Source organism: Prunus avium, chromosome 6 (genome assembly GCF_965620075.1).
Source record: "Prunus avium chromosome 6, drPruAviu1.hap1.1, whole genome shotgun sequence".
NCBI lineage: Eukaryota > Viridiplantae > Streptophyta > Magnoliopsida > Rosales > Rosaceae > Prunus > Prunus avium.
Window position 1 is genome coordinate 31,715,124 of NC_142289.1, and position 139,135 is coordinate 31,854,258.

At 36.2% G+C, this 139,135-nt stretch overlaps 18 protein-coding genes, 1 long non-coding RNA gene and 2 pseudogenes across 30 annotated transcripts; 10 read left to right on the plus strand and 11 right to left on the minus strand.

Moving 5' to 3' along the window:
• Positions 1–958: 958 nt before the first annotated feature.
• Positions 959–8,720, minus strand: LOC110771025 (SAND family protein). Its single transcript, XM_021975263.2, has 14 exons — positions 7,959–8,720; positions 6,503–6,582; positions 6,291–6,362; positions 6,112–6,151; positions 5,261–5,362; positions 4,953–5,074; positions 4,295–4,427; positions 4,063–4,154; positions 3,773–3,854; positions 3,569–3,633; positions 3,132–3,434; positions 2,927–3,018; positions 2,375–2,439; positions 959–1,137 (listed from the first exon to the last, which is right to left on the minus strand). Exons 1-14 carry the CDS (start codon positions 8,445–8,447, stop codon positions 1,042–1,044), a joined length of 1,833 nt encoding a protein of 610 aa, XP_021830955.2. The 5' UTR covers positions 8,448–8,720; the 3' UTR covers positions 959–1,041.
• A 3,531-nt stretch (positions 8,721–12,251) lies between these two features.
• LOC110770519 (protein S40-4-like) lies at positions 12,252–13,074 on the minus strand. Its single transcript, XM_021974672.2, has one exon. It carries the CDS (start codon positions 12,963–12,965, stop codon positions 12,462–12,464), a length of 504 nt encoding a protein of 167 aa, XP_021830364.1. The 5' UTR covers positions 12,966–13,074; the 3' UTR covers positions 12,252–12,461.
• Positions 13,075–20,665: 7,591 nt separating this feature from the next.
• Positions 20,666–22,593, minus strand: LOC110770557 (putative F-box protein At5g55150; annotated as a pseudogene). Its single transcript, XR_015836432.1, has 2 exons — positions 22,367–22,593; positions 20,666–22,204 (listed from the first exon to the last, which is right to left on the minus strand). The product of XR_015836432.1 is annotated as a putative F-box protein At5g55150 (transcript).
• A 1,251-nt stretch (positions 22,594–23,844) lies between these two features.
• On the plus strand, positions 23,845–24,588 carry LOC110770566 (Ribosomal protein L11 family protein). The gene has a single exon (XM_021974722.2). The coding sequence runs from the start codon at positions 23,918–23,920 to the stop codon at positions 24,416–24,418; it is 501 nt and encodes a 166-aa protein (XP_021830414.1). The 5' UTR covers positions 23,845–23,917; the 3' UTR covers positions 24,419–24,588.
• A 4,666-nt stretch (positions 24,589–29,254) lies between these two features.
• On the plus strand, positions 29,255–31,242 carry PIP2;4 (plasma membrane intrinsic protein 2;4). Its single transcript, XM_021974735.2, has 4 exons — positions 29,255–29,654; positions 29,987–30,282; positions 30,458–30,598; positions 30,734–31,242. Exons 1-4 carry the CDS (start codon positions 29,360–29,362, stop codon positions 30,845–30,847), a joined length of 846 nt encoding a protein of 281 aa, XP_021830427.1. The 5' UTR covers positions 29,255–29,359; the 3' UTR covers positions 30,848–31,242.
• Positions 31,243–36,426: 5,184 nt separating this feature from the next.
• On the plus strand, positions 36,427–36,983 carry LOC110771222 (uncharacterized). The gene has a single exon (XM_021975490.2). It carries the CDS (start codon positions 36,471–36,473, stop codon positions 36,897–36,899), a length of 429 nt encoding a protein of 142 aa, XP_021831182.2. The 5' UTR covers positions 36,427–36,470; the 3' UTR covers positions 36,900–36,983.
• A 615-nt stretch (positions 36,984–37,598) lies between these two features.
• LOC110770637 (zinc finger, C3HC4 type family protein) lies at positions 37,599–39,510 on the minus strand. Its single transcript, XM_021974826.2, has 3 exons — positions 39,353–39,510; positions 39,153–39,272; positions 37,599–37,882 (listed from the first exon to the last, which is right to left on the minus strand). Exons 1-3 carry the CDS (start codon positions 39,371–39,373, stop codon positions 37,766–37,768), a joined length of 258 nt encoding a protein of 85 aa, XP_021830518.1. The 5' UTR covers positions 39,374–39,510; the 3' UTR covers positions 37,599–37,765.
• A 2,265-nt stretch (positions 39,511–41,775) lies between these two features.
• LOC110770599 (putative serine/threonine-protein kinase PBL28) lies at positions 41,776–47,884 on the plus strand. 6 transcript variants are annotated; one of them, XM_021974813.2, is made up of 10 exons: positions 41,776–42,032; positions 43,246–43,399; positions 43,902–44,016; positions 44,583–44,941; positions 45,501–45,736; positions 45,860–45,986; positions 46,064–46,135; positions 46,224–46,401; positions 47,071–47,203; positions 47,489–47,678. In XM_021974813.2, exons 2-10 carry the CDS (start codon positions 43,315–43,317, stop codon positions 47,531–47,533), a joined length of 1,350 nt encoding a protein of 449 aa, XP_021830505.1. In that variant the 5' UTR covers positions 41,776–42,032; positions 43,246–43,314; the 3' UTR covers positions 47,534–47,678. The 6 variants fall into 6 exon arrangements, with proteins under 6 accessions (XP_021830505.1, XP_021830474.1, XP_021830496.1 ...); XM_021974782.2 differs by having other exon boundaries at positions 41,779–42,032; positions 47,517–47,884; XM_021974804.2 differs by having other exon boundaries at positions 41,781–42,032; positions 44,586–44,941; positions 47,517–47,884.
• Positions 47,885–49,727: 1,843 nt separating this feature from the next.
• PDIL1-4 (PDI-like 1-4) lies at positions 49,728–53,978 on the plus strand. Of its 2 annotated transcripts, XM_021974900.2 has the most exons (12): positions 49,731–50,418; positions 50,544–50,673; positions 51,174–51,339; positions 51,433–51,551; positions 51,673–51,753; positions 52,358–52,444; positions 52,561–52,635; positions 52,753–52,821; positions 52,908–52,988; positions 53,075–53,209; positions 53,370–53,426; positions 53,538–53,978. In XM_021974900.2, the coding sequence occupies exons 1-12, from the start codon at positions 49,877–49,879 to the stop codon at positions 53,712–53,714; spliced, it is 1,719 nt and encodes a 572-aa protein (XP_021830592.2). In that variant the 5' UTR covers positions 49,731–49,876; the 3' UTR covers positions 53,715–53,978. The 2 variants fall into 2 exon arrangements, with proteins under 2 accessions (XP_088111469.1, XP_021830592.2); XM_088255343.1 differs by lacking the exon at positions 52,908–52,988 and having other exon boundaries at positions 49,728–50,418; positions 53,045–53,209.
• Positions 53,979–58,269: 4,291 nt separating this feature from the next.
• On the plus strand, positions 58,270–59,477 carry LOC110770511 (uncharacterized). The gene has a single exon (XM_021974663.2). The coding sequence runs from the start codon at positions 58,659–58,661 to the stop codon at positions 59,163–59,165; it is 507 nt and encodes a 168-aa protein (XP_021830355.1). The 5' UTR covers positions 58,270–58,658; the 3' UTR covers positions 59,166–59,477.
• A 1,703-nt stretch (positions 59,478–61,180) lies between these two features.
• On the minus strand, positions 61,181–67,805 carry HDS (4-hydroxy-3-methylbut-2-enyl diphosphate synthase). 2 transcript variants are annotated; one of them, XM_021975105.2, is made up of 20 exons: positions 67,651–67,805; positions 66,847–67,076; positions 66,175–66,332; positions 65,550–65,656; positions 65,359–65,459; positions 65,170–65,246; positions 64,898–65,017; positions 64,561–64,791; positions 64,133–64,249; positions 63,955–64,029; positions 63,786–63,863; positions 63,597–63,656; positions 63,445–63,507; positions 63,146–63,290; positions 62,767–62,905; positions 62,459–62,536; positions 62,222–62,381; positions 62,028–62,126; positions 61,812–61,916; positions 61,181–61,587 (listed from the first exon to the last, which is right to left on the minus strand). In XM_021975105.2, exons 2-20 carry the CDS (start codon positions 67,052–67,054, stop codon positions 61,486–61,488), a joined length of 2,223 nt encoding a protein of 740 aa, XP_021830797.2. In that variant the 5' UTR covers positions 67,055–67,076; positions 67,651–67,805; the 3' UTR covers positions 61,181–61,485. The 2 variants fall into 2 exon arrangements, with proteins under 2 accessions (XP_021830797.2, XP_088111257.1); XM_088255131.1 differs by lacking the exon at positions 67,651–67,805 and adding an exon at positions 67,463–67,616.
• A 2,115-nt stretch (positions 67,806–69,920) lies between these two features.
• On the plus strand, positions 69,921–71,816 carry LOC148294046 (uncharacterized). The gene is made up of 2 exons (XR_015836439.1): positions 69,921–70,436; positions 71,634–71,816. It is a non-coding gene; the product is annotated as an uncharacterized LOC148294046 (long non-coding RNA).
• An 884-nt stretch (positions 71,817–72,700) lies between these two features.
• Positions 72,701–75,000, minus strand: LOC110771069 (DHBP synthase RibB-like alpha/beta domain-containing protein). Its single transcript, XM_021975309.2, has 5 exons — positions 74,796–75,000; positions 74,466–74,696; positions 74,101–74,276; positions 73,645–73,936; positions 72,701–73,042 (listed from the first exon to the last, which is right to left on the minus strand). Exons 1-5 carry the CDS (start codon positions 74,906–74,908, stop codon positions 72,976–72,978), a joined length of 879 nt encoding a protein of 292 aa, XP_021831001.1. The 5' UTR covers positions 74,909–75,000; the 3' UTR covers positions 72,701–72,975.
• Positions 75,001–78,444: 3,444 nt separating this feature from the next.
• Positions 78,445–84,075, minus strand: LOC110771063 (RING/U-box superfamily protein). Its single transcript, XM_021975299.2, has 8 exons — positions 83,262–84,075; positions 81,008–81,502; positions 80,510–80,672; positions 80,020–80,317; positions 79,575–79,647; positions 79,406–79,496; positions 79,012–79,091; positions 78,445–78,898 (listed from the first exon to the last, which is right to left on the minus strand). Exons 1-8 carry the CDS (start codon positions 83,361–83,363, stop codon positions 78,755–78,757), a joined length of 1,446 nt encoding a protein of 481 aa, XP_021830991.1. The 5' UTR covers positions 83,364–84,075; the 3' UTR covers positions 78,445–78,754.
• Positions 84,076–90,276: 6,201 nt separating this feature from the next.
• On the minus strand, positions 90,277–96,209 carry LOC110771168 (zinc finger (CCCH-type) family protein). Its single transcript, XM_021975428.2, has 14 exons — positions 95,558–96,209; positions 95,385–95,477; positions 94,507–94,803; positions 94,309–94,381; positions 94,004–94,136; positions 93,770–93,923; positions 93,526–93,609; positions 93,231–93,353; positions 92,865–93,038; positions 92,641–92,775; positions 91,724–91,819; positions 91,178–91,504; positions 90,898–90,941; positions 90,277–90,813 (listed from the first exon to the last, which is right to left on the minus strand). Exons 1-14 carry the CDS (start codon positions 96,116–96,118, stop codon positions 90,570–90,572), a joined length of 2,538 nt encoding a protein of 845 aa, XP_021831120.2. The 5' UTR covers positions 96,119–96,209; the 3' UTR covers positions 90,277–90,569.
• Positions 96,210–97,024: 815 nt separating this feature from the next.
• Positions 97,025–99,928, minus strand: LOC110771187 (putative E3 ubiquitin-protein ligase LUL2). 2 transcript variants are annotated; one of them, XM_021975450.2, is made up of 4 exons: positions 99,701–99,928; positions 98,975–99,496; positions 97,795–98,293; positions 97,025–97,481 (listed from the first exon to the last, which is right to left on the minus strand). In XM_021975450.2, the coding sequence occupies exons 2-4, from the start codon at positions 99,454–99,456 to the stop codon at positions 97,359–97,361; spliced, it is 1,104 nt and encodes a 367-aa protein (XP_021831142.1). In that variant the 5' UTR covers positions 99,457–99,496; positions 99,701–99,928; the 3' UTR covers positions 97,025–97,358. The 2 variants fall into 2 exon arrangements, with proteins under 2 accessions (XP_021831142.1, XP_021831134.1); XM_021975442.2 differs by having other exon boundaries at positions 98,975–99,559; positions 99,701–99,927.
• Positions 99,929–102,725: 2,797 nt separating this feature from the next.
• LOC110770703 (Galactose oxidase/kelch repeat superfamily protein) lies at positions 102,726–105,077 on the minus strand. The gene is made up of 2 exons (XM_021974911.2): positions 104,884–105,077; positions 102,726–104,632 (listed from the first exon to the last, which is right to left on the minus strand). The coding sequence occupies exon 2, from the start codon at positions 104,194–104,196 to the stop codon at positions 103,054–103,056; it is 1,143 nt and encodes a 380-aa protein (XP_021830603.1). The 5' UTR covers positions 104,197–104,632; positions 104,884–105,077; the 3' UTR covers positions 102,726–103,053.
• A 4,770-nt stretch (positions 105,078–109,847) lies between these two features.
• On the minus strand, positions 109,848–117,100 carry GRIK2 (geminivirus rep interacting kinase 2). Of its 2 annotated transcripts, none has more exons than XM_021975242.2 (13): positions 116,799–117,100; positions 116,160–116,365; positions 115,407–115,784; positions 114,819–114,893; positions 114,655–114,699; positions 114,303–114,377; positions 113,848–113,935; positions 112,729–112,853; positions 111,916–112,011; positions 111,689–111,755; positions 110,785–110,900; positions 110,597–110,675; positions 109,848–110,452 (listed from the first exon to the last, which is right to left on the minus strand). In XM_021975242.2, exons 3-13 carry the CDS (start codon positions 115,725–115,727, stop codon positions 110,292–110,294), a joined length of 1,248 nt encoding a protein of 415 aa, XP_021830934.1. In that variant the 5' UTR covers positions 115,728–115,784; positions 116,160–116,365; positions 116,799–117,100; the 3' UTR covers positions 109,848–110,291. The 2 variants fall into 2 exon arrangements, with proteins under 2 accessions (XP_021830934.1, XP_021830944.1); XM_021975252.2 differs by lacking the exon at positions 116,799–117,100 and adding an exon at positions 116,600–116,757.
• A 5,579-nt stretch (positions 117,101–122,679) lies between these two features.
• PDX2 (pyridoxine biosynthesis 2) lies at positions 122,680–126,284 on the plus strand. 2 transcript variants are annotated; one of them, XM_021975630.2, is made up of 7 exons: positions 122,680–122,884; positions 123,012–123,139; positions 123,628–123,715; positions 123,848–123,921; positions 124,758–124,949; positions 125,720–125,817; positions 125,896–126,284. In XM_021975630.2, the coding sequence occupies exons 1-7, from the start codon at positions 122,830–122,832 to the stop codon at positions 126,017–126,019; spliced, it is 759 nt and encodes a 252-aa protein (XP_021831322.1). In that variant the 5' UTR covers positions 122,680–122,829; the 3' UTR covers positions 126,020–126,284. The 2 variants fall into 2 exon arrangements, with proteins under 2 accessions (XP_021831322.1, XP_021831330.1); XM_021975638.2 differs by having other exon boundaries at positions 122,682–122,884; positions 124,758–124,913.
• A 1,591-nt stretch (positions 126,285–127,875) lies between these two features.
• LOC110771384 (uncharacterized) lies at positions 127,876–129,444 on the plus strand. The gene is made up of 2 exons (XM_088253977.1): positions 127,876–128,506; positions 128,693–129,444. The coding sequence occupies exons 1-2, from the start codon at positions 127,876–127,878 to the stop codon at positions 129,442–129,444; spliced, it is 1,383 nt and encodes a 460-aa protein (XP_088110103.1).
• A 2,792-nt stretch (positions 129,445–132,236) lies between these two features.
• LOC110770714 (uncharacterized) lies at positions 132,237–135,741 on the plus strand (annotated as a pseudogene).
• The last annotated feature ends 3,394 nt before the right edge of the window (positions 135,742–139,135 follow it).

Consider the following 139,135-nt stretch of genomic DNA (forward strand, 5'->3'; position numbering starts at 1 on the left):
AAACCTCAAGGCCTCAACTACTTCATTTCATTACATCATATCCTCGCTCTCTCTCTCTCTCTGTGTCTCTCAAGGCTTTAAGTACAAAAAGAAAAGGCTACTACTTCATGGCTATATATATGACTAGTGTTCCAAGTGGACCGCTTTCATGAATCCCATTACACAGAGACAGAGTGACCATTCCTGCATTAATAGAATACAACTTTTCTTTTTATTTATTTACTTCACTGTTTCCCTGTGGGACGGACGTAAGACAGCAGCAAATCTAATCTAAATACAGGGAGGTCCAGGTCCTTTAAATTAAATTAAATCACTCTCAGTCTCAGCAGCATCACCAAGAAGAAAAAAAGAAGGAAAGAAAAGACTAGACCTTTTAAAAGTAACCATGTGTGAAGTCAATGCTCAAACAACACCAATTGCTTCATGTAAAGGGAAACACCAAATCATATCGATATGATTAATATTCACCGCTGGACCCTTGTATTAATGATTTTCAATGATTTTACAGCAAACATTCAAGCTCCCTGGCTTCTCTAGCCTCAAGAGCAACAACAACAATAAGGACCATAGAGATTGCATTTTTAGATTATTGGTCATATACAACTCATAATAACCGATGTAAATAAAGTGAATTCTATCTGTTACATAACGTGGCTCTCTAATGTCATCGTATATTTTAATTTAGAATCCTTCAGAACCCCACATCACAAGTGTTTTGTGATTTTGGAACTTAATGGTTTACAGCCAAAAAAAAGGGTTTTGCGCATTATCCTCCAAAAGTTTATTTAGCTGGGAAATGGCAATCAAGGATTATGAGCCTTCTGAATGGGGGAGGGTAAAAAGCAAGTGAGTTTTACTTCAACTTTATTTTGAACATTTGCTTACCAGGATGATTAAAAAATGCCTTGTACAAAGTAGTAATTTATGATCAACATCTCTTGCCATTTCAAATGCATATAAAAAAAAATTAATTATGATTTGAATTTTATTAAATAAACAAAGCTATATGGTACATTCTGTGTTACAGAATATAATGGGATATCACCATGAAAAGGGGCTTGCTCCTAGCAAAAAAATCTCGTTTTCCACATCTTTCACCCACTGACAAACCCGATTGCAAGTCTTTATTGCCAATGCCTGTAAACAACCAATACCAATATAAGTTGATAAAATGCATCTACAGATAAATTCAAATCAGCTATGACATGCTTCTCCAGAAAATAATTATTATAGCTAGCCACACACAAAAATTATATAAGCTCAAAATTCTTTTATCAAGGAAAGAAGTCCTGAACCCATTTCTGACACTGGTTCGACGAGAAGCTGATTTTCCATAAAGGCATGACTTTCTGTTTTTCACAGGCTAAAAAGTGAATGTTACCCGCTGAATCCACCTACCCTGGGTAATACATGTTACCGGGCAAACTTTTCCATAAGGAAATGTCGACCTGCGATGACACATGAATCATGCATGGTTGTGAGTTTCATGTACATTGTTGGGTTTGTTTACAATCAGTCTTCTAACATAGCCCTCTCAATCATTTTGTTCACATTCCTTCTCACTTTCGCTTTGGGGCTCGCATTATTGCAGTTGCTTCTTACTTTGCTAGCACAGTATTCTGTTTCACTTATCTGATTTCTTCTTTGTCTATGAGCATCTTTGGTCCACTAACTTGCTTTGAGGTTGCATTAGCCTTATCATAATATATGCAGGGCATCTCTTTGAGGAAATTATTTTTGAAAACCTCTGAATTAGTTCTAGTATTCTCCTTTTATATTCTACTTTCTAACCAAGAAACAGATTTCAAACCTCTTTGGATTAGCCATCATCTTTGCCCATCCATTTGTAGATTCTCTCCTAAACTACATCATAGCTCCTCCCCTAAAGATGACTGGCTTCAAATCCTTTCTACAATGGCTAACCTTGTCTTGCCCCAGTAGTTCCATAAGTGATAAACCTCATTTAGTAAAAACCCATCTCTTTTCAACTCTTCCCTAATTCTATGTTCGGTTTGGAGAAATGGTGAGAAGGGAAATTAATAAATTTGGATGGAAGTGCATGGATATTCATGGATTCCCCTTCCCTGGGTCCACATTTTGCAATTCACCCAACATGGGAGAGTTGGAGGAGAAAAAATGAAGCAACAAAACATATTAGAAGGGCTAATTATACTACTTTACGTACGCTGGGACCCACAACTTTACTTTTTCATATCCTTTCCTGCCCTTTTTGTCTAATAAAAACAAACAAGGCACAATGGAAGTAAAAAGGCATCAAACATTTCCCTTTATTCTCTTTAGCAGACGTAAAAGTAGACAAGTATTGCATAGTTGAGCAACGTAAAGAAACAAGAAATCGTAAGTAAAATCATACCTTGTCTGCAAGTGGATCAAAAGCTGCATAAAGCTCAAAATCCTGGGTGACCCAACATAGTAGAACTGAAAAAAAAAATTATCATATAAATTCATCAGGAAAGCATCATGAAGCATTCAAACATAAATACGTGCAAACATGATCATATAAATTCATCAGAAAGCATCATCAAGCTTGTAAACACAAATAGATGCAATTGAAGCAAATGTCAACCATGATACACTATCTAAAATGTAAAGGGAAAGAGTACGAAAGAGACATAGTAAAGATCAAGTTTGACAAACCAGTTATGGCCATAAATTTCAAGGGCTTAAAAACAAAATTGCTAGGTTTGAAAATCCATAACTACGAAATACCTTGATTACTAACCTACTGGACGTCTGTCTTTGCAAAACTGACATCCATATTCAGCTTTGAATTTGACATGATGCAATCATTCTTAAACACCATAGTTTTGAGATGTAGCAATGAATGCGCATCAGGGCAAAACCAAAATTTCAAGTATATCAACATGTTCCACATATGTATGAAGCAGTATGAACTTAAAAGTACCATAGTTTTCATCTCTTCGAAACTGGGTTTTGTGGGGCCCAATTCCTCGGTCATGCATGGAAGCATAAAGCTTCTGGTAAGCTCTGTATAATCTGCAAGAAGAAGAACTAATTACCTACCAAAAATGGTAGAGTGACATATGACTCCAATGTGAAGACATTCAAATTTCATGTCTTAAATGTACTATAAGATTCGGCTGTGGTACCTTTTCTGCTGACGAGGACTACTTATTGGTGGTGAGAACTCAGAAGACACATACTGATCCAAAAATATACTGCGATATATGAAATGCCAAAGTCCAGCAGGACCGCCTACGCCAATATAAGGTTCCCTGAACCTGTCAGGAGAATCTGTTGAAAGTGTGTGTTGACCCAAATGCGGAGAAAAAGATGCAGAACGTGGTAAAGGATCAAGAGGAAGCTCCTCAACACGCATCCCACCATCTAGCATGGACCTCTGAATCTCACTGAGAACACTTGACTTCAAAAGGACCATTTCAATACGAATCCTATAAGATCACAGAAAAAATTATATGGGGAGGAAAATATTGGTTAATAATTTGCTATGAAAGAGACAAGATTTGCCACATGAAGCACTCCTACAATGGATAATATCATTGGTCAAATTCAAACTATAGCATACCTGCAATCTTTGAGATGATAAAAGGCATCTGAACTAGTAGTAAGCAACATCAAGTATGTGTCAGCCTGCCACAAGAAAGTATATCGTGTCATGTCATCATAACTATGTATAAAAGATATATTAAGCAGATAAGGCTAGCATGAGGCAAAGTAAGTATGCAGTTAAATTTACACAAGAAAATTCATGAACCTAAGTGTCACTCACATCAAGATAATTGACATAAGCATACAAAAATGCCATGGGATTATATCTAGGCAGGCAAATTGGAGAGAAAGATTCAGATGTCCTGCACAGAGACAAAAAGAGAATTTTAAAACAACTATTGCATCTGAAAGGCTCATGCCAACAGAAAAGAACAATATATATGGCTTTCGGTGTATCATCTTGTGCTTTATAACTTCGAAGCATGGATTGGAAACTAAACAGGTTTCAATTTCCAATCCCCTGTGGCTGCTAAAAGGATGACATATGACTTATCCAATTAATCTACTTACCTAAATGATTCTGATGCCATGACAAAGTTAGAAAGTAGCAGCATGTCATCAGGATGAAGAGAGGCCTTTTGAGCACCAACGAGACAGATGACCTGCAATCAATCAATTTCAAAGTTGTTAGAGTGCTAAAACTTGTAAAAGATTTTTAAATTGTGCCATGAAAAATATTTATAAAAAATGTTCTTAAAAAGATTTTCCCAAGTATAAACATCATGAAGGAGGATGGCAAAACCTTGTGTTTGCACATCAGTATTGCAAACAGAACACCTGAATCGGCAACATCTTGCAATATGGCACCTGCAGCTTGCCTTGTCGCATAAGCAAGGGGAAGGCAAGTGTATGCATGAAGAAATGTGGCTGGATTCCTGAAAACACAGAAATAAGAAATAGTGTTATAAGCATCATCTGCTTTAGATTTTTTTTTTTTTTTTTGGGTAGGGGTGGGGGGAGGTGTGTGTGTGTGTGTGTGTGTGTGTGCGCATCACATTTTCAAGATGCGATTGACTTTGCTTATGTAACTTTCTTATTAAGTAGAATAGTAATTTTACCAAATATCTTCTTAACAGTAAATATCTCTTTATTCAAATTTTACACTCTTCATAAATATATTTTGCAAACTGAACAATCAGTTTAAAACAGATCAGGTTAGAAACGATAGTAATATTCAACAGGCAAAAGTAACCCCTTCACGGTACATTGGATGATCTATTACTGTCACTACTGGTATAGTTCATCACCGATAGAACAATATCTGTAATGCACACATACTAATTGTTCACTTGTGAATTAAACCATGAGGAACTATCATAACGGTATATTGGATGGTTTTTCACCAACAAAAAAAAAACATTTCCCAAGTCAGGCAAGCCAAAGGGAGAAGAGAAACAAACCAACTGAAAGAATGGATGAGGGAAGAGAAGACAATATCTGTTCCTCCTAGCAAAGGTGTCATATCAAACTTCGGATTCTTCTCAAAACATCTATTTACTGACTTTGTAAGAATAAGTAGCATCTGCATCCACACATCATAACTAATTAAATAAAATGCAGTCACTAACATAAGATATTTTATTCCATAAAAAAGGAATGTACACGAAGAATGTTTAAGTTATTCAATAAATCACTAACAAAATATGACCCAACAGTGACACATAATAATTCACAAAGAATTTTGAGGAAGGGGAAAGTGCAATGCTACCTGACCATAAATAAGTTCCAACTGCATCCTCAAAGACTCATAAGGCTCCTCTGTACAGCTGATGCATACCAAGTAAATTGGTCCCTTGACAAGAAAAACCACCTGAACATCCAATCATTTGATGCCAATTTAATTTAACTGTTAGTTATAAATGTACACAGTCAAAATGATGTCATTCTAGTCTTCCAGAAAAAATAATAATAACAACTAGAAATTTTGAGGCAAATGAACATTATTTTTTAATGCTTAAGATACATAAGATGATCTGACTCAAGAAAAGATTCACTCATATCCATTCATATAACAAATTTACAAGTACAATCCAAAGGTCCCGGATGAACCCTCAAAAGACTTGGGAGAGCCGGAATCAGCCCCTGTCGGCTAAGGCTTGTTGCGGAATCATGAAACGCCACTGCTCCATGCAAGTAAGATTCTCACTCCCTCTAGGTAGATCTCACTTGATGGATTGTGTAATGAAAAGGAGGAAATGAAAGAGAGTAAGGGCTGATTCTCTAGCAGCTCCCTCTGGGCATCCAAGAAGCCCTTCTTTCCCAAGCGATTCTCTTGTGTGGCTTTAACTATGTTTACAGCATAATGAATATATCACTATGATTTCAAACTCTGCCCAAGAAAGTATTAGCATGGACTACTCAGCTACACAAGTAGTTCAAAATTAAAGTTGACTTTTTGTTCAAGGATGGTAAATAGAACTTTATAGCGATACTATAAAAGAATTTACAACCAGGAATATGAAAAGCAGTTCTTTTTATCATCCCAGGAATCAAGGGTTGTTTAAAGAAGAAATAATTTGATGAACAAAAATTTCAAGCGCAGAAAGGAACAAAGCAGACCTGATGCTTCCCGGCCCTAACCAGTTTGACATGATCCCCACTGTAAAACAATTAATGAATCACTGTAAGTTCTCTACAATGTCATTAAAATTTGTACACTAATAGTAGACACAAAAAAAAAAAAAAAAAAAAAAAGAGATTGTAGAAGTTATCCAACTCAGCAAAATTGAAGTGTCTACCCATTCTCCACGAAGGAAATTATGGCTTGTAATGTTGCTGAAAATCCTGCTAGCTTGTGTTCATCTCCATGTCTGCAATCAAACAAGAGATTCAAGAGAAGACATATATCACCAATACAGAATACAGATAGATAGTTGCACTCTATTTTGCATAGAGAGAAATGTAGATTTTGCACTTCTCTACACAGATAGTCGAGGCAACTGAGACCAACCTGGAATATATTGGTTTTCCAGAGTTACTTAGTATGAAAAAGTGCTTCTTCCTCTTTCTCCATGATAGGGAAGCATCATCCTGCACTTCAATTATAAATCAAGCAGAACATTGCAGTTATCCTTGAAAAGCTCTTTGTCATTCAACATAGCAGAGAAATTAAAGTGATGTGCAAGGGACCAATTTATGGGGGAAAAAAAGATACAGACAACTGTGTATAAATTTCAATCAAGCTCTCTAATAATTGGTGACCAACAACGCGCAATGCACTAAGCATTTTGAACTTTCTTTCTTCCCTTCATAATTTTTTTGTATGCTTTCATTTTGCAACTGTGTCTAACAATGCTCACATATTTATTTCTCCTATCTTAGAAGTAGAACTGTAGAATGCCTGATTATGCATCATATTGCTAAGCAGATAAAACTGGACTAGCAGAATGCCAAGGAAACACCAATTAATTTTTTACAAAAATCTGAAAGTGGTTTGACAGATCTAATGTACACACAAGAGACATGAACCCCACTTTGCATATAAGATCATCCTGCATTCAATAGTTATCATCACGTATTATTACTTATCCCACTAACCATGCTAGGGAACCTAAATCAGAGTTTGAATGCCTATTAAAGTGCACAAGTACATGCAAAACTTTGAAAATTGGGCATTAGACAGTCTATTTACACCTATCTCTGTCAACAAGAGCGCCAAAGAAACCATACAATACATTGTTTGTTATAACTTGTAATATAGCACCCCTATGAGTAAATGTATCCCCCTTGAAATTTTTGTATTATCTTAGATTCTAAATTAGTGTCTGATTCTTAATTCTTCTTTAATTGCAGCATTTTGTATTGTTAAAAACAAAATTAACATCCGAAACTTTAGATTGACTGATAACATGAAGATAAATAAAAGCTCATTCAAATGTATTTATGGAAAACCAAATAATAAGGGTACTGATCTGAATTTCAAAAGTATTATTTGTGATCGCACCTTCATTTCTACCCTAAGAATAGTGTATTTAATTAGTACTGTGAAATTATTGTACCAGACATTGTGGAAATTCGAGTATAAATACTCGAACATATAAATGAATCAAGTACTTGTACTATTTCAATACCATTTCCAAAGGAATTCTGAAATAGAACTTACCTAACACTCTTCATAATCTCTCTCTCAGTCACTACTGTTTCTTTTGCAATTCAAAAACCTCATGGGCGGTTAAAGCCACATCCAACCAAAGAACAAATGAGGAAGAATTTAACATCAAAACTCTCACTTCACATCAATGTCCAATGATGTTTTAGTCTCTGCGACATTGCTGAAGTCCTCACAACAATTAAGCTCTAAAACGATCACCTCATTCTAAAAACCAATAAAATGGCCAAGCAATTCATCGAAAGCAAGTAAATTTTCTAACAAATTACACAGCCGAGGAGCTTTTAGAACACAATACCTCATCAACATGTCGTTTTCCTGGAACCCACGAGGCCTGCGAATCCGAAAACCCATCAACAACCTCTTCGTTCCTCACTTCCGAAATCTCATCAATTCCAGAGCCACCACTACTGGCACTACTACTCCCTCTTTCTCCAGCATAGCCACTGCTGCTAGGGCTCGAAGGCCCATCAACCTCCGGCTCCGAATTGGTCCTCGCCCACACAATACCACCGACACTACCACGTGGCAAACCCTCCCTCGAGTCCTCCACTTCAGCTAAACCAGGCGCAGCCGAATTGGCCTCGACTTCTTCCTCGTCGCTCTCGATCTCCTGGTGATTGTGATTGTTCTCGGCCGCCGATCCATGAACGACGCCGTTTGCATGGCTATCGGTCTCGGACAATGCGAGGGCGTCCAATTGATCCTCGGGGGGTTTGGGGATAGGGTTAGGGTTTGGCTCGGAGGCTTCGTCGCCGGAGGTTGAAGCTCTCGATTCGGAGGACATGGAGAAACCAAGGTCAGACAATTGCGTGAATTTTGGTACAAATGACAAATTAGGGCGTTAATCGAGTGTGCTTAGAGAGAGAGAGAGAGAGAGAGAGAGAGAGAGAGAGAGGGAAGGAGAGATAGATGTTCGTCTACCAGTCGTTGGCTCTATTCTGTTGTGTACTCTGCTGCAATTAACGCAGCAGTGTGAGCCTCTGACCAGTAGGTGGGTGGCTCCGAAATCCGAATTGAGCCTGGCGCGTACTGATACGGGTCGGGTTATATAAAGTTCGGATCTTGTTCGTTTCCTCTCCGGTTGGTTCAAGGAGCTATTTTTAACCCAACCCAAAGCTTCTAGGCTTCATTTTAAAACTGCATATGTTCTATTCATTCTTTTTCTTTTTCTCTTTTCTTTTTTATCAAAGAGTTTCTATTCATTGTTATATGCATTAATGGTTTCCCCTCAACAAAATTACGTTGCTTGGGGGAGACGAATTGCTACAAATCGTATAATGACTCACTTGTTCTCGATGTTTTATTGTCCAACTTACTCTATGTATGATATAAATGTTAACCATATATGACACATGATTTTCTAGTTAACATGCAACAACCATGAGGTAAACAAAATCTACTCCGTAAACTCACACATATTGTTTCGTAATATAGTCAAGCGATGTTTCGAGACTTTAAAGTACTAAATATCTAAGGCTCGTTTGGTAACCTTTTCGTTTTAATTTTTATTTTGTTAGAGATAGAGAGTAAATATATGAAAGTAACGAATAATGGAGAATGATGATGATGGTAGAAAAATGGAAAAGGAAAGCAAGTGGAATGCTAAACATGATGAAAACTAGAGGTTAAATAAATTTTAAATTGTTTCCATTCTCAAGTTTTTATTTCATTCATTCTTCTTCATTTCTCGAAAAATAAAAATAAAAATATCCTTAATTTAGTCATACCGTCCTCCCTCCATTATAATTCATCCCTCTGTCCAACATGTATGTCCTTATATTTCTAACCAAAAACAAAAAAACAAAAACAAAAACCAAAAAGGTTACCTAAAGGACTGTTAATTTTCACATTTCAGATAAAATGTTTGCGTGCTCTTCTGTTTATGGTGTTATGAATTTTCAATCACATGGGCTTTTCTGTTTTAAGGGCTTTGTGCTGTGGGCTTCTTTACTGTTTGTAACTATGCCTTACGTGACTGAATTGTACGATTCTCTTTCAGCCTATGATTGCCCTTTGGGCTACCTAGTGAAGCCAATTTTCACTTGGCAAATAAATAAACAAACAAACGCTTTTTCTTTCATTTTTTATACAAGCGATATTGAGGGAAGGGGGGTGGTTTCTACAACTACCAAGGTGTTATGGGTTCAAACTTGAGATCAAACAAATACTTTTTTTACTGGACTAGATCCCGTTGGCGCAAACAAACCCCTCTCTGCATATGTGAGTTAGACTGTTAATCATGGCAATGAAGATTGGGGGTCTAAAGTTACGTTATTAAACCATTTCAGTAAGAAATTTAAAATGAAGAATGATATGTTAGTCAAGTTATTGATTATGAAAACTATACAAAACAAATTTAAATTTACTTTAAATAAAAAAAAACCTTTTCTATTAAGAGATGGGATAATATACTAAACTCACACACACTATATAGATGTTAAGACTCAAACCCAAGACCTCTTATGGGAGAGCAATTTAGGTTTACATTTAATTTGTATGTATTGCACAATTGTATAAGAATTTGCTTTAATCAACTCACATAAAGAGTGAAAGAGACTTTAGTTAGTTCGTACGGAGTCACTATTTTGGGCAACACTTGACCCCTTATGGGCCGACTCGGTGTGAGTGGGGATTAGTCTGGGTTGTGGTTAAGGCTTAAAGGTGCCACCCATAATTGGGGCCCATCTAGGACAACGTCATGGTTCATACCAAAAAAAAAAACCAAGAGACTTTAGTTTTATTTTATTTTAAATTTAAAGAAGGAAAAAAAAATAGTGAAAGGGACTCGAATCCTCGATGACGAGAAGGAGGGGGGAACTTAAATAAAACGGTGAAGGGGCTGGTATAATGATTAAAGTATCTGTGGCCCCACACTAACCATATCAACGGGTAATATTTTTCTTCCAATATTTTGTTTCGGAAAGGGAACGGTTGAGCATCTTATTCATTTTTGTCAAGACAAAGTCAAATGTCTCCGTCTAACAATTCTAAAATGACAAAATGGTCCTTCCATTTAGTCACCGAATATTGAACGCTTATGTCCTTCTTCGTCTATTAGTCGTTTTCACACAAAAGCATAATTGTAATATGATAGAACTACCCCAACTGAACGCACGGTTACGATTTTATTGACTTTTTTTTGTTTTTAATATATAACCAAAAAAATTTATTCGCCATGAAGTTGGGAAGTTTTTACAGGCCAAAAGAAATTGGAATTAGCTTTGAAATAAACTTTTTTTTTACAAGCGATAATCTCACACACTACCAAAATCTCATAGGGATTTGAATGTGAGACTACAAGTCAAGATCCTTTTCCACTGAGCTAAACTTCGTTGGCAAAAATAAAACTTAAAAAAGAAGAAGGTATGTAAAATTTATGGTTAAGTTATATAGGTCTTTAGTTTATTTTCTACCTTTCAATTTAAATCTTAAATAACAAATCTAAAGTTAGTGTGCATCTATCTCCTTATTAACAATTAAATTTTTGTTTCCCAATTAAATTTACAAGATTTGATGTTTAGATAGTTATCCTCCCTGTCCAATTTAAAAAAAAACGTAATCAAGTATTAATTAAATAATTAACTGAACATTATAATGGGTATCCCTTGCAACTATCCACTAAATAGCCTTATAAAAAAAAAGCAACTATTGCCTTATCTAAAAAGCAATATTAGAAAAATCACCACAAGAGCAGAAAAAACCACCTAATGGTGGTAGTCTGCACAATAGTCGACTGATTAAAAAAATAAACATCCCACCCATAAGCATATTGCGAAACTAAAGTTGCCTTTAAATTAATGTGTGCTTGCTCTACAATCTACCTAAACTCAATCATAAATTTCCATCCCACCAAATTCCCCTTCAAATCAAGAAGTCCCGTAAAAATTGCAAATACAAGATTTTCTTTCCAAAGTCGTCACATGGACATATAAACAATTGTCAAATGTGAATGGTGTAAACGGTCAAATAACGCGTGCTTGCTCTACAATTTACCTAACACCAATTATAAATTTCCATCCCACCAAATTCCCCTTCAAATCAAGAAGCCTCATACAAATTTCTAATACAATATTTTTTTTTACCAAAATCGTCACATGAACATATAAACAAGTCTCAATTGAGAATTATGTGCACGTACAAATAAGCGTCGAATGACCATTGATGTACGCGCAAAACCCAACTTCACAATTGTGTTAAAATATCAATTATCATTGAGCAACTCATATTATAATTCATTGAAAAAGGATTGATAAATCTATTTTCCACCAAAAAGAAATTGATGGAATTTTAAATTCTCAAAGACGACTAATGTGAAAGGCAAAGGAAAAAGTGGTAGATTTGACACTTTGTATTTATGTGCATAATTTTTTCAATAGAGGGGGTCGTTATCACCTCTTGCTTTTCTTTTTCGTACCAACCCCACCCACATCAATCAAACACTTAAAAAACACCCACCAATCATTTACTTTCCATTTCTAATCGCCAACTTGCTCTATTTCTCCTCACCAAGAATTTACAAACTTTCTCTGCCCCAAAAAAAAAAATTACAAACTTCAAACCCAAAATTAACCACCTCACAAAAACTTAATTAAGATTGAAATTAAGTTAAATTAACAATTCTCCAATTTGGGATTACATTACATTCGTAAAGACGATCATCGTGGTCACATAAATTAGAAACAAGGAAGTAAAAGAAACTAAATTCATAAAAATTAGAAAAAGGAGAAAAAAAAATCTAACCAATAATTCCCGTACACCCCTTTCTCTGTATTTCTTGTTTTCGAAAAATAAAATCCGTCTAATCTTCGAACCCGGTTTTCTCCCAAATTGCATTTCGGACCCGGCTGAGATCCCTCCCTTTCAAGGTCCTCCCCACGCCTTCGTGCACCGAGAACGACGCGATTCTCGTTCTCGCCATCTGCCTCGCCAAGAACTCGTGAGGCGGGACCCGCACGCCGCCGTCCACGTCATCGTCGCCGTCGTCGTCGTCACTCTTCCGGTTTTCTTGGTACTCGTCCCTCAAGATCTTGGACCAGTCCGGAATGCCGACCGGCAGCGACGCCGCCGTGCCGCCGGTACGGTCCGACCGGTCGGCGGCCTCGGATCGCCGGTTCTTGGACGCGGAGACGACGCGGGAGCTCGGGACCGGTTTGCGGAACTCGGGCGAGTTGGACCGGGCGAAGTTGTAGATGTCTGACTCGTCGAGTTCGAATGCGGAGTCGGGCGCTAGGGTTTGGTGGTGGTGGTCGCTGGAGAGGTACCGGTAGTTCGGCCTAGCGTAGTAACTCTTACTCGTCGCCATTTCAGAGGTCTAAAAGGCTGCTGCGTTTTGGGCTCTCTCTCGATCTTCTTTCTTTTCGCTTTGCTTCTGTTCTGCGTTTTGGGTTTTGGCTCTACCAAAATGAGAGCGTTCGATACGCTTTTATAAAGGTTGGCTTGCCGCTTGCAGTTTGGATAAGGCTGCTTCTCTCGAGTTCAATTATGGTAAAATTACGTAACTGGCCCTGCTATTTTAAAGGGAAAAGACACATCGGATTTTCGATTTATCCATTCGAATGGGTTGAGTTCAATATCTCGGGAGGTGGGGCCGGATAGGGTGCGTCGCACAGTTCTGATGGCGGAGGTGTTCATTGGACCCACAGAAATACAAGAAACAGTTCGCATATACTGTCTGTTTTAGTGTTTTGATCCATTTTGTTTAGCCAAAAAAACGTAATTGATCTTTTGTAACTGTAACCTAGAAAAGATAAAGAAAGAAACTGAGGATTTTTTGGTTTCTTTTTTTTTTTTGGAAACTCATGCCTCACATGTGAATGACCAAAATTATTTGCTTTTGAAGTACGTAACATAATTAGGTAGCATTTGGTGGGTCGAACTAGGTTAAACTACTTTAATTAAATTTAATAAATCTTATGGTTGTTTTTTTAAAATTTATGTTAGAATTAAAAAAGATAATAAGTAGTTGTGTTTTATAAAAATAGGATCCATTATCTTATTTTTCTTTTAATTTTAATTTTTTTAATATGAAAAAGTGTGAATTTACCATATTATCTTAATTTAATTAATAATTTTAATTCTTAATATTTGCATTAACCAATGATATTTTCTGGTATTTTGAATGTTTTATCATTCTCTGCCTTTTACTTTATATATATAGATTAAATTGGACAATGATGTCTAAGCTGAGCCACCAAACCAAACCTTAAGTTTTAGGTATGACATCTTTCAACAAATTATATGCACACAAAAATGTATGAGAATGTTCTCGATAAATAGTGTACAATATGATTATTTTATATTGCAAGACTGTTTTGTAAGAGAAAACTATTGTGTAATGTATAAATTAGGTATTTTATAGAAAGTGCAGTTTGTGAGAAAAAAGGTAGATTTCATTTCAATAGAAAGTGGAAAAATTAGGCATGTTTTGTGTGGCCTTGTTAAACATTTTCTAAAAAAAACCACACGAAAAAAATTCAAGAGTAAGAAAAAGTACGACAAGCCAAAGAAACATATCTAAAACAAATTAGAGAGCATCAATAAACAGAAAGTGCATTTTTTTAAACAAATAAAAAGAAAGAATAATAACTGTGTCCCCCAAAAAAAAAGAAGAAGATATTCAATCACTAAATTCATTTTCGTGAAATAAATAAATAAAATTTGGTTTGATTTAAAAGGAAAGAGGTGAAAGAATATTAAAATATTTCCCTTTTTATGTGAACCAAACTGACATTAGAAAGAAAAAAAATCGTAAAAAGTTTCAGAACTTGCCAAAGATGTCGGCGCCGTTGGTTTTCAAGCCGTTGATGACCGCCACGCAGGGGCAGGGAATTGAAAGCGTAACGTAAAGACTGGTGGGGGGAAGCGGACAAAAAGCTCAGAGAATAATAAGGGGCAAAACGGGAAATACGAATTCCGTCCCAAACGAGAACAAAACAATACCGCAATATGTGATCTACTCGCACTGGAGGTCAAAAGTTTTGTCGCGACGCATCACCTGACCTGGTTCTGGAAAAGAGGACAAAAGTGGTCCTGTTTAGACGTTCGAGGACCTCGCCACGTGTCCGCTTACATGTGTTTTCGCCACGTGGCGCAGATTGGTTTCACGCAACTCCGAGAGTATGCTGGCACGTGAAGTAGGCCCCCACTGCTCGGATCTAGCGCGTCTATTGCCAGCTGGCGCCTGGCCTGCTCCTCCTAAACGCGACAATCCAAAATATCTTCGTTTGATCGCGTTTTTTTAAACTCGCGAGTTAATACCGCGCGGACTCGTGAAGGTTTATGAAATTAGTTGAATGTTGAACGCCAAATCAACTTCACGCTTTACTTATGAAAGCGATAGGATTTGCTGTAAATTGAAATAGAAATAGAAAGAGAAAGAAGGAAAACCAAAATTCTCAAGTCGGTCCAGTCAAGCAGTCTTTTTTTTTTATAATTTCTTTTTGACGAGCGATAAGGATAGGTACAAGATTACTTTTATAACGAATCAAGATACTCACAACTATGTATCGAACTCATCACAAATATATGTCGTTTAATTATTTATGTGAGTTGAACATGAAACCTCTTTCAACTAATTGGAAGATACCTTTATAACGAATCAAGATATTCACGACTATGTATTGAACTCATTCTTCAACCAACTGGAAACGTACAATCATTCATTTTGTATCTAGCTTATTTAGGTACAAAATTCATTTTGATAAAAGTTGGGTTTAAATGTAGTCAATTTTTGGCAAAGGAGGCATAAATTTGATTCCAGCAAATGAGTTCACAAACACACAATAACCAATGGCAGCATTATGGTTCTTCTAGCTGGCTTCCATGAAGAATATTATTTTTGGTGGCTAATCTAAATCATCAAATTAACAATGAACTTTAATGGGCTTCACAGAATAGGTATGACCACTCCAAATTATTGATTGATATTCTCCTTGACATGTCCCTTTGTGGGCTATCCTCTGCTGTCATAATATTTGTCATATTATCTATCATATAATTGTAAGAAGCTAATTTTGTAGCAGATGTAGACTGTAGTAGTAACTTTCACGCAAATATTCCATCCACGTTATATTATGACTACATTTATTGAATTGTAAATATAAATCTGTCGATCACTCGTGTTATAACACATAAATTAGTAAATGGTGTTTTAGTGCCGTACAATATTTTTTATTATTGACATTTCTAATGTTCGACGTGGTAAGTAAGATAGCTTCTCTTTTGATGTTATATTATGACTACATTTATTGAATTGTAAATATTATGTTTCGAGACTGTGAATCTGAATGATTTTTTTTATAATTTTGTGATAAAAAGTTACAGTATCATAATATTAAGCATTTTGAAGTTCGTTCTTACAGGTGAAACGCATGGTTTGCATGGAGCAACATAAACAAATATAAAATACAATCTAATTTTAATAGTGATTAATTGTTAATTGAGTTCCTTAATTTAATTGGATGAACTTTGAACAAAGAGGAGTAATTTTGCGACTTTCCCTCCACCAATAATATGTCGTGGTTAATCGTTTTGATGATGACGTCTTGGTTTAATTATGGGATGCTTTGGGTATTATATTCAACCCTAATATAATAATTACACTCCAATAATGGTGACCTTAAAGAGTTCTTTATTTGGGTAACAATCTGATGATGCATCAACTCATATTGTACAAGACTCATGATCAGCTATCCCTATCCTATCAACAGTAACTGGGTTTTAAAAAAAAGTGGAAATTATTTCATGCATTAATTAAACATCACTTAGCGATATAAGCCAATAACAAATTGATTCAAGCATCTTAAGCCACTTGCCCTAAAGAAAAAGTAAATGCAATTTCATAAAAGAAGTACTTTTGTTGAAGTACATGTGCTCTGCTTTTGCTTTTGTTTAGAATAAAACTCATTGCACAAATTAACAAGGAACTAACCTATAACAAGTACCTTCTTGTTTTTCTTTTAGTTTTTTATTTTATGGTTCCATGGAGTGATTTTGAATAAGACAAAAACCACTTATATGGAGAATCATTTTTCCAAATAATCACTTTAAGTGGTTTTATGGGATTTTATAGAGAAGCATATGAGAGGTGTTTCTGCCAAAAATCACTTAAAGTGATAGAGAAGCACATGAGAGGTGGTTCTCTGCATAAGTAATTCTAGTATATTCAGAATCACTCCCAAATGAGCCCTAAATCTAACAAGTAGCTCACTTACACATCCGTGACTTGATTGAAAAGTTGTATAACTAACAACACTTGCAGACTTGCTTGTTTTTTGGCTTTTGAAGTGATTTTGAATAAGACAAAAATCACTTATATGGAGAATCATTTCTCCAAATAATCACTTTAAGTGGTTTTATGTGATTTTATAAATAAGCATATGAGAGGTATTTCTGCCAAAAATCACTTAAAGTGATAGAGAAGCACATGAGAGGTGGTTCTCTGCATAAGTAATTCTAGCATATTCAGAATCACTCCCAAATGAGCCCTAAATCTAACAAGTAGCTCACTTACACATCTGTGACTTGATTGAAAAGTTGTATAACTAACAACACTTGCAGACTTGCTTGTTTTTTGGCTTTTGAAGTGATTTTGAATAAGACAAAAATCACTTATATGGAGAATCATTTCTCCAAATAATCACTTTAAGTGGTTTTATGTGATTTTATAAATAAGCATATGAGAGGTGTTTCTGCCAAAAATTACTTAAAGTGATAGAGAAGCACATGAGAGGTGGTTCTCTGCATAAGTGATTCTAGCATATTCAGAATCACTCCCAAATGAGCCCTAAATCTAACAAGTAGCTCACTTACACATCCGTGACTTGATTGAAAAGTTGTATAACTAACAACACTTGCAGACTTGCTTGTTTTTTGGCTTTTGCGTACGCCAGAAAGACATACGAGCATGACATATGAATAAAATTCTAACACGCATAATAATAATTTAAATAAGCAGTTTGTTAACATAAAATGACAGATTATTAGAGAAAATAACACTTTTTTTTCTTCTTCGCCTAATCAAACTATAGTTTATATAAATAAATAAAAAAAGAAAAGAAGAAGATAGAGATGCATATGAGGGGATCAATAGGAGAATTTAATTAATCAAACATCACTTAGACTTATCCTTAATTATTGAACCTATAAATTTTATTTTTACAAAAGAATTGTTAAAGCCACCTATCTCCTATCCATATATACAAATCACGAGGGACAACAATAATGTGGCCTTTTGGGTAGTGGGTATTGGATTACCTTATCGAGGACTAAAATGGCATCAAAATTGGATCTTGGAAAAAAAAATAAAATTCCAAACCAGATTATCCCATCAACATCTAAAAGGCATTATTAGTTCAACTTTGAGATTCAAAGTTGCACTTGCACCCCCAATATCTGATATATTCACCCAGCAACTACAATTATTGGTTTAAAATATTTCAGAACTAGTGAGATATTGAAGAAAACAAACCGATCCCACCAAGTCTATGTCTACAAAAGGCATGGAAGGGGAGGGGTGGGCATAGGGCTTATAGCTAGCTAGGGTTTCTTTTTCATGGCATAAAGTTTGATGTGTGAATTGTGGGCCATTGGATTGATACATTGGAGCAATTACTAGCCTAGCCTATATGAATGGTCTTGGATCATGACATCATTTTTTTTTTTTCGGCTTTGAGGTTGATTGGAGAGGGTGATTTCTTTGTCCAAAGTGGGGTTGTAACTTGCAACTTTGAAGCTCCTCTACCCCCATTATTTTCCTTTGAGAGTTACGTTTTTGGCTATTGAAATGACCCCAACATGATTCACTCCTACGCCATAAAAGAAGTGACTCATTTCAAGACCTTTTTTCTTTGAAAATGTAGACAAGTAAATCATTTTGAAGTTGAATGGACCAAAATATCCTAATTCAAATGGGGAATATAGTCGCGATGACAATCGGTCGTGATAATATACTCTATGTTCACATCTAGAATTTTTTTTAAATGGGCTTCATACTGATTCATGATTATCAATCACTTACGTGTTTGTGAACGATTGTAATTTAACTTTCTGTGGGAATGGAATAACATTTGTAATGTAGTCCCAGAGCTGAGCAACAACGTTACGTTTTTGATTTCTGGTGCAGCTCATTGCAGGCCGTTGGTTATTACTTGAGTGAGATGATAGGCTGGTTCATTCAGAGTGAGAAAGTGACTGTGTGCTCTTGCGCATGCATTTGTGAAAGAAGATGTACATCACTCTTGATTGACACAAATACAAAATAATCCTGCAGCGTGTGGTTGACATCAAATCAACCAAGAAAGTTTGAACTTTACACATGCATGGTATAGATTTTTCTCTAAATTACACAAATGAAAAAATAAAGATTTTTTTGGGGGGTGCATTTTCAATTGTTACTGTGGCAAAGTTCCTACATCAGCTTGAAATTATTTAGGGTATTTCTCACTTTACTACGGTAAAGGTTACCGACTTTTAGAGTTCGATAAACAATGAGCTTCAAAAAGAACACATGTTATGAAATACCATAATATTACTATCTATAAAGCTTCCATAATTAGTTGTTGAGCTCATATAATAAGATCCAAAATTGTTCTAATTTAATTTCAAGATAGAGGGGGAAGTGCACAACTGCAACATGAAGAAATTCTTATGCCTGGCAGAGAACATTAAAATGTGGACAAACCCAAGCTGCAAGTGGCATGTCTTCGTGCCAAGAATTCGGAGAGTACAGCCGTGTGATAGTTACATTCTCTAAATTGTGGACAGCCATATCAAATGGCCTGCCATCAGGATGCTGATGTTTTAGCAAATCCTCTTTGTAGTATATAGAATTAGGCTGACACCAGGAAAGTTTGAAGCCAAAGACACTTCAACTATTCGAAGACATTTACAAAATCCCAAGTTAGAGTGCAAATATTGCCACAAAATAAATTAACTGTCAAGGCTATTATCTAGTGCTGTCCTGTCCATGGACAAAATATATAGCTTTTACTTTAGCGATATATTTCTTTCTAATGTTGAAAGATATCACAAGTTCGAATTCCTCTCAAGATGGTCAAAGAAAACTATAAACCCGATCGATAAGTTACAAAATGGGGTTATTACTGATTCACCACTGTCAATTACCTATGTGTTCGTGAATGCCTGTGATTTAACTTTCCACGGGAATCGAATAACATTTGGAATTTAGTCCCAGAGCTAAGTAGCAACGTTACGTTTCTGAGTTCTGCTGCAGCTCATTGCAGGCCGTTGGCTGAGTGATATGATATGCTGGTTCTTTCAGGGTGAGAAAATGACTGTGTGCTCTTGCGCATGCGTTTGCGAAAGAAGATATTTGACACAAACAAAGTAATCCTGCAGTGTGTGGTATGACATCAAATCAACCAAGAAAGTTTGACTTACATATATCAGGCAAAGTTCCTGCATCATATGCATGGTTTAAATATTTCTGTAAGTTACAAAAGTAAAAAAAAAAAATTATTTATGCATTTTTACTTGTTACTGTGGCAAAGTTCCCACATCAGCTTGAAATTATTTATACATGCTTGGCAGATGCTTAGGATAATTAAAAGATAAGAGGTAGATATATGTTTTGGGACTTAGGATTCATGTTCATCTTTGATATATAAACATACGAGAAACGTGTGAAGTGGGTAAAGCTCAACATTAATTCTTGAACCAAAACTACGAGGTGGCTACAACTCCATGGGGAGGGACTTCCAAAACTATGGGGCAGCTACAACTCCGTGGGGAGGGACTTTCTTTCAAGCAAGTCTCGTTAGCATTTCTATATATCAACATTGAATTTCAAAAAGAACACACGCTATGTAATATTAAAATATTACTACCTATAAAGCTTGCATAATTTGTTCATGACCTCATAAAATAAGAAGAAGATTGTTCTAGTTTGACTCCAAGATAAGGGGGGGTGGAGTGCACAGATGTAACATCAACAAATTCTAACGCTGCAAAATGAACACGCAGGCGAAAAAACACAAAAGAAAAGAAGAAGAAATCAGCCCGTCCCTGCATTTCTGTGGCACATAAACAGAGAAAGATGAGATGAACCCATCTGCATATAATATCAAATAATTTGGAAATACTGCTGTAGAGTGCACATATCTGGCGACAGAATGACTTAACGATCAAAGCTAATATCCAGAAACCAACTATAAGTAATGATGAAGGCTCTTAAAATCCACAATGCGAGATAAATTACAGAGTAACGGCTACCCTCCTCTAATTTCAGTTTGTTGATCATGGAATGGCCAAAAAGTAACAATATGAAGGGCAAACAGAAGAGTAGCTTATGCCTAGCAGAGTCCATTAAACTGTGGACAAATCCAAGCTGCAAGTGGCATGCCTTTGTGCCAACAATTCGGAGAGTAAAACCGTGCGATGGTTTCATTCTCTACATTGTAGACAGCCATATCAAATGGTCTGCCATCGGGATGCTGACGTTTTAGCAAATCCTTTGTTTAGTATACGGAATTAGGCTGACACCCAGGAAAGTTTGAAGCTAAGACAGACACTGAACGCCAACAAACAAAGCCTCATCTCCAATGCTTTCTACCTCAACCTGCTGCACAATGGATCCGTCCTTGTCATCAAACACCACCTTGTAAACCTTGAAGCTATCAGTCAACAAATCTCCATCGCGACCTTCTTTTGGTTTCAAAATTCTTCGAACATGCAACATGTCTCCCTTGGTTAATTCCACAAGATATGCCTTAATAGCAGAATTTTCAAACACAGAATTACGTGTAAGCAGCTTCGCTTTTGGTGGCAGCCGTGAGCAGTTATTACTGCCCTTAATATCGTATAACATAATCCTTCCCCGACGTCCCACTGTGTAGACTTGGGTTTTATAAAATATAGCATCAGAAATGCACCTTAATTTCTTATTAAGACATGTCCAATATTCTTGTCCTTCTTTAAAGAAAGCCAACCTCAAATCCACATGGTAGAATAAAATAACTTTGGTTTCAAATGGGGATCAGCAGACAAGATAACCTATGGGACGTAACCCTCATATTGATATGATTCCAAGTAGCTTTCTGGATCAGGGTTTAGGTGCTCATAATCCAAGCTAGGGAGGTTAATGGGTGCCACAGCTTTTCTGTAAGGGTCCATGAGAGTTATGGTGACATCATCGTCAGCTAGATCTACGATGGCCACCCAACCATGGCTAGAGCCACAATACCTCTCTCACCATCACGAACTGGTAACTGAATATTATTGTAGATTTTATCTTCAGAAATGCTGTACACAAGGCTTTGCTTTGTTGTGCTGGTCTCTCCTTGGGATTTGGTAGGGATCATCAGCATGGGGAGTAACTTACGCCAGCGTTATGTTGCATCATTGTACTGTATTGAAAAACCAAGCCAGTCCTTGCAAACGGCAGCAAAACGAACGTGGTCAATGGGTTCCAACAACTTAACCAGAATACAAAAGACAACAAGTAGCGGAAGACTTGTCCATTTTGATGGGTAGCCACCAGTGGATGTACCAGCGATGTCCGTATGACAAGGCTTCTTATTATCCCTAAAACAGTACATGACAATAGAAGTAAGAACGAAACAACAACAACAACAAGAGAAGAAGAAGGAAATAAACGCCCTGGTGTATGAGCGTGCATAAATGTGAAACAGAATAAAATCAGAGCAAAAGCCAATAAACATAAAATTAAAGGAAAGAGTAACATACCCAATATCTCTGTTCATGTTTACTTCTTCTTGAGCTAAGATGAGTTCTGACTGAAGCAGAGAGATGAGAAATGATAGAGAGAGTGTGAATGAAAGAAGGGTTTGAGTGTTTGGAAGGAGTAGAAAGACTGTCTGTACGGTAACACACAATTTGGGGGAAATTTCTTTCTTGTTTTACGTTTGAAACAAATTTGGGGTTAGGGGTTTTCATCTTTATTTAAGTCTTTAGTTTTTGGGTTACGGCCTTAATAAGTTGTTGGGCCACTTTGGATTGGATTCATATTGTTTTATTTTATTTTATTTTCTACATTTTTATTTGTTTTTGATAATGTGATATGCTAAATTAGTCTAATCAACTAACTCAACCCACATTTATAGAAATCAACTAATTTACGATTATAGCCTTTTAATACGTAACCAATGAAAACTTGACCTCGAACGTTTGAACATGTAGTCAGTAGACTATGGATCACATGTTTGAACATGTAGTCAGTAGACTATGGATCACATAAGGAAGACATGTGTTTTGACTTGTGAGTTATATAAGAGCAACACAAAATAGTTGGAAAGAACATTGTGTTCCATTCCATTATTAATCACTAATTTCTCATGACTCATATGAGAATGGGGTGGTAATGTTTGAGTAGAAAATTGAAAAGATAGTTGACGCAACAAAAGCATATTGAAATCTCTATTTTTTTTGTGCACCAAAAAGAACCGTTGCCCTTACTATCATGGGCGGACCCAGAATTTTTTTAGCAAAAGTGCAACATTGACTAAGTATGAAAAATGGTTTTTCGGAATAATCATTTTCTCAAGATAATTTTTGGCGGCTTTTATTCATTACAAATCAAATAAGAAAACTTGATTTTACGGGATTTTAGTATGAAGTATATATTGACTTAATGAGCCATCATTTTTTGCCTAAATCGTACTTTGCACTAAAACCGATTTTTCATATTTTTGATTTGGTGGGAATTTGATTTTCTAGTATTTTTATTTGAATCCAAATGGGGGGTACTTCCTTATTTACATTGTAAACTTAAGTAAATAGAGCAAAGGGGCAATTTGAAGCACCTAAAATGATTTTTCCGGCGAAGGAAAATGCAGCTGCACCTCTTTGCGCCTTAATAGGTCCGCCACTGCTTACTATTAAGCTCACTTCAACTATTCGAAGGCATATACAAAATCCTGAATTAGAGTTGCAAAATCTACAAAGCTCATATTTGGTAGTCGAGGAAAGCCCAATGAACCACAACATTATCGAATCGGTAAGGATCATTAGCTGAAGCCCGAAGCAATGAGGCCCATACCCAATTGGTACGTCATAAATACAGATTTACCCTCAACCCAAGCGTCAGCAAATGCCCAAATGTGATGAAAGACCCAAATCTCTTTCTTTCAAAGCTCTCCGATAGACAAGGGGCAATTTAGACATTTCCCAACTTCAATGCCCTGCAAAACCCTAGCATATATTTCACACCATTTACTACTCTCAATCGCCTTGTAGGAAACCCTAGCATTTTGTTTCTCTCCTTCATCATCAGCAACAATGCCGCCGAAGTTCGATCCCTCACAGGTAGTCGATGTCTACGTCCGAGTCACCGGCGGTGAAGTCGGCGCGGCGAGTTCGCTTGCTCCGAAGATCGGTCCTCTCGGTCTCTCCCCAAAGAAGATCGGAGAAGACATAGCCAAGGAGACCGCCAAGGACTGGAAGGGCTTACGTGTCACCGTCAAGCTCACCGTCCAGAACAGGCAGGCCAAGGTCTCTGTGGTGCCGTCGGCGGCGGCGCTGGTCATCAAGGCTTTGAAGGAGCCCGAGCGCGACCGCAAGAAGACTAAGAACATTAAGCACAGTGGAAACATCTCTCTAGACGACGTCATCGAGATCGCCAAGATCATGAAGCACAGGTCCATGGCCAAGGAGCTCGCCGGCACGGTGAAGGAGATTCTCGGCACCTGCGTATCAGTCGGGTGCACGGTCGACGGCAAGGACCCTAAGGATTTGCAACAGGAGATTGCCGATGGTGATGTTGAGATCCCTCTCGACTGAGCTGTTGATGTGAGGCTCTTTCTTTTTCTTTTGCTGAATTAAATTTTTGTTGAAGGGTATGTCGTTTTGGATAATTTGTGGATTAATTTGGAGTACGTTATTAAGATCGTTAATCACTCTTTTTATGGCAATTTAGATGAGTTGGAGGGTTTTTGTAACCCAGTTTTTTACATGCTGTGGATGCTTATGGTGGTGTTATTAGTATTAAAGAATATAAGTGATTTTAAAAATTTTCTTAGTTGTGTTCATTTGATTGTTGCTATTGTTTGCTTTGTGTGTCGATTTTAGTATGAATGGTCATCTGTTGAATGCAAAATGTGCTAGCTTTGGTAAAGGGTTATGTGAATGTATTAGTTATATTTGGGTATCATTTGGAATTAGAACATGATTTGTGGATTGGCTGATGCAAAAGTAGAAGCTGATAGATATAGGTTATGCTAAATAGTTTTAATTGTTCATACTAGAGGGACTAGAGAATATATGACGCATGTGCAATGAAATTGAAGTTGGGAGTTGAGAGTTGAGCTAAGAAAATGGGAATTTTCTGTACCAGCTTATGTTTTTTAATATGTTATTCAAGTTGCTCCAAAGTGGCCGGACTATATTAGTTATATTAGGTACGTTACGCAAGCAACATAGAGTTTTAATACAGTTATCTTTACATTGTATAGTCTTCTATCACATGTTTTGTTTAAACCATAAATTTTTTTGTGCCCCGGCTGTTTGTTTTCAATTATCCCATTTTCTGCACCCATAGGTTTATCTAGAACTGGTGCACATCAGGGAATCATTTGTTCAGTGTGTATCTTGTGATTCCCCCTTCTGAATCTTGCATGGAAGTTGTCTTCTAAAATCATTGTGTTTCATTGAACATGGCAAGGTACTTTCCTAAAGTTAGTATTGGATGTTTCTTTTCTTATTGTGTTTGCTGTTCTATAAGTATTAAGCTAGCCTCTTGGAATGTATTTTGTAACTATAATCCGTCTAGTAGTTGCATTCCCCTCTCAATTTTTGTTTATGATGAGTTAAATGGAGTTTGTCTGCATTTAGCTTATCATTGCAACTTGATAGATAATGATAAATTAAGTGTAGCCAAATGGCCATTTGGACTTGAATTTTGACCATCCTTGATAAGTTCAAATTTATTTTCGACTGTCCCACTCTGGACATGTGAATCCGTAAATGGATGGCTTAGTGTTTTTGTTGTAGCATGTTTGACTCTTTGTTGTGGATTGGATAATTGGGTTGAGCTGAAAGACCAAATTTTTTGACTCCTTTGTTTGATGTTGCTCCTTTTCGGCTCTGGCAATGTTTCTAGCATTGAGGTGACTCTTTTTTGTGTGTGGATGAATGTTAAATATAAAACCTTATGGTAGTATTTTCATATACCGTTCTGTTTGGTCAATCTAGTGCAGAATGTGCATGATTTCTTTCTTACAGTTTCTGTTTGGTCTGAGATCTTCTAACAATTGAAGTTGAAATCCCCTGTATTTTGTTTTGATGGTATTTTTATTTTTCTTTAGCTTGTTAAAGATTGTTCATAGCTCTTTGTAAGACTGCGGCCCGGATTCTAGGCGACAATGGCTCCCTGTTTCTGAATAAGTTTCTTTATTAGGATTTACCAATTTTTATGCAGTTTTAGGTGTCTATGAACTCCTTAAAAGGAGATGTGTGGTGGTCTAAGTACAATGTTGTTTATGCAGTTGTAGCAAATTGCAGGTTTTGCTAGAAAGTAGGGATGTAAAACAGCACCGTTGCAAAAGTGACCGTGGAACACTTACATGTGGTAAAACTAAAACATAGACTCGTGTAGCCTTGCAGAAATCAATAGTAACAAAATGGTAAATGCACGTTGAACACTTAAATATGACCTATTTCTTTTGGTCATTTCCTCCACAATAGGAGACAAAATGGGTTCTAGACACTTTATTAGAATTCAGTTTCTAATTTGGCTAAGTTAGCTTTGACCTATGTTGGGCCTTTTGCTTTTTTAAGCATGGCCATTTACCAAACACAAACCTATATAAACCGTCAAACCCCATTACCCCTAACAATTCAACCCATTTCTCAAATACTTAGAGAGAATTTGTCCTTTCCTATCCCTCCTCCTCAGCTCTCTTTCTCAATCTAAAAGCCAAGGGAGAAAGAGAGACATCCAATTACCTAAAATCTTCTCCACATCACAAAACCTACAAAAAATCGACATCGTGCTACGCTTAAGCTTTGATTTTGAGTCAGAAGCTCGCAATGGCAAAGGATATGAGCAAGCCTTGGGTTGAGGTTGCACCATCCCTTCTTGATTTCCCATGGAAGGGTTCTAGCTCTCCGAAATTGGAGACAATTTTGGAAGAGCTAGCAGAAGAGTATAGTGATGACGATGATTAGTGTGCTTGGTTGAATGGGAGATGGCAATTATCAGAGAGAGAGAGGGCTCACAATTTGTGTTGTGTGCGGCTCTTTGATAATTGATATATTATCTTGTTATGTACATTTGTGAATATATGTAAATCAGTGTACATAAATGCAATTTGGCTTTCCTTTTATGTTGGAAGTGATTTTTATTCTTTATATTGTAGCTCAAGTGGTTAAGAACATTTAGCTTTGCACCCGAGATCATAGATTCGATTCCCCTTCCTTCAATATCGCTTGTATAAAAGAAAAAAGAAAAAAAAGGAAAGCCAATAGAAAGGATTTGATAGTATTTTTGCGGGCTGATATTATTATTTTTGGGACTAATCTTGAGGTCTCTCAATTCTACTGTGGTCAGCCTAATTTTGGAACTAATTTTGATGGGTCGCCATCAACCATTAGTAATAACTTACATTATATGGGTGATTATGGGTTTAAAAAAATTGAAAGAGGCACCGACCAATGAGAAGTCACTCTCAGCCACACAAAATCCAGAAACAAAAACAAAATTTTATTTTGATTTCATCATACAACCTTCAAGTTTTGGACACGTGGTGCATTCTTAGCCATAACCATAAAATTCAAAGAAAACCACACAAAGTTCTAAGTAAATATTGAAAAGTTGAAACAAAATGTGGACTGCGGGGATTGGAATTGGGGAATGTTAAATTGAAAAAGAAGAAGAAAGAAATGGAGGAGATATAAGAGTGGGGCGGCGATGGTTGTCAATTCATGGCATCAACATTTCACCAGAAATATTTATAACTGTGTATTTTGTACACTTTTCTGATCCTTAAACTGTTTTATTATTATCTTTTTGTTTCTTTCCAAGAGAATTTGTTTGTTTTATTATAATCTTTTTGTTTCTTCCTAATAAAATTTGTTTGTTTATGATGTAAGCCAGACACAGCCAAAAACTAGGTACTTGGAAATCTGCTTAATACCATTATTACCAAAAATAAAAAAACAAAACATATCTCCATCATAATTTAAAGAATTACTTGAATTACTTTCCTCATCTATATGGATTCCACCTTAAAATCTGTAATTGAATACCCTCAAAATTGAAAATATGATCAATTAGGAGGCCCGATTCAAGACTTTCCCCATTCATGATAAGTAAACATGCCTTGAGTTCTGAAACAAGTTTTGTGAAACAGGTTGGAAATGTGCAAATATAGGTTAGACTAGTTGATCAATACAGCGTGTACTTGCCCTTACACGATTGCAGCCCAGTTCAATTCCATAGTTTAAAATATTGATGTGTTAGAAAAGAAAAAACAGCTTGGCAATGGCCATATCATTCATAGTTTCCTATATGCATTATCATATTAGACTTTCATAAAATAGAAAAAGTAAAACATTGAAACCATTACAGTTCTTTTTTTTTTTTTTTTGGTTGGCCTTTTGGTTATTATAATTATTAATAGTAAAGAAAAACCAGGAGTCTCATAATTGAGATGACGAATGGTCCACAACCACCATAAGTATCAAACCTCACCATTTGATTTTAGGTAGGATCCAGATAAGTTCTTCTGGCAAACCATCATCAGCCAATACATGTTGGAATATAATATTCTTGATTAAATTATATAATTAAGACTTTATGGATAATGGTCTTATTCCTTAGATTATTGAATTCCCAATGATAGGCTTCTTGTTTATAGTATTTTGTAGGTGAGAATTATCAATTTCTCCAACTCTATCAGGTTCTCTTCTTACAATTTAGGGTTGCATTCTCTTCATTTTAATTCTTATCTTCTTATCTTTTGTGTTTGAAAAAAATTGAATGCACGAAAACGAAAGTAGTAGAAACTTAGAAAGTAGAATAGAAAGAAGTGAAGCATATATCTTTTATATGTAAAAGCAGTGACAATATACCAAAGCAACCAAAAAGCAAGATGTGAGTGATGCATTGGACCGTTGCCTGCTTCTTTTTGGGTCTAGATGACGGTTTAACACTTATTATTGTACCAACTACATTTCCAACTTTATATATTGGACTTGACAACGGACTTTTCAGTTGGTGATGAAATTTGATTTAATGGTATATTATTGTGACGGTATCTCAAGTTAATCACACGCACTATTATGTAATAAAGTTAAAATGTATGATAGTTCGTGATTAACTTGAGATACCGTTACACGACATCCCATTGTAATTAAGTTTTTCTCCTTTCTTAGAGTTTAAGTGATCTTTAACTCAAAAGTATGGAGGTGTGATCATCTAAAATGATGAACAAAGTTGAGAAATTAAAAGTAAAGCCCTTTACTTTGAGTAGCCGTTGGAGGACAAGGAGGGGCCCATGCAAGCGAAATCAAGCTAATATGGATTATGGGCGGCATAAAATAACATAATCATGTTAATCATCATACTTAAACAATAACATAAAAAAATATACACTTTCAATGTGCCCCCATAAATACCCCTACACACTCACAAACCCAACAGCAAGCCCCAATCCAAAAGCACATACTTCACAAGCCACAACAAGCAGATAGCTAATTTAATTTTTAGTCACAGAAGAAGCCATGGCTAAAGATGTAGAGGGAGCTGAGCATGGTGAGTTTGCAGCCAAAGACTACCATGACCCTCCTCCAACCCCCTTGTTTGATGCTGAGGAGCTGACCAAATGGTCTTTTTACAGAGCTCTTATTGCTGAGTTCATTGCCACCCTTCTCTTCCTTTACATCACCGTTTTGACCGTCATTGGCTACAAGTCCCAGAGCAATGGAGACCAATGCGGCGGCGTTGGCATTCTCGGCATCGCCTGGGCCTTTGGTGGCATGATCTTTGTCCTTGTTTACTGCACCGCTGGTATCTCTGGTACGTTTTTCTTTTTTCTGACAACGTTTGGCAGAAATAAACAGAGTGCTTTTGAAAAATCATTTCAAAAGTACTTGAAATCACTTTCTTGATTAGTAAGCACTTGAAAGTAATTCATGGAGAAGCATATAAGTGCTTGAAATTAAACCCAAGTTTGAGAAGAATTTGAATTTGAACGTGTTTTTAATAAAAGCCCTACTAAATAAAAAGTAGTTTGTTCAAAAGCACTCCCAAACACACTTGAAGCTAGCTAGTTTCCGTTTGGGTGTTGAGAAAAATGAAAGAAAACAGAATTTGAGTCTTGTTTATTTTTTTTCATACGACAATTGCAGGTGGACACATAAACCCAGCTGTGACCTTTGGACTATTCTTGGCTCGCAAGGTTTCACTGCCGAGGGCAGTTTTGTACATCGTAGCCCAGTCTTTGGGTGCAATCTGCGGTGTTGGGTTGGTGAAGGCCTTCCAAAAGACATACTACGAGGAGTATGGCGGTGGAGCCAACGAGTTGTCTGCTGGGTACAACAAGGGCACTGGCTTGGGAGCTGAAATCATTGGTACCTTTGTTCTTGTCTACACTGTCTTCTCTGCCACTGACCCCAAGAGAAATGCCAGAGACTCCCATGTCCCTGTAAGCTCATCACCTAATTAACCATGCTTATCTATTTTTAATTAGCTCCAAATAACTCAATTTGACTTGTTTTGTTGTTCAACTTACTGTTGTTTATGAGATTTGAACTTGCGGATTTCGTACCACCACGAAATTTTGTTAACACTATATGTTTTTTTCTTCTTCTTTAATTAAGGTCTTGGCACCACTTCCCATTGGATTTGCTGTTTTCATTGTTCACCTGGCCACCATCCCAATCACTGGAACTGGTATCAACCCTGCTAGAAGTTTTGGAGCTGCTGTGATCTACAACAAGGACAAAGCTTGGGATGACCAAGTATGTGCTTTCTCTCTCTCCATTCTCACATTAAATTGAATTTGTGTTATTAACTTTCTTTTGGGATTTAAATGATTAAACATGCATGCAATGGTTATAGTTATGTTAATTAATTGAATTTGTTTTATATTTCAGTGGATCTTCTGGGTTGGACCATTTATTGGAGCTGCCATTGCTGCCTTGTACCACCAATACATTCTGAGAGCAGGAGCCATTAAGGCTCTAGGGTCTTTCAGGAGCAATGCTTAGTTAAATATTTTCACCCCTGGTTTTCAAGTGGAGATGGTCTCTTTTTCTAAAAAGAATAATGAACAACATGGAGGAATGCAAGTCTGTCCTGAGGGGGGTCCTTTCAGCAATCTCCTCTTGTCTCTCTCAAGGGCTCAAAAGGAAGGAATTGGTGGAGGACCATGGAATTGTAGATAAGCATGGCTTTGGGAAAGGGTGTTATTTTGTACCCCTCTCTTCTTTGTTACTTTTCTTACTTTGCTTTTCCAATTATGTTTGTGCTATTTTCATTTCTTCTGTGTATCCTTATCTTTTATTCCCTTTTTTTCTTTTGTTACTTTTCTAAGTGGTGTATGCATGTTGATGATGATGGCAGAGAAAGCTAATGAAATATGGGTTGTGTTCATTGGTCTCAATCACCTTCTAATTGATGCTTCACACATCATCATGGGTTTTTGCTTGCAAATTAATTTAATTAGTCAATAATTAATCTTCTGTCCATTAATTATCAAGATTAGGTAGAGTTAATTAATTAGGGTTGAAAATGGGGTCTTGATTGAGACATTTGAAAGATGCACTTTAACTTTAGTTAAAGGATGGGGCTTGTAAATAAAAGTTTGGCTAAATTATACTCTTTTGTCCCCATGCTATGATTAATTCCACCTTTCCACCGTAATTCAAATGCGGAGTCATATCCCATAGTCAAGTGTAAATTTTGTCCATCGTTCATCATTTGTAACCAATGTAAAATTTGAAGCCCAATGAAATTAAAACACTACAAAGAATAATAAAGAATTAATGATAGAAGTCTAGCGCAAGAGATTTGTAGTTCCAAGCAGTTAAGAACAGTTATCTTTACACTCGAGTCTTGCCCTCTCTATCAATATCACTTGTACGCTAAAACTATTCGGAAAGTACAAGAGAAGTGAAGATTGTGGGTATGCCCTAATATAATATCAAAACTAGGGATGTGTTGTATGCGTTCTTATCGTTTCAATTATTAAAAAGGTGGTGATAAACATGCACAAAAACAATAAAAAAAAATGTGGGTTTTTTTTATGTGGTGGTGGTTCTTGGAAGCTGGAAATGAGATGGATGATACATTTGATTTCATTATCTTTGTTTGGCAGTAGTTTGGCTAAAGGGACAACACATCAAATAAATAAATAAATGCCAGGTCAATAGAGCTGGGTTTGCCTTTGCTTTATAAAAGGTGGAAATTTCATGAAATATTAATCATGTTAGGTTTTCTAGTGATTAATCTACCTTATCTTCTCCCCTATTCTATGGCTTTCTGGTCGTTTTCTAGGAATAAGAAGTAGGTGTGCTTTTAGCTGCTTGATGATGCACATATTGGCTTTATTTTATGGGGTTTTGTTGTTGGACTTGTGCATGTGATGTGAGAGATGCTTGGCTTCCTCTTGTCACTCTATATTCATAAGATTAAATTAGAGAAAATAATTCTTTATAAGTTAATTATGTTTTATATTTTGTAAGACTAATTAAGAGCAGTTACACCTGTATGCAGTGGCGGATCCAGGAATTTTTCAGGGGAGGTGCAAAATGTCACTCATAATTAAAACAAATAAAAGTTTTACGTCTACAACTAATTGATTATAGTCTATATGGATATCAATTAATATGAACAAAATCCTTGTCATTGACACAGTGAGTTTACCAAAATTCATATCAAATATGAACAAATCCATGTCAATTACATAATTAATCTAACAAAAGTTAATACCAATTAATCTAACAAAAATTTACCAATTAATCTAACCAAAAGCACATGTAAATTGGAGGTCATGAAATAAAGGTACACGTGATTAGAAGTTTGGGGTAATTTTCGGTGAATTTTTTGGCACACATATGAGTATTTAATGAATTTTTAAGCTAGGCCAATTAGAAATAGACATGTGTTGGCTTGCTATTGGGCCATTTAAAAAAGAATCAAAATCAGAAGCGCTGACGCAGAGTCTTCTTCTTCCTTAAACTGTGCCTCTGCAACTTAACTTCAAATATTCAAGAAAAACTTCGAAAATTCATAACTTTGGTTGTGTAGCTTCGATTGATGAACCGTTTTCTCCTACGTGCTCGTGAGATCGAGCCCAACAATATAAGGTAAATATTCAGGGTCTCACACAGCAGCAAACAATACAACGTCTTTGAGGCATTTAGTCGAACAATTGGTGGGCACTAGCGAAGGGGCAAATTCCAGCATCCCTAAGGAAGTTTCCGGCGAGGGGAGGTGCAGCTGCACCTCCTTGCGCCTCTGTGGATCCGCCAGTGCCTGTATGAGGTCCTAAATTCGATTTCACCTCCCCTCTTCTTATATCACTTGTATTAAAATATATTATGTTTTATATTTTTGAATTCAACGTTTAAGGTTCATAAAATATGAACTCGTAATTTCTCAGAACAAAGCAAAAACTAAATATCATTATTGAATTACTAAATACTTCATGCTCTTATACTTATTGAATTACTAAATACTAACTTAGTATTTTAGTACTACGATTCTAGTTGTGAGATAACAATCAATTACTAAGACGGAGGTTGGAATTGAAGTGTCCTTCCTCCCCTTTTGATGGGTGTAATATTTTTCGGTTTTTTTATTTGAATGACAGAGAATATGATAAGAGTATTTTACTAAAATACTATTTGGTAAGTTAATTTATGAATATAATCTTATCAAATAATGCACACTATTCGTCATGAAAAGGAATATAATCAAAATCATAAATATTTATTTAGGTTTTTTAGGTCAAATATATTTAGAGTGTTGTTATTTGGACGACATTTACTGACCACGTTATTGATCACATCTTTAATATAAGTGGGTTTCACATACGCTGGTGGTGAGCCCACTTCTATTAGAGAGGTGTTCGATAAATGTAGTCCAAATAGCATTATTGATATATTTATTCATGTTGTTTGCACTCGGCTATGAAAGTTGAGAAAATGCATCCCTTCTTGGTCTTATACATAAAAGAAAGTAGAGGCTCGCATTTCTCTTAGTTATATTTTCCTCAGCTTCTACTTTTTCTTTTTGGTATTTGGTGAAAGAATTTGGAAGCTTCAGCTTCTATCTGTATTACAAAATATTCCTTTCTGCAACTTTTGTACACTACGATTCTTCTGGCGCGATGAGATGAGATTATAAATTTATACTTGCACTGGGTCAAATTCCAGCTATATATATAGCTTGTAATTAAATGTATAGATGGTTTTATACATTGACACAAGTGTTCCACTAAATTGATTCCTATATAATTTCACCTAAACAAAACAATTTGTGGTTATATACATAACAAAATTCTATGTGCATGACATTTGTCTTTTGTAAAACGAAAGATTTTGTATTAATATTGTACAACACAATGTATCAATAACATATCGGTACGTTTTGTTATTGACATGTCATATCGATTTCTAAGGATGACTTGTCCAAAATAAAAGCTATTATATATAGCAGAATTTTGATGGGTTTTCATTCTTTTTGGAGGCCTTCTTTTGGTCATACTTCACATATTCAGCTCAATGAAGCAAATCTCACAAGTTAGATTGCTACCTATAACTTCCTCAGCGAGGATGCAGGGCACAGATTAATGGGAGCTGGAGATATTAACACCATACATGGAACCAGCAAGAGCCTAAAACTGAAGTGCAACAACAAATTTCTTAAAAACCAACACATGAATCGAAAACTATATCTGAAAAACTCTACGCTTTTCTATTGGACTTGTACTATTAATGAAGATAAGAAAGCTCAAGAATGTGCCAACGGGGTCTAATCCAGTAAAAAAAGAGCTTTGACTTGCAGACCAATGATCTCATGTTCGCTTGTTGAAGTGATTTTGATATGTTAGAGATTTGTGACGGATACAAGATTGATTTATATTGGATGGTGATGGTGAATAGGTTGAAAGTTGGGATCGCAACGGACTTCTATTCACACATTAAATTTAATCAAGTTACTCTCCACATTTAAAATTTATACCTGACATATTTTCAAAACAAATTTTTAAAGTTTTTTATTTAAAGGATTTAAGATTGTTTTTCTGATAAGATTTTTGGCAAAGAAGAAAATTTGTCATTAAGAAGTTTCTTAAAACTTGAGTGTCTTGATCAAATCAAAATCACACTCATGTTAAGGACCCATCCATCCATATTTGACAATGGGCTTCTTTTGAGGACTACTCAATTGTCTTGGCCAACCTTCTACACCACAAAGAAATAAAAGGATCAAAAAGACAAAATGTTTGCCATGGCCAACCTTTCTTGTTGCATGTACCGTCTACTAAACTTTGGGAAGATGTAAATTAATGACACATTGAAACATCTTCAAGTAGCCAAAAGAAAGGTATATTTAATCATATATGAGCAACTCTTGTGATTTGGAAGGTGCATTGCTAAAACACGTGAAGCCCTGAAAACCCTGAAAATCCCATCAACACAAAGCAAGAATCTTGTGCATGCCTTAAGTGAGCCTCTCAGTTTCAATGTGTGTGTGTGTGAGAGAGAGAGAGAGAGAGAGAAGCTTTAAAGGCTGTTCATTATTCGAATATTTATTTTTGCGTCAAAAAATCATGATTCTAATTTATTTTAAGTTTGGCATGCGTTTTACCTATACATGCAATGATGTCCAATTGGCCGGTGACACAGGTATAATTACAACACATGATGAACAATGTATGTGAATGCTGCTCCTCCAAGCTAAGCAAAACCCATGCTTGCTACCTCGTTAGCCTCCTATTACTTTGCTCTTTTTACACTCTACACTTCACTATTTTGCTTTTCTGGTTTGTTGCCATTGATTGTACTTGTGAGGTGTATTGTAACCCAACTTTAAATGATAGTCTAAGATGATAATTAAGGAAGACTTTAAACTAAAACAGAAATTAATTAAAGAGATTGGGGGGGGGGAGGAAATAAAGTGGTTAAGACCATGAGTTTGATTTGATGTTTATGTACATGTGTTTCTGATCAAAACCTATCAAATAAGGATATGGAGGGCTCATGTCTGCTTATTTAAGGTACTCAAGTAGAGAAATCATGATTAATAGAAGGTGAGGCAGTGAACGTTAATTTCCTCAAAGAAAAATAGTAGCGAACATTAAGACGCTAGTAGGATATAGCTCAATTGGTTTAGCTCTTCCACCTCCACCCATGTGGGCAGAGGTTCGAAACCCCCAGACACTCAATGCATATTTGTGTAAACCCCCTCCCTCAATCGCTTGTACTAAAAAAAAATTAAGCTTGTGAAACAAATTTAATAGACAATCAGAGCACTTCACTGCAATAGGTCACAAGTTTCCAACCAAATGGGGCAGTGACTAGGAGGAGAAATTGGAATTGCCCTTCAAAACCCTCTCAAGGACTGGCATGCAACTTCTCAATAAAGATAATGATTAACAGAAAACTGAAACAAAACTAACCTTTATAAGGGTATTTGTGGGGGTTTAGACAGTTTTATTAGGGATGGCATAGAGAACATCACCATCATTCTGTTCCCTCCTGTCCTATTTTTCATCAGCAAAATTATAGTCCAAGCAACAACCACTGGTTTAGGACCTTATAAAAGCCAGACTGAAGCACAAGGTTGAGAAGAAAACAACATAAGCAAGGAAGTGAGAAAAAAAAAATGACTTCCATGGTTTCTCTCTTTGTCATCTTCTTCTCTTCTCTGACCCTTCTCTCCATTGCCAGTGCTGCAGAAGAAAGAGCCCCCCATGGCTTAGCCAGAGAAAACCCAATGGCTTTTCCACCATCAGCCTATAAATTTTTTCATCCAACCAACCAAAACCCTATTGCCAAAGACCCCTGTAAGGCATCCAATTGCTCACCATTAATGCCTATAGCAGCCCAAGTGCAAGCAACTGAAGCACATGAGAGCAAAGTTTCTGCATCCCAGAATGGAAGGACCAGATTGGGAGTTGGTGGGATTGCTGGCATTGTGTTTGGTTTAGCATTTGCAGCCTTTGTGGCCATGGGTGTTTACCGTGTACTTGTCTCACGTAGAGAAGATATGAGGAAAGCCAACACTGTCAAACCTGATGTTCTCACTGCATGAGGTTTCACAGCTTGACCAAAGCCTCGAACCCAATTTCATCTCTCTATGGATCTTTCTTTCATTGTACTAAAACCAGATTATTTAGTTTGTAGCTATAATTTATTAGTGATTAGTTGCATGGTAATTACGAGTACGACATGTTTACTTATCAAGAAAGTGTTTTAGAAGAAAATGAATTATTTCAATTTCTTACTTCCTCACGTTTTTACTAACGCATAAGTTTACTAACACACAAGTATCTGAATCCCACCTTAAAATCTGTAATCCAATACCCTCAAAACAAGAAATTGAATAAACTCTAGGGAGAGTAATTGATCAAATTCCAAATTCTTAATTCCCCTATTATTAAGTTCCACGATTCCTTTCCTTATTTCGATCAAACCAAGTAGGTAAACATGATATTCAAATCATTATCAATGTAATCATCACTAAGGGCAGTAAATTACTGGTAAAGTAAAATAATTGGGGAGACAGGAAAATCGCTGAGGAGGTTATGGGAGTAACTTCCAATGGTCGCAATTGAAAAAATGAACTACAGGGACTGTGTTTGACAATCTGAGCCAAAACCATTCTGGTACCAATATTCGATTCTGACTTTTTGGTACATCATGATTCATGAGTTGTCCCACGTTATATGCATTATGAAGAAGCCGACAAGCATGTTCACTATTGTAAAGCTAAAAAACAAACAAACAAAAATCCGTCAAAGTCATCATGCCTTTGAAATCATGGACAAAGTGCATTCCCTTCTGATTGCTCAAAATTTGATAAAAAAAATACAAATGTGGGCAAGTTTGGTTTAGCATGTATAAATGTCACGAAAGTAGAATTCCATACGGTGCAGTGCAGCTATTCAAATGTATCTACTACCATCCAGATGAACTAAGAGACTCAATCACAGGTCGAAATGTCTGGTCCACAGCTTTGTTCCAAAGATGCGCAAACTCTGCACGAGATTTGCTTCCAAATATCGGCTCTCTAATCTGCAGGATTTTGAAAGCTCAAACCATTAGAATCTACATACTGCAAGCTGGGAAGTCACTATTTTCATAGAACATTCATTCTATGCTATGCGTGCGTATCGGTAGGTTCAGTAAAGTTCACTGTTCCATGCAACATGATAAGTTTAATAGAGAATATCCAAGAAACAGGCCAAATAGGGAAAGTGCACAGAAATCCAGAACAAGAAGGCATAAATCCCGAGTTCACAACCTCACTTGAAAAGTTCCTGCTCTGGAAATATTGCCTAACCAAAAGAGATTCTAAACTCAATGGCTTCCTATATTCTTCAACTTTCATGAACTAAGAGCTTTGTCCTAACTACTGGCAGGGAGTGTGTATAGAGGTGGGAAAACTTCTGCTAAATAACCACTACCTAAGCATCTGAGAAAATTTAAGTCAATACTAAACTACTTTTAACTTCATTTTTCCTTCCCCATTCCCGAATTCGAAATAATTATTACTACAATTATCAATGGACAACGATAGTGACCAGGAATAATATAAAGAATGTAATAATATGTTTCCGTTAGTAATAAATATTCTACCTGGTACATGATTAATAGGCCATGTATATACTAGATAACACACATCCTCTGTTCTTTGCTCCTATGTTACCACACAATACTCACAAGTCCCTCCATGCTAATGCTTTCTGTGCATACTCTACAGAATTGCAATTCGGCAGGGCATGCCACATTTCTAATTATCACATCCTTTATTGAAAAGATGTTTCTTTCTTTTTATTATTGTTCAACTATCAAATGTCTTAAGAGGAGTGGTGAACATCCCTACCAAGCAGCTTCATTGTTCAATTATCAAACTTAATTGTTTGTATTGTTGAGCTATAAGTTCCTGGAGAAAGCAAAGACAGAAAAGTCCATGATTGTTCCACTGCATTTTCATACCCTTCATGGCCGACAATCGTTGTGATCATCACCAATTCAGTTCCACATTGTTACATGCTTATAGCTTAGCACCACGGTCATTAACATTAAGCCATGATCTTATATTAAAATTGAAATTTTATAAAAAAATAAAAAATAAAAAATAAAACTTTTCCCAACAAATGAGCCAGGTATACTGATTAAGCAATCCTGGTCCTCCCATATCCTCATTATCTGGTTATTATTATGATCAATTGGGTAAGCCTATAAATCAACAAGATCAAGACTTTACAGACTGAAGCTAGGGTTTCTGTCTCCACAAAATGGCGTAGTTCTACATAGATATGAATAAGAATTTGGGAATTACCTGAGATTGGGTGACGGATTGAGATTTGGTGCCAGAAATGGAGTTGTAGATGCATCTGCGTTGCTCAAACACAACGATTCCGGTGAATATGCTTCCGAGTGCAGCGCCCAGAAGACGCTCCTGCATTATCAAAACTTGTTCACAGAAAAGCAAGAATCAAATTGGAACTGAAGCATTTATGTCGAAAATCTTGATTTTACCTGAGCAAGAATGCTAATCATGGCGTTGAATATCTAATCCTGATTGTTGGATTTCTTCAAATTTTCTGCAAATGGAGGACAACTATGGCTGCTTTTTGCCTTTGCCTCGCAGCGACGCAGACGCAGCTAGAAAAAGGACCCAACTTGTGCTGGGTTTTATCGGATCAACTCTTGGCTCCACTCTATGGGTAGGGCCCAGTATAGCACATAACCCATTAAGGAGGGGGTAACAGAGAATATGAAGAAGGCCCAAGATTGCATACCTAATGTAAACTATAATTATTACCCGTTCTTAAATTATAGGACATCACATGTGAGTTACTTCAGTTGGCCAGGGCATTGAGCTGATCCCTTTGTACTAAGTTTGCGTCCCACTCCGTATAAATTATAGAAACGAAATTGAAAATTGTTCTTTGTATAAATTATAGAGACGAAATTGAAAATCGTAAAAAACTACAAAGATTAAAGTGTTTTTCGGACATTCATTAAATTTGAGAACTTACAATTCTCGTATTGTTGGACACTCGGTAGTGTTCAAGTGTTCATGACGATTGACTGACAATGCAAAAAATGAGACATCCGCTCCTAAACTGGCTTATTCACTTAGTACTGATGCACATTTCTTTTACTAATGAAGATGGAGAATTTTAACTCTGGGATCTCTTTCAATATTAAATAATTTGTAATTTCTCCTCTCAAGTTTCACAACCCGAGTAGTAGTACCCCATAAAAGAACATCAACTAGTTGAAGTCTTTGGCTGGACTTCATTGGCCAAGATTTGAGGCCAACGAAGTCTCTACAATCTGTTATAAAATCTTCAGAGGCATACAACCTTCTTTTGAATGCTCTATTAAATATAACTACCAATCAATGTGGGAAGTTGAGGCTGTAACATGTTGGTACATCACCTTAGCTCTCGAACAAAGCTTTGGATACTACTTTGATGCAATTGACAAAAACAATGCAGCTTCTAACACACTTTGGCATTACTTTTGAAATGGATAAAAACGTTTTCAGATAAATAAAAAAAGGGTGCTGATTTTCCCACTCCTTTTTGTCCATTTACACTCTTTTTTATTTTTAAAAAAATACTTTTTACTCTAATATACAAGGGAGTGTAAGTAGACAAAAGAGGAGTGGGAGCATACAATTTCCAACAAATGGAGTGTAAGTGAACAAAACAGGAGTGGGAAAATTAACTCCCAAAAAAATTTCTCTTTTCATGGTGTTTTACATCAAAAGTGAAAAAACACTTTTGACTTCGAAAAGAAATTTTCAATACTTTATGAAGAAGTACCTGGCAAGATGCTTCTTTTGAAAAAAAGCACTTGGTTTTTTAATTCACAAAATTAAAATGTACTCCTAACAATCTTATGAACAGAAGTTTCCAGGGGCCCTAAGCAATATTTGATTAGGTAATGGTATGATTCAATTTTAAAAATTTGTAAACAAGGATATAGTACTAAGACCTAAACTGCCTCATCCACTCACTCTCAATATCCCCTAAAGCTGAGTAATTGGGTAGGCAAAGGGATTTTAAGGAAAGGATAGTAGGGAAGGCGTTTGCATGTGAGCCCCTGTCAATGGACGGCAAAGCCAGTGTCATGTGACTGTCGCTGCTAAGACTCGTTGGACTTATGGACCTCTCTCTCTCTCTCTCTCTCTCTCTCTCTGCCTTCATTCATTTTAAGACAGTGACTTGGGAGCCAAAAAGTCCAACTCTCTCAAGCCCCAAGCCTCCCTCTTCATTTATTCATTGGTATAAACTGTTCTCATAGTAAATACAACCTCACAGTTGGAAGTACACACATCATTAATCCCAACAAGCAATGACAATGAACATACATCAACCCATGATGTTGAATTTAATAATAGTTGGGTTAGAAGAAAGACAGGGCATTCAGAAAAATGACAAGAAGCTAGAGAGCTCTTTGTGTGTTTTTTGTGGAAGGTTAAAATCCTTGTTAATCATGTTCTATAAGCATACTAATCCTTTGCAAAGAAAAGGACAGTCCCACATTCTTCTCTCAACCTCTAGTTAACAGGTTATATAATTCGACAACAGTTATCATTTAAACATCCTTGCCATTTTTCTCAAAACCAATTGGAAAGTTTTAGATTTTGACAATGGTTTCAGTTATTTGGCACTGAGATGATAATTTTTGGGCCAAAATATAATTCTGTTCTTTAACAAATGTAGTTTACTAATTATTGCAATTCAAGGATAGCGGCTTAATTATATCCACTTTCTAGATCAATTCAGAATAAGAATTTGATACTATGTGTTAGTTTTAAAAACTTAAACTCCAAGGAAATGAGCCGACAATATGTATCAAATGACTTCCCCTAACTTTAGAAAACTAAATAATTTGTTTAGGCAAATGAAAAAAATAATAATTGTTCTTTGGTCAAATGAATACTAACAATTCAATAATGCTCATGTAGTTATTTCAGACGGTAATCACCACTTCAATAATCTTAACAAATGCGAAGAGTCCAAAAAACAAAGAGTCTTCGAAGAACAACTGTTTTGTGTCATAGGAACATCCGGACCTACTTGCAAGTTGCAAGATCTTACGTTGTGTGCCATTAATTATGTGTTTGTCTTTGGCTGCTTTTCTGGGTTGTTTCAATGCAAACCTGCAAAAAGGTCAGCTCAAGAACTGAGAAAACAAACCGGTAAGCTCAAGCCTGAAAAAAAAGCTGCTTTTTTCATTGTTCATGATTCTCTTCAGCTCCATTCTTGCAGGGCATGGTCAGCTTTATTGACCTCTCTCTCTCTCTCTCTCTCTCTCTCTCTCTCTCTCTCTCTCTCTCTCTCTCTCTCTCTCTCTATATATATATATATATATATATAATATTGATTGTGGCGATGGTGACTTTTCCTTGACAAGTAGAAAAAACATTTTGCAAAAGACTCTTTACATGTCCTGACATTGAAGTTCAGGACCATTTAGTTGCACTTAGTTTTGTGTTGTATCAATTTCTAGGATTTATCAGAATTTTCTTTGACTAGCTAATTGTAACTTTTTGTGTAATTCTCTCTGGTTGTACTAGTGTTCCACTGTTCTTGTGAAATAATTGAAAAACACAAATATCTTCTAAGATTTGGATTTTTCATTCTAGATTTTCTGAACAATGGAAGTACAAAACTTGTGAGAAAAGTGGCTTTTTTTAAGGGAAAAAAAAACACCTGTAGGAAAAGTAGAGGACTTGGGGTAAACAATGCAAGAAGTCGTTCTGGGTTTTGGAACTTCAACAGTTTGAACTTATTCATGCGGATGTTCTGGCATTCATTTTTCTAGAATTTCAGGCTTTTTGAGATTCCCAGGGAATCTCTTGGGATATGGATTTTGATTTTTGTTGCCAACCAAGTGTGAATGAATTTTTGGGATTTTAGCCGTTGAACAAGACCAGCAATAGTCCCATCAGTTTCAATAAAGACAGCCTGTTATGTCGCTTGTTAAGGGTTTTCTTTCTTTTGTTTTTATTTCTTCTCTTTTTCCCTTTTCTGATTCAAGTCTCAAGAATCTCAAGTGTCTGGTTAGCTTTTGTTGTACAGTTGTAGTTAGCCAGCACACTGATCCTACGTTTGAATCACCAAAAAGTTCAAAAAAACAACTTGGCATTCATGTGCTTTATAAGCTTTCATTAAAAAAAAACATAAATTTCGATGCCTCTTCCGATTGTTCCTTCTTCCTTTTGCTTGTTTGTAAGTTCAATCATGTTTCTTCTCCCCTTAAGCAAATTGTGCTTTGCTTTCACCTCTCTCTTATCTTGTGTTTATATTTGATACTTGTAAGTTATAAGTATCAGTTGCCAGCCACTCAAACAAGAACTTGTGGCTGATATTTTATTTTTGTTCTCTCATTTGTAGTTTAAACTCTTCCAGGTTATTTGAAAAGCAGGTCTAATGCGATACGGGTTTTGGAGGGTTTCAATGGGTTGATGCTTATTGACAATGCGCTTGTTCTGGTGGCAACAGCTGCCTCTGCTTTTACTGATCCAACTTTTGGAACCCGGCAGAACAGGCTACAAAATATATGGTACGCTTTCTCTAACTTTCCTTTTCCGAATGCATTCTTATTCTGCACATAATTAGGATGAATGAGTTCCTCAGGAAGAATTAAAAGCAACCAAATTGTTCCTATTGTTATTTGGCTCAAATGAAGGTCATATATATATATGAATTGCTGTTTTGAGCATGTGCATGGTGATTAGAATTGGAATTGCCTTGTACAGAGAGGTCTAAAATTAGATGAGCATGTACAAGTATGGTGGAACACTTTCCAGATTTCCCTTTTGAACTGATATACTGCAATTTTCCTTTTTAAGAAGCTGTGCAACAAGACTCATATGATTTATTTATTTTTGGTCAAAAAGTACATAGTTTTGTTCATGTTCTTAATGGTTTGGCTAGGCATACAGTAGACGCAAAATGTGCAGATGTTTAGTCTGTTGTTTTGAGTACCATACTTTGCTTTCCATTGTAATTGCCATGAAAGAATACTGACTTCTTATTCTTTTTCCCCTTTCTGAAACCTATAGCTGAAGCTCTACAAACTTTCAAGAGCAGAGTTGGAGGTCCTCAACTATTCAATGGTCAAATCCGAAGATATCCATGTCTAAGACAATGGAAAATTGTCAACTGCCATAAGGACCGGTATGTTGTTTCTTTGTAAGATCTCTGTGTGTGTGTGTGTGTGTGCGGTCTGTAGTGTGCAGAAGTGTATAAGGATGCATCGGAAAATCAAACTAAAAAAAAAAACGTTGTCTTCATAGTATGGATATATCAAAAGTTAGCAACTTGATCTTTTTGCATTTCCCTATTTATAATTGTCAATCAAAAGTTAGCAACCTTGATTTTCTAGTCTACTAGCTAAAACTGTCAATCGCCTGGTTTGTAATTAGTTGCTAGTTTTACGAACCGACTCCTTGGGAGCAGTAGATTGTATTGGATCACTGATGCAATTATGTTCTCTTAGTTTTACTTCAAGATTCCAGATTAGTGTATCATGTTTAACTAGTTTAAAAGAACAGGGTAGGTGCCTCCATTTAAAAATAATGTTTAACTAGTTACTGATGGAGTCTTATGAAGATTGCCACTATCCTAAAACAATTTTCTTATCATTACCTATCCTACTCAACTCCGAATTTTTGACTCAGTTTCATCTTTTGATCACTCATTTCTGTAGAACATGAAAAATCATCTTAGATGTTATTCTGTAGCAGGTTTTCTGGTATCCATTCAGTTCCTCGGCGGGCTAACACAGTCAATTTGTCCCCATTTTCTCCAAGACTTGTTGTTGCACACTCTTCAATTCAATTACAAAAAGAGCTCCATAAACCAAGAAACAGGAGGATAGCAGCCATAGTTGATGGGGATAATGGTGCTCCAACACTCACACCTGTGCAAGAAGCACGTGGTAACAATCTAAGAAAACAGAAAGTTGCAGCACTTATTGGTGGAGTTGCTGCAGCTCTGCTTGTGGTTATCATAGTGGTGATTGTTTACATCTGTTTGATGCGTGTGAAAAGATTCATTAGACGAACATCTGAAACAGAGTCATCCGTACCATCACCTCCTGGTGAGTTAGCTTATAACCATTTTAGACTGGAAATTTTCAGACCCTGAAAGGGTGTAAAATGAGGCAAGATCTAACTATAGCGTTTATCATTTGCCAAAAATTTATATGGATTAGTTCTTGCGATGCCCTGCATATGCCTTCAGCCTTCCAGGCAGTTGATGAAAGGGGCATGACATAAACATGTGGAATATCTGTTGCCCTGTGTGTTCTCTTTAAGTCAAATGAATCTGTATGAAGGCTTCAAAATAGAAATTTGGAACAGCATTGAGCTAACTAATAAGTTTCTGGACGCAACAGCGCTTTCATACAATTTTGGCATCCCCCTTTTGAGTTGGAGTTTCCCAAACAGGCCCTCAAGATAAATCAATTTGTTTGAGCACAAGAGAAAATTAGCAATTTAGCAGAAGTAAACAGTAGGATGTGATAAAGCTTATAGAGAAGTTCATTTATGCATTATTTTTATTTATACGTTGTATTAATTGGTATTTTAAATGTTAAGGTTATGATTTGGCTCGATGGGTAAGTTCAGTGAATTAGTTTTTTCTTTCATTTCTTTCAGTTGAATGGGAAAGAAGGAATATGTCTCCCTACGCCGTTGCTCTCTCTGTGTATAATACACAGAACTTGAGACAACTCACCATATTGGAACTGGAACAAGCGACATGCAATTTCAATGAAATTAATATCATAGGCCAATGTAGATTTGGTTTGGTCTACAAGGGATTGCTGCAAGATGGATCTATTGTAGCTATCAAGAGACGTCTACATGCCCCAACTCAGTACTTCTTTCATGAGGTACACAAGTGTCAAATCAGATTTCTTCGCGAGTAAACCATGACTTTCTTAGTGAGATACTGTCTAGACACTCTTTTGATAGCAGCACTTCTGAGTATGTTGCATTCTCTGGATTCCATACAGGTGAAGCGCATAGCTCATGTCAACCACGTGCATATTCTCAGGCTTATTGGTTATTGTCAAGATGCTAGTCAACAGTTACTTGTCTATGAATATTTTCCCAATGGGAATGTTGGAAATCATCTTTATGGTAATCTCTCTCTCTCTCTCTCTCTCTCTCTCTCTCTCTCTCTCTCTCTCTCTCTTTCTAACCACATAATTATGCAGATGCCGAAGGTTTACCTATTGGAAAGTTGGGCATAAGACAAAGGTTATCGATTGCTTTGGGAGCAGCTAAAGGTACATAAGCTGGTTCAAGTTCTTGTGCTCATCTTTCTCTTTTGTGTAAACACAAATGAATTTTCCCCCTACTTCTATTTTGGATCAGGACTTGCGCATCTTCACAATTTGGTGCCTCCTCTCCTGCACATGTATTTCAGGACAAGCAATGTTCTACTGGATGAAAACTTTACTGCCAAGGTGTCTGATTATGGACTAACCAAATTGCTAGTTAAGGGTCATCATGCCGGATCATCTTCCACCATAGATTACTTTCTTGACCCGGAGTATGTAATCTCTCTCACTAAAGTTTATATGCTCCATGGTAGAATGCATATGGCACATCTATGTACCTGTAATGTAATAGCAGCTAACATTACCATTGGTCTTGCTCACTCAGTCTATTATATAACCCTGCACTTCTTTTAGGTCAATTTAGCAGAAGGTAACTCTAGATAAATTTCCTCATGGATATGCGTTTGATAAGCATGCTATGTTATGGTGGCTAGGGGTCTTTGCGCTACCATCAGAGTCATGCATACTCTTCTCAAAATGTCAACTGATATTCTTTTGTCCTCCTAGCATCTGATGCTCTTCTTCTGGATTCACCTCTCGTTGTAAATTAGACTCCTCTAACAGAATTTGTTTTAAGTTCTATTACAGAAATTTAATCTATACTCAGCTGAGTACGAACTGTCAAGATTAGAAGTTGATTGTATTATGGTAATACGGCTTAACTTTCTTCTAGTACTACATTGAGCAGCTAGTAACAATCTGCTTGTGGAGGGCTTCATACATTACCTCAGTTCTTATAATCGAAGTTGCTTCGAATTCTGAGTTGAATGTTCCAATTAAAAAGACAAAACCTGCATATCTCATTCATTTGAGAACTATGATTTTTGTGTTTAGACTGAATTTGTTATGATTTCTAATTGGATCCTTTCTTTCCCCTAAAGGTTAGACTTATCAAAGAAATTTTCAGAGAAAAGTGATGTGTACAGTTTTGGGGTCTTCTTACTGGAATTGATCAGTGGACGTGAGGCGAATGGAAGAATCCAGTTAAGCTCAGGGGATAATTTAATACTGCAGGTACATATCTGTATCTCTCCCTAATTATAACTTTCTTATTGAAATAGTCTTCATTGTTATCATTATTTAAGGCAATTGGCTCAGCTAGACAAGTCAGTTCATTTATATTTTTAGGCATAAGCCATCAGGAACTTCACTGACTGACTAAGAATTGGTACTTTTTAGTTCATAACACAAACATACAACCCTTTTTTCATTCTTAGAATCTGCACATGTAATGTTATTGTGAAGAAAATGCGAAAGCGACAAGTGCAGCCTGCTGTTAATTTTTCTCAAACCTTTCAGTTCTTACAAGTTCGTTTTGCATTTGAAGGCGAAGGGTTGCAATGATTTGGGCAGATTTGTTGATAGAACATTAGGTGACAACTCAATGCAAGCTGCAAAGCAAATGATGGAGTTGGCATTGATGTGCATAGATGCTAGTCAGCAAAGGCTGCAAATGCAGATTGTCGTTGAAGAGCTAGAAAGAATTCATCGAGCGAGCGAAATTAGCCACTTTCATGTAGAAGTTGATGAGGCGATAGGTGCTGTGACTCTTGGGAGTGAGCTTTTCAAATGAACCTCCCTGTATGTTTCACTTAATTCTTTTATAGATTTGATTGGTTGTAATTAGTTACAGAAGAAAAATACATATTATAAAAGCATTCTCGAGTATATAAATCAAATGAAAATAGCAAAGTTTCAGGGTTTATCTGCCTCTCTGCCATCCTTTTAAGTCTTTTCTTCTGGCCAACGACAAATTTACCACATTGCCTAAAAGCTATAAATGTGCAAGAAAATCACTGACTTTGGTGGTATAAATAATGTTCTATTTAATCCAAAATATATTTTAATTAAATTGCTCGACATGTTTTCGTGAAATTTTTTGCCAACCAAGCAAAGATAAGTTGAGAGTGTAGTGAAACTGAATGTTCATGGAAGCAGTGCATGAATAGAAGTATAAAACACTCTGCAATCGGACTTCTATTTTTTGTTTTTATCAAAAGGACGGGAAATTCGAACTCGGAACTCTTCAAACATCATACAGAGAAATGCTAACAAAAGATTAGTTGACACTTAAAAAAAAAAACGAAGGAATTTTCTATTTTTGGATAGCAAAAGCCGCGCTACAAGTAAAGTAAACCGTTTTCTGAGATCCACTGCTAACCCTAGCTTTGTTTGTGGTGCTTCCATGCCAAGCAATTCAATGAACATGCAGTCAATGTAAACCAAATCTCCAACATAAAGAAATATTTCCTTCATTTATTTATGATGGAGCATATCCCAAGCCTCTATACTTGCTTTTCTATCTCTTCACGTTTCACACGTTGTAAGACTCACTAGTGGAGGGTTGTTAGGAGAAAAAAAAGAAGTATGGTTGAGGCCTTGTATCTCCACTACTTCAAATTATGATATTAATTATCGTTGCAGTTTTGCATTTTACGAAGGAAACTGATACTAATATACTGTAACGGCTCGTTTATTGTTTTATAAGTAATAAATTGAAGCAAAGGGCTCATTAGTGTAGTGGTATAAAGTAATTGCATCCCCAGACAAGGTCGTGGGTTCAAATCCTAGCATATGTGTTGTTTGTGTGAGTTTAGTATATTATCGCAATTTTCAATAGAATAGTATAGAGTTACACTTTATACTAAATAATTTAATAATACTAGCCTCTAGGCTTTTTTTAAAAATTTAAAAATTTATTTTAGAATTAAAAAAGATAATTGGTAGTTGTGTTCCAAAAATAAGATCCATTATCTGATTTTTCTTTTAATTTTAATTTTTTTTTATATGAAAAAGTGTGAATTTACCATATTATCCTCATTTAATTAATAATTTTAATTCTTAATGTTTGCATTAACTAAGAGCATTTTCTGGTATTTTGAATGTTTCACTATTCTCTACCTTTTGCTTTATATATATAGATTATGTCATCTACCTCAACCTCAACCATTGATCTTACAAATAAGTTTGATTTTTTTTTTCCGAGTCCCTAATATAATATGAGGGGGAAAATGCAAAATCAGACAACGCAAGTTCTATGCATGCAATGGTCATCTACGCAGTACGAAAACTATTGTTTTATCTTAATTTCATTTTAGTGAAAAAATAATTTTTTGTAGTCTTTTCTTAATTGAATTTAGGACTTCTTTCAAATAGTTTTGTTTTTTTTTTCTTAATTGAAATTATGACATTCTAATTGGTGGAAAAGAAACATTTTTGTTTGGGTTTTTTTTTAATGACTTTTTATTTTATTGAGAGGAACAATAATATACTAAACTCACACACACTAGGACTAAAAAATATGACCTTTCTTGGAAAGAGCAATTGCTCCAAACCACTTCACCAGTGAGTCCTTTGCTTTTCTTTTTGGGTTTTAGTTAAAAGGAAAAAGAAATTAAGTGGAAATTATTAATTGGAGACAAAAATAGGCAAAACAATAATGAAAAAAATAATCTAGAATTACTTTCTAAACTAAACTAATGTGCGGAGTTAATTCCTGGTCAACGTGAAAATGCTTTAATGCCAAATCCAGCAACTGTAACTGCAACGGCAAGCCCCCAAAACGGCGTCGCTTCCCCACCTTGACTCGTCCAGTTTTCCTCCTTCCACTGTCTCTATAAACCCCTGCTTAAACCAGATCTCACTCTCACTGATCCATCCCCCAACTAGCTCGCTCACTCACTCGAAATGGCGAGTCGACTCGTTCTCGTGTTCACACTCAGTGCTCTCCTCTTGTTCTCCCGCTGCAAGGGCTCAAATCCAGTCGACGACGAATACGAAGATCTCAGCTTCCTCGAGGAGCCAAGCGACCAAAACGACGCCGCACCGCACTATCCAGATCCGGACCATTACGATGAAGACAATTACGACGATCTCGAGAATTTCTCCGATTTCGACGAGGGCGGCGGCGATCATGAGGACGCGTATAAGGAGCCGGAGGTGGACGAGAAGGACGTCGTCGTTTTGAAGGGGTCGAACTTCAGCGACACGGTGGAGAAGAACAGGTTCGTCATGGTTGAGTTCTACGCGCCGTGGTGCGGACACTGCCAGGCCTTGGCTCCGGAGTACGCGGCTGCAGCCACCGAGCTCAAGGGCGAAAATGTAATTTTGGCCAAAGTCGATGCCACTGAGGAAAACGAGCTATCTCAGGATTATGGCGTCGAGGGTTTCCCTACTGTGTTCTTCTTCATTGATGGTGTTCACAAGCCTTACACAGGTCAAAGGACCAAGTGAGTTTCTTCTTTCTTTCTTGCAATTATTTATTTCTAACTTTTCATTTAGTTTGATACAATTATGAAAATTACAGAAATTGAGTGTTTTTTTTTTCTTCTCTTTTTCCGAAATGTGATTTCAGAGAGGGCATAGTTACATGGATCAAGAAGAAGATAGGACCTGGTATTCAAAATGTGACGACATTGGACGAGGCGGAACGCATATTGTCTTCTGAAAGTAAAGTCGTTTTGGGCTACCTTAATTCTTTGGTGGTATGCTTATTGCGTTTTCATTATGTTTCCCCTCTTTTGCCTTTTTTTGGGTTTACTTTATGAAATCTGAAATTCTTTGATTTTATGATTGTTATGATAATGCATGGGATGGCCATGTAATTTTATAGCAGTAATTAGAGTGCAAAGTTTCTTATAGCTTGCGGTGAGAGTTTTGAAATTTGGTCTAGGAACGGTGATAATCATAAATTTAGAACTTTGGTCAAAGCAGCGGGCTTTTAATTGACGCCATAAAGTTTTGCTCGGTAATTGCACATTGACATGGAAGTACCTGAATTTATCAGGGCATGTTTGGTTGTCAAATGCAAACTGAATCAGAGATATGTTAATCTAATCGAACATAATCTAGAATAGGAATCTAAAAATAGGTGATTCATGAAGCATAACAAATACTCAATTTTTTGCTTTATTCAATAGCTATTGTAATCTGTCTCCCATATATTGTTACTCATTGTCATTATGCCTTCTCCTCATGATAACAGGGTCCCGAGAGTGACGAGCTTGCTGCTGCTTCAAGACTTGAAGATGATGTCAACTTTTACCAAACAGTGGATCCTAAGGTGGCAAAACTTTTCCATCTTGACCCTGAAGTTAAACGACCTGCTTTGATCCTGCTTAAGAAGGAGGCTGAGAAACTAAGTTATTTCGGTTAGTCTCTTTTTTATTGTCGCATTGGGTGAGTTGTCTCAATTTGATTGTTTTATTTTCCTTTACTCTATCCTCAGTTTCTCATTTCTGCAGATGGTAAATTCGAGAAGTCTGCAATTGCTGAGTTTGTCTTTGCGAACAAGCTTCCTTTAGTCATCACTTTTACTAGGGAAAATGCCCCTCAAATTTTTGAAAGTGAAATCAAGAAGCAGGTATTTTGGCGAATGTTTGATTTTTTTTTTTTATAGACGCGACTTCAAAATTATCGAACTCTTTGCAATGGAGTATTAACATTTCATGCTGGTTGACCTATATAAAACTTTCTATGCCCAGCTTTTGCTCTTTGCCACTTCAAAAGATTCAGAGAAGGTTCTCCCAGATTTTCAAGCGGCAGCAAAACTTTTCAAAGGAAAGGTATGGTTATTATCAGCAAGTGCTCTAAAATATGTCATAGAAACTATTCAGGAGTATCTAAAATAATGATTACATATAAAGGAACATTTGTAATGATTGCAAAGTTCGTTTTCTTTTTCTTTGAAATCACAACATAGTTTTTTAGACTTCTAGAATTGACTTTACCAAAAAAAAAAGAAAAAAAGAGAGAGATGTTTAATGCTATGTTGGTGGTATAATGGCTGTGTTTGGGGTGGTGTGGCAACAAAGAGAGGATTTTTGACAACATTAGGGAAGAGAAGGGGGGGTGGGGGGTTGGATGTGCCTCTGGAACTTTTGTATTTCAGTTTGTATTCAGCTCTTCATATTGATGAAATATTGTTTCATATCAAATTAATAAGAAAAATGAATAAATGCAGTCTTATTTCAGCAACATTGTCCTTCAAGTAGGTTTGCTATTGTGTATTAATTTCCAGTGACGTTGTTTTGTTTGTTCTCTATGATCTCAATACATACGAGCATCTGATCTTTGTACATGCAGTATTATAATGAAGATAGAATTTAATCCAAATTCTTTAGTCTTATATGTATATGTTCTCTTAAATGTATGTGTGGTTACATGCAGCTTATCTTCGTATATGTGCAAACGGATAATGAAGATATTGGAAAGCCAGTTTCAGATTATTTTGGTATCACTAGTGATGCTCCAACGGTGATCTTTCCTAACCTGTGTATTTATTTTACTGACGTTGTATTCTATTTGTATTTATTTTACTAAAGTTGTAATTCTATATGTTGTAAATTCATGTGTAATTTTGTTCCTTATAGGTTCTTGGGTACACCGGAAATGATGATGCTAGGAAATTTGTTCATGAGGGAGAAGTGACCTTGGCTAACTTAAAGGTTCTCTCTCTCTCTCTCTCTCTCTCTCTCTCTCTCTCTCTCTCTCTCTCTCTCTCTCTCTCTCTGTGTCCCACTTTATATGTTCTGACAGTATGTTATGAATTTATTATTCCTCAGGCTTTTGGGCAGGATTTTGTAGAGGACAAGCTTAAACCTTTCTTTAAGTCAGACCCAATTCCAGAAACTGTAAGTTATGAGTCTCATTTCTGCACCAAATTCTGTTGTCTTGTTTCATTATTATAACTTCTATGCATTTTTATTTGTTGCCACAGAATGATGGGGACGTGAAAATAGTGGTTGGGAATAACTTTGATGAAATTGTCTTGGATGAGTCAAAGGATGTTCTTCTTGAGGTAATACAACAAAATAATAATCAAATAAATTATTGATTAAAATTTGTCCTTGTAAGGTTCCAAATTTTGAAGGATTGCCATCTCAGATTTATGCACCATGGTGCGGGCATTGCCAATCTTTGGAGCCAACCTACAACAAGCTTGCCAAACATCTACGAGGCATTGATTCTATTGTTATAGCCAAGATGGACGGAACCACAAATGAGCATCCCAGGGCAAAGGTAATTTAAAATTCAAAATGTGCTCCGTGTGTTAAATGATAGTTTACTTATTTCCAATTGTATATACTAGAGTTCCAAGGGCAAACTTTTCTTTGGCAGAAATTGAGTATCTATTAGAAACCAGAACTTTGCAGTGAATTGCTGTTCTTTAACTTTGCAGGCTGATGGGTTCCCCACACTTCTATTCTTCCCAGCTGGAAATAAGAGTTTTGATCCAGTAAGTGGCATTTAGAATTGTTACATGTGTTCATCTACCATGCTTGTGCATTTTCTTCTTGTTCCTCGTTTAATGTCTTACATAGAATTTCTGGTTCCTTGGTGTTTTTAGATTTCTGTAGATGCTGATCGTACAGTGGTTGCATTCTACAAATTCCTCAAGAAAAACGCATCAATTCCTTTCAAGCTCCAAAAGCCAACTTCAACACCAAAATCCGAGGCGGTATCTGATGCTAAAGAGAGCCAAGAGAGCAGCAGCAGCACAAATGATTTGAGGGATGAATTGTGAGGAATTTGAATTTGTGTATTAGCGATTTGTCTGTCTAGTATGTGCCATCATCAATGTGGTAGAAAAGAGATAGTTGTCACATAGAAGAGAAAATAGAGAGATCAGAAATGAGAAGAGAATCTCAAATCCGCAGCAATTTAAACCTGAACAGATATCTGGAAAAAACGAAATAGGTGTATCCTTCAGCTTGCAAGTTTTGAATGTGTTGTTTAAGAAACTCCAGCTGAATTATTTAATAATAGCACCTTTCTCTTTCTTCCCCTCTCTTTTGGTTGTTTCTGTATAATAATTCTTATGAAGGCATTGGAGAATTTTGACTGCTATGCCGGAGGCTTTGGTTCCTTAACCAAACCATTGTTCTCATTTTGTTTTTCGGTCAAGAGCAAACCGTTGTTCTTGAACCATGGACATCGTAAAAGTCCCCACTTTCAACTCCTCAAGTGGTGGTCATGTAAACAGTTACTGGGCGAGAGGTTGTATACAAAAGTTTCTTAGACATTGTTATAAGAGCATCCACAATCATGCTCTCTATTTTTCACTTAAAATTGAGCTTAAAGCGATTTTAGGAGCTCTCTATAAAATTTCAACTCTATTACCTTCTTGTGTGGATTTAGATGTGTATAGCTTCATTACCTTGTCTGGATTTCAGGCATTGGCAAGGTTTCTTCCTCACCTTGCTTCGCTTCATTACCTTCTTGTGTGAATTTAGATGTGTATAGCTTCATCATTCCTCTTTCTTATGATACTCCTCCAAACATTTATTATACACCCGAGGTTATTAATCCTTGACCGTATTAATAAGAATGGTTCAATGAATTTGTTTTTTTTTTTTTTTAATAAAGAAATTATGGGATTGCATTTGCATTAATAATTCAGATAAAAAAGCCACTAGTCACAAAAGGCCAATACAAACTAGCCACAAAGAGCTATTATAATAATAGATGGATCTAACATCAAAATTAAGACACTTTGGGGCTCCTCCACTAAGGATCATGTAGGATCGAAGAAACTTAGGTATAAGCATCCCAACTAAGAGTGCAAACTTTGGTTAAATGAGTTTTTTAAGTAAAAACAAAAAAAAGAGAAAACAAAAACATTGTCTTTCTTTCTTTGTTTTTTTTCTTTCGACGGAATATGCCATAGCATGATCAATTAAACAAAAGAAAAAATAATCACTTAAAACATATTTAACTAATGAAAAACCAAAATAAATAAATAAATAAAGGTTAACTAATGCTCCATGGAACTTTAAAGTGACAATGACCTGCACATGACGAAAACTGTCACCCTTAGCAGCAATTGAAATTATATCCAAAAAAAAAAAAATATAGTCACTCAGCGGTCACACTAATCACACGATTATTACGGGGATTATTGAAAGATGCCGACTCGCTTTAAAAATTTAGGAGGCCGCATCATGTCACCAACTACGGCTCTTCATGCATTGCCTAATTAAGATTAATTACCTCTGTAAATATGGAAAAGCTAGTAAACGGTAAACTGTAAACTTACCCTATTTTATAATTCTACGAAAGCCAAATGGAATTTTGAGAAGCTGTTTAGCCATTAGCTTTTCAATGGAATAAAAATGGAGAAATTATAGAATACTACAGTAGTAGTATGACAACGTGATACATTTTGTACACATATTATAATATAAGTAGACGACAAAGTTTTATTTTCCCCTTTTACGAAATAGTATCAAGATCTAATTGGAATTTTAATAATTAATATAATTAGTCGTATCTTGTACGTAGGCAGCTATCTACGTATGCATGTGAAACCATGTGCAACCCTAATTTGTCTTGTCTTTGCTTTACACCAAGGACGTTTCTATTAATTGAATTTGAAGGGATGCTTTTTTTGTTCTTTTGTTTTTTGTTTTGGTTACAATTGAAGGGATGCTTTATTTACTTGTCACATATTATATGTATAGTCGGAGACATGACAACCATGCCAAATAAAAAATATGTATTGTCCACGCAAGCAAGGAGGGTTTAATTCCAAAAATGACAATTAGATCTAGAATAACCCAAATTTGTTAAAGCATTCGCAATCAATTTAGTGTCAAGCAATGGTGGATCCAGGAATTTTTATAGGGGTAGGCTAAATATATATATATTTTTATAGATGAGATATATTATAAGCCTTTTTTTTTCTCTTGAAACAAAAATGTAAATAAAATTTTATAAATCAAACATGGCCACATTACAAGCAAATATAACATAAAAAAGTACAAAATATAAATAAATGCCAAATCAAATACATTATCCAACTTAAAAAATCATATATGCTAATTAATAATTCAAGTTGCAAAAATAAAAAATATATGAATAGTCTCCAAAAGTTTTCACCCTAACCCTAAATCATAAAAACTCAACAACAACAATTAAAATTGGAAATTGAATATATATAAAATAAAAAAACTTACCAAGATTGAAGAACCTACTAAAGATAGGTTGGTAAATTTTTTAGAGGAGGAGAGCTATTTCCTCTTGGCTCTCAAGATTCAAATATGGCGTTTTGGGTGGCTAAAAGAAATTTTTTTATGTTTGCTCTCTGTGGGTGTAGCCACTGGCGAATCCAGAAATTTTTAGCAGAGGTGCAATATTGACTAAGTATGAAAAATGGTTTTTTGGAATACTCATTTTCTCAAGATAATTTTTGGCGGCTTTTATTCCTTACACATCAAATAAGAAAACTTGATTTTATGGGATTTAAATATGAAGTATATATTGACTTAATGAAAGTAAAAGGACAAAGACATTTACTTAAATATTGAAAATGGAAATAAGGTAATCTGCACACCAGTTGAGCAAAGAGACAATTTGAAGCACTTACAATGATTTTTCCGGCGAATTTATATAGATTTGGATTGATGTTATTATTTCCTATATACTTTAGGAGTGGGTTAATATTTATTAGAGTAGAAATAAAGCTTATAACATTTAAACCATGTTCAATACTTTATAAATCTTCCCCTAGGCTGGAGCCCACTCCAGCCTAAGCTTAGGTCCGCCCTTGGTGTCAAGTGTTCAGAAGAGTGATAAAGATACATCTTGAGTTAAAGTGGTGAACAAAAATATTTCCCTTTGAAAATATATCAAAATCGGGTAACATCGTAATATGGTTGGACAACCATGTCCATATAACTTAAACTTCTTAGTTTATTTTCTATTTCTGTCAGTTTCTTACATTCATTGAAATAAGTCTATGTAACAATGTCATCCTTCTATCATGCAGTAAATATGGGAATTAATAAGTGTCAAATAGCAGCTGGGTTTTAAATTTGTGTTATGAGAAAACCCAAACGCAAACCCAATTGTGAAATCCACAATTGAAGAAGGAAATCTAGAGACATGACCAATGGAAGAAGGAAATCTATTTCACTGAATCCATACACCATTTATACTATTTATTTAGACTTTCATTCTTTATAACTTACTAAAATACCTCTTTGGACCTTTAAAAATTGTAATTTATTTTAAAAATGCAAGGGTAGTATTGGAAAGCTAGACAAATGTTAATTCTTAATACCGAACAAATCAAACATGGGAATGAGAGGCAGAAGTGCGTTAGACTAGTTGGTTAGGGCAATGAGCTTGCCCCCTTTCTTTTTTTTGGTCTGAACCATGAGGTGGTCCTGGATGGGCCCTAACTATGGGTGGCACCTTTAAGCCTTAACCACAACCCAGACTAATCCCCACTCACACCGGGTTGGCCCGTAAGGGGTAAAGTGTTGGCTAAAGTGGTGACTCCGTACGAGAGCAGGGATCGAACCCCTGACCTCTCTTAAAGAATGAGAGTGCCGAACCACTTACACTAACCACCTTGGTTGAGCTTGCCCCCTTTCATTAAAGTTCAAGTCTCTCTGCCCGTATAATTAGATTAATTTAGAGCATTACTTGTATTTCATTGTCCCCATTTCCCCACGTCCCTAAATACCAAAATAAAAATTTATGTGCAAAGCATCACTTATTTTTTTGGTTGAGAAATTATTCACTCATTCTATAATATCTTAAACTAAATTTTTAGATTTAGTGATTGTATAACATAATATCATAGCCTTTTTTTTTATAAATGTACCATAACTGGACCCCAAAAATTCAAGCAACATAGAAAACGAAATTTCTTGCTGCATTTATTGAGCATCATTTCTTTACCTTCATATATACAAAAAAATATTTAAATAAACCAAAACATCACGCAATGAAAGCTCAGACGTCAACCAAGGTGGTTGGTGTGAGTGGTTCGACACTCTCATTCCTTAAGAGAGGTCAAGAGTTCGATCCCCGCTCTCGTATGGAGTCACCACTTTGGCCAACACTTTACCCCTTACGGGCCGACCCGATGTGAGCGGGGATTAGTCTGGGTTGTGGTTAAAGCTTAAAGGTGCCACCCATAGTTGGGGCCTAGCCAGGACCACCCGGTTCAGACCCAAAAAAAAAAAAAAAAAGCTCAGACGTCTCATGTCCTTCAAATTGAAGCCACACCCCATGAGAGACGCAACTCACACTTTCCTTCCTCTTTCTAAAATCTATCTTTACATAAATACCAACAAACCAAAACGAAAAGCAAAATTACATAAATCCCAAAAACTCACATTCCAACTGCCTCTCTAATTCCTTTTCCTTTTACCCTTTCCACTTTCAACTCTAACTCCATCTCCTCCGCATTTTTCTAGATCCGCTGCTTCGCTCCTCTCCCCACCTTTTTACTCCACCTACGTGTCTAGATCCGACTCCACCTCCTCACTTCTCCGTCAATCTCGCCCGTCCACTTTTTCTCTTCTCCCGAGGTCTCCTCGTTTCAAATTCAGATCTCTTCCACTTCCTTGCAAAACTGCTTCTCAAAAATATCAACTTCTTCTTCCACTCACTTTCTCCCTCAGATCCACATTTTCTCGGGAACAAGCATCTCGAACTTTCTTCTTCTTCTTCAACAATGGCGAGGTTCATCGACCTCTGCTCGCCTCTGCTTCTTGCCTTTCTGCTAGTCCAATTCTCCATTGTATCTTCCTCGTCTCCACCACAGCCCTCACCGACTCCATCGCCACAACCCGCTGCCGATTCACCTTCTCCGAAATCTCCATCGCAGATTTCCCTTCCTCCATCTCCGTCGAACGCTCCAGTGAACTCACCACATCCTTCTTCACCTCCGGCGCCACCGCAATCATCTCCGTCTGAATCTCCGTCGGCCGACGACACGCCTCCAGTTCCTTCTCCAGCGCCGTCGAATCCGAGCGACGTCAACCACAGCGACCTCAACACGGACGGAGACGGAGCTAAGAACTCCTCTGGAGGAATGAGCTCGGGAAAGAAGGCAGGAGTCGTAGTTGGAGTGATCGTTGGGGTTGGCGTGGTAGGGATTGCAGGCTTTGTCTACAAGAAGCGTCAGGATAACATTCGTCGATCTCAGTACGGATATGCCGCTAGGAGAGAGATTCTCTGAAGAACTACTCATAGTCTCTCATACGCAAAAGCTCTTAGAGGTTACTGTGAAATTTTTAATTTCTCGTATTTTTTTAGTTAATTTCTGTGCTTGCTTAGTATATGATTGAATTGAGGTTACGGCGATGGTGATATGGTGATTCAATTTGATTCTTCATTCTTTGGCGCGCCGGGGGTACTAGAGTTGGTGGTAATTAGAATTTTGGGATGAGTTCTTGGCGTAAAATACTTAATTAGTCAATACGAGTCATTGATGTATTGCTTTTTTTATTTAAGAATGATATAATAATTGGATTTACTGATTTAACATTCATTTTGCTCCTTTTTCTCACTGTTGACTTGATTGGCTCTATCTTTTTATGCCATCTAATGTTTTGGGTACTGAGAAAATCGAACAAAATAAAGAAATTTGATAATTACTGTTCATGGATTTAGATTCCCAGAGATCTAGGGTCTTTGAGACTTTAATGCGTAAAGCACTGTTTAGTGTTGACTCGGATTTGATGTTTGGTACTGTTTGGATTCAATAATTTGAGAAAACTGCTGTACATGGTGGCTCACCTTCATTGCATTTTAAATATGTAATGTGATTGTGGACAAATGGAAATTGTGTAAAAGAAATAGTTGAGATAACCTGGAACTGGTTATTATGGTAAATTAATTTAACACTATCTATTAAAAATAATATAGGTAGGCAAATTAATTAAAAAGAATTGAGTAAAAGAGAGGGTAAGAAATCGATGAAGCTTGAATTTTGTTATGTGTTAACTTGAGCGATATGGATTTGTTTAATTAGTTGAAAATTGTATGTATCAGGCATTATTAAAATCTAAGATCTTGCATTTTTAATTTTTAATTTATTTTTATCAGAGAGAAACATTTCATTGAAATAACATTGTCAGAATATAATTCAACATAAAATTGGATCCCCGTGATGCAACAAGTGTGGCCTCGATAATCTTGCCAATATAAACTTATATGCAGATTTTAATAATAAAGAACTAATAATTGTGCCCTCTTTAAATAACACAAAATGAAAATTTAGAACATGATTTGAGCGAAAGAGAAGATAGGGGACTTGATTGAAAAAAAAAAAAAAAAAAAGAGGGTAGGGAAGAGGCATTTCTTTTACTGTTTTGGTCAATTAATTTGTTTGTTGGTTTTGCTTTATTTAATCTTGTCAAAAGTAGATGTGTCATTTTGCGTGCATTTAGGTTTGTGATCCTATCCTAGTATCCTAGCCTGCCTAGAGAAATGGCGACTGTGAGCATTTTACACTTTCATGGCTGTTTTTACTTCGGGTTCTGCGTCATCTTTGTGTTGACTTCCCCTTTGGGGTATTTCAGGAATAGAAAATTGGCAACTCACCGATTATTAAGGAAGCATGTCGGTGATCATCATGTTTTGACTTTGGTTGGTTTGAACTTTGAATGCTTTGGGGTATTTTCTTCTTTTCTTTTGGTCTCTATCCAATGATAAGGTTTTCAAATTTCATCATATATAATAATATCATGATGAGGCATGAGGGAGGGAGGGATGGATGATGAAATAATACGGCCTTTTGGGGAGTGTGTTAGTGAGCAGCGGCCGTTGATAGCAACTTCGCAATTTTATAATGGCAAATACAATTCGACCAAAAGAATAACTTGAAAACTCCCTCCCTAATTTTTAATTTTGTAATTTTATTTGGGAAAAGAAAGGCGTAACAATTGGCAATCGTACAAGATACGTGAATATTTTTTGTTGCAAATTCCAGCTGATTCATGGGCATATTATTGGGATAAAGTTATGTTATGCAAAACATGCATAGAGACGTGGATTATGCCAGTTTGTCAGAATACTTGCAGAACAAAACATGACTACCACTTTTGATTTGATTTATTAAACTGTCCATGAGATTGAACTCATCACCTCCATGAGTTGGAGAAGAATGATTCCCTATATCATTCACATATCATAGCCTCCAAACGTGGTCGGAGACAAAAGTAACAAGTCCACTGAACCATCCACTGGCAATTTATAAGTAACCAGTCAAATTTTTATTTTGCATTAACCAACTAAACCTAAAGATTTCACTTTAGTAATGGGAGAACTACATTGTTGCTGTGAGTATACTTGATGAGGAACATTTTACATGTTGCTCCATAAATTTATGCACTGTTGCTTACATGTACCCTGGATCTTTTTTTGGTATACATTTTCTTTGTGTTCCAGTTATCATCTACTGCTTTCAACTGTGGGAACTTAAGTACACAACATAATGGGGATTACCCTCTCTTGAATGCATGCATGCCCTCTTATCTCTGTCCGTTGCTGGCTTTTTACTCTTCCGCAGGAGGGTCAACCCAGCGCCCGTGATCTTTTATTAGCTGGATCAAGGCGTCGGTTGCATGCTCCATCTCAATTGCACGCTTCACCACGGTCTGAAACGCAATTCAACCTCATATCAAATAAGGTATGGCAAAAAAATAATGTTACAACTAAATAGAACTTTTGTTAAAAACTGAAGAACTACTTAAATGATGAAGGTGCCCTATAATGGCCGGTGCTAACCTGTACTCAGAGGCATAACTTATTGTATGCAAACTATTGAAAAACTTCTTTCAACTAAACCCGTATTAAATTACAAGCTGGACAGAGGAAATACCTTCCCAACATAAAGGTCAATCTTTCCAGGAGCACCACCAACATACCCAAAGTCTGCATCAGCCATCTCCCCAGGTCCATTAACAATGCAACCCATGATTGCAATCTAGCAAAGGAAATAACAAATGAATTACAAAAAGCATCTGGATTACTGAAAATAAAATAAGTTTGCTGTTCAAAATCGTTCCATCACAAAAGGAAAGAATAAGGTAATTACTGAAACACCAGGCAAGTGCGATGTCTTCTCTCGTATTTGTGCACTTATTTCTTGAAGATCAAACAAAGTTCTGCCACATGATGGGCATGAAACGTACTCCTGAAATGAGATTTAGGCATGTACAACGATTGTTTAAGACCATCATCGCTTCATGATATGTCAAATTCTGTTATGTTTTGAATGAAAACTCCTACCGTCTTTGTATTCCGCATTCTACAACCTTGTAGTAAATTGAAAGATGTGTTTCTAAGGAAATCAAAATCCTTGTCTGGGGCTTCTAATAGGAGACCATCTCCAAGTCCATCTACTAAAAGGGCCCCCGCATTGGTACCAGCAGCAATAACCAAGTCATCCCTGCACAAAATGGAATTAAGCCAGAAGTACGAATACCATGCATCTCTGGAAAAAGGAAGAGTCGATCTTGTAATTACCTATGAATTCCACTTGGAAACTGAATATGGTGTATGACTGGAAAGTTCAGAGAATTGTCTCCCAGATACTCAAACAGCCTAGAGCAACATAAAATTCACAATATCAAGAGAAGGAAACATGTGCACAACAAGAATAAAAGCATATAACATGGACTACCAATGATCAAATTAACAGGCCCATCGAAAGAGGGCAAATTTCATATTTGGTGAAGTGTCTAGGGCCTAGGAAAATGCTTCTCTAGATGGGAACTCTTACAATAATTTTATGTCGATAATGATTTATATGCAGGGAGTTAAAAAGTTATTACCTTCTTGCAGCATGCACTCGGCTTACTTTATCTTCACTGAAGGGAAGATCATGGAGAAGCATTGTAGCATCAGTGCCTTTGAGAATATCCAGCACTTCATAAGGTTCATCGCCACGTACCGAGACAACCAAGCGTGTACCTGGGAGGCAATTGATTCACAATAAGGATTCCTGGCTGAAAAATCAGGGGTAGCCTTCGACCAATACAAAACCCTTCCCACCCCTGAATGGGAGCAGAACCTCCCCCCCCTTAAGGGGAAGAGATACTAATTAACATCAAAGGCCACGGCTACAATAAGTCTACCTATAAAAGAATAAGCATAGAAAAAGAATATGTTCAATTCAACATCAGTGCTCTGAATTCTGTAAGAAAGCTGCACCTTCTGGTAAAAGCTTGTATGCACCAGTTGATAATTCCTTCGAATTTACCAGAACCATGGCATTGGGCAATGGCTTTGTTAGCTGCTCTGACAATGGTGTTATAACACCCATACTGACATCTATCAACCTTTTGAGAGCTAGCCGCTGATCATACACAAAGAAGATTGTCATGTCATTCCCGTTCTCGCAAAGAACTAGCAAATAAAATATGCAGTGTAATGCACAAACAACGTAGAAAGGTATAAGGGATAATGTGGGTGCGGGGGAAGAGTAGGGATTATTTCCAAAATATTCTTACAGAATCATTATCATCAACTGGTGGAAGTTGTCTCAATAAGATTGAGTCAACTGTTGCAAGATCCTGTATAACAGAACTAACCACGTCAATGAAAATCCCAGTAAATTTTACATGTGACACATTAAAAAATCTAAAATGGAATAATAATAGACCTTAAACGGCATGCCCACAACAAGTTTTGCTGCTAGTGACTTGTAGAGGAGCTCTGGTGTCTGTAAAGGATGCAGAAGGTTAGTGTAATTTCTAACATTTCAGATACAACTCAGCGCCCCACTCAAAGGAAAAAACACAAGAAAGAAAGCCAATAAAATGGAAAAAAGGAAGTATGATGTCAACTGTACCTTCAACTGATTAAGGGATACTGACATGAGAACAGAGCCATCACGGTGCAAGACACCTCTATAATCCACCTCCTCACCCTGTGTTTTGATGACATTAAATCACTGTTAAAGGAAAAAATAAAGAGTATGAAGCACAGTGTGTTTCCATATCAAGATCTTAGAGGCTGACCTCCTTTTGCATTGGCAGTTGACCAGATCGACGCTGAAAGTCAAAATAATGTCGGTGCTTCTCTTCAAATGGAGCCTGATACAAATAATGCCATCAAGAAATCTGATAAGGCTTTCAATTTTAAAATACAAGAGAATAAGAATATTAATCAACTAACAGGGATTTGGTGAAATCCTACCACTCCTTGCTGAAGATCAGCTGCTCTCATACCAAGGTTGGCCAATCTTCTGCAGGGATCTATCTCCTCCTCTGGTGCTTCAGTAAGTGAAACCCTAATTGTATCACCCAAACCATCCTGCATATACAAATCCAGAGTTTCACTATGGCTAGACAAAGCTTTATAAATGTAATGCTTCTTAATGCTAACTTCAAACTATTGAACGAAGTGCAGGATCACAACACACAAATAGATGAACTAACCTACCATATCTATCATAAGCACAGTTTGCAATTTATAAAAATGCGAACAATTATTGTTAAATTCAGCTACAACCTTATGAAGGTTTAACAAATAACACATTACCAGCACATAAACCTGAATAATCCCTACAATTTTGATGATTTTGAATCCATCACAACACCTACAGTTAAAGATTAGAATAATACCTGAAGAAGGGTTCCAATACCAATTGCAGATTTCATTCTCCCATCCTCACCCTCTCCAGCTTCAGTAACTCCCAAGTGCAATGGATAATCCCATCCTTGAACATACATTTCAGCCACAAGCAAACGATACGCCTGGACCATGATAACTGGGTTGCTTGCTTTCATTGAAAAAAGAAAATTATGGTAGTCCAACTTCTGGCAAATCCTTGCAAACTCGAATGCAGATTCAACCTGTTTGAGGAATGCCAAGTAAATGACACCCAATGAATTTGTATGTACATCAACATCAAGCAAACTTGAAACTTTTCAGCAAAAAGACAGACAATATTTTGCTCACCATTCCTCTAGGGGAATCCCCATAATAGCTCATTATACGATCCGAAAGGCTGCCATGGTTTGTGCCAATACGCATTGCTCTTCCATACTTCTTACACTTTTCAACCAATGGAGTAAAAACCTAGTGTTGTTACAGTAAGCAAAAATCAGATACAAATAAATGTTCATTTGGTTAATATTTGATAATGATTATAATAAAAAATCAAACAGTAATGGAGACTTGTAATTGTGAAAATTAATAGAGGCCATATATTTATAGATTCATGGTTTAACCTGTTCAATGTGCTCAAGTTCTTTCTGATAGTCATCTTCGGTGTACTCTAACTTCTCAAACTGAGCCCGTCTATCCGCTGCAATAAAACACCTCAATCAATCTACAATCACTCCCTTCAAATATAATTAAAAAAGAAAACAATTGAAATATAATTAAAAAAGAAAACAATTGAATGGTGAACTGTGTACCAAAATTTCCAGGGTTGACACGAATTTTGTCAAAGCATTCAGCAACTCGCAACGCAACAGAAGGTGCAAAATGAATATCTGCCACCAGAGGTATATTGTAACTGCACACACAGATTGTATCAAGTCAAGCCTTATACAACATAGGGAGTAAACCATTAAATACCCACTGAAAATATAATAACCAAGCCTACTTTTTCTGCACGAGGGTATTTTTAATATCAAAACAAGCATCTGCTTCTTTCTTCCCTTGAACTGTTATCCGAACAAGATCTGCTCCCTTGTCTGCTATTCTCATTACCTGGCAACAAAAAAGTCGTTACAAATGAAGCTGCTCGTAGCTTTTCCAATATTTCAACTGATTTAGTTGTACTTAATTTGTATAGCTCAAAATACAAAAGAATTGCCTGTTCAAAAACATTGTGAAGTCATTTTTCCAAAAAGGCCAATTAATAATCTCAAAGAGGTCACACTAACACATCAGAAGCTCCTTTAAGAATGGTTTCCATCTATGTTCACCACTCATCTTCAGCGGTGAAACCAAATTTTTGTTCATGAGGACCTTTTTGCATGTGCCAGATAAACCTATGACTCAGTCCAGAAGAAAAATACACAAAGTTTTGACAATGCCTTCACTACATTACGGTTTGAATAATGGCAGAGTAATTCCCAGTACCAATGAAGGAGATGTATGACACGCCACACATTCTGATTAAGACCCCGAGATATAATAGATATACAGAGTTTAATCAAACCTTAGTAGCTCCACTTATATATGCATGTGTATATATAATTGAAGTAAATGGAGAGTCAAAGAACCTGTTCAACTGTAGCAGCAACATCTTTTGTGTCAGTTGTCGTCATTGTTTGAATCCTTATGGGATGCTCACTACCAATAGCCACATTTCCAACCATCACTGTTCGTGTTTTCCTCCTGACAGTTTTGTGTATTGATTCACAATACTTTTGTCTAGGAACTACATTCAAAAAAATAATTTATTAGATAAATTGATAGAAACTCAAAAAGGTAGAAAGACATACATATTTAGGCTGATATCTACTCCTTTATCTTCTAAGACAAATGAAGGAACCTTTAATCCCACTTAACTGAGGTGAACAGATATACAAGTAGTAACCAAGCTGAGGCTTAGTTTGACTGATCCTAATACAATTACTTCGCTCAGTTGAGGCCACTTCCATTTCTGAGAAATGACAGTTACACCGGGGTTTTCTTTAGAGATATATCCAAGGAAAACATTGGATAATCACCTAGTTAATTTTTCCTAACCACGTAAATGAATAATTGACCAGCAGGAAAATATTGTTCAGCTTTTCTGAGAAGCCAGAAAACAAGGCAAAAGAAAACATAGTATTGTCCTTTCCCTCTGATCCAATTTCTCAGCTACAAAAAATAGATTGAAGGAGTAAAACATAACACATGCATTAAAACTAAAAACTGAATAACACTAATTCATTAGGGATTTTAACCACCTAACAAAGGGCTGCCTTCAGATGCAGGCTTGAGTTCTGCAATATCTGATCCGGGATTTGAGTTCCGTATCACTGAGATTCTTGTTCTTCCAGACTTAAACCTCTTCAAATCACAAACCCTCACAAAATCCATACTTTTAGCAAACCCAATACTCGAGTCCCTGCCTTTTAGACCCGTGAAGGAAGCTGGTACAGTTCCAGTAGCCATTTCCACAACTGCAAAGCTTTACCTTCACAATTCCAAAGCACAATTTGGTAGAAATTCAGTTAACTCATCATTTTATATATCAAAATGTAGAATTAACATGGCCCGCTTGGTTTCTGAGAAAATTGAACAAATAAAACTGAAACTGACTAATAAGATAAGTACTTTGATAAACAAACATATAAAAAAGAAAAGAAAAAGAACTAAAGGGTTTTCCCATTCACTCTTTGATTTCAGGTGAGCAGTTGAAAAAACTTAAATTAAATTTTTTTTTTTTTAAAAAAGAACGATCTTTCTTACAGTTTTCGCAGCTTTCCCAGAAACCAAACAGTAAATTATCCCATCACCTAATAACATCATAACAACTGAATTTTCTACTGTTTTGGGAAAATTGTGCATAAAATTCATTACCTCAAAACAATCAATAAAACCCAAAACGCAGAAAGCAGAAGCAAGTCAAATGCTCTTGAAAGAAAACCCAGAAAGCGTTTCACAAAATCAATAACCAATAAGAGTGAGCTTAAAAAGAGGCTCAATTGGTAGACACGTGGCGTGCTGGTGCTTGTGCTTGTGCATGTGTTCATAGTTTTTTTGTTTACCTTCAGTGATGTGATGATGATGAGTCAGCTGCTGAGAGCCTGAGAGTGAAAGGAGAAGGGTCTAGAGCCCGGAAAGGGCAGAAAAAAAACTTATAAACTGGTGGTGGGTTGGGTGCGAGGACTGAGTTGTCAATGGATTTTTGGAAATTTGGTTGCATTAGCTGAATTTGTACTATTTTGTGGATGCTTGAGGTGGAGCAAATGGACAAAACCATTTCTTTTGGTATCTATTTTTTTGGTAAATGTTTTCTCTTGGTATCTAACCATGCGAAACATGCACTCTTTAAGAAGTGCGTGTATCTCGTTCTTGTAATTTTCGGCTCTCTTTCAAAAAACCCGAAGATAAACGTCAGCCATTCGTTTATTGCATACGGCATTTTCTAAGTTTTCAAGTCAGTGTGATACATTAGTAGTTGGTGTTTGTCTTTTCAATATTCAATATTGAGAGAAGTTTTAAATTTGATTTTCCCCTCTCACGTTGGTAAAAAAAAATTCATTGTTTGTACGACTAGCACAACATCATGTTGATGATGTGGTGTGATTTTGCAAGGCAAACAAATCAAAGAATCTACCGTTCTTTTTCTAAATTCTTTGATATATATAGAAATGTGTGATATAATAGGTATAGGCTTGCAAGGTAGACAAAATCAAATTACCAAATATAACTTTATTTGAACATTTTCCCTAGAGTGTAGGCTCTGTTTGGATGGAGAGATTTGAAAGAAATTATTTGAATTTGACAATAAGGTTAAATTTGGTATTTAAAAAAACAAGAGTCATATCAGATTAAATGTATTTGAAATAACTAGATGTAGTTAAGGACGGATTCATGAATTTAAAATGGAATAGGCTAGATTTACCTTACAAAGAAACTCAATGACACAAGCGAATTTTATTGATAACAAAAAAAAATGATATACCTAGTTAGGGAGGACATAATGAGCCATAATATACCCCTAAAAATGTATCTAATACAAAAGATAGAAGCTTGTTAAAAAAGAAAATAATAAATAAACATGCAATGTAAATACAGAATAAAACTATTTAAGTTGCACCATTCGAATCTTTAAAGAATTAAAATCATTAATGATTCATTCAGTATCGATATTATCAAGTTAATTTTTTATTAGTTTTTTAGTTGTGTGTAAATACTACATCACATTTTTTAAAAATTGAAAAAAATCTGTATGGGCTATAGCCGATATAGCCCCCAACATGGATTCGTCCCTCATGTAGTACATTTAAATGCATTTTAAATGACTACATGTAAGGAACTATTTATAATTCGTTTGGTTTCTTATTTTTGTTATTGTCCAAATCTTAGCATATATGAATTGTAATAGTCTTATACAAACAATTTTACCTTATAATGTCATCTAAAACTATTGATTTAGGTTGTTTTCTTATTTTTGTTATTATCCAAATCTTAGCATACATGGATTGTAATAGTCTATACAAATAATTTTACCTTATAATATCATCTAAATCCATATATTTAGATGTTAGGGAGAGAACTTTAGATGCCACCCCTTTTGGGCGTGGTGACAACCATGCTTTTTGTTCCCCCTTCCTTTCTTTTTTCCTTTTCTCTCCACCTCCTCCCCTTCCCCTCCTCCTTCCCCTCCTCTTTGCTTCCCCCTCATGCATCGTCTCCCTATCTTTTTCTTTGGCTCATTTATGGCGTAATTATGTAACATATCTTTTTAGATTTATCATTTTTCGGTGTATCTGCTCAATTTGCTAAAGAATAAAGTCGATTGGTGCGTATATGTTATCTTTTGGTGTTTGAGGACAGTGTGTTGGATTTATGATAACGGGGTTGAAATTTGGCTAGTTTAGTTTCTTTATTTTTGGAATAAATCTCAAAAACTCTCTTTGGGTTTTCTGTGTAGTTTTCACCTCTCATTTGTGAGAGTTTTTATTTGTATTGTTTTGGCTTGGTTTTTCCAAACTTTATCTCTTTTTTATTATTTTTTATTTTTCTGAGTTTGCAATCTTAGTCGGGATGCCTATGCCAGAGTTTCTTTAGTCATGTGTGATCGTTGGTGGAGGCGCACCATATTGTCTTAATGTTAATGTTAGATTTCTTTGTAATTGTAATGGCCTTTTTGTGGCTAGTTTGTATTAGGGGTGGGCATAAAAACCGATAAACCGAATGAACCGACCGAACCAAACCAAACCGAACCGAAAAATGAGGTTTTTTTGACCAAACTGAAAAAGTCAACACTAAACTTGACCCGAACCGAAGTCAACGGTTCGGCCTTCGGTTCAAAAAAATTTGGAACCGGAAAACCTGACCCGAACCGAGCATTAATCAATAATATATAAATATACCACGTGGCCTCTGTTTATTGGGTAAAAGAAGAGCTTTACCTTGAGGATGCTTGCACTAGATCACAACCACAACTAAACCTAGCTCCTTCACCTTTCTCTTTCATTTCACTCTCTCAAATTCAATCGCCGCCTCTCTCACCCTCTACCTCTATCGTCTCTCTCCCGACCTCACCCTCACCGTCATCGATCTCTCTCTCTCTCTCCTCTCATCTCCTGTCTCTTTCGACCTCATCCTCTCTCTCTCGACCTCATCCTATCTCATCTTCTGGTTTTTATTTTGTTCTTTTTGCAGGCAGAGAAGCTTAGTGGCAGTTGTTGGCGGCACTGGAGAAGGGAAGACATCGCTTGTATTAGCCATGCTTGGAGCGCTGCCTCCCAGAGCAGATTCTGGTGTTGTAATCAGGGGGACTGTTGCTTATGTTCCCCAAGTTTCATGGATTTTCAATGCTACTGTGAGTCGCAGCATCTCTTCTTTGAATGCCTACAATGTTCAATCTGTTATTTGTCTTTTTTTCTTCATTAGTTTTATGATTAAGTTCTTTCAAACGTTTTCAACTATTTCTGACAAATAAATATGAGTTGATATGGGTGAATAAAGCTGTATGGGTGTGTATTTCAACTTTCAAATAACCTATTTGATGGGTTTATGGGTTTTTGTTTATTTATTTAGTTTCCCTGCGTATATACACTTGTTATCAGTGTGTATTGGTTGATTATATTGGTTGCAAAGAGGGATCTTTGTGCATCTATCTTTAAGATACCTGGCTATCCTTGAAGCGCCCCTTGTTGCAGTTCATATTGTACTGCTGGGTTCCAGATTCTTTCTTTTTGGCCATGAATTTTTATGTTCAATTTTTGTAGGAAACATACAAATAATATCATTAAGAACAAGCCATGGAATGCTTTTTTAAATCTGCTGTTTTTTGTAGTGCATGCCCATCATATATTGATGGCACTGTAAGATTTTTAGCAATATAAAAATATATTTGAATATGTAAAATAAGAAGTGGTCTTGTACTTCAATTGGTTGATTTTACTTGGAGAGAGGTATTTGAATCTGTAGTTTTCAGGTATTTGATTTTACTTGGTTGATTTTGCTTCAAAATTTGACTGAAACCCGCGAAGCTTCAGGTATTTGAATATGTAGTTTTCTGGGTGATAGTAAATGAATGCATTACTACTAGAATGAAACATCAGAAATCCCCCATTTTCAAAGCTTTTCATCAGTTGATATAAGCCATAAGGCCACTCCTCATGACAACCTGGATCAATATAAAACATTTTCGTCCAAGACTTTTCTTCACCACAATCTTTCATTACCCACACATTCAGAGGATATATAAAAGCAACTTCACATACACACCTGTAATGTTCATTAATTAATTTACTCATTCTTTCATTTTGGATGAATCTAGTTTGCTTTGGAACAGAGCTTATAAGATGTTTTGAATGATAACTAATTGAGAAGTGTTTTTATCTGTGTATTTGAGTCGATTGAGGTGCTATAACTTGTTTTGATCAGTTTAAATGATTTCAGACAGAAACTGCAAACACTTTTTTTTTGGGTGAAATTAACTATCGAGTTGGAGTATGATTCTGGTTGTTTGGTGAGTGATTTTAAACTGATACAAGTGTATTTTTTTTTGCAGCTCCCTTAACTGATACAATCATACGAGTGAATCTGTTTGGTATTTAAAATTTAATTTGGTGTTTTACTTGTATTTTTTGTCATGGGTTGTAAAATATAATTTGGTACTTTACTTGTATTTTTTGTCATGGGATGTAAGAAACAACTAATTTGATAGTTGGGTGATGCTTGTGATTGTGATTTAGTTTAGAAACTAAAAAAAAACAGGTTATAATTTAGTTGAATTTACAGGATTTGGTTTAGGAAAAATGAAGTGGGCTTTAATGGATGGCCTGTTTGAAAAATTGGCATTGTGGAAAAAACTTGGGCTTTTGAATAAATAAGCCAATTAGGTTTTGGCAATTTGACCCAAAAAATAAAGATTTTGGCCCAAAAAAGTGATTTGGGCTTAAAAATAACTAGTAGTGGGCTAAAGCCCAAAACCGACCAAAAAGCCTGAACCAAACCGGAGCCTATCGGGTCGACCGGTTCGGCCCAATTTCGGCTTTCAATTTGGAGCCGATCCGACCCGAGAACCGATATCTTACTCGGTTCGGCCCACGGGTCACTCAAAATTCAACCCGACCCGAACCGTGCCCAGGCCTAGTTTGTATTGATCCTTTGTGACTAATCCCATAATTTCTCAATAACCAAAAAAAAAAAAAAAAAAAATCCATAAATTTGGAATCCCTCGATCCAAATGCGACCTTGAGTTTGCACTCATTTTAATTGTGAACATATAACCCCATCCAAAATTATAATTGAATAATTTAATTTGTAACACCCACAACAAAAGCAAAGGAAAGATGATGATGAGGAGTTCTACGTTTTGATGCCAGGAGGAACAACCACGAATCTACTAAACGCCGTTTTGCGACATATTCTGTCGTGGGAAGACAACTTAACAACCTAAACCCAAAAAAATCAATGGCTACTTGCTTTCCGGCTTTCTAACTAAAATCTTTGCCCGACTGCTTCAGTTCAGTACACGAGCCACTTTTCTAAGTCTATATGAATATAAATAGAAACATCTATACATATGATCTTCATCATTTGAAGTAAATAGATAAATATAAAACTCCTATCAAATTAGTGGTTAATGATTTTATATTCAACCAGTAACTTGATTAAAAATACTACTACAATCACTTCAATCCATATAAAAATTCCAAAGAAAAAGAATTCTAAAATTATAAATTCACTCCTGATTTTATAAGTGTAAAATCGAATCATACGTACCAGCCGGTCAGGTCACAGTCTGGTTTTTAGAACCATGGTTTCACCCATTCCAGCCACCACTCATATTAATCATCAAATGATTTAGTTTAAATCATATATATCAGGGAAGTTGTATGCATGTGGTTTTAAGTAGCTGCTCCATCTTCCTCAAGAGAATGCATTTCAAGGATTGCAACAGTCTCTTCCTTTGCACTGCAAAGCCAAAACAGAGCACAGTTAATACCAGCAGACTAATGGACACAACAGGTAGAGACTACAACCTAGTTGTACTAAATAAATGATTTGCATGCCGAAAAAAAAATAAAGAACAGGATATAAAGGAGACGTATCTAAAGACGGACATTTTCCACACTGATCCGTCTAAACAATCCTTAACATATTTAACATTTGCAGTTCAAAATTAGGAATAAATATAAATGAATATTGAACATTTTAAGAACATTGTTCCTTACATGCTATGTGCAGGGTTCAATATTTATCTAATACAGAAAGAAACATCTACAAACCTTATAGATATCCATTCCACCCACTTTGTTAATTCAACAAGAGAAAATACATAAAAAATAGGAATTATAGTCATCTCTATGTGAGTACTAGACAAACTTCAGCTAAAGTGCTTTATAATCAGACGCCACCCCCTCCTCAGGAAAATTCCTCTTTATAAGATGCCAACTATAATTTCCTTAACAACTTTTCCTATATTTAAATAACAAAACTATAACACTAATGTCATACAATTTCATTTTCTCAGCCATTACTTTATAGGCAAGGTACTGTGTCAACTGGATGCTCACCTTCCAGGTCGAAGAATCTTGTACTTGCCTAGTCTGGTGAGGTCCACGACTGTTGAGCCTGCACGGCCTGAAGGAAGCACACCACCATTGTAAACATATGCACAATGTTCCCAGAGGTTCTCAAAATCTTTGATGGAAACACTACTTGGCTGCCCGCTTAGGTTTGCACTTGTAAGGGCCAATGCACTCCCCAGTCTGCGGGCAATGTCCCTGATGAAGTTACAGTCAGGCACTCGGACTCCTATACTATCCAATCCTGGGTTCAGAGACTTCTCAAGAATACTCGACTCCCCTGCAAAATACCCAAACTAGCTTTTCTTATTCAAAACTGAATGTGAAAGATATCAAGCTGAAAACCAAACCAATCCCATGGGTTTGCAGCATCAGTCAAATGGTAGTGCATATCAAAAAGATAAATTATACTTGAATACAACAATTTCCTTTCTTTCTTTATACCTCGGTTTAGTACAAGAGTAACAGGTCCTGGAAGGAGATTCTCAAGTAAGCCATGGGGCAAGTGTTCTGTGGCAGCAAACCGCTTAAGGTCTGGCACATCCCCCACACAAATTGCAAGAGGACTTGTATGTTTACGTCCTTTAATCTCATATATCCGATTCACTGCTTCCAAAGAACTGCAATTATTCTCCACCATTACAAGGTTACAAAATTACACACAAAAAAGAAGAAGATGGGTTTTCTTGTAAATCATCATAACAAGAATAAGAGCACTTCCTTTAAACAAACCAATATCTCAGAAACAATAATTCAGACACTGAGGAATTTTAACAAACAGGTACATTGCATTGGATAGATTGTCATACCAAGCATCGCAAGCGAAGCCGTAAAGTGTATCGGTGGGGACTGCAATGACTTTTCCGGCTCTGAGAGCTTCAACTGCCTCTTCAGTGTGAGCTCCGGTGGCCGGTCGAACTACCCCCAACTCAGTTTCAACTCCCGCATCGCACTTCTCTGCACTCCAAGCCATTTTCTCAGCAACGCAGCGTCTCAATCTCCGCTCTGCACTGTTGGCACTAAACCCAATTTGCGCACGCCTAAACAAAAAGAAGAAGAAGAAGAAAACAGTTAAGTTGAAATATGTTTGTTTTTTTCTTTATATTTGTAAGTTTAGAGAGAGAGAGAGAGAAACTGACTGACGGTGGTGAGAGATTAAAGAGCAGAAGCTCTGGAGACTGAGAGAGGAGGAGGGAAGCAAAGGAGAGGCGAGTAGGGGAAGTGCGGCTGCAACTCTGGCTGGAATGTTCATCACTCGTCGTTTGTCATGTGTTAACTGGTCAACGATGAGGATCAGAAGCCCATTTACATAACGGTTGGTTGATTGTTTTCTTCCTTAGAAGGGCAAGTTACACAAATTGTCCCTAAACTTTGTTGAAGGTTTTATCTAGGCATAATTACTTTTCATACAATAATATTATAGACACTAGTTACATAATTTCCTAATTTTTAGTTACCAATTAATATGATAATTTCTTGTTTATTATAAATAAATAGGTCTATAATAAGTTCATATAGAAAACAAATGAAATACTGTCACATCAGTTCGTATTTTAAAAGTTTGAGATGTGTGCCAATTAAAGACATGAATGCAACTTGTGCTAAGAATTCATGTAAAAGTAAGTTTCGTGCATTGCATGTGACCACTAAATCAAAGGCATTTTTGTAAATTTAAAAAATCAGCATGTTTTGTTAGGCTTAGATTATACTAGATTTTTTATACTATTTGTATTGTGCAAAAGCTTCTTTTGCACAACTTTGAGCATATCTTATTTAGTTAAAATTTAGCTAAAAATACACAAAAGCTATTATAAGAGCTATTTATAAAATTTCAACTTCAATTATACTCCCTAGTTTAGGAAGTCATAAATGCTATAATTATTTTTTAAAAAGTTGGGAAAAGAGTTGGTGCCCATAGCATTACCAAATTAAAATGTTAAAATATGCGTAAAACAAATCAACATTAAATTATAGGGAGCAACTAGGAGTTCTTTCTCTCTCCTCAGATTTCGAAGCTCCTAGAGGTCTCCCTATTTAAGGAGGTGGATAGGGAGCATGGTTGAAGTTGTATTTTTCCGATTACTCCCTAAAATTTATTTAGGAGGTGGTTTATGGAACCCATTGCAGATACTCTTAGAGAATCTGATGTTGAGTTGAAGTGGTCTTGGTAATTGCTTCACTTTTCAAACAACACTTTACATGAAGAATACTACCACCTCTCTTACTACTATAACCATAAAACTTTGTTTGAAATTGTTGTTTTGGTTGGCAAAGAGATTGCAAAATCACCATCTTGCATTTTTCTTAACAACAAGTAAGAAATAATCTTTGCCTCTCAAATTCTTTCGTAGTTAGTAAAATACGAACAAAAAAAATACGAATAAAATACGTATGTGTTTTATTCGGCAAAATTTTGGCAAGTTACAACTGAACTAAAACGTTTGACCACTATATAATATTTAAATATATATTATTTTTATTCAATAATATGTGAAAATTACATGTATAATACATGATTTTTGTGTGTATTATTGAAAATTTGGTAAAAACTATGTGTATTAAACATGAAAAATATGTACATACGAGTACAATACACACGTTTGTTTTTTTTAAAATGTGTATTTTGCCGAGTCTTTAAGACGTATATGAAAAATGGAAGTATTATTGAAAAATATGTATGTATGTGTATAATACAAATATTAAACGGTAAAATGCTAAATTCTTTATACGAGTAATAACTCTGGAAAAGTAAAAAAAATCAAAAGAGGACAATAGAGACTCGGATAATGGCCTAATAGTAATGGATAATGCTCTAAACTACTCTTATTGATAAACGAAAATTAGGATAAATAAATAAATAAATAAAAAAGGATCCCACTATATTTAAATAGTATAGCCGCACGGCTATACTATTAATTTTTTTTTTTTAAAAAAGGACCACAGTATAGCCGTGTGGCTAGATATAAAAAGTACCGCCGTGCAGCTATACTATTTATTATTTTAAAAAAAGCCCCGCCTTGGAACTAAGCGCCTAGCGCTCATTAATTTTTTTTTAAAAAGAGTATATCCGTGTGGCTATACTATTTATTAAAATAAATTTAAGAAAAAAAAGACCCTAGTATAGCGTCTGTACTATTTATTAAAAACATTAATTTAAAGAAAGTACCCACGTAATAGCACCTAGGCGGCCGATTTTTTATTTAATTTTTTTTAAAGAGTATAGCCTCGTGGCAGCTATACTATTTATTTAAAAATAATTATAAAAATATCCAATAAGAACTAAGAGCATGAAAAGCACCATTGCTCTTCTTGATTAGCGCTTGACAATTGCTCTTGCAATATCGCTATCTGTTGGAGTTTTAGGACTCATTGTATACAATGATATCTTTACTCGAAATTGATGTGATTTCAAAAATCATTAGCCTAATAAACCTTTACTTTGCTCCTCTTAGATCCCAATATAAGTGTATTGCAAGTGCCACTCTACTCGAGAAAGACATTTAATAGAGATAGGTTACACTGGAAGCAAAACATAAGCTTTCTAGTTTGAGAGTTTGCAAAGAAGAGTGCCCTAGCAATTTTGAAATTGTGTGGCCTACTTCCATTATTTTATACTTTATAGTTATTAATTTGCTAATTTCAACATATCCAAAGTAGACATTTAAGAGAGAGAAATTTCATAGTAGATCAATATGAGAGTTCAATTTTTTTTTTCATGGGAATGTTTGCCTTTAATCTACCTCGTTCTCTCGAATACTACTAAATTATGTTATTGCACACATTATTTGTTGTAGAATCGCAACTATACTTTTCAAATATATTATAATTAAAAAGTATAGCAGCGCGGCTATTCTATTTATTTTATAATAAAAAAAGGACCCGCCCTTTGTTTTTTAAAAGAGTATCGCCGTGCGGCTATACTATTAATTAATTTTTTTTTTTTAAAAACACGGTAGTATAGCCCAGCGGCTATACTCTTTAAATATATTATTTATTAAGATAAATTTAAGAAAAAAAGACCCTAGTATAGCCGTGTGGCTGTACTATTGATTAAAAAACATTAAATAAAAAAAGACTCGCCTAATAGGTTCTAGGCGGCCCATTTTTTATTTTTTATTTAATTAAAAAAAAAATAGTATAGCCTCGCGGCGGCTATACTATTTATTTTTAAAAAAATTAACAAAAATACCCAAGTAAGAAATAATATTTGAAAAATAAAAAAGTAAAAAATAAAAAATCAAAAGGGAACAATAGAGACTCAGGTAATGGCCTAAAAGTAATGGATAATGCTCTCAAAATATTCTTATCGATAAAAGAAAATTAGGGAAAAAAATTATTAAAAAGAAAATGAATCCCAGTATATATTTAAAGAGTATCAGGCTATTTATTAGAACATATTTAAAAAAGGACCCTAGTATAGGCGATCGGCTATACTATTTATTAATAAAAAATAAAATTAAAAAGACTAGCGTAACATAACTTTTTTTTTGGCAGTTGCTAAACAATACAACGTGGCACCAACCATCAAATTTAATCCAATCTATTGTAGGCCAGTGGGTATAACTAAGTTAATTGAGCTCTTCCACCTCCATCCATGTGGGCGGTTCGAAACCCTCAAAACCCAATGAATATTTGTGTAAACCCCCCTCCCCAAATTGCTTGTACCAAAAAACAAAAGGTTCAATCTTCATGCTTGAGGTTGAGATGTGAGTCGAGATATTTTATCTCTATCTCAAAAGCACATACAAAGCCTGTGGGAGTTTTGGTTTGAAAATGTGACCGACAGCATTATAACAAAATACGTCTTTACTTGCTAATTGGTGCTACTGCTGATATTTTGGAGGCTATATACAATCTCAAGTCTTGTATTAAAAGTGGGAAGGATATCAAATTCCTGAATATATTACAGAAGTATCAAAATTCTCACCTCAGCTATAAGCATATTTATATGATATTAACCATTGATGCCATAACAATTTAAGCCCCACTAAAAGTTACTGGATTTTCTCCTTCGGTGCACGCGCTGGTCTTAAGGATTGGCATATCCTGTGTGAATTTACGGTACCGTACCGGTGAAGTGGCCCAGTCATGTCAACGTTTAAGAGCTAAGCGGTTGCTGTGAGGTAGTTTGCCATCTTCTTTTCCATCTCAAGCACTCGACAATAATGGAACTCCCACTCATTGCAACACCCAACCCGGCAAATGTTGCAAGCAGAATACAAAGAACTGCTTGGACACGGACCTGAGGCCACAACATAATGCAAGCATTTAAACATATTTGTATAAGATGACGGGTCTTAGAATGAACCTAAACAAGGCAAAGGAAAATATAACTTGTTGAGGAAAGCCTCTTACCAGTGAATAAAATATATGTGCAAATAGAACCACCAGAGCAAACTGAACCGATGCATAAACCCAGACAAATCTTCTTTTCACTAAACACGGAAGATTTACAAGTTAGGAAGTGAATCAACAATTTATAAGTAGTGAAGTTGATCTTAAAAGAATATTATGATAATAATTACAGCCACTGGTGCACGAATATCTATTTTTCCACTAATTTCTTGAAACCTATCAACTCTTTACGTGTGCATTTGACCCCCAAACCCCAAGTTGTGGTTTTTTCACCACAAATGAGCACTATGATCATCACCACTCGTCATATTCCAGTTCAGTCAGTAAGTCCTCAAAATCTATCCTATCAAGATTACACAACTTGATGAAAAATTAAGGATAAATGCCAGCCTACCCATGGTTGTTGAGGTCATGGATGAGAGGAGACCCAGTACACAAGAAAATGGAAGAGATATGGCAATTGCTCCAGTACCCATCTTCTCAACCTGCAGTGAACATATATATCACCAAAGAGACAGAACAACAAAAAATGACAGATCTGCAGTTTCGATTTCTGATCTTACCAGGAGCTGCTCGAGAAAACAAAAGTAGGCAAGCATGCTGATAATGACAAGCACGGGTACTTCCTGCCAAACCCTGAAAAGATATGAGCTAACAATATTAGCTCATGAATGTTGTTCTCTATTGACCAAGTTGTATGCTTGGATAGGAAGCTATCTTGTTAAAGCCCACCAGCAGGGGTAAGGTCTTGTTTAAAGGCCAGTAAAAACATAAGTTGTGAGACAATCTTCACTAGACCCATAGCAAGATAACAGTTTTCATGACTGAACCATATCCGCCTATGGAATTACATATAGGTGGCATCAATCAGTCAAATGCAAATTCTGTGATTCCAAAATTTTCTTTTCGTCTCCTACAACTTATTTACAAAGCACTGAAAAAATGGAGTAGAGTGTTAATTATGATGCATTAAACAATAAAATGTTATATATGCACACACAAACTTGCCTGTATCCATTAGCATTTTCCTGATCAAATCTACTTGTTCCAGCATTTCGAGCTCGAATACTTTGAATTCGTAATAGAGTGACAGGCAGGTTTTGAACCTCTTGCTTGCACACATCACAGGTCTTGTTACCCTTGATGCTAAACCATTTTATAGCACATTCTTGGTGAGCCAGAGCAAGTTCACCTTTGCAACTGCATTCCATTTTGAGGGTCTCACCCCCTTCGCATAGTTCAACTAGACAAATCCTACAGACAGCCTCTTCTTCAGATATGTCTTCACCAGCATCATCATCTTTTCCTGAACCATGCGAACAATAAGACATAGTTGGTAATCACAAGCAGCAGATTTGAGACATGCAGAGAGTAAGAACGCAAAAACTAGCCTGAGCAAATTTGTTACTGAACAAAGTTATAAGTTAGAAACACTATCAAGTAAAATGCAAAGTGTTTATAACTTTAACCATTGTGCATGAACAGACAAGAAAAGTACCAGAATCCACCGTTGGGGAACTAATCGATATTACATCCACTTCCTTCACTCGAGGAGTCGAAGGAATTACACGAAAAAATGAATCCATCCTCCTTAATTGTCTTTCTTTATTGTTGACAGGTACTGAAAGTGAGCGAGATATCTGTACTTGGGATTCTTTCCGCTGAAAAAAAATAAAGAAGAAAACCCTTAAAACAGCATGATGCCTACGTTCACAGATGGACATGACTGAGATGTTAAGACTTGTCAAAGAATTGGACTAGATGAGGTTAATATAGTGATCCTTCCTGTTTGTTTAGATGGCCTAGTTAGCATACATGCTATGTATTAAAATATATGTTTCAACTTTAACTTAATTCTGCTTGCCTTAGGGATTAATTGAACACTAAATTAAACAAGTTTAATGAAGCTACATCAGTAATGATAACAACCATGTCGTGGTGGGTAGATCATCTAGGTTAGATTAGACACTCTTGAGCAATATTGTATGGAACCTACTATTGAAGTCAGAGAGCCACCAACACTTCCACCATGTGCAGATTCTGGGAGTGAAAGAGCAATTGGAGTAACAGGTAAGGATGATGTTCTCCTCATCCGGGGCGTGAATAGCTTTGTGAGGGACAATGACCTTGAAATGGAAGGCTTCTCCCTCGCTCCTGTAGACGACCCTTCTGAAGCTAGGTTGGAAGCCTTCTCAATATCCGAAGAGCTTCGATACTTAAAACTTAGTTTTGGGAAAAGAGCTTTTATAGATGATTTGCCTTTAGCTGAAGAGGGGCCTGGTGATCCACTAACTCTTGCATCTATGGAACCAGGTGTCAAGAGAAAATTTACTTTCCTAGGAGTGGGGCTTGGTGTTGGAGGCATCTTTATCGTAACAAAATCCTCAGTACAGTCTTCTGATGTTCTTGAAGGTATCTCCAGGTAGAGATTTTGTCGCTTCCATGGATGAACTTGGGGTGCTTCTTCAGTTTCTCCCGTTGAGTCTTCAATCTGAAAAATACAAAGGATATAGCATGAATTGAAGAGGATGAAAATAGGTGCAGAATACAATCTAGAGTTTCTTTTAGTTGCCAGCTTAACAATCTTTTCTTATTTCAAGTTTTGCAAAAATTTAGTAACTGTTTGTAAATCTAATATAAGAAACTCTGAAAAAGAGAAGTAACCTATAGCATGCCAGCCTCCAACTTTTGGAAACGGGGTAAGAATTTACTAGTTAAACTGAAGTATTGCATTGATAGAGCTGGTTTAAAATCTACATTCTGCTATTCTAATTTTTGTTTTTTGCAAGTAGTTTATATAAAGATTTCTTTTTCTAGGCATAGATTTACTAGAATGAGGGGAAAAACAAGCAAACAACATGATCTACAAACCTAATGGGCACTGACAATTAAATATATGATCCACAAACAACATGATCAATTTTTTTCGGGACTAGATATACGTTTTTGTCCTAGTGTCATCTGTATATGGAGATTCCTGATTTGTGGGTAAGTTTTCAACATATGGAGTTGGAGCCATATCCCATAAAACGTCCACAGCAATGAGTTTCTAATAATCAACAAAGGTCACAACTTGAACGCAACATGCTGTAACTTTAACATGTTTGAACTTGGAGATTAGTAGTACTTTATATTAAATGCACAAGTTCTGGGTATTAAGATCTCCGTACGTAATATCAAAAACACATTAAAAAAAATTATCATTTGATTTAGATTGAGGCACATGTGGTAGTTAATAACTCACATGTGCATTGTAAATACACAAAATGGGCGTGGCTGAGATATGTGAGGGTTACTAAAATCTAAGTACATGCATATTGAGAAATCACAAGCTAAATTCCATGCATGTACTTAGATTTGAGTCATTCTCAAAAATCTCAACCAAATCCACTCTGGCAAGATACCCACAATTTGTCCTTCAGTGTTTTCTTAATATAATTGCACTGTTTGCACACCATTGAGTTTGGGGAACTAGCACATCAGGTCTGCCTTAGGCTCATTTCCACAGATAGATTGTAGACCTATATAAATCCAATAATAACTCGGGCAGACAAAACTGCGACGCATAACCAATTTTGTAGAAAACAGGCAGATTGTAGAAGAAAGAGTTACGCAGTTGATTTTGTAGACAAACATTTCATGTTGGACAACTGAATTAGAAATTAGCAGTACAAGTAAAGCTTTGCTGCTTTTGCAGTTCTGTGCATCATTTATAAAAATAAGTTCGTTCAAACATCATTAGTCACACAAATCAAAGAAAATGCGCCCAAATGAATGATTTCATGACATTGTTATGGTTTTACAAATCAGTGGTAGAAACCCAAAAGCAAAGGAAATATAAAAAAAAAAAGATCCCAATAGCTCATCAATCAAAGAGAAAAGTCAATATTTTTGGACTGATATTCCTTTTTTCTTTTTTTCTTTTTGGCTTATGAAACAACACAAAACAACAGCATCAGCATCAGAGGTTTAAACCTTAAACTTAAACTTAAACCCATGTCAGCATCTGACAAAAATGAGGAACCAAACAATTAAGGTATGCCATATCCTATGTCAAACAATATACATGAACACACACAACTACCCAATCCTATCAGATAAACAAAGGGGGGAAAAAACTATAAAAGGAGTTATTGAGAAGCTCAAAACACATGGAAAATGGGAGAAAAATGGTGATACATAATTAGAAAGTGAAGGAAATTATAAATCAATAAGAAGAAAGCAAAAACAGAGAAGCATAAAGTTTGTACCTTGTGAACAGGAACAGCAATTGTTCCTTGGGTTGAATTCTCATCACGATCATGGACCTCAGCCTCATGCTTTTCCTCAGTTCCCATTTTCTCATTACTCATAAATTACCAAAACCAAACAAAACCCAATTCAGAACACCCTTCAAGCAACAGGCCTAATCCAACCAAGCTGAAAAAGAGTCCCAAAAAAAATACAGTAACAAAAGAAGACAGGGAAAAAGAGAGAAATTCTAATGGGGTTATGGAAGAGGAAGTAGATACTAGATAGCTTATTTTCTTGAGATGTGTGAGGGGAAGTGAAGAAAGGTAAGGCAGGGAAGGGAGGTGTAAATAGGAGGAGAGAGAGATAGAGAGATAGAGAGATAGAGAGATAGAGAGAGAGAATGAAGAAGATGCTTCTCTCAAATTCTCATTTATGGCAAAAAGTGGTGGGAAGACTGGCCTACTGCCACACTCATTACTCACATTTCAAGGTGCGCGCGGCCTCCAGTCTTTTTTTTTTGGCTTAATCACGCTAACTATACCCCAAATAATACACCATGACAAGTCCAGCTTTATTTTTTAATGTAATTTCAACAACAACAAAAAAGGAAAAAGAAAAGGTTCCTCTCATCTAGTTTCAGTTTCTCACTAGAACTGGTTCAATGATCAACTGCACATGGTTGCACGAAATTCTCCCATAGTGGATGAGTGAAGCGGGGTTAATAATGTGGGATGTTAGTGCCCATCGCACATGGTTGCATCAAAATTCTGAAATGCCGGATGTATACTGGGTGATTAATGTGGGATTTAAGTGTTGGTAGATCGGCAGTAACTCTTGAAAATTGATTTTGGTGTGCTCTTGTTGTGATTATGTACTGAATTATGTTTATATTCTTTGTCATTCTATATTATTTATTGTGACAAGGGACTGTGCACTAAGTGACTGTGCACCTGGCGGCAGGGAGGGACGGTGGGGAAGATGACTCACGAAATCATAAAAGATCAAATCAGCCCCATTGGTGATGAGGCCACTAAGTGAACCTACTAATTAAACCCCCTGCCTCTTTTCCTTTCATTTGAGTCTTTTCAACATTATCTCATATCTGGAGAAGGAACCCCAACAACGCAGAAAAGATAATGGAATATCAGCACTTGTTCATTTCCCAGTTTTGTCTTTAATTCTCCTTTAGTTTTAGGTTACAATTCTTGTCTTTAATTTGATAATGTATATATAATGACATTGCATTGTTAATGACCATTCAATTTTGATAACGCCAACAAAAAGAACCGACAACTTTAACTTGGATGCACCGTTACTCTGGATACTAAACTCGGTTCTCATGGACGGTATTGTTTGACTGGCTTGCCTAGTTGTAAGAACATCAATAAAAATACTAGTTACGTGAAATTATATTTGAATGTGTGTGACAATCTAGTAACCGCTACTATAGAATCGCTCATAAAATTTTGACAATGTACTCTCTTTTAAGTTTAAAAGCAGAAACATTTGTGTTTAGTATCAATGCATGTTAACAATAGTAACGGTGCAACCACATTAAAATTGTCGATTTTCCTTATTGCAGTTGCATTTGCATAATATATACTTAAAAAGATGCTCAAATCTTCAACCATCAGTAGGTAGGTCTTCCCATACACTCTTAAACCTATTTACCATTGGCACACGCAACAAAGACATGTACAGCAAACAACTTTAAGTAGGAAGCAGGTTTGTACTTCGAATAATTATTGCTTTTATAAGTTCTTTCATTCCTATACCTTCCTTCCTTTGTCTAAAGGCGGTCAAGATTGGACCAGAGAGGGGACCGATGGTAAAGGAACAAACAAGGATTCTCTACCCAATTTCTCTTTGAAAGCTAATCTTAGCTGCACAATTCATTGTTTTTCAATTAGGTAGTTAAGTTAATGCACTCGTAATCAAGGTCTAAAGTTGTGACAGAAACCCACCAGCTTTTTGCTTTTTCACACAATGCTTTTGTAAAAAGGACCTCTATCTCTAGTTTCTTGGGCGGGAGAGACTCTCTGTCTCTGTGCTTTAAAGTTTAATCCATGCTGTCAAAAAAGCCATTAGACTACAGTCAACCTTCCGTGCTTGCTTTCCCCCCAACTTGATTAAGACATGCCATCTAAAAATATTTACATTTGACAAGAATGAATCATGCAAGGCTGCAAAAAAAAATCAAAGATTCAAAAATAACTATAGCCAGCTGCCTGGTCTGGAATCTGGAGGGCAGAAATTGGAGAAAAAGTTTGTTAAAAATTGGATCATTTAACCTAACATGCCTACAATTTTGTTAGGTAAAAAGGGGAGTGTTTTCACTCCTTAAATAGTAGATGGGTGGCATTTTAAAGTAACCCATTAAGGACTATTTTTCAAGATTTCAAAATATAATCATTCGAAGCCTTATCGAATACTCTTCGAGGGGTTAAAGTTTTAAAAATGAAAAAGATTAGACTTTGATAGAAAAAGAACGTGACTGTGCTAAAGTGATGGGTGGTGTAAAGATGTACATATTATAATCCAAAGCGATCCTCCTTTCAGTGGTTCTAGTCTATTTCATAAGATGGTGGATGACTTTGTTTCCAAGGCAGTGGGATGGTAGTTGCTTGCTGTCACCACAGAGATTATTACGAAACAACTTGTAGTGGGATTGATTTGAGATCATGAAATGGTCGGAAGAAACAAACCCACAAAGTGACACGTGTTTCTTAGAGTCTTAAATGGCGGCTAAAACAATCAGAAATGATGATAAAAAAAGAAGAAAAAGTGAAACCCAATACGGCTCCATTGATATCATAATCTTTTAGGCCTAATCTATCATTTGAAAGGACATATATGACTCATAATTATTTTATTTCACACTAAAAACTCCCAGAATATAAATTCTTATCTTTTTCCTCCTTTACAATTACATATATATAATTCTGCAGAAAGTTTCCACACCCCCACCAACAGATATAAAGCTGTTGTTATTACCTGCCAGCGGCAACCAATTTAAAAGAAGAGAAAGCAAAAGAGAGAAAAGGAACTATGAAGAAAAGCAGTGTGTCCTGTTACAGCATGGGCAAATCAAAGGCATGACTGGGTTGTTTACAAATAATTAGAGAGGAATTAAAACCTCTCTTGAATTTTAAATTTTAAATTGCTAAATGATGTGGTAAATGATAGGCCAGTAGCTTACTTGTTAGAAATATATTAGATTTATGAATATGAACAAGTAATGTCGTTTTATCATCGATAACTATTTGATCTAGTAACATTTTGAATGAAGTTAAGGTTCCACCCCAAAACCAATTAGCAATGAGGGTAGTAGCTCAACTCCTTATAAGTTGTTGCTAGGTTTCTCAACTTCCAAATGTGGGATTTTTTACTTTCACATTTTCACACGCCCCCACACGTGTGGCGAATCTTCAAGCATAGCACGTGGACAACACATATTGAGTGATGTGGAGCACGTGTGGCCGTTGAGCTTTCACACGTGAACTAACCCGTTATGATACCATGAAGATTTTCAATGAATGTTTGTGTATTCCATCATGAGGAGATTTACACAGTACACAAATATATAGAGAGATTGAGTGAGGGCAAGAAACCACCAGACAAAACTTCATCCACAAATTAAGTTGTAAAGGTCGAACACAAATTACAAGGAAACCTTAAATCAAGGAAAAGGTGGTAATCACAACTCACCAATTAGGTAGAGTGGTGACTACAACCTAACCTATACATAAACTACCAAAATATATTCAATACTCCCCCTCAAGCTGGATCAAGTAAATTAATTGATCTAAGCTTAACTAGTAATCGTTGAAACTAACTAGAAAAGAGAGCTTTGGTGAAGATATATGCGAGCTGGTCATGACTGCAAGTGTATACAGTTTCTATCACCTTGGATTGAACTTGAGCACGAATATAATGACAATCGACTTCAATGTGCTTCGTTCTTTCGTGAAACACAGGATTGGAAGCAATGTGCAAGGTTGCTTGATTGTCACAGAAGAGAGACATAGATTGACTGCTATGAAAGCCTAAATAAGAGAGAAGACCTATTAACCAAATGAGTTCACAAGCAGTTGAGGCCATTGCCCTATACTCAGCTTCGGCACTTGAACGAGCAATTACATTTTGCTTCTTACTCTTCCATGTGACTAAATTTCCTCCAACAAATGTACAATAGCCAATGGTTGATTTTCGATCGATAGCATTTCCTGCCCAATCCGCGTCAATGTACCCTATGATTTGAGTGGTATCATTTTTTTTCATGAGAATACCTTGACCAACAGGCCCCTTGAGATAGCGAAGGATCTTTTTGACAACATTAAGATGAGCCATAGTGGGAGAATGCATGAATTGACACACATGACTAACTGCATAAGTAATGTCAGGTCTTGTGATAGTTAGATAAATGAGCTTTCCAACTAACCTTTGATAGTGGCTGATGTTGCTAAGAGGTCTGCCTTCCATGTCTAGTTTCAGCTTGCTGTCAAGTGGGGTACAAGAAGGTTTGGAGTTGATCATGTCTACTTCTTGAAGTAAATCAAGCACATATTTGCGTTGGTTTAAGAATAGTCCTTTGTGTGAAGTTCCCATTTCGATCCTAAGGAAGTATTTTAATACTCCTAGGTCTTTAATTGCAAACTTCTTACGAAGAAAGTGTTTAAGATTGGTCATCTCTTCAACGTTATCACCTGTGATGATGAGATCATCAACATATATAAGGACAACTAATTTTCCAATTGATCCAGTGTGAAAAAACATGGAGGAATCTGCGTTGCTTCGCTGGAAGCCAACTACTTCAAGAACTGAACTTGGTTTGGCATACCAGGAATGGGGAGATTGTTTCAATCCATAACTAGATTTGTGAAGTTTACAAACCAAATTTGATTCACAAACTTGAGGATGACCAGGAGGGAGTTTCATGTAGACTTCCTCTTCAAGATCTCCATGCAGAAATGCATTTTTAACATCCATTTGATACAAGGGCCACCCATTATGGACTGCAACAGATAATAAAATCCGAACTATAGTCATCTTTGCAGCAGGGACAAACGTTTCTTTGTAATCCACGCCAAAGGTTTGAGTGAAACCGCGAGCCACCAATCTCGCTTCGTGTCTTTCAATGGACCCATCAGAATTAAATTTGATCTTATAAATCCACCTACTTCCCACAGCTTTTTTTTCCTTTGGGGAGTTTAACAATACTCCAGGTGTGGTTATCATCAAGTACTTGAAGCTCTTCTTTCATGGCTATTCTCCATACTTCTTGAAGATTAGCCTCTTGAAAACTTTGGGGCTCATGGTTATTGGAGATAGCACTAAGAAACGCAACGTGAGATGGTAACACTTTGTGATAAGCAATGAAGTTGGTTATTGGATGCCTTGCTATATAGGTGACATAATCTTGTAGCCATGTAGGTGGATGGTAATCACGAGTAGGATAGCGTCAAAGAGGTAGTCTACATGAAACTCCCTCCTGGTCATCCTCAAGTTTGAGAATCAAATTTGGTTTGTAAACTTCACAAATCTATTTATGGATTGAAACAATTTCCTTGTTCTTGGTATGCCAAGCTAAGTTCAGTTCTTGAAGCAGTTGGCTTCCAGCGAAGCAACGCAGATTCCTCCCTGTTTGTTCGCACTGGATTAGTTGGAAAATTAGTTGTCCTTATATATGTTGATGATCTCATCATCATGGGTGATAATGTTGAAGAGATTACCAATCTTTCTACATATTTGTGTACTGTGTAAATCTCCTCTTGATGAGTGAAACAGGATTTGAGGCCAGATTTGAAGTGCCATCATTGTAATAATACTTGGCATGTAATAGAACGATGCTGGATTCTACATCCAAAATTGAAGCCTAAGTTTGCAGCAGACAACAAGGGTGCTAGAAACATTCACAGAATTCAGGCTACAAGTCGAATCATGCAACTTTGTCTACTAATAGGCCTTCAAACTTCACCTTGAATCCTTTTTCACTCAGCATGAGGAGATTTACATAGTACACAAATATATAGAGAGATTGAGTGAGGGCAAGAAACCACCAGACAAAACTTTATCCACAAATTAAGTTGTAAAGGCCGAACACTAATTACAAGGAAACCTTAAATCAAGGAAAAGGTGGTAATCACAACTCACCAATTAGGTAGAGTGGTGACTACAACCTAACCTATATAGAAACTTCCAAAATATCTTCAATACATTTAAATCTCCACATTGTTGGAGAAAATCCGAAATTCGAATCTCAAGTTTATTTTGTGTTACTATCATATCTAGTGGTATCAGAATTTTGAGATTTGTTTTGATACCAACTATTTTTTTTCTATCTTTCTTTGTCTAGGTACATTATAGGCTGGATTTATTTTTCTTATCAGCTTATATATTAGAAAGATAGATGTGGATTCTGACTTGATGGGGGTAAGCATGCACCTTTGGGACAATGGAAGATACTGTTTACTTGTTTGGACTTGGACACAGTGGAGAATAGTGGAGTGGTCTGTTCATGACGTGTTGTTGGAGAATTTTTCTTTTTGGGAAAATACAGACAAATTACAGATACAAACAAATCTTGGTTAAACGTGTACATAATCAACTTTCATTTTTGTCGCATAAAAAACAACCCTTTCATTTTTGTACTTTTAATGAGGTAATTCTTTTAGGACACTCCTTGCCTCCTCTTCTCAGAAGAAGCATTCCTACTCCACGCAAATTATAGTTTGACATATATGCAAAAATAATTCATAAAAAACACAGAGGAAAAATCTCTACACATGTCAAACTGTGATTGGTCTGAAAATAAGGGTTTCTACTTCCAGAGAAAGAAACCAGAATTATCCTTCTATATAAGGAGTGGCGGCTCCTTACCAGTGTTCTTTTAGTTATGCATGGATGTCCGTGAGATTTGTACAAAAACGTGCACAGGCAAATAGATTGAAACCTAACATTACCTACCTACTACTTTTTACCACATAAATTTACTCACTTGTTACCTACCTCCAATATGGTATAGCCCGGAGATTAAAAATGAAATAAATGAACATGTTTGGAAAATGTTTACAGTAATGCACAGTCCATTATCCTTCAGAAGACATTAAAATTTCAAAAAAATTGACAATTTGAAATTCCCAATACATGGCCTCTATGTAAGCATAGGCATACAGAACCAGCAGATGCTAAATTAAAACTAACTGTAGATATTACTGTCAAAAATTTTGTTGTTGGTAAACTAAATAAATTATTTGTTGAACCATTCGAATTGATGCGATCAGCTACATGTGTATTACAAAATTTCCTGGACTGACCAAGTCCACCTACCTCTCAAGGAGCATTACCAATTCGCAGTGTATGGTATGTGGAAATAGATCAACGGCCATTGCTTTGACAGGTCGGAAAGGCTCTGAAGCCGGCATAGACTTGGCCCTGTGCCGTGCTAGACCAGCACTGCTCATGTTCCTCCATGCTCTGTTGTTCTTGTTCTTTTCGATTTTCTCAGGAGATGGTGTGCAAAGCTCGATAGCATTTGCCACTAAGCTTTCAGGATTGCAGGAAATGTAACTAAACCAAATAAGAACCTAAGTTAAATTCCAGTAAAGAGACAAATGAGGCAAATAACATAGGGGGAAAAGTATGTGAACTAACACAAGCTTCCGTAGACCAGGATGAGTTCTAAGAGCTTTGATCACCTGCATATCACAGACCAACGATCGGGGTCACCATGAAATGTCTTGGTACCAAAATACAAAAGCCACTAAAGGCATAGACATCGTTAAATAGTCAAAAGCATATCATAGAAGACCACAATCAAAGGAAAAAGCAATCTGAACAGACAGTTACTTCTTACTGGATTCTAAAAGAAGTTAAAAGGAGAATTTCTATTAATCATTATGTAGAATCTTGGAGAAGACTATCATTTACTTACAGTGGGATGAAGTCCGCTTCGTGGAGGATCAACAATAGCAACAACATTACTGAAACGTTTCACTGGAGCATTCCCATTTTCAGAAGTGCAACTGCTCTGAAGTTGGCTTCTGAGTTCCTGCTTGTCGGTTTCTAAACCCTCAGATGCAGTCTTGCCACTTTCAAGCTCATGGCTTGAATTCTCTTCAGGGTTGGGTTTGTTGTCTGTTGAGATTGGTTTCTCTTCATCAGTAGCAATAACTTCGTCAATACCTTCAATGACATTATCTTCTTGTTTCTGAGGTGCATTAATGTACTCTTCCAATAAAGACCGCATCACATCCTCTGCCTGTTTCCTCATGGATGACAACAATACGAATAATAATTAAAAAACCTAATGAACTAAAGCTACCTTACTCAGAGAAATTACAAATTCTTCAACAAAAATAATGATTGGGGGATAAGAAATAGAATGGAGATTTATTATCTTGAATTTTCTTTCAAGGGTCCATTTATTATCTCGAACCTTCACATTAATTTTAATATAATTTAAAACCCTAATTCTCACCTTCGCACTGACAAATCTACAGTTTGTTATGCCATTAATTTCAGCATTCCTACGAGCATCTGAAACTGCAGAAGCATTCATTTCAATGCCAATAACCTGAAATATTTTTAAGGGAAAGCAAGTTTAATCATCAGATGATATATAAATATAACAAGTTTTTTTCATATGCAGATGATATGGAAGCTAACATCATGACAAACCAAATTTTTGTAGAACTTATCAACACTAGACGCAGCAGTAGCGGAAGGAGGGTGAGTAGGGCATTGGGTGCATTTGACCAAAATAATGTTATTTCTCTCTCACGAATTGTCACTCTTGACCCCAAAAGAACTTCAGGAAAACAAAAGACCCATGTTCGGTTGATATCTTTTTGCACATAACTAAGACTTGCATTTGATTAATACAGTGAAAACAACATATGGGTTAGGTCAGGTGCATATTTGGCTTGGAGAAGAGTGCAGCACCAACAAATTTTTCTTAAGATATATACATTGGCCTTATATTATGTATAGGAAACTAAATTAATGCACAATTGTAAATAAAAATGAAGTAATCAATATTTGAGAGCTTCTTTATCATGCCCCCATTGGGATGAAATCCTGGTTTCGCCATGAGAAGAAGTGTTCATACTGATCCGGTTATTATGAAATAAATGTTGGACTATGATGTGATTTCTATGGTTTTGCAGTGGTTTTTCTTTCCTTCTCTTTGTTACATCAAGAATGGTGTGGACTATATGTGATGTCAGTTTCAGTAGACCCCCTAATATACCTGTTTAGAACTTCGTAATATTCTCTCCATTAATGGGAGTCTTACATCATTAGCAGGGGATTTAACAGTCAAAATGCAACGCATCTAACAACTCTAGAAAGTAAAAAGAAAAGACAAGAAATGAGAACCGGGAAGTTGACTATTACCATACCAACATGATGTGCTAAAGTCAGCCCAATTGTTCCAGTCCCACAGCATACATCAAATAGCAAGGTATCAGGACCCAACTCAGCCCAATCCCCTGCAAGAGAGTATAGCTTCTCTGCAGCAAGGGTATTAACCTGCAGTATAGTTGGATTCAGGAATAATTACTGGTGCGAGAATAATCTTTTCTGCTGCTTCTGAATAATACAAAAGCCTGATGCCAAACCTGGAAAAATGCTGTTGGTGATATGCAGAACCGAAGATTACTTATATAGTCATGAATTTTTGCTTCTACAACATTGTCGGTGGCCTGCATTTCAGAACTACATTCTCCTTTCGAAATAGATAATGAGCGCAATGGAGCATCAGCCGGTGCTGCATTTGATATTCCTTGGTGATCCTGAAAAAGGGCAAGCCATCACAGAGAGAATAAGACATTAGTAAATTGAAGAGACCATATTGCTCAATCATAACTAAGGGGGGAACATATTGTATTGAAAGAGTGTGCCAAGAGACTCAAGACGCTTCAGCTGTGACATTCTTACTACCTTTAGCTGATGATAAAACCTAGAAGACTACAGGGATTTAGTACCTGAATAACTAAAGCTGTTAGAGGCAAAGATGGCGAACTGGCAGTAGCTCCTGCAGAAAAAGCTTGTGCTAGCCTCTCAAAATCACTGGTTATCTGTGCATCATCAAATCCTGTACTGGAAACCTACAAACAGAGATGAGTGTGAATTACAGGTGGATTGTTTCTCAATATTCAATCAGATTTTTCTTCCAACTCAGACTGAATTTTATAGTTTACTATTCAATTTTCTAACCATAAAAGAAGGAGAAGGGGAAGAAAGGAAGTTGTCAATCCTGATGCAAGTTCAGACACTAACCTGAACAATAAGCATGACCTCTGCAATATTGGCCTCACAATTTTCAGCATCAGAGGCCATGCCTGGTCTCCTCCCTTCTCGAACCTAAGAAGACAAACCATGAGACAGCAAGCTCAATGACTGGGACGAAAATATTACTTTTAAGCTGTAAATCAAAAGTAGGTTGAGCATTCCCTGCTTGGCAAAAGAGTGATACTTATCAGACATAACTTTTGCAAATAGACCCTCAATTTACAACACCTACCGTCAGTTGACGCCAGAATCCAATATTCTTAAATCTGTTCCAAACTGGTAAACTTGAATGTTGCAGAAACTCCTGAAAGATAGAGGCATATTTGCAAGAAATTCTGGAAACATTTGGGCAGTCGAAAGGTTCTTCAACTGCTGTAACACCCTCCCTGGAAAGATTTTATTTAGTAAACAAATCAATGTCAAGGTATGCTAACACCAATAAAATTTTCTATTGAATGTGGATTACCTAAAATTTCCAAGCATAAACCCCACAGTTATTTTTCCCTGTAGAGAATATCCAACTGAAAATTCACACTTGTTACGATATCCGTTTACAACTGGGGATGCTAGTATACCCTCTAAACTGCATGGAAGACCACCTACAGTAATAGAAAAATAGTGTGAACCCCTACTCAAATTTTCTGGAAGTACAATGGTGAGAAATAAGAAACCATTGGAGCAATCAAGAGCTTTGCCCCATGTCAAAAATATTAATATAAACAATAAAACAAATATGTTTCTGTAAGTTCACAGGCAACGTATCAACATCACCTATCTCCCTAGACTTGAGAATCCATTCCGGAAGCGGAATACCATCAGGACAAGCTTTGCGAGCATTTCTAGTCTGAAAATAAAAGTCGCAGCAACTGAGAAGTCAGTTTCCAATGTGTGTGAATAAAGACATAAATGTTAATAACAACACCAAAAATTATGAAATTAAAAGACAAAATATAAACAAGCACCACTAACAAGTCTTTTGAGAATCTGCATAAGAGAGTTCTTTTTGTGCTCCAACTGATCACCATAAGGCATATGAGCCAGGGGAGTCACTACTTTGCGGGCACTTCGTCCACTAGTCCCATTGCCATCCTCAGCCCCATTTGCCACCATAGAGTCTTCCACATTCTCCCCATCCAATTCAACCTCTGTGGTTTTCTGTGGGTTTTGAGGTAAAGCCATTGCCGATTTGGTTTTCTTTTCAAATGATCTGGGAATGACATCCGCAACCTTTATATTTTTGTTACCAATTGATATTCCATCCAGCTCCTGTCACATAGAGATTTTGAAATGACAATCAACATGTTGGTTCATTGCATAAAAAATTTCATGCATACAAACACTTTTATAAGGCAATGTTCTCTTACCACAAAGTTTAACAGGCTACATTGTTAAACTTTGAATCGAATCACACATTCCACCTAGCCAATCGTCTTAATTGATAGTATAGCTGATAATAGAGCATTCCCCCATTCACAAAAAGATATGTATAATTATTCTCTTCCAAGGTCCTTGAATGAAATGAACTAAAGCGTATTTCCAAGTCTCAATTCAAATTACGAAGTTTTAAATTAAGAATAATATCAATATATATATTGACTCATATAAAACAATCCCATTAGTTCAAAATTTTAAGATAAGTCCAATCATTTCCTTCATCACAGAAATTTGTAACAATTATAAAAAAAATGTTAATTTACTTAAAAATACTCAATAACACATAAATAATTCTTTTTTGTTCAATGCATATTATATTTCTAATGCATTTTAAGTCAGCAATGTGTGTTTTGTAACCAAATTGAAATATTAAAAAAAAATATATATGTTTGTGTGTGTAAAGCAGGGGATACCTTCACAGCAGTTTGCAATTGCTCTACACTCTGAAAACTCACAAAACCTAAAGTCATGCCTTTCTTCTTCTTCGCCGATTTAAATTGAACTCCCTGCAATTCAAACAGCTCCAATTAAAAATTCAAAACCCCAAAAAAAAAATATCAGAAAACCAGAAAAAAAAGACACTTGCCTTCTCACTAAGAAAGTCTTTCAATTTCTCCGATTTCCAATTCCTGGGTAAATGAACCAGGCACTTGCTCAGCTCTGGATCCAACCCGCCACCGTCTCCGTCACCGTTACCGTCACCGTCGTCGTCATCATCGACGGCCTCTGTCATCATCACATTATCCGGAGCCGCACATTGGTCGCCTTCCTCCTCCTCCAACTTTTGCTTCTTCGCGCGCTCGGAGGTCGGGTCCCATGTGTTGCCGGGTCGGGGCCGGAGCTCTGCTTCGCCGTGGGCGTACCGGCACCCGCTCCCGTGGCTGCAGGAGGCGGACTCGCGCCTGAAGTAGGAGCAGAGGCTGGTCTTCCATAGAGGGGGGACGACGGAAGGTTTCGGGTCGTCGTCGTCGTTTTCCTCTCGCTTGCGTTTCTCACCGGGAACGGCGTCGTCTTGTGGTTGGTTTTCGGGGTCTTGCGACGGCGGTGGCTGTGTTTGATCGGTTGAATCGTGACCGTTGAGTGGGGAGTGTGGGTTTAAGAGTGAAGTTACAGAAGAGGGCTCGGTAGTTGGAGACGAAGAAGACATTGTGATGTGAAGTAGTGAGTTTGAGAGAAGTCTTCTTGCTGTCTTCGGGTGGTTCCTTATACTTTTTACTAGGTTTGCAATTTGCAACTGTATTTTGTTATTTTATATATATATTTTTTATATACAAGGGATTTTAGGGGAACGAACTTAAGACTTTGGGTGCAGAGTAAATGCTCTTAACCCGAGCTACAAACCCCTTACAATAATATCAAATTTTTAAAAGTGATTTCCTGTCCATCTATTTTTATGCACATCTTTTCTCATTCGAAAAATTAAATTTTGGTTTGTTTATTTTTGCTTTAAATGAGTTTCCATCCGATTTTTTTAATAAATATTCTTTGAGAATGCTAAATTTATTTTCAATTTTGATTTCTAGGCTACTATGATGGATGGAGTGATCAAGCTTTAAAACTTTCTTAGGTTTTGATCTAATGCATGTTTTCCAACAATCCATTAATATAATTCCATAAATGTATTTCATATTTCTATGTTTAAATAGTCACTTTTGAACTTCTATTTCTCCCAAATAGCTTATCAAACCTCGAACATTTTGTGTGATTTGAAAGCTAGTGTTACAAGCTTTGAAACCCCCTATAATTTTGTAATCATGGATTTTGCATGGAAAAATGCATCAAGCCCATTGTTTATTTTTATTTTTATTGCGATAACAGAGATTTTCCATTGAACAAACAGGGCATAATTTGAAGTGACATTGGCATAATCACCCTTTTCTACAATATGATAGTCTAGACTACCCTAAACTAGGTAGGGGGAAATTCGAACTCGAGTGTGGATACTAATTGGTCTTAATATAATTAAATAATCCGAACCATGCACAGAATCTGAAAATTAATAAGACATGTTAAAAAGTAAATAACATACAATCTGTTAGATTCTCGTCCAAAATGTTGAGAACATGGTAGGTGTTAAAACTGATCACGTCACAATAAGAAATTTGCCAATTCTATTGAGCAATCAGAATACAAGCAATGCATTGAAGCTGAAGCATTGGGAAAACAGGGGATTTCTAGAAATACAAGTATAATTGACAATTTTATTTTTAAAAATTAAAAAAATTAAGTATAGCACACCTGATTTCTCAACTCTCTCACATGAGATGAGATTTGTAATACTGTGACATCTATTTAGGGCTCATCATATGTGAGAAAGTCGGGTTGTATTTTTATCTTTCTTCTTTCTTTTGGTCAAGTGGATTTTACAACATTTAGTTGATAGCATGCTACTCTGAGCTATTGGCTTCATTGTTCACCTTGATTTCCAAGAGTCGTTCAACTGGTTGCCTACAGACGGGGCACCTATTTGTCTGGAACCTCAGAACCTTAGCACAATCGCTGCACATGCACTGCAGTTGAAAACAAAAGGTTAGCCAAACCTTATGCATACTCAAATGACAACGCTAGAACACAGCTCACGGAAAGAAACATTGATGAAAACAATGGAAGTTATGTGGCCAGTCTAGCCTACTTCATTTCTATGGTGTTATATTTACTGGAGATCTGTTGCAAACCATGTGGCTCAAGTGGCATTGGGTGTGTAGATGGATAGAGCTTAGGGTCACTTCTTCTTGTAAGCACAAACAAAAAAACGAACATTTTCCAATGTTCTCTTCATACACTCCAAATAGAGAGAAAGGTAAGAGTAGAATATCTATGTACCATGTGCCGGCATGGGAGGACAGTTGTGTCTCGAGGCTCTGACAAGCAAATTATACATTCTTTCCCAGAGTCATTTCCATTTTGATCATCACCTTCAACTGCATTCCCAATACCATAGATCTCCTGGAGCTCGTACCTCATCCCATTCACCCATAGTATCTGCTTCATCACCCGCACTTTGTACTCCCCATTCTCCTTCTTTTCAAACACTGCCTGGGTGATCTGAGAGTTTCCAGCTGAATTTCCATCTGATTCCCGTTCACCGGCATTTAAAGGGAATGCTTCAGCCTTCACCACAAGAGGATAAACTTCTATGTCACCCTCTTTCGTTAACCCTATCTCCTCAAACATTGAGAAGTCAATCCCAGTTCCAGAAGGTTGTCTAAACTTCTGGCCAAGTCCTTTCTCAAAAGGCACTGTAACAGATTTAAACAAGCTTTCCTTTGTTGCTATCAGGTTACAGTCTGCATCTTCTTTAGCAAAAAACATAACGGTAATGCTGTAGCACAAATCAGGGAATAAGTAAATAATTAAAAAAGGAACGCTTACAGAAGAAACATCATATAACAACCACACAAAAAAAGTTTACAAATATGCAATCCAGCAGCACAAACACATTTTGTGATTTAAGAAACATCATACGAACGTGTTTAACAACTCAATAAGAAATGTTAGACTCTTTGGGACAATCAAGGTTTTGCTAAATTATTATTCTTTTCGTACAATTTGATTAATTCTCCTCAAGAAATATTAGACTCTCTTTTCACTTCCATGTCATCAATAACCACCGCACACTCGTACGTCACTTTGCACCAGGGTAAAAGCCTCATATTTAGCAGTTCATCAGCCATATAACTTCTACTATCAGACGATTGTATCCATGCAATAAGCTTGACGGACTTGAGCTACTTCTTTGGTCTACAAGACTACATGATGTTTTAAAGAGTTGACTTGATCAAGGCTACTCACAATCAAGAAGCATATAAGACTACTGCCTAATATGACCACTACGTATCACCAACAAACAGAATACTCACATCAGACAAATTCAATGCAATCCCATCCTATCAAACAACTGCATTCTTTAAAAATCTATAGTCAAGCATCACTACTCCAATGATCAAAACATATCACAAAACCTCAAATAATAATACACAACCTTGCAATTCAAGCAATTTACCTTCCGGGCGCAGCAGCATCAAAAGTGAACGCAATAAGGAACCTCCCGGGATTCTCCTCATCCGGCTCAACCCGTAGAGAGTCTTTCTTGATATTGACGTCATTCTTAATGGTGACTGTCTTTTGATGTTCCACAAATGGAGCACCCGGAGGGGGAGGGGCAGCTCCATAAGGCAACTGCCCGGGTGCCCAATTGGCGGGAGGGGGGCCCATGTAGACCCCGCCACCGTGATAAGGCTGCAGATAGGGACCCGGGACAGGCGGTGGTGGGTAGAAACCAGGGTATTGGAAGAATTGGGGTGGATTTGGGTTTGGTGCATTTGGATACTGAGATGGGTACTGGTGGTGTTGGCTTGGATTGGGGTCTGGTCCGTTTGGATATTGAGATGGGTAGGGTGGTGTGGCAGCATCAAAGCCATGCCCTTGAGGCGGTTGGGTCCGGTGCCTCCGGCGACCGGAGCTGGTGCTGCCTAAATTACCCATTTTATCTATATTCGAGAATCTCAGTTTCGCTTTTTATATGCTAAACAATCAAACCAGAAATACAATTAAAAGCTTGAATTTTTCTGTTTGGTTGATAAGAAACCTGAAGAAACGCAATAAAAATGTTGAAATTCATTACATAAGATCAGAAAATCATTGTGAGCACACAGGCTGATCAAATTCATAAAATAAAAAAACCCAACAAGAAAACTGATGAATGTGAATGAAAAATGGGAAAACGCACCTTATGTAATTCTTGCGTATGTCTTGTTTGCATTCTACAAAGGCAGAAACATAAACAGAAGCAGAGGATAGAGAGACAGAGAGACAGAGGGGACAGTGGGGATTGAAATTTTGGAGTGAAATTGAATCTGGAAATTTGGGTGCAGATCGACCCACCCAACCACAACGTCCACCACCACCACCTTAGGAAAAACGTAAACCGCCTTTCTCTTCTTACCTGTATTGCCACGTCACCATTTGTATTTTGGATAAATCCTAAAATTTGCACTCTTTTTGTTTTTGTTTTTTGTGTGACAAGGCAACAAACCATGAATCATTGAATACATTAGCTTATCTTTATATAACAGTTAAGTTTGAGTTGTTATTTTTTTCTTATAAAAGGTGTATCGAAATTTGACATTTTTTCTTATAAAATGTGTGTTAAATTTTCCAACATTGAGAAGAGAAATAACATTTGACTGAAACTATATATAACATTAGACTCATAGATAATTGGTTAAGTTTGAGTATTTTGAATATATATGTATTAATTCAACTCCAAAATATTTGAGTTTATGATTATCTCATGCTCCCATTTTGTTATCATGTCGTTCATATTGATTCTCTACCGGTAAATGGAGGCGGACAATTGTTGCCACATAACCACGGTATTTAAATAAAGGGCTCATTTGATAATCATTTTTATTTTTTTTTAATTTTTTATACTAATATATAGAAGAGAATGAGAGTGAGGTTGAGATTGAGAGAGAGGATAAGAGGGAGGATTAACAAAAGTGAAAATAATTTTAAATAAATTTCAGTTTTTAATTTTTGTTTTCGCTTTTGTTACTTCTCAAATTAAAATGGTTATCAAACGGCCCAAAATTGTTGATTTACAACTGATAACTTGAATGATCTAGACGATTTACCCCTGCGCCCTAATCTTTTTATTTTATCTTTAATCGAATCATGCACCCGACCGTGATAGGGCCAAATCAGACAAAACCTAGTAAGAAAGTTAAGGAATCTTGATGCAAGAGAAATATTTTGTCATTGGCAGCATTCCTGAATTTCCTTTCGGCATTTCGATCCCCAAAAAAAAATAAAATTCCTTTCTGCAACAAGTTTGCATGGCTTTCTTTCTCTCTCTCTTGAGGTCCCCATCAAACTTTGCCACTCACCAGGAGTTTTGCTCATTTTAGACTCCCACCGTACGCACCGAATGCAGAACAGGAAAAATATATATTCTCTTCTACTTTTATCTTTGAGCCAAATATTTAGGCCCAAAAAATAGGAACCTCTTCGCCTATGGGTTTCCCCCTCCCCCATGCTAAAAAAAAACTTACATGTAATGAGGATATCACTGTTTTGCTATTTCTGATCAATAACACAATGACGGGTAGAAAAGTTATCCTACGTATCATTACGTTATTAGCCAAAAATAGTAAAAAATACTATCCCTATTACATAAGAGTTTCTCTACCCCCATGGCACCTCAGGTTCGAACTCCAATATAACCCCAAAAAAAAAACATTAGGGACCTGTTCTAGTGAAGACCTGAGCTTGTGGGTTGGACTTGGAAGTAGTTATTTATTCGTAAGGAACTATTTAGTAAAGTCTTTCTACATATTCGTCAAACCGTAATTTATGTATATGCGTCAAGAGAAAAATGACACGGTACTTATAAGAAACCAAGCCACATACATGGTTTAAGCAGTCCAGTTGGTCAGGGTAGTGAATCCACACCCTTAGAACTTGACATTTCCTATCATATTTACTGGTCTCATGAAATTTACAGCTACCAAGTACTCATCTATCGCACAGAACCTGCCATCTCTCAACTAATTCCAAATCACTACCCGCCGATCCAAACCAAATTTGAAGGTCTAGAGAAAGTACATTTGTAAACTTTTCATGAAATTTCCAATAGTTTGGATCGCCATTTTTCTAAAAGAAAAATAAGATGTTCACGTCTCTGTCAAAAACAACCATGAACTATGGTCATTTTGCATGAGAGGGGTAGCATGGAAGAGAACAACGGAGAAAAAAAAATTCAAAATGGATAAAATAAGAGATCTTTATATCAACAACTCTCGTCATTGCCTTCCTCCAACAAAGAGATCTTTAGGCGCCACTCGATTAAACAACCCCGGTCAGATAAAATTAGGGATTGAAACAATGTAAAAAATTATCAGAGACTAGGAATAAAGCAAAAGGAAAGTCAGCTTAAGGGCTAGAATTGTTTCATTGACCAGTCTAGATTTCAAGCTTGGAAAGGAAGGAAAACCAGATTAACATGCAAAAGAAGATATTGATCCCGGCAAAGGGGATATGTTAAACTAGGAAAATATCACTGAACAAATAGGTGAAAAATGTACAAAACCACATTTAAGCACCTAAATGAAAACTTAACCTGACCACAATGTAGAATACCTCAAACCAGATTCACCACCAGGCCTCAACTAAGCAGAACACTCATGCACTAATGCACAGAAAAGCTCGTAACAACACCGAGTACACATCAAATTTATTCAATGGAAGAAACCATTAAGTTCTTACATAATGGCTGATGAGTCATATGAACTTGAACTGGAATCCAAATAAATTCAAGTTCATGGGCCTGGGTTGAAGGTTTGTAGCATAAATGTAACCAACATGGAAAGATGCACATAAGATATTAAGAAATAGTAATTAAAAGCACCCACATGAAGCAATAAAAGTGCGTACGAGTGAGTGTGTGTTTAGAAAGGATATCCTCTCTAGCCAGACAGTTCGGCATACTATGCAACAAGACTATTACTCTAGTCGATTCTTATACGATTGCATAGTCATGTGGAGAGTCTAGTAACATAACATGGCAGATATCTGCTTGCAAGAGAATATTGCCCTCCGAACAAAATTAGATACCTATTAACTTCTGAAGCATATAGTCTAAGGCTAATCAAGAAACTGACAGATAACAATTCTGTGTCTTGGTCCAGATAAGTACAAATTAATTTGGGACAGATAGAACACTATGAAGCAGTGAATTTTTTAAAAACAAATCATTAAACAATAAGGATTTCAATTTATTAAAATAAATAATTGGGCTGTAGATGTGAAACACAACTTAAAGATAAAACAGGGAGCGACATACCACCCATGTGTCCCTATTTTGATCTTTATAGAGCAAATATTTTGCAGGATCATGGAAGCATGAAACATCTCCAAATACAGGCATGTTAAGAAAAGAGAACCAAATTCTGAGCCAGGGAAATGCTATCTCAGCAACAATTAATTCTAGTCAATCAGATAGATGCACAGGGAACTACCCTGAAGGGCCATGTCAGATTGCAGAAACCAGTACCTTCCTTTTGGTTAATCTAAAAAGAATCTTCAACAACCCATAACTGCACAGTTGTACACAAACACCCCAACATTCTCTTTCACACCAATAACTTTCCAATCCAAGGTGCCATTCTTGACCCCTGACTTTGGAGACCAGGAGTTGAGGACAATACCTTCGCCTTCTGGACCTCTTTGCCCACCCACAACCAGAAGCTCCTTTCCACAAGCCTTAAAAGCCAGGCCCCAGCCATTTGAAGAGTCAGCCCTCACTGGAAGTCTTCCTAAAACATCCCAGGTGTTCTTCTCCTTGTCATACTTCTTCACCATGTTGGTTAAATACTCAACTGCATATAATTGGTTATCAACAACTGCCACAAGAGGAGGAGCCTGTGCAGCCCTATTGACATATGGAAACATACCCTCAATTTTCCTCCATTTCCCTGTCTCAAGATCATATTCCTCCCCACAAGTCAGTGATTCAGTTGGACTTGACATCCCACCAATGACGTAGAATTTGCTGTCCAAGAAAAAACCAGTGCACAATCTACGTGGTGTGTGCATGTTAGGTAGCATTTCCCACCTGCCCGATTCAGAATCATATATCTCCGCTGATTTCAAAACATTTCCATTTTTATCACTCCCACCCGCAACAATAGAAATTGAACCAAGGCTACCAGACCCAAACAAGCAGCGAGGCTGCTTCATTCCCTGACATTTTACCCAACTACGATGTATTGCACTGTACTTCCAAATAGCAAAATCCAACAGCTCACGACCAAAAACCAACAACTGACTTCCCACAGCCAAAGACTCCTTATCGGCATGGTTAAAACACTCATCACAAGGCATCTTAGGCAATGTCATCCATTTCTTGCACACTGGATCAAACGCCTCCCACCCTCTCAAATCACACACCAGATACACCCAATGTTCCACAATTCCCAACTGCTTCCTCAACTCATACAAATACCCACTTTTAATTAACTTATTAAACTTTTTGTTAATACATGACAACAAAGCATAATCCGATCTACAAGCCCAAGCAAGGCAATTCAAAGCTACATCATCAACAAGACCCGGGACAAGCGAATCACTTGATCCATACCTACGGCGACCATCATTCACTCTTCCCTGCAAACTGACATTAGAAATAGTATTTACTTCCTCTTCAGGAGCAGCCATGTTTCTCATGTTAACAAAAGTTCAGTATACCCCAACCAAAACTCCCAAACAAAAAACAATCTTCATAAAGAGGTTCCAGAAAAGCCCTATTACGCCAATCTCAAATCAATCAACCCTCAAAAACCCTCAACCCTCAAAAACCCGGAAAGACAATTCCGATCTTTGCAGGCAATCGATTTATTCCTTTCCATTAACCAATATAGTATAATAGTCAAAATTCCAGGTTTCATACTCCAAAAATCCCGACTATGCAAAAGATAATATGCTCAATTTCTATATCAAAAACGAAATTTGAACAATTTCATAGCCATCGCCAGACGATCGAGCTGATTAAACACAGGAAAATGGCTGATAAAATGGTTCAGAAGTCTACTTATTTCACCAGACGATCGAGGATTCCCAGAAACCTTTCTCGTATGATTTACATATATCCAAACAGGAAAATCTGCATATTCATAAAATTAAAGATAAATTCAAAATCAAAGACACAAATTTTGCCTGACAAGGAAAAGAAAAGGCAAAAAACATCAACAAGAAGCAACAAACTCGATAAAACAATACACAGGGCAAAGGCCGATCCAAATCCAATGCCGATATGATCTGGGTCAGGTAGTTATTCGGATCTCGCCCAAAAGAAGCCAAGAAAGACAACATCTTTAAGAAATGAAGATGAAAATGAAGGAAATGTGTTCGTACCCGGAAAGTGCGTAGAATCGGTATCGGATCTCAGAAGTCAGGTCGCCGGCGAATGAGGCCGGAAAAGTTTTCCGTCGAGCATATTGCCGGAGTCCGGCGAGGAATTGAGAAAGAAGATGCGAACGAGAGAGAGAGAGTTGAAGTCTGTGATATATAACTGAGCAGAGAGGACAAGGGGTGGGGGTGGGGGTGGGGGTGGGGTTATAACTTGTAAGTTATAAACTCATTACTCACTTGGAATATAATAAACTGAAAATTATTTGTAGTTTTGCAATTATGGCACTGTTTTTTTGGAATTTCTTTTAAAAGCCCTAAATGACTTCTTCTTTTCTTTTTTTATGCTTGGGTTGGGAGAAAACAAATTTGATCACCACTCACTTTGCTTGGTGAGATTTATCATCACATTATGTGTCTTTAAATGAGTGTAATTAATCCATTCGTTACACAAATTTTCAAAAATTAAATTCACGTAACGTTAATGTTAATGCTCACCGCAAATTAATGGTTGTGAACAAATTTATCATCTATTGAGGAGAGTATAAATACACAACTTTTCTCTCATTTCTTACTTTTTTTTTCACTATTTGAGCCTTTTAGAGTGCCTCTAATTATAAGGATTTAGATTTAGAGAAAGAAGATCGAAAGTCGAACTCTGATTATGGGAGTATAGTTATGAAATGTACATCTGGCTCTTTTGGGCATTTTATGCAGATAATGTTATTTTGTTAACATTTGAGTGTATGGTTTGCTAAGAATGTTATTTTGGCATTAGAGTATAGGGTTTAATTCATTCTCTTGCCTTTGTGTTTGTGTGTATGAACGACAACTCCTCCTGTTTAGATAAGCTTTCGTTTTGTAGCTCATGAGTGGTCAGTCTTTTGTGTTTTTTTATATGAAAGTGGCAAATAGGTCCCTATGCCGAGGTAATAATTTACAAACATTAGTGCATTATCCCATAATAAAAAAATAAAAAAAATTAATAAATAGAAAACGATGAATTTCATTAACAACTTTTGTTTTGTTTTGGGTTTATGCAATGGAAAGAATTCAAACACTTGACTTAGCCTAATCTTAAACTAGATTTTCACCCACCCATTCACCACTTTAACCAACCCTAAAAGGGACTAATTTTGCACGAAAGTTTTTGAATGAAATCATCCCTTAATTAAAAGTAGATCGGCTCCATTTGCATAAACTCATTATGAGTTTGTCGAGTTTATCTTCTCTCCTTGTGATAGTGTTTAGTTGCAATTTTGCTTTATGTTGTTGACGCCTAGCATTCAAACCTATTGGCTTTTTCCGATAGAGGTGTTTTTGCTTTTCTATTGGAGGAATAATTTATTGTCTAAATGATGTTATTGTATACCCGTTGTATTGGTCTTTGTAGCTAGTCGCCCTTTATGACTAAATACTATTTTTTTATAATTAAAAAAAAAATCAAATTAATGATAATATTGTAACACTATAAGTCTAATAGTTATGCAAGGAACTTGTAGCTCAAGTAATTAAGAGCAATTAATTATTCTTAGAAAAATAAGCCAAATCTGAAATATATACATATACATTTGGCCATTTAAATGTGTGAGAAGCACAATGTTTTCTAGAGGGAGTTTGTAGTTCAAGTTATTAAAAACATTTATGTATCTTTGCATTCGTGGTTTTGTGTTTGATTCCTCATCTCCAATATCACCTATTAGCCAACCAATTTTAAATTGAAAACTTCAAGGTTGCACTTAACCAACCAATTTATCCTCCCTCCTTGTTATTACCTCGCCTTGATCATTACGTCTTTAGATTTGTCGGTTTTATAAGATTATGCTTAATTGTAGTTATGTGAACTAGTAGTTTTTAACGCATATACCTTTGATGTGTGTGAATCATGCACATGTGGCATAAAAAACTAATTGTGGACTGCCGACCAAACAAGAGTAGAAACGTGTCAAAAGCAAATCTCTTTTGTAAACCATTATCCAATCGTTGATTATAAATCAAAACCATGGTCTTGTAATTTTCAGTAAGAGCCGCGTGAAACTTTTCCTAATGTAATCTTCAAAGTGTTGGAAAAGCATGTGGTTGACGTTGGTCAAATCTGGACGGTGTAGTGTAAAAATATTTTTATGGCAAATCTAAGATTAGGATTGGTCAAATCACGTGGTTAGACATAGAGACAATGTCAACTATTTGCACACAGGCAATGAGGCGGCGTTTAATGAAAAAGATGAACGGACGTAGATATTTGGCACAGTAAAGTACAATGAGGCCAGCTGTAGCCAATGAAAGCCATACAATCTCATCAATGTGTAAAAAGACATTTAAGGACCAAAGCAATCATTGCCTTTTTCTTTACTGTTATTATTGAAGTTTCCAAATGGACACAAGTACAAAACACAAGTCTTCAAATAAGTCCTTGCTACTCATTACAAATATGCTGCTAGCATTTGAAGGGTACGATTGAATTAAAGAAAATAAGAGGGGTACTACCACAACTTCTTTTTATTTTATTTTATTTTATTTTTATAATAAATATTTTGGTTTGGAAATAGGTCAACCCCGAAATCCACTCATTTGTTTCTAAATTATAAGATTTATGATCACAAACTATGAATCTTGATCATTTGATAAATAGTATAAATTTGACAAGAAAACATTTACGTGAATTACTACTTATTAATATGTAAGTAAAGTAAATTACATGCGGCTTGAGATTTGTATTTAATGACACGTATGAAGGGTAAGTACTTTGTTAAGATACGAACAGCGACGAAACCATGAATTTTTTAGGGAATGAACAATATTAAAAGATTAAATTTAAAAGCTCCAAAAAAACCCAAATACCTTTATATGAAGTAATCTGTAATCGAAATTCAACTTCTTATTTATTTTGATTTCCATTACCGATTAGTAAACATGCTAGAATTCATTAATAAGGTTTGAAGGAATTGAGAGACAATATTCTTTAGATGCAGATAAAAAAAACAAGTGTATATATATAAAATGAGACAAAATCCAGTTTAATTTTCTTATCTTTCTTTTTATTTTGTGGATGGGAGAGATGGGCATGAGAATGGGTCCATCGGAAAAAAAACAGCTATTATACTTACTTAACGGTTCTTCTCATTCTGTGCGTTGTCAGAAAATCCAAGTGGTTTTCATGCATCCAAAAGCCTCACTGACACAACCTGCATCCACCGATGCACGCCACAACCTTCACACTAATAATATTCTGACACGCGTCCCTCTAGGTGGTCCCCCCCATGTGGTGTACCTGCACCCGCACCACACCAGATATTTTTATTTTGGCTAAAACTATTTCCATCACAGTTTCCTATTAAACTCATATTATTAATTAGAGATAACATTACAAATCATCCACTTGACAATGTGATTGTCACACTAAAAAAATTCTCATAAGATTATCATATTATGATGCGTAAACTCGAATTATCTATTAGTCAATTCTTTCTTATTCTTCGATTAGAACTTGTACTGTTAAGAATTAACAGCGTTCATTTTTTATGAACTACTCAAGATTGTATCACTCAGATATGGATTTTGGTTCGTTTTCTTTAAATAAACTCATAAAAATAGTGCATTCCTTGCATTGCACGAATTAAGGCTTTATATAACTTTTTTGAGTATCGTAGTGTTTATAAAATATTAATGATGGTGTTGTTAGTACAATTATAAAAGGTGTTGTTGTTATCCTCTAATTCGGTTCCTTTGGCATGCGTTATTAGCTTTATTGATTTAGAAATTGTAGTCGGTTTAAGCTTTTGCCTTTTTGGATATCTTCTTTCTGCTTCAGTTGTATGATCTGATAGACAAATAAAATTCCGGCTTCGTCTACTAAAGATACAGTGAGGGGATAATAAATTTGAATTTTAAAATTTAAATTTGAATTTTTTTTGGGTAAGTAAGTGGTGTTGGAAATAATGGTGGGTGGTTGAAACTTGAAATTGAAAATAAAAACAAAAGTAATTAAAGAAAGAATATTAAATGAGTCAAATAAAATCAAATGACAGGCTTGCACAACACAAAACCTTGTTGTCATCTGAATTCTCGGCGACTATTTTTGTCATTTTGCATGGCATCGCCATCTTCGTAACAAAATCCACGTGTTCTTTGGTGTGGTTTGCTTTCAGGCTTTGAGGTTTCACACGCACAAAAAGAAAGAGTCTAGAGAGAGATGCGTGTGTGGAATAATCTGAATATGAAAGAAAGACAAAGAGGGAACAGGGAGACGTGAAGAATCTGATGTGTGCTTTAATAAGTCTCTAATAATAATAATAATTAACCTGCTAAGTCAAAAAGCAAACTTAATTATAAATTAAGTAAGTTCCCAGCAGCTTATTAGTGGACAATAATTTTGTCGTATAGCTTGAAAAAAGAAAGCAGTTGGTAGAGACAGAGAGAGAGAGAGAGAGAGAGAGAGAGAGAGAGAGAGGTCTTTAATATGAATGATATATGACCCATTACTAGTTGTCTGTTTCTGAATAATCCTTGCTTGTCAAAAACCATAGCCTAAACCCTACACATTCACTATAGCTCCACTTGATTTTTGAGATTCCCTGGAAAATTATTAAGCGTATCTGATTCACTATGCGGCCATGTTTATGTTGTGCATCGAATCCACCCGGAATGTAATGCACCTAGTCCTGTGTTCACCATCTAGGGTTTAGGCTTTCGATATTCGCACACCACATCAACATGCCACGTGGTGTATTACGTATGCATATAATATGCTTATTCCCTGATATTATAGTAGACTGAGATTATGCACACATGAGAATGGATTTATCATCCACAGTTTTGGTGAGAATATCAAGGGAATGGATTCTGATACTACACAGCATGAGCTTCATGAACTTTACATGATGAAAATAAGAAAAACTGGAGGTTGAAGAACCTGCAAATCACTTACCACACGGAAGCCAAAGAATCAACTCATGGCAGAAAACACAACAGAGAAAACGGTTCACGGTTCTGTTTTTCATTCAGATGCTCAACAAACATATGCTAAATTTGAGTACAAGGGCCGGATGTAGTATAAGTTATAACACACTTTCTCACCACATTGTGACAATTCAAAAACCCGCAAATACCGAGACCATTTTTGCAACTTGAAAACCAAAATTGGAAAGCCAAACCAATCTTGCCTCCTTCTGGCCAAGGGAGGCTGTGTTCCAGTCTTCCAGAAAAGTTTGTGGTCACGATTTTCCTCCCTTGCAGATCAGATAGCAAGGCCAAGGCAGGCTGTGTTTCAGTCTTCCAGAAAAGTTCCTTTGAGACTTGTTTTTGTCACGATTTACCCCCCTTGCAGATCAGATAGCAAGTCCAAAGCGAAAGAAAAGGAAAGGAACAAAACCTAAGTTTTCTACTGTACAATAAACAAAGCCAACCTAAACAGTCTAGTCACTATGGGTTATGCTACTATCATCTTTCGTCCCATTAGATTCTTCTCGCAAACTCTTGCGCTTGCACCAACATGAATATTGAGGTATCGACCCATCATCTCCAATAACCCAAGTATGCTTTGCAACAGCCTCTAATGTCAACCTCATGTTTGGGTCTGCATAAGATATAATCCGATAATCATGAAAGGTACCATGGAAAAAATAGAAAAAAAAAAGGACACGGAGAAGAAAAAGGGTGACAGACTTGCAGACAAGAAACAAAGCCCTTCTAGTAAATCAAAATACTTAATGTCACCAACCTTTGCAAAGAAGCCCTTCTAGTAAATTTTTCAACTGTGGGGTCATATCATCTGGAAGTACTAAAGGGTTATTAACAATCTGCGAAGATAAAATTCCAATAAGATATGTTATAGGTACACCATAAATACCAGGCTTAAAGTATGACATAAGTAATGGTTTTCCACAGCAATACTGGTGATTTCCATACCTTATCATATGTATCCTGCAGTGTGTCTCCAAGGAACGGGTATTGTCCCAATACCAGACAGTACAAAGTAACCCCTACTGCCCATGTGTCAGCAGTTCTACCACGATAGGTTAGCCCTGTTGATCAGAAGAAAATAAATGTACAGTACTTATTTCCTGTGTAACTAATGTATATATGTTGGGGCAATAATCTGAACTTTATTCAAATCCAATCCTCAAAATCTTCTTAAACTGGATTCATTATACTGAAAAAGTTGGCCTTTATATGAATAAATAATTATAATATATGCAATCACATACATATGAATAATTAGCCTTCTAACAACCAAAAAAATACAATAAAACTACATATATTTGCTTATGAAATAACACAGAACAAATAAAGTAACACAGAACAAACACCTATTTATATGCTTGGACCCAAATGTAACTTAGGGAAGCTGGAACATCAACCACTAGGATGTGCCCTAGGGAATAAAAATTAGACGGGTGTGTGTACTGAAAATTCAGATTCGTATCAAAGTAGGATTTTTTGTTTTTATGGAATGAACTCAACTCATTTGCATATTTCTATTCAATATTAATGTGTCAAATTCAGACTCCTAATCAAGTTTCAGACTCTTATTCAAGTCCAGATTTGAATCTAGTAGAAACTGATCAAGCTATACACCAAATTTGGCCCATTTATATCTCACAGCACAGCAAATAGATTTTTTCAATATGCTAGTTTTTTTTTGGCTGACTGCAGCTCACACCGGATGGATTGAATCCAGGAACTTCCACCTGTGTTCTTAAGTAGGAGGATGTTCCCTTAGGCCCAAAGGCCACTGGAAAATCTACTAGCACATTTTTCTATCTTGCAAAGAAAATTGAACATATCTTATCAAACAGAAAGAAAATCTAACCTAAACAACATTCAGGTGCAGTGAAAACAGGAGTCCCTGGGGATCGGCGCAGCTCATCATTTTCATCCTGCAGATGAAGCCAATACAACACATTATTTGTAACTGAAAACTAACACTATTAATACACCGAAAAACATTTAAACAAAAGTCAGAAAGAACTAAAGCGATACAAGAAGAAAAGTAACTTATTGCTCTGAAGGTGGTACAAATTTCAGCAGTTATATTACCTCAAAAACCTGGCTGACACTAAAATCCCCTATCTTCACTGTACCATTACGACTAACCAACAGATTATCAGGTTTGATATCGCCGTGCACTATGTTCTGTTTTCAAAGGAAACACAAGAAAATCACCAGTGATAATGGAAACCAATCAGTGTACGTTAAAGCAAGCTAGATTACATATAAAGGGAAACAACTGTAGTGCTCCATGGACTATGGGTGGTCCTGTTTTCTGAGATATATTTCAAACTGTTGTTATGCATTTAAAAACAATTGGACATCAATCTTAACAATTGATGCATCTTAAAATAAATAATAAATGGTTTTCACGATCAAATACCACAATGCACACCAACTACCTAAAATAAATATGCTCTAAAGCAGATATTATAAATAAATAAAAACATCTTCGTAGAGCAGGTACTAAATTCAATTCTCATAGAGCAAACAAAGGTGTGTTGGCTTGATTGCATTGGTTATAGAAGCAGCTCAAGCCAAATAGAAAGCACATTTACAACTCATCAATCATATGCACATTTTAGATGGGGATTATATTTGAGTTCTCCTAGACACAGAACATTACTATTTCATCTCTACAATAGAGAACTAATCATTCGCAGAAAAATTTAAATCAAAATCGTCTCTTCATGTGTAACAAGTGCATGTGTTGATCAATACAATATATGGCCAGCCAGATCATAAGGACCAAAGCGATTTCCTTTACAAAATGTATCTCCATCAAAAGCAAAGAAAACAATACAGAAGTAATGAGAGAGTTCAGCCAAGCATATATACTAAACCAAACTTTAAAGATCATACATGAGCATGGAGGTACATCAGCCCAGAAACTATATCCCGCAAGTACTTTCTTGCAGTACATTCTCCTATGCCGCCTGGTGGACCAGAACCCTCACAGACCCATTTGCCTTCAACATATTCAAGAACTGAAACAAGAAAAGGAAAAGAAAATGAAAAACTTGCAGTCAAGCATGGGCCAAACCAAATGGTACTTGAAAATATTCAACACTAAAGCATCAAGATTTATTTATTTTTAAAATTAGTCGATAGTCCCTTGCCAATTTTTTTTTCGACCAAAAATATAATCCTTTTCCTTTTCAGTTATATATGTCCCTCTTTATCTAATAGACTTTGTAAAGTTATGTCTCCTTTCATGACTCACATGCTTATTTTTATGGATTGATTGTATCAATTTGAAAAAGTACCAATAACACCATTGTAATTGTCTACCTACTAAACACAATAATCAAAACGTCATCCTTCCACTCAAAGTAATAAACAGTAGTATCACGTCATTTTTTTTCTTTGTATCTTTTTTTCTTCTCAAACTTTAAAATAGCAAAACATTCATTGATTTTCCCATAAAACTTTGTACTTTTGAAAATAATTTATAGAGATTTATTAGACAAGATCCATGATGAGTATAAAGTTAAATATGAAGACAAATGAGGATAGTGCACCTGTTCTGTATTTATGGATCATATACACTATCCTGACGTGAAAAAACGAATTACGTTGCATCAGGATGATCTCAGGCAATTTGTACTTAAATTTTGTTTTCTAGATAATTATATACTTATCATGTGTCTAATTTGATAGATCTCAACAAATGTTTTCCGAAAGATGGAAATTTTATGAAAGTCAAACACGTGGAATGAAAGTATTAACACTTCAAAATTCGGAAGAAAAAAATGAAGAGAAAAATGAAGACATGAAAGTGGTGTCCTATAATTTTGGTAAGAGGATCATATTTTTTTACTTGTAAGCGGGTTTGATTGGGCTCTCCTTTGAATTTCCCTTTCTCTATTTGGGATAAGTTTGAAAAAGCATCATGATTGCAGAATCAAGCAAATAAGTTTAAAATGTGTAGAGAGAGAGAGAGAGAGAGAGAGAGAGAGAGAGAGAATAGGCAATAAATACCCATGTAGAAATGATCTATGTCCGGGTCGTCAATCACCTCAATGAGATTAACTATGTTAGGATGGTCCAACATTTTCATAATATGAACCTGTATGGTAAGGGAATATATATTAGTGAACATTCATCTAATAGAGTGGGGAAAAAAGAAGTTGATATGCCTAAGTAATCTGCCATAAATGTGAAAGGGAAAAAAGAAAGTATAACAAGCAGTAGGGTCTAGTAAAGTGGAATATGAAGCCTGGTTGGACAACTATAACAAAAAAGTATAATGCAGACCCAGGAGATACAAAAGGTCTATTCTCAAGATGTTGCTCGCCTGAATAAACTGATATGATACTGAAAAATAAAGGGCAAATGACACTATAAAGGATAATAGAACGACAAGGCAACTGATCAAGAGTTTCCATCCAGGAAATGAACACTCACACACACTCACAAAGACAGAAAACACATACCTCACGAAGAACATCTGTCATAGCTGTCTCTGAAGGTGCAACTCGGAGCTTTAATAAATGAGACTTATGAAAGGCCTGCAAAAATTCAACTCATGTAACCTTTAAAAATAATAATAAACAAACTCATACAGTAACACAACCAAACCTCTACCATAAACATACCAAGAAAACATTGAAGATTATATCATCCTTTATCTAAATAAATTAGAGTTACAACAATATCATAAATCAGAAGTGATTTACATAAAGTGTATTGCAATTTCCTAGGAGCAGGAAGATCACTTTTCATGACTAGAGTTCTCTCTTTCATCCAAACCACTGAAGCCACTAATTTAACACAGAGAAAAACTACCTTAATTGCATAATGCTGTCCATCTACAAGGCTTCGATACAGAACCTGTAGCACAGGCAAGACAAAAAGAAGTAACGAAACATTTCCAGTAGGCAGTAAAAAACAGAAGAAGAAAAAAAATCAGTATGTCACCCGGAAAATAAAGAGTTCAGTGCTAAAATTACCACTTTTCCATAGCTGCCTGCACCAATTTTACACTCACGAACATACTCATTGACCATCTTATTCCCATTTTCATCCTGAAAGCACATGCAAAAAAGTATAACTGGTATGAGAAATGAATTTCAAAGTGGAAAACGCAATTGGCTTCCCCCACCCGCACTCCCCAAAAAAATGAATTTCAAAGTGGAAATGAATACACAACTCTTCTTCAAATTAATTGCATTAAAAACCTAGCACTAAAGTTTACCATTAATGACAGTATAAAATTCACAATACCCAACTCCCAGAAATCATCACTGGCAGAAAGCTCACTTATTTAGTAATAAAAAACGAGGCCAGATCTTGCAACTCCATGCCAACCATATCATATGTCATACAAGTGTGCTGAATGTGTGATGCAAATTTTGGGTGGCTTACTAGACAAATAAAAATTGATGGCTTCCTTCATAAATATAAACCAAGTCATACTCAAATCAATGACTACTAAGCACTGTACTAAAACCTATCAGGTAACACAACTAAACACTTCAGAACAAAAAGAAATAAATTGTTTTACCTTGTACCCTACAAAATAAAAATGAAAAATTTACCTCTGTGCGAACGCATTTGTGGGTTTCCTTCACAGGGACCTGCCTACAAATCATTCCATTCTGTTCCCTGAAGTGTAAAATCTCTTCGGAACGATTGCCGCAGATTTGTGGTTCACTTTCATCAGCATGAGTAGTTCTTGTAACCTCACCGTTATATGAACCATCATCCTCATCTTCCATATCTTCATCCAACAACAGCTCCTGGGAAAGGTGATTATTAAAGCCGTAATTGGGCCTTGGTTTCCGTTTGGGTTTTCTAATGAAACCAAAGCAACTGCAGCAGCCCATCATTTTCGCAAGTGAGCAACTCTTAAGGAACATTAGAAACTCAATATTTGTAGTTATTACTATAGCTCCCAAAAACAAACCAAATGTAACCTGCAAAATAACATACCAAATAATTTCAAAAATTATAAATTTCACAACACATACATAATATATATGTAAACACACACACACACAAATACGTGCATATGTAAAGTTACTTGAACATATTAGACCTGACAAACTTCATCTAAAACATAAAACAAGAATTTCAGAAAGAAAGGTCCTGCTTTAACCATCAAGCCGTTTCTGCATATATATACTAAGCAAAAGCCAAACCATTCTGCTAGAATTTCTTGTTAATTTTTTTCTTTCTAATAAGCACATTCTAATTTCTTCATGTTAAACTAAATAGTAATTCAGAACATAGGAAAGTCTAACATTATCAATTACAATATTACAACTTGGGTTTTGGCAGCGGATGCAAACCTGAATTTACAGAGGGAGAGGAGAGGGCTTCAAGCCCAATTGAGCTCTGCTATTCAAGTGGATGCCACTCAGCCAAATGAAATAAACAGCTCGCAATATTGAAGCCATCACGATTCAAACCCAGCATCGCGATGACTCCAGTTTATATAACCACTAATGCAGGCTGTAACCCACACCGCCCCAACCAACGATACGTTGACCCTGTCCTGAATTACGTACACAAACACAGAGAATTTTAATAAACTAACAAAAAAAATTTAACAATTTAACAAAATAGCACTCCCAATTAAAAAAATATATATACATAGCTAAAATTTACAAAAGGACAGCTTTGCGCGGAACTCTCAGACCACATCAAGCACCTACGACAACGATATAGTTTTTATAAAAAAAACCCATTTGCACCAATTATATTTTAAACAAAAATCTGGGTGCCGTACCTCAAATTCAAAGAGAAGGAGACGTGATTTCAAAATCCCTATCTTTCCCACACCACAAGAAATTAACCCAGTCTGAAGACTCAAAATTTGAATTTTTTTTCTTAAAAAAAAAACCCTAACTTGGACTCAAGGAGGGTGCGATTGCAACATTCATAATGAATTGAAAACCAAGCCCCCGAGATTGTGAGATGGCGAATACCTGAGAAGGAGAGGAGTCCGAAACGGAAACCCTAGGACGGTGCAATCGGGAGAATTGAATCCCAGGGTTGGGAGAAGGGATTTGAAAGAAACCTGAGGGCAGGGGAGCAAATTGGGAAATTTATTTGGTATAAAGTTAGGTTAATTGGGGAATGTGCATATATAGGAGGGGCAAAAGCGGAAAAATATAAGTGTTTTTGCGGGAAAAGCGCTTCCGAAGAAGCACTGGGGGTTGTTTATAGGGGCGGTTAGGCAGATAAAAATGGTTGCTTTGCTTGTCGTTCATTGGGAGGAAGGAGAAAATGGAATGGTGGGTGGGTAGGTGTGTGACCGTTTTATGTCATTTTATTGGGGGGTGAGGTGTTGGGTTTGGAAAGTTTGGAAAGTACACTTCTTTGACACAAGAAAACAACACTCATGTACTACTAATCGACCCAAAAAAGGAAAACTCACTCTTTGATGGATTTAACCTTTTTTAAGAAAAAAGTTGAGTTTATGGTATGTCATGTTACAATTTCACGCAATTCATTGATTTAGATTATGTATATTAATTCATCTCATTCGGTTTTCATCTATGTCAATTTTTATGCCATTTGCAAGCATCGTGTTAGATATGAGAAAAAATTGTAAGAGACGTGACGTAAATTATATAGTAACTCAACCTCATGAGATTTTTAGAGCCTTGGGCTTGATGTTACTAATCCAAATGTTATTATACGGACAAATGGTATTAATGGACATGGTTGATATTTCAAGGATCTAGAATAATATTAATAAATAAATACACGTGTTATAACATGAGTATATTTGTAAGAGACCACGTAACAACGTACATGTCACATAAAAAAGTTACTCCAAATTTATACTCTCACTTTCTCTTTCACACTCCCTACTTTTTCTCACTATTTTGCAGTAACTTCCTCGTAAATACGTCCATAATGCATAGCATGTGTGGAGATTCCTAGTATTTAAGGATTGAGATTAATCCTAGCCGTCGGATTAATTTCACTCACTCTTTATTTGCGAGTCACACACTCACAAGTATTTGAAGGATGCACGTTACATTCATCACACTTAAAGTTACGTTTGTCACATACATATGTGTTACTCTCAACTAAACCATTCATGACACTTTGTTAACCTTTGAAAAAACTTCAAGAACGATCCCTGCTCTCGTACGGAGTCACCATTTTGGCCAACACTTTACCCCTTACGGGCCGACCCAGTGTGAGTGGGGATTAGTCTGGGTTGTGGTTAAGGCTTAAAGGTGTTACCCATAATTGGGGGCCCATCCAGGACCACCTCATGGTTCAGGAAAAAAAAAAAAGCTTCAAGAACTACCAGTCGTTTAATGGCTTTTTAATTAAAGTGGGCCCGGGGTTCCCCTGCCCAATTACTTTGACAAAATGTGGGTTTGGATAAAACGTATCAAAATGGTCCCAAGACATAATGCAATCAACTATTTCTTCTCTCTTCCACTTGATAGGTAAATTACACTATCAAATTGATGAGGACAGCGAAAAAGGTAAACTGAACAGATTTGCATGGGTCCATTTTCTCAAAAAAAATACGATTAAAAATTCGACCATTATATAATATTTTAATAATATTATTTTTTATATGTAGTCTTTTCATAAGAATACATGAGAACGACAACTAGGATATCTGAATAAGTATGTATATTAGTTGTGAAAATTATGTATGTATATGTATAATAGACGAATTATACATTTATTTTTAAAGTTACAAAATTTTCATATTATGAGAAATATGCATAAATAAAAATATTTATTAAAAAAATACGTACATATATATAATATGCGAATTTACTAACTATGTTATAAATATCCATTCATTATTTTGCTCTAATATGGAGGAATGAGTTTTCTTTTGAGTCATAAGCCATGAAAGGAACAAGATGAGGTTCATAACCTTGCACCTACCTAAACCCTTTCCAAATTCCCATCTACCACAAAATTATAAAATAAAAAAAGAAAACACTCCCCACCCACTCATCTATTGGAACAAAATACACATTGATAAGCTATCCTTTTGCCAATATTTACAACTTGAATTGTGATGTGTTACCTTTTTTTGATTTGAGATACGCAATGCACATGCACCATCATAATTATGTTACTTTGATAGTATACTAGACTCGTGGAATCACCGGAGGATTCATGAATTTTCTTTCATGGAAGCAAGAACTTGTAAAATTTGACCTATATTGCATTGGCTAATGGAGCCTACCACCAATTTGTAAAGTCTTGCCTAATGCAGCTCAAGTCTCAGATATCCCTTTGTCATATCTTAGCCTTCTTTGAGGTATTTTATCAAACTGTTTGTCCTCATTCAATAGAAAATATCATGAAAATTTGGCATCTTCATAGGTGTAGAACAAGATTGAGTGGGGGCTAGTGCCTTCACTGGCTCCTTACTAGATCTGCCAATGCGTGGAACGTTTACTTACCTAGAGTGTTCATTTTTGTGTTATTCGTTAATATGAGATTGAAATTATTATGATTCACGACTTTATTAGTATTTCTTAATTTTAAATATATAAGAAATAAATAAAAAAATACGTATATTTCACATTAAAATCAATAATTTAATATACCAACAAAAAAACACAAGAATCAAATTGAATATAGGTGAAGTAGTCGATCTAATACGCATTCATTTTCCTATGTATTCCTGACTTTTCCCATCCATCCACCTCCATTCTAAATAAGTAACTTCATGAAATCATTTGTGTGACTCGAAGATACATAATCACCTTAAGTCAATTAGATAGTTATACTTTATAAGGAAGCTACGTATTCTTCCTAAGATCAAGTCCTTCATTTGACTTTTTGTCCAAGATAAGATCCTAACCAGAGTTGGCCCTGACATGGTGCAAGTGGCGCCACTGCACAAGGCCCTTAATTTTTGAGGGCCCCCAATTTTTTTTTTACTTTATATAATATATATACTCAAATGTGCAGCTCATTGACACAAAAATGTATTTGGTGGAGTTGGTTTCTAGCATATATCCCTTGGTACAAGGCCTAAGTTTGAGTCTTAGTGATGTGAATATATTCGTAATTTATTATCTTTTTATTATAAGAACAAAATTATAAATAGATTTTTTTTTTAAAAGCACGTAAAAAATACAAGAGGAAAGATCCAACTAAACTAACAATAGTATATATCACACCCATACGCTTTCTTCTTGAAAAAAAAATTACTTTCTTCCACTCAAAACAAAACCAAAATAAAATAAAATTCATGTCTTCTTCTTTCTTTTGAACTCATTTTTTTCTTACCGAACATACTAACATTTAAATTTATGAAATGAAAACATTAAAAAAAATTATGATTTGATTTGTGATTGTTATTACATACTAATTGATGATGAATTTTAGTTATAAAAAAATTGTTTTATGACATTAAGTCATTAATTATTTTTTGTTAGTACTTCATATTAGATTATGTGAGGACTCAAATTAAAGTTTCGCAAAGGGCCCTCAAAATCCTAAGACTGGCCTAATCCTAACTAATGAGTAGAAGTGCATTAGCAACATGATGTGAGTGTGAGTGTATGTTGTTCCTCATGAGTTCCATTTTGCTGAAATATGGGCTTGAATTTTGCGTGTATATTTCTTGATCGTAGATATAAGTGGACTCCACTATAAAATTCACATGGATTCATTATTACGAAGTACTGAATATTTCTTTTCATTATTACGAAGTACTGAATATTTCTTGACCATAAATATATGTGGTCTCCTCTCCTCTATAAAACTCACGTGCATTCATGATTATGAATTAATCACACACTCACGTGTTTATGGGCGATTGACGCTAACATTCCAAATTACATCTCGCGTGATATTTTAGTAACCAATTGTTTACCAGTGGGCTTGCCCTCTTTGGGCCATACACGTTGACCCAGTTGACCCATGTATTATAACCATGGCCCGAATCTGGGCTTGCCTAAATTGATTTCTTCCATTCCCTCCATATTTAGTCTGCTTAAGAAGAATTAGGCCGGGGCTTCTCGGCCCATGGTGTACCAGATTTTCTTGTGCCGAAGATAGCAATGGAATTGTTGGTGCCAAATTTGAAAAATAAATGGTGTTTTTGTGGGAAAAATGGTGTTGGCAATAGGTCAAAACTGAGGGCTGCTTTTTCCATGACTAGTTCTCCACCCACTTTTAAACGGAATTTTTTATGACAAAGTCTATAATTTTGCAAAAAAGATGCGCTAAGGACTTGAGTAAAAAGAAAAATAGAAAGGTAATCTTACTATATAGATTCACTAACGAATGAGATCTGTGATGAGCATCATAAGGGTGTTTCGTGGAAGAAGGGAGATAACTTTTGAAGTCTTTTAGAATTGTTATATGTCAATGGAGAGAACATGCCAAGAACCAAGTAGCTCATATCACATCTTTCATCATACTTTCGCAATATGCGCAATATTACTCAACCTCAAGATTTGAGGGGTGGGAGAATGAGAATAGTGTTTATGAGTAAATTGGTTTAATTGATATATTTAGGGTATTTTAGAAATAATAGTGGGTGGAAATACGATGGTTCCATTTTTTCTTAATTTAATGGAAGTGGAAATAACATCACTCAATATTCAAAAGGATGCGAGGGTTATCAATTATGCATTGGAAAATACCATTTTTGCCAGTTAGGTATTCTATAAATATGAAATTGTGCCAATTTGACCCATGTTATGAAAAGGAAAATATTGTGCCACAAGATTCACTTCCTCCTATAATTTGAATTTTTTTTTTTAATACATAATTGAGAAGAAAAAAAAATCCAACCATTACAAAAAAAGAGTACCATGACATCCAACCATTACAAAAAAGAAAAAAGAAAAAAAAAACATTTGCACTATCCATATCCTCCAGATCAAGTGCCAACAACTGCACATTCTGGTCATTGAATTTACAAAATGTGTGTTACACTTCTTTTAGCACCGTTGATTAGAGCATCTCCGATTGGGGGGGGGGGGGGGGGGGTGTTGTAAAGCCAAGTGTATGCTAAATATACACACTTTGTCACCGGAATCATCTCTAATAGAAAGATGTAAATGGTTGTAAAAATACATCACAATCATGGAGATGCAAAATTAGATGCACATGTACATCTTTTTTAACATCATTTGCAGGCGGGATCCACAAGAGAAAAAGGGAAATAGAAGGATTGGAATTCAAAATGAAAGGCCCAGATTTCATGCAATTTGCATTGCACTTCCAATGGTCTGAAATATTAGAAAAAATACCTTAAAATGTTTAAAATAAATTATAAATTTCTACATAGATGTTTTTATGTTAGTTTGTAGGTAAAATCATATGTTCTCCAAATTTGAATTTTTTAAGGTCCATTTATTTGGAAAAATAAAATAAATCTAACGCGCACAAAATTAATTTTAAAAAGTTAAAACGCAAAAATTAAAAAAACACAAAAATGAATTATCACAAACAAATCGAATATGCATCTTTGGATTTATATAGTTTTTCATTGGAACAAAAAACGTATTTACACCCCCTGGAGGTATAAAGGGGATGTAAAAGTGGTTTTACACCTCCAAAAATACACCTCCCACTGTGGATGCTCTTATGACATTAGATTTTGTGTCAAATTTAACCTAAAATTTAACAAATTATGTAACATATCTGATGTCAGGACCAGTGCTAACGAAAATTGAGTTGACTACAAGTCTACAACACCTAAAAACCTTCTAACAACAAATTTGTGTTTTTTTTGTTTTCTGTTTTTTCTTCTTTTAATGTTTGGAATTTTGGATCCGTAGAATCTCAATCAGATCATCCTGATTCACTATTTTATATTACTAATATAATAATAAAAAAAATATTAAAAATGGCAAAAAGTGGAGCCTATGAGGAAACGAGAGGCGCAGCCGCGCAGTGTGTTCAATCGATTTACGACTCTCTCCCTCTTCCGTCTCCCAGACTAAAAAGCGCTCTGTTCTATCGTTGGCCGCAGGTAGCCTGTGAGGCTTTGAGCACACTATGGCCCTCGTCGGCGTGCTTGCTTTACAGGGGTCTTTCAACGAACACATAGCAGGCAACCCCTTTTCCTCTCTCTCTCTCTCTCTCTCTCTCTCTCTCTCTCTCTCTCTCTTGTGGGATATGTATTTCAATATTGTTGCAAATGTTAACTGGAATTTTGTGTCTGTGGTTGTGTGTTGTAGCGCTGAGAAGGCTTGAGGTGAAAGGCGTGGAGATAAGGAAACCAGAGCAGCTTGAAACCGTGGCTTCCCTTATTATCCCTGGAGGAGAGAGCACCACCATGGCTAAGCTCGCTGAGTACCACAATCTGGTCTCTTTCTCTCCCTCTCTCTCTCTCTGCGCTTTTGTTGATTTATTAGTGCTTTGTTTCTTGTTGGTTTAATATGAAAATGACTTCTATAGAACTTCAGAAAAAATGGTATAGTTTAGTTTTTAAGTGGTGTAATTTTTATATTTTTGTTGGGAGATTCGGTTAAATGAGGATTAGAGAAAAGATGGTCTTTACTATAAACCATGTTTGAACAATTTTGGCTTGCCTTTTTGTACTAAAAAAAGCAAACGAAAGGAAAACAAAGAAATATACTATAGCCTTTTTTGAATTTGATTAACAAGCAATGAACTTGGCTAAATGTACCCACCAATTTTTATTTTCTATTTCTGAAAAAAGGAATTTTGCAAATTTTTTGTACATGGTCTACTTGTTTATATACTCTAATGTATTTTTACTTGCCAAATTTAGGAATTCTGGCATTTTCTTCAATGTCATATTTGATTGTGACGTATTTAGTTTATTGACAGTTTCCTGCTTTGCGTGAGTTTGTCAAAATGGGGAAGCCTGTTTGGGGAACCTGTGCAGGGCTTATCTTCTTAGCAAACAAAGCTACAGGTTCATTTTCTTTCTTTCTTTTCTTTTATGAATCCTTAAGTTATTGGTATTTCATTTTTCTTCATCAATAGAATTAAAAGCAGCAATTTTTTATTTATTTTTAGTATTGAGTTGAGTGGCATGTGTTTTCAGGACAGAAAATAGGAGGCCAGGAACTTATTGGAGGCCTAGATTGCACTGTCCACAGGAACTTCTTTGGCAGTCAGGTAATGCACTGACTTCTGTATTCTCAACTTAAACAGGCTTATCAAATAGATAAGCCATAAGCAGAAAAAAAAGGAGACACCCGTTGCATTGGTAAGTGTGTCAGTATTTAACATGGTAAATTGTCTTACAGTTCTTGAATTTGGAATGTTCATAAAGGAAGAGCTGTACAGGGCACATAGTATGAAGTTTGAATGGTTTGATTGTGTTTGCAGTTCATTTCTGTTACCTGAAGCGTCATCTGTCTACCATATATTTCTGTACTTAGTTTATTGGAATGGTGGATGTTGTCATTCTAGATTTCTAATGTCACATTCATGTTCTTGAAAGTTTTCCACACTATAATTAGCGAATTCCATTGGACCTGTTAATTGAAAGCTTTATTAGATTATGATGCAATATAAACTGTCTAAAATAAAATTTCATAAACCACATCACTATTTCTTATGTAAAGAAAAACATCACCTTTTTTTTTTTAATCTAACAAGTAAAGTGCTTGTTATTAGCATAGAAACATTTAAAAAAGAAAGGAAAAAAAATTTGTATAAAAACTTTATAAATTTGTGTAAGCTGTAATTTGTACTTCAGAGGGTTAATTATCAGGAAAAAGATCATGGAGCTAATGGAATACGAATTTGACCCTCCATGATTATAACTCAGGTTTTAATGTTAAAGAACGGAATAAAAAAGAAAAATAGGGCTGTGAGGAACTGTGGATTATTAGGGAACTATCTGTTGTAAATTGTAATACGTCAGTTTTTTTGATGTTGATATTCAATGTTGGGGTTCTTGAGTTGTCTGTCTGTTATTAATCTTGTTTTTCTAAAATAAATTACAGATTCGAAGCTTTGAGGCAGAAATTGCAGTACCAGAGCTTGCCTCTAAGGAAGGTGGTCCTGAAGTATTTCGTGGAGTTTTCATCCGCGCTCCTGCTATTCTTGACGTAGGACCAGAAGTTCAAGTGCTGGCTGATTATCTTGTCCCATCTAATGAGGTATTGGATTCAAATTATGCTGTTGAAGCACAAGAGGTTTGTGGTTCTTTCTTCTGTCTGTAGAAATTTTTACGGGCTATAATGCTATATAATCAGCCTGTAGTCAAGGATTTGTTGGTTTCTTTTAGATCGGCAGCTTTATTTGCTTCTTCAAAGACCATATTTCCTTGCAAACCATAAATCATCGAATTATGTAAGAGATGGGTAAATTCAACCAGCTTCACTCAGTGGATTTGGCAATTCTATTTTTGTGGATAGGGTAGATAATATTAGAACGTAATTCGTTTAAAAAGGTAATTAGTTTGGACGTTTATGATAGTGAAGCAAATGATGGTCAAAAGTACAATTTGATATATGAGAAGCAGTCAATTTCTTGTGGTCTGGTCTTAAATTTATGCCTATGATTAAAAGCTGTTGAATACAATCAGACTGATACTTTGATATGTTCATGAGGATGGGACTATTTTAGCAATGCTCATCTGCAATTAGTTACCTGGCATCTGATCTTGTAGAAATGTCATCTAGCTTAGTTTTTGGGCTCTTAAAAAACAACCACTCACAAACCCGGTTGCGTCGTGTTTATAAGACAACTTATATTTTAGATAATTAGATTTTGGACTGAAATCTATTGTCAGTAGCACTGCTTCTGTTCTGGGGTGCAAATATGCAGTTTATTGCAATGAAAAACTATAGTACCATTCATCGACTATGATTTACCAGTGGTGATGGCGATGTACCACTGGAATATATTAATTATGTTTCGCCTTCTTTTGTTGCTTTTTTCTTATTAGCTTTGTATATTTCAGGAGAATACTGGGTCTGAGAAGAAAGTGATTGTAGCAGTTAGACAAAGGAATCTGTTGGCGACTGCCTTCCATCCTGAACTGACAGCGGACACTCGATGGTAATTACATATATTCTGTTGGGGCGGATCTAATTTCTTCTAAATTTGACACGAGGTTCTAAATATTTGTTTGCGCAGGCATAGTTACTTCTTGAAGATGGCAACTGAAACTGGAGAAGAGGCCTCCAGTAGCATTGTTGCTGTTGGAGCAGATCTGAATCTTGACCAACAACCAAAGATTGACCTCCCTATATTTCAATAGTGCCAGTGAGATAACTGAGATAAGGCGTATTTCCTGCATTTTTGAAATTATTACTTTTATCAGTCGGTTTTTTCCTTTACTGATGTTCATGTATGACATCTGTTAAAGGTTTTTGATCGTCAACAAGTATTCTTTCTGGTAATTGGTTTAGTTTTAAGGCAGATAACCAGTTCTGCGTTTCAGACAGTGTATATAAATTATAAAGTTGAATAGAAAGTTTCTTTTTAATTCTTGAAATAAATGCTGACAATATTTTGTTTCTCTAGTCAGATGTGAATTACCATTTTGCATTTCTCAAGTGTGCTTAATTGCGAATGCTTGCTAGTACAACAAAATTGGGAGTACTTCATATATGATGTTTTACAGTTTCAATGAAGTAGAAATGAGATCAATGCTTTGGATAGATGTGTAAAAGGTACCAGCACGACACTTGACACATCGCGTGAAGAGAGAGATAGGAACAAGGGGTGCATTGGGCCGCGCCCTGCAACCAGGCCAGTCAGGGCATGCTCTTCTAACTTAATAATTCTGTTCCCAATCCTTAGTTTTCTTCTTCTGATCTTTTTCTCGTGATCCCTAATTCCTCCTCGTCTAAAATCCTTCCTAATTTATAAGTTCTCATTACTTGTTCTACATCACAAGGATAAGAAGAGTGCAAGTGAAACCCAGCACTTGGGATATGGGCCAGTCTTACCCTCAACTGTGTTGACAAAAAAATACGCATCACTTGCGAAACATGTTTAACACGTGTGTGATACGTCAATGAGATTTGAACTTAGTATCTTATCTAACAAAGGGTAAAACATAACATCATACAACATGACATGACACATGACGTCAAATTTGTGAATGAATTTGAGTTTATATTTCTAGACACGATAAGTTGACAAGTCGTGTTTGAGTTTAGAATAACTTCACAACAACAAAATACATCATATTGCCAATGGCTTCATCCGCCATTTTCTATTTTTGATATACAAGTTGAGCTGGTATCTTCAATGGCGGATATGACCCTTTGCTTATCAAGTTAGTCAATCAATGCTATCTTCATGCGTGCATCTTTTCTTTCCTCTGATACGTATCTTGCATGCGTAGCTATATTAGAGGCAGCTGAACTAGATTTTAGGTGACGTTTTTCAGCTTCTGCCAATTATATATAACCTATTCATCGCAGAATCGTGCTTCCTACAAAACCATTTTACATCAAGGTCCAATATATTAGTTTAGAAAATTTTATGATTGCAAAATAAGCATTTCTAGGGCATTTGAGTTTGTGAAAAATAAGGAATCAGATAAATCAAAGTTCCTCTCATTATTTTTCGCCAATGCAAAATACAGGGGCACAAAAAATCCGTGACCATATCCGATTGAACGGCAGAAATGCTTCTATGAGCTTGCCATACTGCGTCGGACTATGACAAAGATTAGAGTTGAAATCATCGTCCAAATGTTAATATTAATGTTAATTAATTGGGGTTAGACAACTTTTAATTGATGATTTCACGCAAAATTGCAATTTTGCTTTGCATCACTTTGAGCCAGCCGTAAGAAATGATGATGTGCTATGCAAAATACAACTCTGAAAAGTCGTGCCAAGTCTTCACTGCAAACTCAAGCCAATGCCAATGCTTCAGGATGTTAAAAGGATGTTTTGCATGGGTATCTAACCAAAATATAGTTAGAAATAATTTGGTCAAAACAAATGGCACCCAAATCAAATTATAAAATGCCTAGTTTCTCCTTAATACTCCCCTATAAATATCATTTTGAACCCTGCCCTTCCCATCTATCCTTCAAGTGCTCAAAGTACTAGTAAATCACTAGAAGGAGTAGATCAACATACACAGTAGCTAGAAATGGCAAAATTAAAAGCGTCTTATATATTAATGGCTCTCTTTTTAGTGCTCATTGCTATGGAAGCCACATCTGTTCACGGCCAAGGCAATGGAAATGGCAATGGCAATGGCAACACTGGCAGTGGCAACGGAAATGGGAATGGTAATGGCAACACTGGCAGTGGCAACGGAAACGGCAATGGAAATGGCAACACTGGCAGCGGCAACGGAAATGGCAATGGTAATGGCAATGGCAACTCCGGGAGTGGCAATGGCAACGGGAATGGTAATGGCAACGGGAATGGAAACGGCAATGGGAATGGTAATGGAAACGGAAATAGTGGAAATGGCAACGGTAATGGCAATGGCAATGGCAACGGCAATGGCAATGGAGGCAATGGCAACGGAAATGGCAATGGCAACGGCAACGGGAATGGCAATGGTGGCAATGGAGTCAATGACAGTACAAACTACGACGTATTGCCACCACTAGAATCTGGACAGGAGCGATGCCAGTGCAAAGCACTAGGGGCCTGTTTCTACAAGACCCTTGTATGTCCACCAGAATGCCCTCAGAGAAAGCCCAAAAACAACAAGAAAGAAAAGGGTTGCTTCGTTAACTGCGGTAGCAGCTGTGAAGTCACTTGCAAGGGTAAGCCTCTCCTACCTTAGTTACTTTAATTTGATCTCTCAAATCTGGCAATACTTGCACAATAAAACTACTGAGACTACATTTACTCACCACATTTAGTAAGGAAGTGATACACATGTAGTTAGTAGATGTGCTACAAATAACACTCTTTATTAATAAACTCGATTGTGCTAACCTTTTTCACAGTTAGAAGAAACAACTGTGACGGCTATGGCTCTATCTGCTACGACCCTAGGTTTATTGGTGGTGATGGTGTCATGTTCTACTTCCATGGAGCCAAGGGAGGAAACTTTGCCATTGTCTCAGACGATAACCTCCAAATCAATGCACACTTCATCGGGACTCGACCACAAGGAAGGACTCGGGATTTCACATGGATTCAGGCCATCTCAGTGATGTTTGATACTCAGGCCCTTGTCATTGCAGCAAAGAGGGTCTCGAAGTGGGATGACAAAGTTGATGCTCTCATGGTAAAGTGGGATGGTGAGACCATTAGCATCCCAACTAATGGAGAAGCCGAATGGAGGACTAGTGACGAAGACAGAGAGGTGATAGTCGAAAGAACCGATGACACTAACTATGTAAGAGTTATAGTGACCGGGATCGTGGACATAGCCATTAGGGTTAGGCCTATTGGAGAAAAAGAAGACAGAGTTCATCACTACCATATACCAGGTGATGATACTTTTGCTCACTTGGAGACACAATTCTCATTCTCCAATTTGTCTCCTCTTGTTGAAGGAGTTTTGGGAAAGACTTACAGGCCAGGCTATGTTAGTCCAGTGAAGAGAGGAGTTCCAATGCCATTGATGGGTGGGGAAGACAAGTATAAAACTCCATCACTCTTTTCACCTCTCTGCAAGGTGTGCAGGTTCCAAACTACTACTCAATCTGCAGGGCTTGCAATTACAAGTGAAGGACTTGGTGATCAATACTGATAAATTCATATGGTCATCACGGGAAATAGACACCATTTCTTAGTTGTTAAAGTTCAATAATAAAGTGTATCATCTGATTTTAGATAACTAAAATATTCTGTATTACTTAAGTGATGTTTTTCTTGATGCGGTAGCCGTGGTCAGTTGGCTGTTCAAATAAAAGAGGTTTATTATGTGGTGCACTTCTAATGAAATTCTAGGCTATCTTCAGTGGATGAACTACTTCGATAGTAAGCCTAAGGAAAAAAAAAAATTATCATTCAATTAAAAATATTGGAAACATGAACAAGAACTTGAAGTAAACTCATGTAAAAATCAAGTTATGTTAAGAGAAAGGCCCATGTAACTCATATATTCCAAATATAAACCCACTCATTTTTAACTTCTAACTAAAACATTTAAAATATATTAACATTTGTCGTAGTACTTTCAACTATTTTACAATTGATGCCATCCACCTTTAAATTACATTAAAACGTTAAAACATTTCATGTAATCATAACACATTAACTGAGGGACTTTATTACCGTTCAAATAGAAAGGGATCATAATTACAGTCTCTAATTAATGTAAATTTTCTCTTATCATCTTTATTTTATTAGTGATGGATATAAATTAGGGTGCAGTTAAACGAATCCTAAAATTGAGTACCAAATTATTTATTGAATTTCTAATTTACCCTAATATAAAATGACCAAAAACGATATATGAAATTTTGAAACAAATATAATTTTAATAAGTACACCATACTTACCATATTCAACCATAATTAAACATAAGCGGAAACCCCAAGAATATAGCAAATTAGCAATAGCAATGGATGTTTACTAATTTCAACATCCAAGAATATAGCAAAATATTTTTATATTATACAATATGAGGATTATAATATTTTATGTATTATTTAATTAAATATATGATATAAAATATGAGGATTATAAAATTTGGTAGGAGTCGTGGGACACAACTAGAGGTCACTACACAATATATTCATATATGAAAAATAAATAAATAATATATACATTCTGAACAGGGTGAGTTCTGATTGGGGATTAGAATACCATTTCTGCCCCGCCCCACCCTGAACACCATACTTGAAAATTTTCCTAAACTTGTCCCCATACTCGATTTATGTGTTTCACACTCGACCCATTAGGGTCAAAGCCCCGCCCCGGACACTATACTCAAATTACTTATTGTATGGCCCACATGCTCGAGCCACAAGTGGTTTGCTTTCACTTCATATGTGTTTTCCTTTCCATAATTTTTATACACAAGTGAAACTCGTATCTTCAATGGCGGGTACCTTTTGCTCAATTATCAAATTGATGATTAATGACGACTTAAAGTAGCTTGTATATATTTTTCTTGTGAGAAGAGACGTATACATCATGCATGCCTCTATCTATCTATATTCTCAGTTAATTCAGGTGAAGGCTCACTAGTTTAATCTCAAATTAAAGGCAACCCAACTAGATTTCAGGTGACGTCGTTTAGGTTCTGCCAATCTTACATTATCTATACATAGTAAAATAGTAGTACAATATTATTCTACGTTAAGGTCCATATGATACGCACCAATCAAATAAATTAGTAGCATATATGAGTGCAAAATAAGCATTTCCTGGCAGAGTCTTGTTCTTAAGTAGTGATTTCACATTTAAATTACTTGTACAAAAATAGATAATTATATAAATTTCCTAGCTAAGATTATTCTATTGTGTGATTGCAAAACTGGGTCAATTTTCTCCCTTTTTGAGCTTAAGTCCTTTGACCAGTTGACTGAATGTCATTAAGCTACGCCACTGTCTTCTTATGTAGTTTTGTGTCGTAAAAACCCTTTCCTTACCATGAAAAAACCAGTTTGCGTAGGACTAGCTTTGAGTATTTTACTAGTTGGGTATAATAAATTTAACTACTGCAGATTTTGTAGCGGTGAAGTATTATACCTGTAAAATATATATACGGATTTTTCTATAACAAATATTGGTATATACATTGTATATGTGTATATACTATGATTGAATTTCATAATTTTAACATTTGAATCGGTATGTTGTTCATGCGAGATTTTGAATTTTTACCCAAAAATACCACAAGGGACCACCCTCCAAATTCACAAAGGAAGAAAAAAACCCTTATTCTTCAAAATGAAACTGCCTTGGCAATGGTAAGCTTGTCATACTGCGTTAGACTCTCACAAGAATTGAAGCACCATACGCATAATATACTACGAGAGTATGCAGAGAATCCGGCAGACGAATAAAAATTCTTCCTACAAATGTCAAGGTAAATGTGGAATATATTTAGGTCATAAGGTGAAGGATATGGATTAATTGGTGTTTGGCGTTTGATAAGTTTTAATGGATCTTTCATGCATGTATGCATGCAAATTGCAATATTCGGTTGAAGCACTTTGAGGCAGCCGTAAGATATGATGATGTGCTATGCAAAATAGCACACCACTAAAATTTGAAGCCTGCATGATTTGAGGGTTACTACAATCCTAAAAAGTCGTGCCAAGTCGTCACTACAAACTCAAGCTAAATACCAAAGCTTCAGGTGCTTAAAAAGGAGGATGTGTACGGTTATCTATCTATCCATTTGGTAAAAACCAATGAAGTCTCCAAATAAAGCTATAAAATAATAGCCGCCCAACGCCTGGTGATCCTGAATGCTCCCTTATATGTACCCCGTCGAACGTCCTTGGACTTCACATCTATCTCCTTCCCTTTCAGAGCCAATTATTAGTCCATCAACAGAAGGAGAAGATAAACAGACTGTAGCTAGAAATGGCTAAAATAAGAGTTTCACATATATTGGTGGCTCTCTTTGTGGTGCTCGTTGCCATGGAAGCCACCTTTGTCTCGGGCCAAGGCAGTGGGAAATGGGAATGGCAATGGCAATGGGAACGGTGGCAGTGGCAATGGAAATGGGAATGGAAATGGGAATGGTAATGGCAATACCGGCAGTGGGAATGGAAACGGCAATGGGAATGGAAATGGCAACACCGGCAGTGGCAAAGGTAATGGTAACGGGAATGGTAATGGCAACACTGATGGTAGTGGCAATGGAAATGGCAACGGGAATGGAAACGGCAACGGAAATGGTAATGGCAGCGGCAACAGAAATGGCAATAGCGGCAATGGAGTTAGTGATAGTACAAACTACGACGTATTGCCATCACTAGAATCCGGACAGGAGCGATGTCAGTGCAAAGCACTAGGGGCTTGTTTCTACAAGACCCTCGTATGCCCACCAGAATGCCCTCAAAGAAAGCCCAAAAACAACAAGAAAGAAAAGGGTTGCTTTGTTAATTGCGGTAGCAGCTGTGAAGTCACTTGCAAGGGTAAGCCTCCTTACTTAGTCACTTTAATTTGCTGTCTCAAGAATGATAGATATAGTATACGCATGGTTTCTGCAATGATTTGACTCACAATAAAACTATTGGGGTTACATTATTGATCATGTGTTGCTAATTCCCTTTAATAAAGAAGTGACGAGTAATTTGTCAGTAAATGTGCTACAAATAAAACTCTTTATTAATGAACTCGATTGTGCTAACCTTTTTGCAGTTAGAAGAAACAACTGTGACGGGTATGGCTCTATCTGCTACGACCCTAGGTTTATTGGAGGTGATGGTGTCATGTTCTACTTCCATGGAGCCAAGGGAGGAAACTTTGCCATTGTCTCAGACGATAATTTCCAAATCAATGCACACTTCATCGGAACTCTACCACAAGGAAGGACTCGTGACTTCACATGGATTCAGGCCATCTCAGTGATGTTTGATACTCACACCCTTGTCATTGCAGCAAAGAGGGTCTCAAAATGGGATGACAAAGTTGATGCTCTCATGGTAAAGTGGGATGGTGAAGCCATTAACATCCCAGCTAATGGAGAGGCTGAATGGAGGACTAGGGACGAAGATAGAGAGGTGATAGTCGAAAGAACCGATGACACTAACTATGTAAGAGTTATAGTGACCGGGATCGTGGACATAGCCATTAGGGTTAGGCCTATTGGAGAAAAAGAAGACAGAGTTCATAACTACCATATACCAGGTGATGATACTTTTGCTCACTTAGAGACACAATTCTCATTCTCCAATTTGTCTGCTCTTGTGGAAGGAGTTTTGGGAAAGACTTACAGGCCAGGCTATGTTAGTCCGGTGAAGAGAGGAGTTCCAATGCCATTAATGGGTGGGGAGGACAAGTACAAAACTCCATCACTCTTCTCACCTCTCTGCAAGGTTTGCAGGTTCCAGACTACCACTCAATCTGCAGGGCTTGCAATTACAAATGGAGGACTAGGTGATCAATACTGATCAATTCACACGATCATGAACAAACTTCTTTTTTTATATAAATTGTTTGCAATAATAAAGTGTTTTAATTATGTATCTGGTTTTGGGTAACTAATTAATCACTGTATATGTTGAATTAATGAATAACAAATGAGGCTGCTAATTAATCTTGCCCAGACATGGCTAAGGACGGACCATCATCAGCCAATGGGGTCTAGCTAGACTTGTAGACTAGTGGTCTTAAGTTCGACTTCCTATGACACCGTGGTAATGTGTGTGTGAGAAACCCTATTCCATGTAATTTAGACCATCACTTGTACTAATTTAAAGATGGACTGTCACATCTTTATTTGGGACATAAACAATTTCTGAACAACACAGGCCACAAATGCTAGTCATTCTTTTAACACATTAAACCCTTTTAACCTCTTTTTGTTTTCTTCATGACTTAGAAATATATTTAAGGGGACCTCGAGTGGTTAAAAATAAAATTCTAAAAGTAAGAAGAAGAAAAAAGCTAAAATTCTTTCGATTGTCCAAATTTTGACTATTTTTGCTCACTATAATTGCCCTTATCAAGAGTTCACCTAATAAGAGTTCAAATTGAGAGTACGGTAAGATAACATTTCCCAAGAAAGTGATGGAAGGCAACAAAAAGCAATTGGGAGGCCACTCATGCATCTTCCATGTTGCAAGTTTGAATATATGCAACAAAAGCTATTAAATAAAACGTAAAAACCAAAAACACTCTTGCACTATGAAACCAACTCAAACAATATTCACAGCAGAAACTGAAGGGGAGAGGGCAAAGGAGAAGCACATGAGCTAACCTTTTTGACCCACAAGCTTGTGCTTAAGCATGAATCACCTCCTAGGTCACTGGCCAAGCACGACTTTGCCGCAAATCCCCAGAAGCCAGCGCCTCCATATAATCTGGTTCCAATACGAAACCGTGAGGTCTTGGCAAGCCAACTGCCCCAAATCCAAGTAGCTTCTCTAGAATTTTGAGGGAGAAGCTCTCGCTTATTGGTTCATTTATTTTCTTAATGATTTTTCTCATTTTATTCTTCTGTTTTTTTGGGAGGGAGGAGGGGGGGGGGGGGGGGGGGGGGGTTGGTCGGAACATCGGGTAACCTGAAGAATTTCATCGTGTATCATTTCGTTGTACTTGAAATAACTCTTTAATTATATTATGGTTTGTAAGAAAAACTTTTGACTTTTTTGTTTGTAGAGTAAAGGAAAACGAAACGAGTGAAAGGTAACATAAATTGTAGACAAAGTAGCTTTGCTGGCTTGAGATTTTGTGGTCCTAGAAAGTTGCGGGGTTTGAATAGCTTTATGTAAAATTTCACTTGTGAGTAAAGAAGTTCAACTCGACAAACCAAACAAGAGTGTTGTGAGTTTTAGATACCTGCAAAACAAAGGTTAATCTAAACACAAATTATACTTGTAAGTGCACAAGGTCAATCGTAATTTAGCAAGGCAAGCACGAGGTCATTCCCACAAGGACTGATTTCTTAACTTCGAAGTAATTAATCCTAATTTAACTTAACAAACACTTAGACAAATTAAAATGAAATTTAAACACATAACTTACGCAAATAAACACAAACGGGATTTTTGAATAATTGATTTGAAGGCAAATAAGAAAACAACTAATTAAACACACAAACAAAGGACAATAGAACTAATTTTCAGCAAGATATGACGGCACTAGGACAATGAATCCACTCCTAATACTCTTCTCTAATCTCTTATTCCCTTCCTTTGTGTTACTCAAATTATATTGTTGACTAATTCCCTTCAGAGCCGGTCCTGGGTTTTCTAAGGCCCAGGGCAAATTTTCTCAACTGTGCCCCTTTAAACTTTGAGCAATTTCTTCTTCTTTTTTCATTTGTTCATATTCATTTGGTAAATCTTCATCTAAATTTTCAAGTGAAGCATTGGTTTGTTTAACAAAATATTTATTCAAAGATCCTCTTAAACTTTGAGCAATTTCTTCTTCTTCTTTCTTTCTTTGTCTCTTGAGATTTCCAGAAAGTTGTTTCTTAGGAAATATTTTTTAATTTTTATAATAAACACAACACAATAAAAAACAATAAAACTAATTAACAAAGAGCAATAAAACCTGGATTTTGAGCTTATTTTCTTCCACTTGAAACTTCCAAGTACAAAGAACAAGAATCCCAGCCAAGTTTTCTGTTGAATCAAATAATAAATAAGAAAAAGTTAACAAAGATATGTATTACAATTTACAAAATTTATACATCTACATTCTATATGTATCTATATATATATATATAAAATTACCTTCAAAAAAAGGCACTAGTCTAGCTTGTGGATGATTTATTTTCCAACTCTATGTTGGAGAAGAGGAGAATCACCAAAAATAAATAAATTGCTTCAGTTCAAAGAAAAGGAGAATCACCCAAAAAAAATTGCTTTCGTTGGGTTATGAACTGAGAAGGTTGAGGGTTTTTCCTTCTTCTTTTTGTGGCTAAAAAAGTATGTTTTGATTTATTCCATAATTTGTTTATTTATTTTATATTATATTGTACAATTAATAAGGACTTTCTTACTCATTACGTTTCTTGAGATTGAGTATATAGAGACTGATTGTGATTGATTGACTTCCCTTTTCATTGAGAAGTACAATCGGTAACTTCTTTTGTTTTTTTATTATTTTATTTTATTTTTTTTACACATATATACATAGGTTTAAAAAAAAGATTTGGGCCCCCTTCAGCTGTGGGCCCCGGGCTGTAGCCCTGGTGGCCCTTGCCCAAGGCCGGCTCTGATTCCCTTTAGTGTGAATTATCTATGGTACTTAGGCTAACTCACATACCCTAACATGCAATTCGACTATGGTATTTAGTCAAATATGATCATGCAAGAATTCATTAAGTCTAATGGAATCTAGTATAAGCCATGCAACTCCCTAGGAATATGATATTACCCTAAGAAAATCACAATTTTTAATCACGAGAAGCTGGTCTCAAACTCCATATGGTATTTACGCAAGTTTGCATTGAATAACTCAATGAAAAACCTAGATGGTAGCTAAGCATCCAAGCAATCAATCAAAGATAAAACTGTTATTAAAAATCCAATTCAATAGAGCCACGAAAGAGAAATTAGAATAAGAAAACTAGATAATCATATTAGGGTATCATCACACCCTAGCAAGAAAGTGTTTAGTTACACATAGTTATGAGTAACATCAAAAGAAAAGACATGGAAATAGAATAGAACCCACAAAACTGAAGATATATTGCACTTTAGGGTTGATTTTCTTCTCCTCAAAGCGTAACCCCTTTCTCTGAAATTTTCCACCTCCTTATATCACGTCCTAAGGTCTTACAAGTTCTCTAAAAATAACCTAGGACGTCCCAATCCCTAAAGAATAGGTAAAGACATAAAACTAGGAAAGTCTTGACTCAAAATCCTTCTTTGACTGGGAAAGCAAATAAGTTTCTTTGTATGCACGTCTGGTGTAATTCCTCCATCAGGATAATTCAGGAAAAAGATTTAAATTGTAGATCTTTGTCTTGTATTTCCAGCCATATATCGCACGCCTTGAGGAAAAATCAAGAAAGTCTTCAAATAATCATTCTTCCACAGTAGCACAGTTTTGACAGGATTGCACCTTATGCTGACTTAACTTCAAAGACTGCTCTCATTGGCTGCTTCGAAAATTGTAGAAAAATTCCACAATCATCTTCAAGATCTTAGCTTTCATCTCCAACTGGTCTTGTACAAAAACTCCACCAAAAAGTCGTATTTTTGTTGAAAATCAATTAACTACGTCGGAAAGATGAAAGTTGAGAAAATAAAGTAATAAGTCCTTTTAAAACCCAATTCTCCTACAAAGACTAAGTATAAAGAGTACATAAATGTGTAAATTTATGGACTTATCAAAGAGTAACAATATCACCACAAAATTTTTTTATGTTGAAAACTCGAAAGGGAAAAATCACATAACTTAATACATCACAAACAATCCACTGTGGGATAAAGCACTAGTACATCACGACTCCCTCCATGGATTACACAAGCCCCGCCCATAATATTCTTCCTAGCTAACCTATCATACTTTAGACACCTTCCAAGACTTTCTCAGGACTCATTTAGCAAGCAACATTTTTATGATGCAAGGTATGTAGGGAACCTAGGGAGATCTCATTCTCCACCTTGTTCATATTAAAATCTTACCTACATATTTGGCATTTCCTTTGTAAACTTAAACAAAGGATTTATTTTTTTTGTATACCTTATTTTGTTATGAGATTCTAAAAAGAGTGAATTCTAAAATTAATTCAATTTTTTTAACTTTTATTTTTTGTAAATAAGACTCGCTAATTTAAGTTACTTAATCTTAACCAAAGTGATGTAGAATAGATGACGGAAGCACTTGAAGAGGAGCTGGAGCGTCACGCGCACAAGGGAAAAATGGAAAGCTGCAGGTTTAGGCCCCAAGCTCGGAATCAGGCCCATGACTTATCATTTCGAAGATAACGGCGTCACGAGTCAAACTCAATGTTTTGCCATAATGTATATGCTTTTTTAGGCATATTTGACGTTGTTTAGTAGCCCAAAACAACATTTTAGTTTTTGAGCTAATTTTTGGAAATTTATTATTTTCCTTTTATTTCCTTGTTGGATCCCTAGGGTTTCTAGGAACTTGAGGTAGTATTTAAACCAACTTTGCCATTCTCAATTCTGGTGAATTCTAGGCTTTGGTTCTCTTTGCCTAATTGTTTGATTGCCTTTAGTATTATCACGTTGCGTCACAAAGGCGGTTCAATTAAATTTGAAGTTACGTCAAGGTTCTGCGATCATACATAATAGCTTACCACCAGAATCATGTTTACGTTAAGGTCCAATCAATTAATCTTGTCATGTGATTGCAAACCAAGCATTTCTAGGGCTTAAGAAGCATCTTTGTTGACGGGGAACGTGGAGTAGTGGGTTGGATAGGTGGTATTTGATAGTAGTCGTCTTAAGTTATTTCACATTTAAGTTTGCAGAAACGACAAAAAAAAACATTTGTATGGCAATAGCTCGCCAAGAGTTTTTATCTTTGATCCAAAACTTTGTCTACTTTAGGCAACTCATGTACCACACGCATCGATTCTTTATCTAAGTTTTGAGTCAATCCTCAAATTGTAAGGTTTAAGTTATGCTGGTGATAATTTGGTGACCGTTATTTGGGCTCCACTTTGTAAGAGAAGGTTACGAGTTCAAATCTTTATATAAATGTGAGTTACATTACTTATGAATTAATAAAAGAAAATTTTGAGTTATTCCTCAAATTCAAAAATAAAAATATGTGTTTTTGCACATCCACGGAGCAAAAATGAATGTGGAATAATGTTTATGAGATGG

Bases quoted from the DNA above. Each gene is read 5' to 3' on its own strand.
- LOC110770519 (XM_021974672.2), bottom strand. From the start codon at position 12,965: ATGGCGACGAGTAAGAGTTACTACGCTAGGCCGAACTACCGGTACCTC.
- LOC110771384 (XM_088253977.1), top strand. From the start codon at position 127,876: ATGGCAAAATTAAAAGCGTCTTATATATTAATGGCTCTCTTTTTAGTG. The intron at 128,507-128,692 runs GTAAGCCTCTCC...CCTTTTTCACAG, and splicing joins CTGTGAAGTCACTTGCAAGG to TTAGAAGAAACAACTGTGAC.
- LOC110770566 (XM_021974722.2), top strand. From the start codon at position 23,918: ATGCCGCCGAAGTTCGATCCCTCACAGGTAGTCGATGTCTACGTCCGA.
- LOC110771168 (XM_021975428.2), bottom strand. From the start codon at position 96,118: ATGTCTTCTTCGTCTCCAACTACCGAGCCCTCTTCTGTAACTTCACTC. The intron at 95,478-95,557 runs GCAAGTGTCTTT...TTTGAATTGCAG, and splicing joins AAGACTTTCTTAGTGAGAAG to GGAGTTCAATTTAAATCGGC. The intron at 93,610-93,769 runs GTAGGTGTTGTA...TTGTCTTCTTAG, and splicing joins GATTCTGGCGTCAACTGACG to GTTCGAGAAGGGAGGAGACC.
- GRIK2 (XM_021975242.2), bottom strand. From the start codon at position 115,727: ATGTTCCTTAAGAGTTGCTCACTTGCGAAAATGATGGGCTGCTGCAGT. The intron at 114,700-114,818 runs GTAATTTTAGCA...CCTGTGCTACAG, and splicing joins CAGGCAGCTATGGAAAAGTG to GTTCTGTATCGAAGCCTTGT. The intron at 113,936-114,302 runs GTATGTGTTTTC...CTTACCATACAG, and splicing joins TGACAGATGTTCTTCGTGAG to GTTCATATTATGAAAATGTT.
- HDS (XM_021975105.2), bottom strand. From the start codon at position 67,054: ATGGCTACTGGAACTGTACCAGCTTCCTTCACGGGTCTAAAAGGCAGG. The intron at 65,460-65,549 runs GTAGGCTTGGTT...CTGTGTGTGCAG, and splicing joins AATACCCTCGTGCAGAAAAA to TTACAATATACCTCTGGTGG. The intron at 62,382-62,458 runs GTAATTACAAGA...CATTTTGTGCAG, and splicing joins TTTCCAAGTGGAATTCATAG to GGATGACTTGGTTATTGCTG.
- LOC110770637 (XM_021974826.2), bottom strand. From the start codon at position 39,373: ATGATTAGCATTCTTGCTCAG. The intron at 39,273-39,352 runs GTAAAATCAAGA...TTGATAATGCAG, and splicing joins TGATTAGCATTCTTGCTCAG to GAGCGTCTTCTGGGCGCTGC. The intron at 37,883-39,152 runs GTAATTCCCAAA...AAAATCCTGCAG, and splicing joins AATCCGTCACCCAATCTCAG to ATTAGAGAGCCGATATTTGG.
- LOC110770703 (XM_021974911.2), bottom strand. From the start codon at position 104,196: ATGAGAAACATGGCTGCTCCTGAAGAGGAAGTAAATACTATTTCTAAT.
- LOC110771063 (XM_021975299.2), bottom strand. From the start codon at position 83,363: ATGAGTAATGAGAAAATGGGAACTGAGGAAAAGCATGAGGCTGAGGTC. The intron at 80,318-80,509 runs GTACTTTTCTTG...CGCATGGTTCAG, and splicing joins TTCCCCAACGGTGGATTCTG to GAAAAGATGATGATGCTGGT. The intron at 79,648-80,019 runs GCAAGTTTGTGT...ATATCTTTTCAG, and splicing joins GAAAATGCTAATGGATACAG to GGTTTGGCAGGAAGTACCCG.
- LOC110771025 (XM_021975263.2), bottom strand. From the start codon at position 8,447: ATGTCCTCCGAATCGAGAGCTTCAACCTCCGGCGACGAAGCCTCCGAG. The intron at 6,363-6,502 runs GTTGGTCTCAGT...GTTTGATTGCAG, and splicing joins GGAAAACCAATATATTCCAG to ACATGGAGATGAACACAAGC. The intron at 2,440-2,926 runs GTACTTTTAAGT...TTTTTTTTTCAG, and splicing joins TCGAAGAGATGAAAACTATG to TTCTACTATGTTGGGTCACC.
- LOC110771187 (XM_021975450.2), bottom strand. From the start codon at position 99,456: ATGGGTAATTTAGGCAGCACCAGCTCCGGTCGCCGGAGGCACCGGACC. The intron at 98,294-98,974 runs GTAAATTGCTTG...TTTGTGCTACAG, and splicing joins GATGCTGCTGCGCCCGGAAG to CATTACCGTTATGTTTTTTG. The intron at 97,482-97,794 runs GTACATAGATAT...TTTCAACTGCAG, and splicing joins TCCTCCCATGCCGGCACATG to TGCATGTGCAGCGATTGTGC.
- PDIL1-4 (XM_021974900.2), top strand. From the start codon at position 49,877: ATGGCGAGTCGACTCGTTCTCGTGTTCACACTCAGTGCTCTCCTCTTG. The intron at 52,636-52,752 runs GTTCTCTCTCTC...ATTATTCCTCAG, and splicing joins TGACCTTGGCTAACTTAAAG to GCTTTTGGGCAGGATTTTGT. The intron at 52,989-53,074 runs GTAATACAACAA...TTGCCATCTCAG, and splicing joins CAAAGGATGTTCTTCTTGAG to ATTTATGCACCATGGTGCGG.
- PDX2 (XM_021975630.2), top strand. From the start codon at position 122,830: ATGGCCCTCGTCGGCGTGCTTGCTTTACAGGGGTCTTTCAACGAACAC. The intron at 123,716-123,847 runs GTTCATTTTCTT...ATGTGTTTTCAG, and splicing joins CTTAGCAAACAAAGCTACAG to GACAGAAAATAGGAGGCCAG. The intron at 123,922-124,757 runs GTAATGCACTGA...AATAAATTACAG, and splicing joins GGAACTTCTTTGGCAGTCAG to ATTCGAAGCTTTGAGGCAGA.
- LOC110770511 (XM_021974663.2), top strand. From the start codon at position 58,659: ATGGCGAGGTTCATCGACCTCTGCTCGCCTCTGCTTCTTGCCTTTCTG.
- LOC110770599 (XM_021974782.2), top strand. From the start codon at position 43,315: ATGCGCTTGTTCTGGTGGCAACAGCTGCCTCTGCTTTTACTGATCCAA. The intron at 43,400-43,901 runs GTACGCTTTCTC...TGAAACCTATAG, and splicing joins AACAGGCTACAAAATATATG to CTGAAGCTCTACAAACTTTC. The intron at 45,987-46,063 runs GTAATCTCTCTC...ATAATTATGCAG, and splicing joins TGTTGGAAATCATCTTTATG to ATGCCGAAGGTTTACCTATT.
- LOC110771222 (XM_021975490.2), top strand. From the start codon at position 36,471: ATGACTTCCATGGTTTCTCTCTTTGTCATCTTCTTCTCTTCTCTGACC.
- LOC110771069 (XM_021975309.2), bottom strand. From the start codon at position 74,908: ATGAACATTCCAGCCAGAGTTGCAGCCGCACTTCCCCTACTCGCCTCT. The intron at 74,697-74,795 runs GTCAGTTTCTCT...CTTTTTGTTTAG, and splicing joins TTAATCTCTCACCACCGTCA to GCGTGCGCAAATTGGGTTTA. The intron at 74,277-74,465 runs GTATGACAATCT...GAATAATTGCAG, and splicing joins GGCTTCGCTTGCGATGCTTG to TTCTTTGGAAGCAGTGAATC.